Consider the following 144,179-nt stretch of genomic DNA (forward strand, 5'->3'; position numbering starts at 1 on the left):
TTTCCGTCACTGCACAAACATCAATTTTGCTCCATACTGAGGAGTGCCTTGAGTGCGTGTATTTTGAAGTTGATACTTCTGGCGTTAAGTAGCAGTACCCTTAGTTTTTGGTTACCTGTGCTGGTTATGGTGGTTGGTTTGTCCTTTGAGCCTTGCCTAAAAAAGGCACTATGGGGATGGCAAGAGCCTTGGCCATTATTTGAAAGCTTAGGGGTGACAGGTTCAAACCGTATCTGGCAAAACAGCGAGGCTTGTCTATCATGTCATCCCAGGCAGACAGACACTGGATCCCCTTAGAATGACACCAGAAGCTTAGCCAGTTGTTGAAATTGATCATTTTGTCTTTGTATTGTGGTATCATTCTAAGTGAAGGTAGTATGCTACTCAAGGTCAGCGTCATACCAGCTTGCGCTACATGATCAGAGAGCTCCTCAATGTCTCTTTTCATGTAGTCCAGGAAGGTACATCTTAGATCATTCACACCAACATGTACAATGACAGCATCATACTTGTACTTGTTCTGGAGTGACCTAAGAGCCTGTGTTATGTGGTGGATCCTAGTACCTGACAGGCAGCTGACAGTAACATTCTCCTTGTTCAGCCTGGTCAGTGGAACATCTGTGTACCTTACTGTAGAGTGTCCTATTACTAGCATGTTGGGTATGGTGTTTTGCCTTAGGGGCTGTCGTGAGGCGCACTGCTGAGGTGAATTATGTGTTTTCTGACTTGTGTTTGCCATATGATATGTCAAATTGTCACTAAATTGAACAGACATAAAAGTAAATACCATTGACGTAAATAGAGCATTTTGTACATAGTCTAAATAATAATGCTTCTTTAAAACAGATCGATATATCTTGTAGTTGTCTGAGTCAGGATTAGAGCAGAGGCATAGCCAGTGAGTAATAAAATGTCTGAGTCAGGATTAGAGCAGGGGCATAGCCAGTGAGTAATAAAATGTTGTCTGAGTCAGGATTAGAGCAGGGGCATAGCCAGTCAGTAATAAAATGTTATCTGAGTCAGGATTAGAGCAGGGGCATAGCCAGTCAGTAATAAAATGTTGTCTGAGTCAGGATTAGAGCAGGAGCATAGCCAGTGAGTAATAAAATGTCTGAGTCAGGATTAGAGCAGGGGCATAGCCAGTGAGTAATAAAATGTTGTCTGAGTCAGGATTAGAGCAGGAGCATAGCCAGTGAGTAATAAAATGTTGTCTGAGTCAGGATTAGAGCAGGAGCATAGCCAGTGAGTAATAAAATGTTGTCTGAGTCAGGATTAGAGCAGGAGCATAGCCAGTGAGTAATAAAATGTTGTCTGAGTCAGGATTAGAGCAGGGGCATAGCCAGTGAGTAATAAAATGTTGTCTGAGTCAGGATTAGAGCAGGAGCATAGCCAGTGAGTAATAAAATGTTGCCTGAGTCAGGATTAGAGCAGGAGCATAGCCAGTCAGTAATAAAATGTGGTCTGAGTTAGGATTAGAGCAGGAGCATTGCCAGTGAGTAATAAAATGTTGTCTGAGTCAGGTTAGAGCAGGAGCATAGCCAGTTAGTAATAAAATATTGTCTGAGTCAGGATTAGAGCAGGGGCATAGCCAGTGAGTAATAAAATGTTGTCTGAGTCAGGATTAGAGCAGGGGCATAGCCAGTGAGTAATAAAATGTTGTCTGAGTCAGGATTAGAGCAGGAGCATAGCCAGTGAGTAATAAAATGTTGTCTGAGTCAGGAATAGAGCAGGAGCATAGACAGTGAGTAATAAAATGTTGTCTGAGTCAGGATTAGAGCAGGAGCATAGCCAGTGAGTAATAAAATGTTGTCTGAGTCAGGATTAGAGCAGGGGCATAGCCATTGAGTAATAAAATGTCTGAGTCAGGAATAGAGCTGGTCATAGCTAGTGAGTAATAAAATGTTGTCTGAGTCAGGATTAGAGCAGGAGCATAGCCAGTCAGTAATAAAATGTTGTCTGAGTCAGGATTAGAGCAGGAGCATAGCCAGTGAGTAATAAAATGTTGTCTGAGTCATGATTAGAGCAACTTGCATAACCAGTGAGTAATAAAATGTTGTCTGAGTCAGGATTAGAGCAGGATCATAGTCAGTCTGTAATAAAATGTTGTCTGAGTCAGGATTAGAGCAGGGGCATAGCCAGTGAGTAATAAAATGTTGTCTGAGTCAGGATTAGAGCAGGAGCATAGCCAGTGAGTAATAAAATGCTGTCTGAGTCAGGATTAGAGCAGGAGCATAGCCAGTGAGTAATAAAATGTTGTCTGAGTCAGGATTAGAGCAGGGGCATAGCCAGTGAGTAATAAAATGTTGTCTGAGTCAGGATTAGAGCAGGAGCATAGCCAGTGAGTAATAAAATGTTGTCTGAGTCAGGATTAGAGCAGGAGCATAGACAGTGAGTAATAAAATGTTGTCTGAGTCAGGATTAGAGCAGGGGCATAGCCAGTGAGTAATAAAATGTTGTCTGAGTCAGGATTAGAGCAGGAGCATAGCCAGTGAGTAATAAAATGTAGTCTGAGTCAGGATTAGAGCAGGAGCATAGCCAGTGAGTAATAAAATGTTGTCTGAGTCAGGATTAGAGCAGGGGCATAGCCAGTGAGTAATAAAATGTTGTCTGAGTCAGGATTAGAGCAGGAGCATAGCCAGTGAGTAATAAAATGTTGTCTGAGTCAGGATTAGAGCAGGAGCATAGCCAGTGAGTAATAAAATGTTGTCTGAGTCAGGATTAGAGCAGGAGCATAGCCAGTGAGTAATAAAATGTTGTCTGAGTCAGGATTAGAGCAGGGGCATAGCCAGTGAGTAATAAAATGTTGTCTGAGTCAGGATTAGAGCAGGAGCATAGCCAGTCAGTAATAAAATGTTGTCTGAGTCAGGATTAGAGCAGGGGCATAGCCAGTGAGTAATAAAATGTTGTCTGAGTCAGGATTAGAGCAGGAGCATAGCCAGTGAGTAATAAAATGTTGTCTGAGTCAGGATTAGAGCAGGAGCATAGCCAGTGAGTAATAAAATGTTGTCTGAGTCAGGATTAGAGCAGGGGCATAGCCAGTGAGTAATAAAATGTTGTCTGAGTCAGGATTAGAGCAGGAGCATAGCCAGTGAGTAATAAAATGTTGTCTGAGTCAGGATTAGAGCAGGAGCATAGCCAGTGAGTAATAAAATGTTGTCTGAGTCAGGATTAGAGCAGGGGCATAGCCAGTGAGTAATAAAATGTTGTCTGAGTCAGGATTAGAGCAGGGGCATAGCCAGTGAGTAATAAAATGTTGTCTGAGTCAGGATTAGAGCAGGGGCATAGCCAGTGAGTAATAAAATGTTGTCTGAGTCAGGATTAGAGCAGGAGCATAGCCAGTGAGTAATAAAATGTTGTCTGAGTCAGGATTAGAGCAGGAGCATAGCCAGTGAGTAATAAAATGTTGTCTGAGTCAGGATTAGAGCAGGGGCATAGCCAGTGAGTAATAAAATGTTGTCTGAGTCAGGATTAGAGCAGGGGCATAGCCAGTGAGTAATAAAATGTTGTCTGAGTCAGGATTAGAGCAGGAGCATAGCCAGTGAGTAATAAAATGTTGTCTGAGTCAGGATTAGAGCAGGAGCATAGCCAGTGAGTAATAAAATGTCTGAGTCAGGATTAGAGCAGGAGCATAGCCAGTGAGTAATAAAATGTTGTCTGAGTCAGGATTAGAGCAGGAGCATAGCCAGTGAGTAATAAAATGTTGTCTGAGTCAGGATTAGAGCAGGAGCATAGCCAGTGAGTAATAAAATGTTGTCTGAGTCAGGATTAGAGCAGGAGCATAGCCAGTGAGTAATAAAATGTTGTCTGAGTCAGGATTAGAGCAGGAGCATAGCCAGTGAGTAATAAAATGTTGTCTGAGTCAGGATTAGAGCAGGAGCATAGCCAGTGAGTAATAAAATGTTGTCTGAGTCAGGATTAGAGCAGGGGCATAGCCAGTCAGTAATAAAATGTTGTCTGAGTCAGGATTAGAGCAGGAGCATAGCCAGTGAGTAATAAAATGTTGTCTGAGTCAGGATTAGAGCAGGAACATAACCAGTCAGTAATAAAATGTTGTCTGAGTCAGGATTAGAGCAGGAGCATAGCCAGTGAGTAATAAAATGTTGTCTGAGTCAGGATTAGAGCAGGGGCATAGCCAGTGAGTAATAAAATGTTGTCTGAGTCAGGATTAGAGCAGGAGCATAGCCAGTGAGTAATAAAATGTTGTCTGAGTCAGGATTAGAGCAGGAGCATAGCCAGTGAGTAATAAAATGTTGTCTGAGTCAGGATTAGAGCAGGAGCATAGCCAGTGAGTAATAAAATGTTGTCTGAGTCAGGATTAGAGCAGGGGCATAGCCAGTGAGTAATAAAATGTTGTCTGAGTCAGGATTAGAGCAGGAGCATAGCCAGTCAGTAATAAAATGTTGTCTGAGTCAGGATTAGAGCAGGGGCATAGCCAGTGAGTAATAAAATGTTGTCTGAGTCAGGATTAGAGCAGGAGCATAGCCAGTGAGTAATAAAATGTTGTCTGAGTCAGGATTAGAGCAGGAGCATAGCCAGTGAGTAATAAAATGTTGTCTGAGTCAGGATTAGAGCAGGGGCATAGCCAGTGAGTAATAAAATGTTGTCTGAGTCAGGATTAGAGCAGGAGCATAGCCAGTGAGTAATAAAATGTTGTCTGAGTCAGGATTAGAGCAGGGGCATAGCCAGTGAGTAATAAAATGTTGTCTGAGTCAGGATTAGAGCAGGAGCATAGCCAGTGAGTAATAAGATGTTGTCTGAGTCAGGATTAGAGCAGGGCATAGCTAGTGAGTAATAAAATGTTGTCTGAGTCAGGATTAGAGCAGGCGCATAGCCAGTGAGTAATAAAATGTTGTCTGAGTCAGGATTAGAGCAGGGGCATAGCCAGTGAGTAATAAAATGTTGTCTGAGTCAGGATTAGAGCAGGAGCATAGCCAGTGAGTAATAAAATGTTGTCTGAGTCAGGATTAGAGCAGGGGCATAGCCAGTGAGTAATAAAATGTTGTCTGAGTCAGGATTAGAGCAGGAGCATAGCCAGTGAGTAATAAAATGTTGTCTGAGTCAGGATTAGAGCAGGAGCATAGCCAGTCAGTAATAAAATGTTGTCTGAGTCAGGATTAGAGCAGGAGCATAGCCAGTGAGTAATAAAATGTTGTCTGAGTCAGGATTAGAGCAGGGGCATAGCCAGTGAGTAATAAAATGTCTGAGTCAGGATTAGAGCAGGAGCATAGCCAGTGAGTAATAAAATGTTGTCTGAGTCAGGATTAGAGCAGGAGCATAGCCAGTGAGTAATAAAATGTTGTCTGAGTCAGGATTAGAGCAGGAGCATAGCCAGTGAGTAATAAAATGTTGTCTGAGTCAGGATTAGAGCAGGGGCATAGCCAGTGAGTAATAAAATGTTGTCTGAGTCAGGATTAGAGCAGGAGCATAGCCAGTCAGTAATAAAATGTTGTCTGAGTCAGGATTAGAGCAGGAGCATAGCCAGTGAGTAATAAAATGTTGTCTGAGTCAGGATTAGAGCAGGGGCATAGCCAGTGAGTAATAAAATGTTGTCTGAGTCAGGATTAGAGCAGGAGCATAGCCAGTGAGTAATAAAATGTTGTCTGAGTCAGGATTAGAGCAGGAGCATAGCCAGTGAGTAATAAAATGTTGTCTGAGTCAGGATTAGAGCAGGAGCATAGCCAGTGAGTAATAAAATGTTGTCTGAGTCAGGATTAGAGCAGGGGCATAGCCAGTGAGTAATAAAATGTTGTCTGAGTCAGGATTAGAGCAGGAGCATAGCCAGTCAGTAATAAAATGTTGTCTGAGTTAGGATTAGAGCAGGAGCATTGCCAGTGAGTAATAAAATGTTGTCTGAGTCAGGATTAGAGCAGGAGCATAGCCAGTGAGTAATAAAATGTTGTCTGAGTCAGGATTAGAGCAGGGGCATAGCCAGTGAGTAATAAAATGTTGTCTGAGTCAGGATTAGAGCAGGAGCATAGCCAGTGAGTAATAAAATGTTGTCTGAGTCAGGATTAGAGCAGGAGCATAGCCAGTGAGTAATAAGATGTTGTCTGCATCAGGATTAGAGCTGGGGCATAGCCAGTGAGTAATAAAATGTTGTCTGAGTCAGGATTAGAGCAGGGGCTTAGCCAGTGAGTAATAAAATGTTGTCTGAGTCAGGATTAGAGCAGGAGCATAGCCAGTGAGTAATAAAATGTTGTCTGAGTCAGGATTAGAGCAGGAGCATAGCCAGTGAGTAATAAAATGTTGTCTGAGTCAGGATTAGAGCAGGAGCATAGCCAGTGAGTAATAAAATGTTGTCTGAGTCAGGATTAGAGCAGGAGCATTGCCAGTGAGTAATAAAATGTTGTCTGAGTCAGGTTAGAGCAGGAGCATAGCCAGTTAGTAATAAAATATTGTCTGAGTCAGGATTAGAGCAGGGGCATAGCCAGTGAGTAATAAAATGTTGTCTGAGTCAGGATTAGAGCAGGAACATAGACAGTGAGTAATAAAATGTTGTCTGATTCAGGATTAGAGCAGGAGTACAGCCAGTGAGGAAAAAAATGTTGTCTGAGTCAGGGTTAGAGCAGGAGCATAGCCAGTGAGTAAGAAAATGTTGTCTGAGTCAGGATTAGAGCAGGAGCATAGCCAGTGAGGAATAAAATGTTGTCTGAGTCAGGATTAGAGCAGGAGCATAGCCAGTGAGTAATAAAATGTTGTCTGAGTCAGGATTAGAGCAGGGGCATAGCCAGTGAGTAATAAAATGTTGTCTGAGTCAGGATTAGAGCAGGAGCATAGCCAGTGAGTAATAAAATGTTGTCTGAGTCAGGATTAGAGCAGGAGCATATCCAGTGAGTAATAAAATGCTGTCTGAGTCAGGATTAAAGCAGGAGCATAGCCAGTGAGTAATAAAATGTTGTCTGAGTCAGGATTAGAGCAGGGGCATAGCCAGTGAGTAATAAAATGTTGTCTGAGTCAGGATTAGAGCAGGAGCATAGCCAGTAAGTAATAACGTGTTGTCTGAGTCAGAATTAGAGCAGGAGCATAGCCAGTCAGTAATAAAATGTTGTCTGAGTCAGGATTAGAGCAGGAGCATAGCCAGTCAGTAATAAAATGTTGTCTGCATCAGGATTAGAGCAGGGGCATAGCCAGTGAGTAATAAAATCTCTGAGTCAGGATTAGCGCAGGAGCATAGCCAGTGAGTAATAAAATGTTGTCTGAGTCAGGATTAGAGCAGGGGCATAGCCAGTGAGTAATAAAATGTTGTCTGAGTCAGGATTAGAGCAGGAGCATAGCCAGTGAGTAATAAAATGTTGTCTGAGTCAGGATTAGAGCAGGAGCATAGCCAGTGAGTAATAAAATGTTGTCTGAGTCAGGATTAGAGCAGGGGCATAGCCAGTGAGTAATAAAATGTTGTCTGAGTCAGGATTAGAGCAGGGGCATAGCCAGTGAGTAATAAAATGTTGTCTGAGTCAGGATTAGAGCAGGAGCATAGCCAGTGAGTAATAAAATGTCTGAGTCAGGATTAGAGCAGGAGCATAGCCAGTGAGTAATAAAATGTTGTCTGAGTCAGGATTAGAGCAGGAGCATAGCCAGTGAGTAATAAAATGTTGTCTGAGTCAGGATTAGAGCAGGGGCATAGCCAGTGAGTAATAAAATGTTGTCTGAGTCAGGATTAGAGCAGGGGCATAGCCAGTGAGTAATAAAATGTTGTCTGAGTCAGGATTAGAGCAGGAGCATAGCCAGTGAGTAATAAAATGTTGTCTGAGTCAGGATTAGAGCAGGAGCATAGCCAGTGAGTAATAAAATGTCTGAGTCAGGATTAGAGCAGGAGCATAGCCAGTCAGTAATAAAATGTTGTCTGAGTCAGGATTAGAGCAGGAGCATAGCCAGTGAGTAATAAAATGTTGTCTGAGTCAGGATTAGAGCAGGAGCATAGCCAGTGAGTAATAAAATGTTGTCTGAGTCAGGATTAGAGCAGGAGCATAGCCAGTGAGTAATAAAATGTTGTCTGAGTCAGGATTAGAGCAGGAGCATAGCCAGTGAGTAATAAAATGTTGTCTGAGTCAGGATTAGAGCAGGGGCATAGCCAGTGAGTAATAAAATGTTGTCTGAGTCAGGATTAGAGCAGGAGCATAGCCAGTGAGTAATAAAATGTTGTCTGAGTCAGGATTAGAGCAGGAGCATAGCCAGTGAGTAATAAAATGTTGTCTGAGTCAGGATTAGAGCAGGAGCATAGACAGTGAGTAATAAAATGTTGTCTGAGTCAGGATTAGAGCAGGGGCATAGCCAATGAGTAATAAAATGTTGTTGGAGTCAGGATTAGAGCAGGAGCATAGCCAGTGAGTAATAAAATGTTGTCTGAGTCAGGATTAGAGCAGGAGCATAGCCAGTGAGTAATAAAATGTTGTCTGAGTCAGGATTAGAGCAGGAGCATAGACAGTGAGTAATAAAATGTTGTCTGAGTCAGGATTAGAGCAGGGGCATAGCCAGTGAGGAAAAAAATGTTGTCTGAGTCAGGGTTAGAGCAGGAGCATAGACAGTGAGTGAGAAAATGTTGTCTGATTCAGGATTAGAGCAGGAGCATAGCCAGTGAGTAATAAAATGTCTGAGTCAGGATTAGAGCAGGGGCATAGCCAGTGAGTAATAAAATGTTGTCTGAGTCAGGATTAGAGCAGGAGCATAGCCAGTGAGTAATAAAATGTTGTCTGAGTCAGGATTAGAGCAAGGGGCATAACCAGTGAGTAATAAAATGTTGTCTGAGTCAGGATTAGAGCAGGAGCACAGCCAGTCAGTAATAAAATGTTGTCTGAGTCAGGATTAGAGCAGGAGCATAGCCAGTCAGTAATAAAATGTTGTCTGAGTCAGGATTAGAGCAGGGGCATAGCCAGTGAGTAATAAAATGTTGTCTGAGTCAGGATTAGAGCAGGAGCATAGCCAGTGAGTAATAAAATGTTGTCTGAGTCAGGATTAGAGCAGGAGCATAGCCAGTCAGTAATAAAATGTTGTCTGAGTCAGGATTAGAGCAGGAGCATAGCCAGTGAGTAATAAAATGTTGTCTGAGTCAGGATTAGAGCAGGGGCATAGCCAGTGAGTAATAAAATGTTGTCTGAGTCAGGATTAGAGCAGGGGCATAGCCAGTGAGTAATAAAATGTTGTCTGAGTCAGGATTAGAGCAGGAGCATAGCCAGTGAGTAATAAAATGTTGTCTGAGTCAGGATTAGAGCAGGAGCATAGCCAGTGAGTAATAAAATGTTGTCTGAGTCAGGATTAGAGCAGGAGCATAGCCAGTGAGTAATAAAATGTTGTCTGAGTCAGGATTAGAGCAGGAGCATAGCCAGTGAGTAATAAAATGTTGTCTGAGTCAGGATTAGAGCAGGAGCATAGCCAGTGAGTAATAAAATGTTGTCTGAGTCAGGATTAGAGCAGGAGCATAGCCAGTGAGTAATAAAATGTTGTCTGAGTCAGGATTAGAGCAGGAGCATAGCCAGTCAGTAATAAAATGTTGTCTGAGTCAGGATTAGAGCAGGAGCATAGCCAGTGAGTAATAAAATGTTGTCTGAGTCAGGATTAGAGCAGGGGCATAGCCAGTGAGTAATAAAATGTTGTCTGAGTCAGGATTAGAGCAGGGGCATAGCCAGTGAGTAATAAAATGTTGTCTGAGTCAGGATTAGAGCAGGAGCATAGCCAGTGAGTAATAAAATGTTGTCTGAGTCAGGATTAGAGCAGGAGCATAGACAGTGAGTAATAAAATGTTGTCTGAGTCAGGATTAGAGCAGGAGCATAGCCAGTGAGTAATAAAATGTTGTCTGAGTCAGGATTAGAGCAGGAGCATAGCCAGTCAGTAATAAAATGTTGTCTGAGTCAGGATTAGAGCAGGGGCATAGCCAGTGAGTAATAAAATGTTGTCTGAGTCAGGATTAGAGCAGGAGCATTGCCAGTGAGTAATAAAATGTTGTCTGAGTCAGGGTTAGAGCAGGAGCATAGCCTTTGAGTAATAAAATGTTGTCTGAGTTAGGATTAGAGCAGGGGCATAGCCAGTGAGTAATAAAATGTCTGAGTCAGGATTAGAGCAGGAGCATAGCCAGTGAGTAATAAAATGTTGTCTGAGTCAGGATTAGAGCAGGGGCATAGCCAGTGAGTAATAAAATGTTGTCTGAGTCAGGATTAGAGCAGGAGCATAGCCAGTCAGTAATAAAATATTGTCTGAGTCAGGATTAGAGCAGGAGCATAGCCAGTGAGTAATAAAATGTTGTCTGAGTCAGGATTAGAGCAGGAGCATAGCCAGTGAGTAATAAAATGTTGTCTGAGTCAGGATTAGAGCAGGGGCATAGCCAGTGAGTAATAAAATGTTGTCTGAGTCAGGATTAGAGCAGGGGCATAGCCAGTGAGTAATAAAATGTTGTCTGAGTCAGGATTAGAGCAGGAGCATAGCCAGTGAGTAATAAAATGTTGTCTGAGTCAGGATTAGAGCAGGAGCATAGCCAGTGAGTAATAAAATGTTGTCTGAGTCAGGATTAGAGCAGGAGCATAGCCAGTGAGTAATAAAATGTCTGAGTCAGGATTAGAGCAGGAGCATAGCCAGTCAGTAATAAAATGTTGTCTGAGTCAGGATTAGAGCAGGAGCATAGCCAGTGAGTAATAAAATGTTGTCTGAGTCAGGATTAGAGCAGGAGCATAGCCAGTGAGTAATAAAATGTTGTCTGAGTCAGGATTAGAGCAGGAGCATAGCCAGTCAGTAATAAAATGTTGTCTGAGTCAGGATTAGAGCAGGGGCATAGCCAGTGAGTAATAAAATGTTGTCTGAGTCAGGATTAGAGCAGGAGCATAGCCAGTCAGTAATAAAATGTTGTCTGAGTCAGGATTAGAGCAGGAGCATAGCCAGTGAGTAATAAAATGTTGTCTGAGTCAGGATTAGAGCAGGAGCATAGCCAGTGAGTAATAAAATGTTGTCTGAGTCAGGATTAGAGCAGGGGCATAGCCAGTGAGTAATAAAATGTTGTCTGAGTCAGGATTAGAGCAGGAGCATAGCCAGTGAGTAATAAAATGTTGTCTGAGTCAGGATTAGAGCAGGAGCATAGCCAGTGAGTAATAAAATGTTGTCTGAGTCAGGATTAGAGCAGGAGCATAGCCAGTGAGTAATAAAATGTTGTCTGAGTCAGGATTAGAGCAGGGGCATAGCCAGTGAGTAATAAAATGTTGTCTGAGTCAGGATTAGAGCAGGGGCATAGCCAGTGAGTAATAAAATGTTGTCTGAGTCAGGATTAGAGCAGGAGCATAGCCAGTGAGTAATAAAATGTTGTCTGAGTCAGGATTAGAGCAGGGGCATAGCCAGTGAGTAATAAAATGTTGTCTGAGTCAGGATTAGAGCAGGGGCATAGCCAGTGAGTAATAAAATGTTGTCTGAGTCAGGATTAGAGCAGAAGCATAGCCAGTGAGTAAGAACATTTTGTCTGAGTCTGGATTAGAGCAGGAGCATATCCAGTGAGTAATAAAATGTTGTCTGAGTCAGGATTAGAGCAGGGGCATAGCCAGTGAGTAATAAAATGTTGTCTGAGTCAGGATTAGAGCAGGGGCATAGCCAGTGAGTAATAAAATGTTGTCTGAGTCAGGATTAGAGCAGGAGCATAGCCAGTGAGTAATAAAATGTTGTCTGAGTCAGGATTAGAGCAGGAGCATAGCCAGTGAGTAATAAAATGTTGTCTGAGTCAGGATTAGAGCAGGGGCATAGCCAGTGAGTAATAAAATGTTGTCTGAGTCAGGATTAGAGCAGGAGCATAGCCAGTGAGTAATAAAATGTTGTCTGAGTCAGGATTAGAGCAGGAGCATAGCCAGTGAGTAATAAAATGTCTAAGTCAGATTAGAGCAGGAGCATAGCCAGTCAGTAATAAAATGGTGTCTGCATCGGGATTAGAGCAGGGGCATAGCCAGTGAGTAATAAAATGTTGTCTGAGTCAGGATTAGAGCAGGAGCATAGCCAGTGAGTAATAAAATGTTGTCTGAGTTAGGAATAGAGTAGGAGCATAGACAGTGAGTAATAAAATGTTGTCTGAGTCAGGATTAGAGCCGGGCATATCTCGTGAGTAATAAAATGTTGTGTGAGACAGGATTAGAGCAGGAGCATAGCCAGTGAGTAATAAAATGTTATCTGAGTCAGGATTAGAGCAGGGGCATAGCCATTGAGTAATAAAATGTTGTCTGAGTCAGGATTAGAGCAGGAGCATAGCCAGTGAGTAATAAAATGTTGTCTGAGTCAGGATTAGAGCAGGGGCATAGCCAGTGAGTAATAAAATGTTGTCTGAGTCAGGATTAGAGCAGGAGCATAGCCAGTGAGTAATAAAATGTTGTCTGAGTCAGGATTAGAGCAGGAGCATAACCAGTGAGTAATAAAATGTTGTCTGAGTCAGGATTAGAGCAGGAGCATAGCCAGTTAGTAATAAAATGTTGTCTGAGTCAGGATTAGAGCAGGGGCATAGCCAGTGAGTAATAAAATGTTGTCTGAGTCAGGATTAGAGCAGGAGCATAGCCAGTGAGTAATAAAATGTTGTCTGAGTCAGGATTAGAGCAGGAGCATAGCCAGTGAGTAATAAAATGTCTGAGTCAGGATTAGAGCAGGAGCATAGCCAGTGAGTAATAAAATGTTGTCTGAGTCAGGATTAGAGCAGGAGCATAGCCAGTGAGTAATACAATGTTGTCTGAGTCAGGATTAGAGCAGGAGCATAGCCAGTGAGTAATAAAATGTTGTCTGAGTCAGGATTAGAGCAGGAGCATAGCCAGTGAGTAATAAAATGTTGTCTGAGTCAGGATTAGAGCAGGAGCATAGACAGTGAGTAATAAAATGTTGTCTGATTCAGGATTAGAGCAGGAGTACAGCCAGTGAGGAAAAAAATGTTGTCTGAGTCAGGGTTAGAGCAGGAGCATAGCCAGTGAGTAAGAAAATGTTGTCTGAGTCAGGATTAGAGCAGGAGCATAGCCAGTGAGTAATAAAATGTTGCCTGAGTCAGGATTAGACCTGGAGCATAGCCAGTGAGTAATAAAATGTTGTCTGAGTCAGGATTAGAGCAGGAGCACAGCCAGTCAATAATAAAATGTTGCCTGAGTCAGTAGTAGAGCAGGAGCATAGCCAGTGAGTAATAAAATGTTGTCTGAGTCAGGATTAGAGCAGGGGCATAGCCAGTGAGTAATAAAATGTTGTCTGAGTCAGGATTAGAGCAGGAGCATAGCCAGTGAGTAATAAAATGTTGTCTGAGTCAGGATTTGAGCAGGAGCATAGCCAGTCAGTAATAAAATGTTGTCTGAGTCAGAATTAGAGCAGGAGCATAGCCAGTGAGTAATAAAATGTTGTCTGAGTCAGGATTAGAGCAGGGGCATAGCCAGTGAGTAATAAAATGTTGTCTGAGTCAGGATTAGAGCAGGAGCATAGCCAGTGAGTAATAAAATGTTGTCCGAGTCAGGATTAGAGCAGGAGCATAGCCAGTGAGTAATAAAATGTTGTCTGAGTCAGGATTAGAGCAGGAGCATAGCCAGTGAGTAATAAAATGTTGTCTGAGTCAGGATTAGAGCAGGAGCATAGCCAGTCAGTAATAAAATGTTGTCTGAGTCAGGATTAGAGCAGGGGCATAGCCAGTGAGTAATAAAATGTTGTCTGAGTCAGGATTAGAGCAGGAGCATAGCCAGTGAGTAATAAAATGTTGTCTGAGTCAGGATTAGAGCAGGAGCATAGCCAGTGAGTAATAAAATGTTGTCTGAGTCAGGATTAGAGCAGGAGCATAGCCAGTCAGTAATAAAATGTTGTCTGAGTCAGGATTAGAGCAGGAGCATAGCCAGTGAGTAATAAAATGTTGTCTGAGTCAGGATTAGAGCAGGAGCATAGCCAGTGAGTAATAAAATGTTGTCTGAGTCAGGATTAGAGCAGGAGCATAGCCAGTGAGTAATAAAATGTTGTCTGAGTCAGGATTAGAGCAGGAGCATAGCCAGTGAGTAATAAAATGTTGTCTGAGTCAGGATTAGAGCAGGGGCATAGCCAGTGAGTAATAAAATGTTGTCTGAGTCAGGATTAGAGCAGGAGCATAGCCAGTGAGTAATAAAACATTGTCTGAGTCAGGATTAGAGCAGGAGCATAGCCAGTGAATAATAAAATGTTGTCCAAGTCAGAATTAGAGCAGGAGCATAGCCAGTGAGTAAAACAATTTCTGAGACAGGATTAGAGCAGGAGCATAGCAAGTGAGTAATACAATGTTGTCTGAGTTAGGATTAGAGCAAGGAGCATAGCCAGTGAGTAATAAAATGTTGTCTGAGTCAGGATTAGAGCAGGAGCATAGCCAGTGAGTAATAAAATGTTGTCTGAGTCAGGATTAGAGCAGGGGCATAGCCAGTGAGTAATAAAATGTTGTCTGAGTCAGGATTAGAGCAGGAGCATAGCCAGTGAGTAATAAAATGTTGTCTGAGTCAGGATTAGAGCAGGAGCATAGCCAGCCAGTAATAAAATGTTGTCTGAGTCAGGATTAGAGCAGGAGCATAGCCAGTGAGTAATAAAATGTTGTCTGAGTCAGGATTAGAGCAGGGGCATAGCCAGTGAGTAATAAAATGTTGTCTGAGTCAGGGTTAGAGCAGGAGCATAGACAGTGAGTAAGAAAATGTTGTCTGAGTCAGGATTAGAGCAGGAGCATAGCCAGTGAGTAATAAAATGTTGTCTGAGTCAGGATTAGAGCAGGAGCATAGCCAGTGAGTAATAAAATGTTGCCTGAGTCAGGATTAGAGCAGGAGCATAGCCAGTGAGTAATAAAATGTTGTCTGAGTCAGGATTAGAGCAGGAGCATAGCCAGTGAGTAATAAAATGTTGTCTGAGTCAGGATTAGAGCAGGAGCATAGCCAGTGAGTAATAAAATGTTGTCTGAGTCAGGATTAGAGCAGGAGCATATCCAGTGTGGAATAAAATGTTGTCTGAGTCAGGATTAGAGCAGGAGCATAGCCAGTGAGTAATAAAATGTTGTCTGAGTCAGGATTAGAGCAGGGGCATAGCCAGTGAGTAATAAAATGTTGTCTGAGTCAGGATTGGAGCAGAAGCATAGCCAGTGAGTAATAAAATGTTGTCTGAGTCAGGATTAGAGCAGGGGCATAGCCAGTGAGTAATAAAATGTTATCTGAGTCAGGATTAGAGCAGGAGCATAGCCAGTGAGTAATAAAATGTTGTCTGAGTCAGGATTAGAGCAGGAGCATAGCCAGTCAGTAATAAAATGTTGTCTGAGTCAGGATTAGAGCAGGAGCATAGCCAGTGAGTAATAAAATGTTGTCTGAGTCAGGATTAGAGCAGGAGCATAGTGAGTAATAAAATGTTGTCTGAGTCAGGATTAGAGCAGGAGCATAGCCAGTGAGTAATAAAATGTTGTCTGAGTCAGGATTAGAGCAGGAGCATAGCCAGTGAGTAATAAAATGTCTGAGTTAGGATTAGAGCAGGGGCATAGCCAGAGAGTAATACAATGTTGTCTATGTCAGGATTAGATCAGGAGTATAACCAGAGAGTAATAAAATGTTGTCTGAGTCAGGATTAGAGCAGGAGCATAGCCAGTGAGTAACAAAATGTTGTCTGAGTCAGGATTAGAGCAGGAGCATAGCCAGTGAGTAATAAAATGTTGTCTGAGTCAGGATTAGAGCAGGAGCATAGCCAGTGAGTAATAAAACATTGTCTGAGTCAGGATTAGAGCAGGAGCATAGCCAGTGAATAATAAAATGTTGTCCGATTCAGAATTAGAGCAGGAGCATAGCCAGTGAGTAAAACAATGTCTGAGACAGGATTAGAGCAGGGGCATAGCCAGTGAGTAATAAAATGTTGTCTGAGTCAGGATTAGAGCAGGAGCATAGCCAGTCAGTAATAAAATGTTGTCTGAGTCAGGATTAGAGCAGGAGCATAGCCAGTGAGTAATAAAATGTTGTCTGAGTCAGGATTAGAGCAGGGGCATAGCCAGTGAGTAATAAAATGTTGTCTGAGTCAGGATTAGAGCAGGAGCATAGCCAGTGAGTAATAAAATGTTGTCTGAGTCAGGATTAGAGCAGGGGCATAGCCAGTGAGTAATAAAATGTTGTCTGAGTCAGGATTAGAGCAGGAGCATAGCCAGTCAGTAATAAAATGTTGTCTGAGTCAGGATTAGAGCAGGGGCATAGCCAGTGAGTAATAAAATGTTGTCTGAGTCAGGATTAGAGCAAGGGGCATAGCCAGTGAGTAATAAAATGTTGTCTGAGTCAGGATTAGAGCAGGAGCATAGCCAGTCAGTAATAAAATGTTGTCTGAGTCAGGGTTAGAGCAGGAGCATAGCCAGTCAGTAATAAAATGGTGTCTGAGTCGGGATTAGAGCAGGGGCATAGCCAATGAGTAATAAAATGTTGTTGGAGTCAGGATTAGAGCAGGAGCATAGCCAGTGAGTAATAAAATGTTGTCTGAGTCAGGAATAGAGCAGGAGCATAGACAGTGAGTAATAAAATGTTGTCTGAGTCAGGATTAGAGCAGGGGCATAGCCAGTGAGGAAAAAAATGTTGTCTGAGTCAGGATTAGAGCAGGAGCATAGCCAGTGAGTAATAAAATGTTGTCTGAGTCAGGATTAGAGCAGGAGCATAGCCAGTCAGTAATAAAATGTTGTCTGAGTCAGGATTAGAGCAGGGGCATAGCCAGTGAGTAATAAAATGTTGTCTGAGTCAGGATTAGAGCAGGAGCATAGCCAGTGAGTAATAAAATGTTGTCTGAGTCAGGATTAGAGCAGGAGCATAGCCAGTGAATAATAAAATGTTGTCCAAGTCAGAATTAGAGCAGGAGCATAGCCAGTGAGTAATAAAATGTTGTCTGAGTCAGGTTTAGAGCAGGGGCATAGCCAGTGAGTAATAAAATGTTGTCTGAGTCAGGACTTGAGCAGGAGCATAGCCAGTCAGTAATAAAATGTTGTCTGAGTCAGAATTAGAGCAGGAGCATAGTCAGTCCGTAATAAGATGTTGTCTGAGTCAGGAATAGAGCAGGGGCATAGCCAGTGAGTAATAAAATGTTGTCTGATGTCAGGATTAGAGCAGGAGCATAGCCAGTGAGTAATAAGATGTTGTCTGCATCAGGATTAGAGCAGAGGCATAGCCAGTGAGTAATAAAATGTCTGAGTCAGGATTAGAGCAGGAGCATAGCCAGTGAGTAATAAGATGTTGTCTGCATCAGGATTAGAGCCAGGGCATAGCCAGTGAGTAATAAAATGTTGTCTGAATCAGGATTAGAGCAGGGGCTTAGCCAGTGAGTAATAAAACATTGTCTGAGTCAGGATTAGAGCAGGAGCATAGCCAGTGAGTAATAAAATGTTGTCTGAGTCAGGATTAGAGCAGGGGCATAGCCAGTGAGTAATAAAATGTTGTCTGAGTCAGGATTAGAGCAGGAGCATAGCCAGTGAGTAATAAAATGTTGTCTGAGTCAGGATTAGAGCAGGAGCATAGCCAGTGAGTAATAAAATGTTGTCTGAGTCAGAGTTAGAGCAGGAGCATAGCCAGTTAGTAATAAAATGTTGTCTGAGTCAGGATTAGAGCAGGGGCATAGCCAGTGAGTAATAAAATGTTGTCTGAGTCAGGATTAAAGCAGGAGCATAGCCAGTGAGTAATAAAATGTTGTCTGAGTCAGGATTAGAGCAGGGGCATAGCCAGTGAGTAATAAAATGTTGTCTGAGTCAGGATTAGAGCAGGAGCATAGCCAGTGAGTAATAAAATGTTGTCTGAGTCAGGATTAGAGCAGGGGCATAGCCAGTGAGTAATAAAATGTTGTCTGAGTCAGGATTAGAGCAGGAGCATAGCCAGTGAGTAATAAAATGTTGTCTGAGTCAGGATTAGAGCAGGAGCATAGCCAGTGAGTAATAAAATGTTGTCTGAGTCAGGATTAGAGCAGGAGCATAGCCAGTGAGTAATAAAATGTTGTCTGAGTCAGGATTAGAGCAGGAGCATAGCCAGTCAGTAATAAAATGTTGTCTGAGTCAGGATTAGAGCAGGAGCATAGCCAGTCAGTAATAAAATGTTGTCTGAGTCAGGATTAGAGCAGGAGCATAGCCAGTGAGTAATAAAATGTTGTCTGAGTCAGGATTAGAGCAGGAGCATAGCCAGTGAGTAATAAAATGTTGTCTGAGTCAGGATTAGAGCAGGAGCATAGCCAGTGAGTAATAAAATGTTGTCTGAGTCAGGATTAGAGCAGGAGCATAGCCAGTGAGTAATAAAATGTTATCTGAGTCAGGATTAGAGCAGGGGCATAGCCAGTGAGTAATAAAATGTTGTCTGAGTCAGGATTAGAGCAGGAGCATAGCCAGTGAGGAATAAAATGTTGTCTGAGTCAAGATTAAAGCAGGAGCATAGCCAGTGAGGAACAAAATGTTGTCTGAGTCAAGATTAAAGCAGGAGCATAGCCAGTCAGTAATAAAATGTTGTCTGAGTCAGGATTAGAGCAGGGCATAGCTAGTGAGTAATAAAATGTTGTCTGAGTCAGGATTAGAGCAGGAGCATAGCCAGTGAGTAATAAAATGTTGTCTGAGTCAGGATTAGAGCAGGGGCATAGCCAGTGAGCAATAAAATGTCTGAGTCAGGATTAGAGCAGGAGCATAGCCAGTGAGTAATAAAATGTTGTCTGAGTCAGGATTAGAGCAGGAGCATAGCCAGTGAGTAATAAAATGTTGTCTGAGTCAGGATTAGAGCAGGAGCATAGCCAGTCAGTAATAAAATGTTGTCTGAGTCAGGATTAGAGCAGGAGCATAGCCAGTGAGTAATAAAATGTTGTCTGAGTCAGGATTAGAGCAGGGGCATAGCCAGTGAGTAATAAAATGTTGTCTGAGTCAGGATTAGAGCAGGAGCATAGCCAGTGAGTAATAAAATGTTGTCTGAGTCAGGATTAGAGCAGGGGCATAGCCAGTGAGTAATAAAATGTTGTCTGAGTCAGGATTAGAGCAGGAGCATAGCCAGTGAGTAATAAAATGTCTGAGTCAGGATTAGAGCAGGGGCATAGCCAGTCAGTAATAAAATGTTGTCTGAGTCAGGATTAGAGCAGGGGCATAGCCAGTGAGTAATAAAATGTCTGAGTCAGGATTAGAGCAGGAGTATAGCCCGTGAGTAATAAAATGTTGTCTGAGTCAGGATTAGAGCAGGGGCATAGCCAGTGAGTAATAAAATGTTGTCTGAGTCAGGATTAGAGCAGGGGCATAGCCAGTGAGTAATAAAATGTTGTCTGAGTCAGGATTAGAGCAGGAGCATAGCCAGTGAGTAATAAAATGTTGTCTGAGTCAGGATTAGAGCAGGAGCATAGCCAGTGAGTAATAAAATGTTGTCTGAGTCAGGATTAGAGCAGGAGCATAGCCAGTGAGTAATAAAATGTTGTCTGAGTCAGGATTAGAGCAGGAGTATAACCAGAGAGTAATAAAATGTTGTCTGAGTCAGGATTAGAGCAGGAGCATAGCCAGTGAGTAATAAAATGTTGTCTGAGTCAGGATTAGAGCAGGAGCATAGCCAGTAAGTAATAAAATGTTGTCTGAGTCAGGATTAGAGCAGGAGCATAGCCAGTGAGTAATAAAATGTTGTCTGAGTCAGGATTAGAGCAGGAGCATAGCCAGTGAGTAATAAAATGTTGTCTGAGTCAGGATTAGAGCAGGAGCATAGCCAGTGAGTAATAAAATGTCTGAGTCAGGATTAGAGCAGGGGCATAGCCAGTGAGTAATAAAATGTTGTCTGAGTCAGGATTAGAGCAGGAGCATAGCCAGTGAGTAATAAAATGTTGTCTGAGTCAGGATTAGAGCAGGAGCATAGCCAGTGAGTAATAAAATGTTGTCTGAGTCAGGATTAGAGCAGGAGCATAGCCAGTGAGTAATAAAATGTCTGAGTCAGGATTAGAGCAGGGCATAGCTAGTGAGTAATAAAATGTTGTCTGAGTCAGGATTAGAGCAGGCGCATAGCCATTCAGAAATAAAATGTTGTCTGAGTCAGGATTAGAGCAGGAGCATAGCCAGTGAGTAATAAAATGTTGTCTGAGTCAGGATTAGAGCAGGGGCATAGCCAGTGAGTAATAAAATGTTGTCTGAGTCAGGATTAGAGCAGGAGCATAGCCAGTCAGTAATAAAATGTTGTCTGAGTCAGGATTAGAGCAGGGGCATAGCCAGTGAGTAATAAAATGTTGTCTGAGTCAGGATTAGAGCAGGAGCATAGCCAGTGAGTAATAAAATGTTGTCTGAGTCAGGATTAGAGCAGGAGCATAGCCAGTGAGTAATAAAATGTTGTCTGAGTCAGGATTAGAGCAGGGGCATAGCCAGTGAGTAATAAAATGTTGTCTGAGTCAGGATTAGAGCAGGAGCATAGCCAGTGAGTAATAAAATGTTGTCTGAGTCAGGATTAGAGCAGGAGCATAGCCAGTGAGTAATAAAATGTTGTCTGAGTCAGGATTAGAGCAGGAGCATAGCCAGTGAGTAATAAAATGTTGTCTGAGTCAGGATTAGAGCAGGGGCATAGCCAGTGAGTAATAAAATGTCTGAGTCAGGATTAGAGCAGGAGCATAGCCAGTGAGTAATAAAATGTTGTCTGAGTCAGGATTAGAGCAGGAGCATAGCCAGTGAGTAATAAAATGTTGTCTGAGTCAGGATTAGAGCAGGGGCATAGCCAGTGAGTAATAAAATGTTGTCTGAGTCAGGATTAGAGCAGGAGCATAGCCAGTGAGTAATAAAATGTTGTCTGAGTCAGGATTAGAGCAGGGCATAGCTAGTGAGTAATAAAATGTTGTCTGAGTCAGGATTAGAGCAGGCGCATAGCCATTCAGAAATAAAATGTTGTCTGAGTCAGGATTAGAGCAGGAGCATAGCCAGTGAGTAATAAAATGTTGTCTGAGTCAGGATTAGAGCAGGGGCATAGCCAGTGAGTAATAAAATGTTGTCTGAGTCAGGATTAGAGCAGGAGCATAGCCAGTCAGTAATAAAATGTTGTCTGAGTCAGGATTAGAGCAGGAGCATAGCCAGTGAGTAATAAAATGTTGTCTGAGTCAGGATTAGAGCAGGAGCATAGCCAGTGAGTAATAAAATGTTGTCTGAGTCAGGATTAGAGCAGGAGCATAGCCAGTGAGTAATAAAATGTTGTCTGAATCAGGATTAGAGCAGGGGCATAGCCAGTGAGTAATAAAATGTTGTCTGAGTCAGGATTAGAGGAGGAGCATAGCCAGTGAGTAATAAAATGTTGTCTGAGTCAGGATTAGAGCAGGAGCATAGCCAGTGAGTAATAAAATGTTGTCCGAGTCAGGATTAGAGCAGAGGCATAGCCAGTGAGTAATAAAATGTCTGAGTCAGGATTAGAGCAGGAGCATAGCCAGTGAGTAATAAAATGTTGTCTGAGTCAGGATTAGAGCAGGGCATAGCCAGTGAGTAATAAAATGTTGTCTGAGTCAGGATTAGAGCAGGAGCATAGCCAGTGAGTAATAAAATGTTGTCTGAGTCAGGATTAGAGCAGGAGCATAGCCAGTGAGTAATAAAATGTTGTCTGAGTCAGGATTAGAGCCGGGGCATAGCCAGTGAGTAATAAAATGTTGTCTGAGTCAGGATTAGAGCAGGGGCTTAGCCAGTGAGTAATAAAACATTGTCTGAGTCAGGATTAGAGCAGGAGCATAGCCAGTCAGTAATAAAATGTTGTCTGAGTCAGGATTAGAGCAGGGGCATAGCCACTGAGTAATAAAATTTTGTCAGAGTCAGGATTAGAGAAGGAGCATAGCCAGTCAGTAATAAAATGTTGTCTGAGTCAGGATTAGAGCAGGGGGCATAGTCAGTCAGTAATAAAATGTTGTCTGAGACTTTTTTTGAATTGAGTTTGTGACTAGAGTAAGGTTGGCAAAGAGGGAGTTCCAAGTTTTGCCAACAGAGTTGGCAAACAGGGAGTCCCCCTCTGAGTTGTTAGTTTTGAATGATTGGACCAATAATCTGTTAGATGATCGAAGTGGTCTGAGGTTACTATAGGGGCTATGACATTTTTAAGTTCAGGTGTGTTTTCAGGTTGATTGAGTACTTTGTATGCAACTAAAACTTGGTTGTGTTGAAGTGGAATCGGTAATTCAAGCCACCCTTGCAGATTTAGGTTATGACAGTGGTGTGTCCGAAATGCTGTGCCTGTGGCAAATCTAGCAATTTGGTTATAACAGCTTGAGAGGTCAAGGTCACATTTGTTCAGAGTGGTGAATCAAGGGGAGCCATAGAGAAAGGTAGAGAGTAGGTGGGAACAAGCAATGGTGGTTCTAGCAAGTGAAGTAAGAAAAGTTTTAGTTTTGTATAGGGAGCCAAGTTTTTTATTGATGGTTTTGATAGTTTGGCTCCCATGCATATCAAATTTAAGGTTATTATCTACTATGACGCCTAGGAGTTTAGTTTGGGTTCTGGGGAAGTAATAGTACCATTATTAGATTTAATGGTAAAGAATAGTGGTGAGGACCTGTGAGTGGGAGGAAAAAAGTAGCAGCTTTGTTTTGTTAGGGTTTAATATCAGATGATGATTAGAGAATCAATTTTCCACAGTATTAAATGTATTCGATGGCAGTGTTAATAGTTCTGCCTGGGAAGTGGCAAAGCAGATTAAAGTGGAGTCATCTGTGTATTGAATGCAGGTTGCTTCTGGGATGACAGAGTGGAGGTCATTAATAAAGACAGAGAAAAGAAGGGGCCCTAGAATAGATCCCTGGGGAACTCCCAGGGTGATGGGTAGAAGGGAGAATAGTCTGTCCTGCCTAAGGGTAGTCTGTTGTCTACCACAGAGGTAGTATTGAAACCATTGCAGAGCATGGTTATCTAAGGAGAAGACCTTCAGAGTATGTATGAGTTTTTCATAGTTAGCCATATCGAAGGCCTTGGAGAAATCAAGAAAGAGAGCTGAGGATAGTTTATTATTATTATTAAAGGTCAGGAAAATCCTACTAGGAGAGCTGAACTTTATTTGTGGTCAATCAGAGTCTCTTTAATTGATGGCAGATGTGTACCCAAGAAGACTGAATGCTGTAATTAAATCAGAAAGTGATTCTACAATGTATTAAAGGATGTGCACACTTATGCAACTAGCTTATTGTATGTTTTTTATTTTTTATATTTTTCCCCTAACAGGTTTGTTTGTTTTTCAATTGATTTTTACTGGTTATTGGTCACATTAAAGGTGGGAAAAGTTTTGAAATGATTTATTGTGGACTCATTTTTCATATCACAAAAACGTGGCATTTTAACAGGGGTGTGTAAACTTTTTATATTCACTGTATGTATATGTATTTTCTGTTCCTTTATTTGTTGAGCTTTTCTCCTGGGCCCTTACTGAAAATAGATACAATTATCCAGTTGGACTTCTTTGGTAATCAAATTTAAATGAATAAATACATTTGTTATCCATGTCAAGGACAAGTATGGACTATGCTCGGTGGGACTGGATCATAATTCCTTATAGTGCATAGAACATTATCTGTTCAATGCAGTACTGGTTACAGAAAAAAAGTGTAAGAGTGTAAAATGTTTTACTAGCTTTCAAAGCTATAAAAAGCAGTTAAATCACAACACTGCCAAACAGAATATTAAAGAAGAGAAATGTGCCTCTGAAGAGCCAATGGCTTTAAAACGTGTTAGACACTTTCTCCTCAGATATTTTACTTATATATGTGTCAGATGGAATAATCTAACAGATTTTAAAGCTGTCTTACCTTTTATGACTTCTCTTTGCCAGCTAGTACTAATGCCTAGTGAGACGCGATCTTAACAGTGCTACGATATGCTTAACAAAAGCATGTTAAGCAATGTTCTGATGTCAGAAAGGTACTTAACAAGCTTGACTGTTTCCAGATGTTGGAGTGGAATTGCTCTGCTTCATAACTACAAAATCATAATAATAATAATAATAATAACAATAATAATAATAACAATAATAATAATAACAAACAATAATAATAATAATAATAATAATAATAATAATGATAATAACAATAATAATAACAATAACAATGATGATAATAACAATAATAATAACAATAACAATAATAATAACAAACAATAATAATAACAATAACAAACAATAATAATAAGAATAATACAAATAACAATAATAATAATAATAATAATAATAATAACAATAACAAACAATAATAAGAATAACAACAACAACAATAATAATAATAATAATAATAACAATAACAAACAATAATAATAATAATAATAATAATAACTCAGCTTCACAACTTTATTTTTCTTAAAAGCTATGATCATAGCCTATATAAAATACAAAGTCCCACTTAACAAGTATAAGTGAAGTATTTATTTTACAGTTATGACATCTCAAATTTCAGTCTTGACGTCATTGTTATAACACACAGACAGCTCAAAAAGTAATATCTCAGTTATCTTTGTTATGGTCGACATTACTATTTGTATTTTATTAACTTTTATGACTAAAGCTAAGAGGTAACCTTCTTACTCCTGATGGTTATACATGGCATTGGCATGTTAACAGAACTAATGGTTCCATTATACCTGCATTTCATCTACACCTCACCTGAGCATGTTAAGTTACAGAAACTAGTCAAGCTGACCTTTCTGCATGGTCATAAAGACTCCCTGTAATAAATGTGATCATGAAAAGAAACTGCAAATGTGCCCAGTACAAAATAAAAAATAAAATGCTGTTAAAGAAAAATGGAAGGATATTTGAAAAATATGAAATGAAGTACAGAATAAAGCTCTCATCATATAAACAGATAATAACCCATCGTTTGAACCTACATAATGCAGCTCTGATTATACAAACACATAATAATCCATCGATTGTAACCGACAGAATACAGCTCTGATTATATAAACACATAATAATCCATCGATTGTAACCTACAGAATACAGCTCTGATTATATAAACAGATAATAACCCATCGCTTGTAACCTACAGTATACAGATCTGATTAAATAAACATAATAATTCCTCATTTGTAACCTACAGAATACAGCTCTGATTATATAAACACATAATAATCCATCGATTGTAACCTACAGAATACAGATCTGATTATATAAACAGATAATAACCCATCGCTTGTAACCTACAGAATACAGCTCTCATCATATAAACAGATAATAACCCATCGTTTGAACCTACATAATGCAGCTCTGATTATACAAACACATAATAATCCATCGATTGTAACCTACAGAATACAGCTCTGATTATATAAACAGATAATAACCCATAGCTTGTAACCTACAGAATACAGATCTGATTATATAAACATAATAATTCCTCATTTGTAACCTACAGAATACAGCTCTGATTATATAAACACATAATAATCCATTGCTTGCAACCCACAGAATACAGCTGTGATCATATAAATAGATAATAATCCATTGTTTGTAACCTACAGAATACAGCTCTGATTATATAAACACATAATAATCCATCATTTGTAACCTACAGAATACAGATCTGATTATATAAACATAATAATCCATCGTTTGTAACCTACAGAATACAGCTCTAATTTTATAAACACATAATAATCCATTGTTTTTTTTTAAACAAGTTTATTGTTTTTAACATACAAAATAAATATCATAACAATTTTATACAAGTAATTAAAATAGAAATAGTTATAACATTCAATAAAATAACCAAAGTATTTACAAAGACATCCACTACAAATCAAATCAATTGATTAAACTATAATGTCATGCAATTGAAGCTAAGATTTTTTTAACAGGTTTTGTAAAGTATCCCATATAATATAATAAGATGTTTTTCTAGTAGTTCTTGATTTTATTGTCATCAATTCCATATGACACACTTCAGTCATAACATTTTTAAATTCATTAAATGAAGGAGGGGTATCTGAGATCCAATTTCTGGTTATTATTTTTCTAGCCACTGCTAGAATAGACCATAATAAGGGAAGCTTAACTTTTTTAACACTTTTAGGAACAGGTGTGTTAAATAATATAAGTGATTTAGAAATAATGAAATTATCTGTGAAAAGGGCCTGCAAAAAATCATTGATTAACTTCCAATATTCCTTCAATTTTATACAGTCATAAAACATATGTGCCCAATCAGCATTAATTTCTACATTACATCTTCTACATAAGTTGTCTTTATTATTTATCTTATTCATCATTAAAGGTGTATAGAAGGATCTATGTAAAAATTTCCAAGTAAAAAGTCTCCAATTAATGGAAGAAGTAGTTTTATAAGCAGATTCCAATATATATTGTTTATCTTGTTGTTTTGGTAATACTCCATTGTTTAAAAGCTACAGAATACAGCTATGATTATATAAACATAATAATCCATCATTTGTAACCTACAGAATACAGCTCTGATTATATAAACATATAATAATCCATCGTTTGTAACCTACAGAATACAGATCTGATTATATAAACACATAATAATCCATCATTTGTAACCTACAGAATACAGATCTAATTATACAAATATAATAATCCATTGTTTGTAACCTACAGAATACAGCTCTGATTATATAAACACATAATAATCCATCATTTGTAACCTACAGAATACAGATCTGATTATATAAACATAATAATCCATTGTTTGTAACCTACAGAATACAGCTCTAATTATATAAACATAATAATCCATTGTTTCAAAGCTACAGAATACAGATCTGATTATATAAACATAATAATCCATCATTTGTAACCTACAGAATACAGCTCTGATTATATAAACATATAATAATCCATTTGCAACCTACAGAATACAGATCTGATTATATAAACGTAATAATCCATCATTTGTAACCTACAGAATAAACTCTGATTATATAAACACATAATAATCCATTTTTTCCAACCTACAGAATACAGCTCTGATTATATAAACAGATAATAATCCATCGTTTGAATCCTACAGAATATAGCTCTGATTATATAAACACATAATAATGCATTGTTTGCAACCTACAGAATACAGATCTGATTATATAAACATAATAATCCATCATTTGTAACCTACAGAATACAGATTTGAATATATAAACACATAATAATCCATTGCTTGCAACATACAGAATACAGCTCTGATTATATAAACAGATAATAATCCATCATTTGTAACCTACAGAATACAGCTCTGATTATATAAACACATAATAATCCATTGTTTGTAACCTACAGAATACAGCTGTGATCATATAAACAGATAATAATACATTGTTTGTAACCTGCAGAATATAGCTCTGAATATATAAACACATAATAATCCATTGTTTGTAACCTACAGAATATAGCTGTGATCATATAAACAGATAATAATCCATTTGTAACCTACAGAATACAGCTGTGATTATATAAACATATAATAATATGTTTGTAACCTACAGAATACAGCTGTGATCATATAAACAGATAATAATCTATTGTTTGTAACCTACAGAATACAGCTGTGTTCATATAAACAGATAATAATGCATTTGTAACCTACAGAATACAGCTGTGCGTATATAAACTGATAATAATCCATTGTCTGTATCCTACAGAATACAGCTGTGAGTATATAAACAGATAATAATCCATTGTTTGTAACCTACAGAATACAGCTGTGATCATATAAACAGATAATAATCCATTGTTTGTATCCTACAGAATATAGCTGTGATCATATAAACATTGGAGAGCATGGTTATCTAAGGCGAAGACCTTCAGAGTATGTATGAGTTTTTCGTAATTAGCCATATCGAAGGCCTTGGAGAAATCAAGAAAGAGAGCTGAGGATAGTTTATTATTATTATTATTAAAGGTCAGGAAAATCCTACTAGGAGAGCTGAACTTTATTTGAGGTCAATCAGAGTCTCTTTAATTGATGGCAGGTGTGTACCCAAGAAGACTGAATGCTGTAATTAAATCAGAAAGTGCTTCTACAATGTATTAAAGGATGTGCACATTTATGCAACTAGCTTATTGTATGTTTTTTATTTTTTATATTTTCCCCTAACAGGTTTGTTTGTTTTTTCAATTGAATTTTACTGGTTATTGGTCACATTAAAGGTGGGAAAAGTTTTGAAATGATTTATTGTGGTCTCATTTTTCATATCACAAAAATGTGGCATTTTAACAGGGGTGTGTAAACTTTTTATATTCACTGTATGTATATGTATTTTCTGTTCCTTTATTTGTTGAGCTTTTCTCCTGGGCCCTTACTGAAAATAGATACAATTATCCAGTTGGACTTCTTTGGTAATCAAATTTAAATGAATAAATATATTTGTTATCCATGTCAAGGACAAGTATGGACTATGCTCGGTGGGACTGGATCATAATTCCTTATAGTGCATAGAACATTATCTGTTCAATGCAGTACTGGTTACAGAAAAAAAGTGTAAGAGTGTAAAATGTTTTACTAGCTTTCAAAGCTATAAAAAGCAGTTAAATCACAACACTGCCAAACAGAATATTAAAGAAGAGAAATGTGCCTCTGAAGAGCCAATGGCTTTAAAACGTGTTAGACACTTTCTCCTCAGATATTTTACTTATATGTGTGTCAGATGGAATAATCTAACATATTTTGAAGCTGTCTTACCTTTTATGACTTCTCTTTGCCAGCTAGTACTAATGCCTAGTGAGACTCGATCTTAACAGTGCTACGATATGCTTAACAAAAGCATGTTAAGTAATGTTCTGATGTCAGAAAGGTACTTAACAAGCTTGACTGTTTCCAGATGTTGGAGTGGAATTGCTCTGCTCCATAACTACAAAATCATAACAACAATAATAATAATAATAATAATAATAATAATAATAACAATAATAATAACAGCAACAATAATAATAATAAGAATAACAACCAATAATAATAATAATAATAATAATAATAATAATAATAATAATAATAATAATGATAACAATAACAACAATAATAATAACAATAATAATAATAATAATAATAATAATAACAATAACAAACACTAATAATAAGAATAATATGAATAACAATAATACTAATAATACTACTACTACTAATAATAATAATAATAACAAACAATAATAATAATAATAATAATAATAACAATAATAATAATAATAATAATAACAATAATAATAATAATAATAATAATAACAATAACAATAACAAACAATAATAATAAGAATAAAAATAATAATAATAATAATAACTCAGCTTCACAACTTTATTTTTCTTAAAAGCTATGATCATAGCCCATATAAAATACAAAGTCCCACTTAACAAGTATAAGTGAAGTGTTGTATTTATTTTACAGTTATGACATCTCAAATTTCAGTCTTGACGTCATTGTTATAACATACAGACAGCTCAAAAAGTAATATCTCAGTTATCTTTGTTATGGTCGACATTACTATTTGTATTTTATTAACTTTCATGACTAAAGCTAAGAGGTAACCTTCTTACTCCTGATGGTAATACATGGCATTGGCATGTTAACAGAACTAATGGTTCCATTATACCTGCATTTCATCTACACCTCACCTGAGCATGTTATGTTACAGAAACTAGTCAAGCTGACCTTTCTGCATGGTCATAAAGACTCCCTGTAATAAATGTGATCAAGAAAAGAAACTGCAAATGTGCCCAGTACAAAATAAAAAATAAAATGCTGTTAAAGAAAAATGGAAGGATATTTGAAAAATATGAAATGGAGTACAGAATAAAGCTCTCATCATATAAACAGATAATAACCCATCGTTTGAACCTACATAATGCAGCTCTGATTATACAAACACATAATAATCCATCGATTGTAACCGACAGAATACAGCTCTGATTATATAAACAGATAATAACCCATCGTTTGAACCTACATAATGCAGCTCTGATTATACAAACACATAATAATCCATTGATTGTAACTTACAGAATACAGCTCTGTTTATATAAACACATAATAATCCATTGATTGTAACCTACAGAATACAGCTCTGATTATATAAACAGATAATAACCCATCGCTTGTAACCTACAGAATACAGATCTGATTATATAAACATAATAATTCCTCATTTGTAACCTACAGAATACAGCTCTGATTATATAAACACATAATAATCCATCGATTGTAACCTACAGAATACAGATCTGATTATATAAACAGATAATAACCCATTGCTTGTAACCTACAGAATACAGATCTGATTATATAAACAGATAATAACCCATCGCTTGTAACCTACAGAATACAGATCTGATTATATAAACAGATAATAACCCATCGCTTGTAACCTACAGAATACAGATCTGATTATATAAACATAATAATTCCTCATTTGTAACCTACAGAATACAGCTCTGATTATATAAACACATAATAATCCATCATTTGTAACCTACAGAATACAGCTCTGATTATATAAACAGATAATAACCCATCGCTTGTAACCTACAGAATACAGATCTGATTATATAATCATAATAATTCCTCATTTGTGACCTACAGAATACAGCTCTGATTATATAAACACATAATAATCCATCATTTGTAACCTACAGAATAAAGCTCTCATCATATAAACAGATAATAACCCATCGTTTGAACCTATATAATGCAGCTCTGATTATACAAACACATAATAATCCATTGATTGTAACCTACAGAATACAGGTCTGTTTATATAAACATATAATAATCCGTCGATTGTAACCTACAGAATACAGCTCTGATTATATAAACAGATAATAACCCATCGCTTGTAACCTACAGAATACAGATCTGATTATATAAACATAATAATTCCTCATTTGTAACCTACAGAATACAGCTCTGATTATATAAACACATAATAATCCATTGCTTGCAACCCACAGAATACAGCTGTGATCATATAAATAGATAATAATCCATTGTTTGTAACCTGCAGAATACAGCTCTGAATATATAAACACATACTAATCCATTACTTGTAACCTACAGAATACAGATCTGATTATATAAATATAATAATCCATTGTTTGTAACCTACAGAATACAGCTCTGATTATATAAACACATAATAATCCATCATTTGTAACCTACAGAATACAGATGTGATTATATAAACATAATAATCCATCGTTTGTAACCTACAGAATACAGCTCTAATTATATAAACACATAATAATCCATTGTTTCAAAGCTAAAGAATACAGATCTGATTATATAAACATAATAATCCATCATTGGCAACCTACAGAATACAGCTCTGATTATATAAACATATAATAATCCATCATTTGTAACCTACAGAATACAGATCTGATTATATAAACACATAATAATCCATCATTTGTAACCTACAGAATAAAGCTCTCATCATATAAACAGATAATAACCCATCGTTTGAACCTATATAATGCAGCTCTGATTATACAAACACATAATAATCCATTGATTGTAACCTACAGAATACAGCTCTGTTTATATAAACATATAATAATCCGTTGATTGTAACCTACAGAATACAGCTCTGATTATATAAACAGATAATAACCCATCGCTTGTAACCTACAGAATACAGATCTGATTATATAAACATAATAATTCCTCATTTGTAACCTACAGAATACAGCTCTGATTATATAAACACATAATATTCCATTGCTTGCAACCCACAGAATACAGCTGTGATCATATAAATAGATAATAATCCATTGTTTGTAACCTGCAGAATACAGCTCTGAATATATAAACACATACTAATCCATTACTTGTAACCTACAGAATACAGATCTGATTATATAAATATAATAATCCATTGTTTGTAACCTACAGAATACAGCTCTGATTATATAAACACATAATAATCCATCATTTGTAACCTACAGAATACAGATGTGATTATATAAACATAATAATCCATCGTTTGTAACCTACAGAATACAGCTCTAATTATATAAACACATAATAATCCATTGTTTCAAAGCTAAAGAATACAGATCTGATTATATAAACATAATAATCCATCATTGGCAACCTACAGAATACAGCTCTGATTATATAAACATATAATAATCCATCATTTGTAACCTACAGAATACAGATCTGATTATATAAACACATAATAATCCATCATTTGTAACCTACAGAATACAGATCTGATTATATAAATATAATAATCCATTGTTTGTAACCTACAGAATACAGCTCTGATTATATAAACACAAAATAATCCATCGTTTGTAACCTACAGAATATAGCTCTAATTATATAAACACATAATAATCCATTGTTTCAAAGCTACAGAATACATATCTGATTATATAAACATAATAATCCATCATTTGTAACCTACAGAATACAGCTCTGATTATATAAACATATAATAATGCATTTGTAACCTACAGAATACAGATCTGATTATATAAACATAATAATCCATCATTTGTAACCTACAGATTAAACTCTGATTATATAAACACATAATAATCCATTTTTTCCAACCTACAGAATATAGCTCTGATTATATAAACAGATAATAATCCATCGTTTGAATCCTACAGAATATAGCTCTGATTATATAAACACATAATAATCCATTGTTTGCAACCTACAGAATACAGATCTGATTATATAAACCTAATAATCCATCATTTGTAACCTACAGAATACAGATTTGAATATATAAACACATAATAATCCATTGCTTGAAACATACAGAATACAGCTCTGATTATATAAACAGATAATAATCCATCATGTGTAACCTACAGAATACAGCTCTGATTATATAAACAGATAATAATCCATCATTTGAATCCTACAGAATATAGCTCTGATTATATAAACACATAATAATCCATTGTTTGCAACCTACAGAATACAGATCTGATTATATAAACATAATAATCCATCATTTGTAACCTACAGAATACAGATTTGAATATATAAACACATAATAATCCATTGCTTGCAACATACAGAATACAGCTCTGATTATATAAACAGATAATAATCCATCATTTGTAACCTACAGAATACAGCTCTGATTATATAAACACATGATAATCCATTGCTTGCAACCCACAGAATACAGCTGTGATCATATAAACAGATAATAATCCATTTGTAACCTACAGAATACAGCTGTGATTATATAAACAGATAATAATCCGTTTGTAACCTACAGAATACAGCTGTGATCACATAAACAGATAATAATCTATTGTTTGTAACCTACAGAATACAGCCGTGATCATATAAACAGATAATAATGCATTTATAACTTACAGAATACAGCTGTGCGTATATAAACTGATAATAATCCATTGTTTGTATCCTACAGAATACAGCTGTGAGTATATAAACAGATAATAACCCATTGTTTGTAACCTACAGAATACAGCTGTGATCATATAAACAGATAATAATCCATTGTTTGTATCCTACAGAATACAGCTGTGATCATATAAACAGATAATAATCCGTTTGTAACCTAAGGAATACAGCTCTGATTATATAAACACATAATAATCCATCGTTTGTATCCTACAGAGTACAGCTGTGATCATATAAACAGATAATAATCCATTGTTTGTATCCTACAAAATACAGCTGTGATCCTATAAACAGATAATAATCCGTTTGTAACCTAAGGAATACAGCTCTGATTATATAAACAGATAATAATCCATTGTTTGTAACCTACAGAATACAGCTCTGATTATATAAACATATAATAATCCATTTGTAACCTAAGGAATACAGCTCTGATTATATAAACAGATAATAATCCATTGTTTGTATCCTACGGAGTACAGCTGTGATCATATAAACAGATAATAATCCGTTTGTAACCTAAGGAATACAGCTCTGATTATATAAACAGATAATAATCCATTGTTTGTAACCTACAAGGCCCAGCCTCCTTCATTCAGATTTTAAATCCCAGCCACTGAAGGCTATTTTTGCTGATCAGTACGATGGCTTTCATCCTCTTGCAACAAAAGCAGGATTACATATTTTAGAAAAGACTCTCACAATCTTATATAAGATCTTTCCAGAATATGCCAGGAGTGTATGCTGCAATTTACGTCTGATCCAAGGATATCCTGCATTCTATACTCAGGCACGATTTTAGTCATCTATTCATAATCCATTCGTCAAACTTTAATGTAAGACTATGTGATATATGTTTAGTATGAATGATGCTACCAGATAAACAGCTTAATTGTATGAAACATATTTACCTGCTAACTCTCCGAGAGAAAAAAAGAAAGAGAGAGAGAGGGAGGGAGAGAGAGAGAGAGAGAGAGAGACAGAGAGAGAGAGAAAAGAAGGAAGAGAAAGAAAAGAAAGACTTTTGCGTACGTTACTTTACCCTTGCTGAACTCTGAAGAAGAAAATAAATCACATTTTACAGTATCTCCTACTGCAGAATACTTTTCTTGTATTTTGATGTGTTCTGTTACCTGTATGTCTACTAGTCAGGTACCTGAGTAAACGGCTATTAAAATATGTGTCCTTGCCTGTGTATATGCAGCTCTTTGAACCCCATTTTCTGATAGGATTTGAGAAAATTGAACAAAATGTTTGCGGCTTTACACAGATGTATTTTTCAATTGAGAACCCTAACATTGTAATATTGTTTATTTCTCTGTGATTAAACTGCAGCTGAAATATAACAGTGCCATTTGGGCATATGTTTAAAGCTGAACAAGTCAAGATATAGATTAAGAGGATCAGGGAATATAACGTTACAACTCATCTACTCCAGTCCTCCAATATATCCTTATTCCAGCTCACGAAATACAACAATAAGGCAGGAGAGTCGCTTTCTACTCTAACTACATCTCCAAAATATGGAATACCATCCCTCAGCCCATGGAATACCATCCCTCAGCCCATCCTAACCACTGTCAACCCATCTCACTTTAAAAAACTCCAAAAAGACTTCCTCACTAACAATTACCTTTGCTCATGTACCACTCCTAGATTGAGGTGCTCCTTTATCCACCAACTCTGGCAACTCTCTACTCATCCCATATTCACCACATCTACTTCCAACTCCTGCACTTATTACTTTTCCACCTATGCTCTCCCCCATTCATCAATAACTATTCTTCTAACTTCTCTTCTCTTACTAGACTGCTTCTACTAGATACTAATTCTGCCTGCCCTCTCACCTGGTCACCTAATATTCATCCATTTCTCTTCCTCTCTCTCCTCTTAGTCTCTTTCCTCTTCTGTTCTCTTCTACACTAACCCCTCCTCTCCCTTCCCTTCTCTTCTGTCTACCTCCCTATTTTCATAATTATTCCAGTTATGTACCCAAACATGAAATCATGCCTCCCCCAACAGCAGGTTGTTTATTTATAACCCTACAGATTGAATTAAGGATGCTTTTATAGAACATTTATGTCCACATGTAATACTCCATAATTAACCTATTCTGTAATGTGTCAATTTTATGTCCTTTCATGTTTTGTGAATTTCTTTTTAAAATTATCTAAAATTTGTTAATATTATTTTTTATTGCAATTTTCTCTGCACTGTTTTTTCTCGGTAAACAATTCTAAACAATTTGTTTAAAATTACAAAAAACTGTGTAATTATGAGGCTATATTCAGGAAACATTCATGAGTTAGTATAGGGCAATTGTGGCAAACATATCACTGTGCAAGCTGAATCCAGTTCATAAAAGGAGGCAAACAGCAGAACTGCCAAGCATAAGTACCTCAGAAAGATATGGTGATGAGGATGAGTGTGGTCACTTTGCAATTCAAAACTTTGAAAAAAGAAGCATCGAGCTGTAGAAGAAATATGTGAACAAGTGAAGTACAGGTCATAGGTCTAAGTACTAGGCAATCATAGGTAAGTACTGGGCAATCGTAGGTAAGTACTGGGCAATCATAAGGTCATAGGCCTATGTACTAGGCAATCATAGGGTCATAGGTAAGTACTGGGCAATCATAAGGTCATATGTCTAAGTAATAGGCAATCATAGGGTCATAGGTAAGTACTGTGTAATCATAAGGTCATAGGTCTATGTACTAGGCAATCATAGGGTCATAGGTAAGTACTGTGTAATCATAAGGTCATAGGTCTAAGTACTAGGCAATCATAGGGACATAGGTCTAAGTACTAGGCAATCATAGGGTCATAGGTAAGTACTGGGCAATCATAAGGTCATATGTCTAAGTAATAGGCAATCATAGGGTCATAGGTAAGTACTGAACAATCGTAAGGTCATAGGTCTAAGTTCTAGGCAATCATAGGGTCATAGGTAAGTACTGGGTAATCATAAGGTCATATGTCTAAGTACTAGGCAATCATAGGGTCATAGGTGAGTACTGGGCAATCATAAGGTCATATGTCTAAGTACTAGGCAATCATAAGGTCATAGGTAAGTAATGGGCAATCATAAGGTCATATGTTTAAGTACTAGGCAATCATAGGGTCATAGGTAAGTACTGGGCAATCATAAGGTCATAGATATAAGTACTAGCCATTCATAGGGTCATAGGTAAGTACTAGCCAATCATTGGTTCATAGGTCTAAGTACTAGCCAGTCATACATTTATAGGTAAGTACTTGCCAATCACAGGTTCATAGGTCTAAGTACTAGCTACTCATAGGTTCAAAGGTAATCAATGGGCAATCATAGGTTCATAGGTAAGTACTAGCCAATCATAGGTTCATAAGTAAGCACTGGGCAATCATAGGGTCATATAGCTCTAAGTACTAGGCATTCATAGGGTCATAGGTAAGTACTAGTCAATCATAGGTTCATAGGTCTAAGTACTAGCCAGTCATACATTTATAGGTAAGTACTTGCCAATGACAGGTTCATAGGTCTAAGTACCAGCTACTCATAGGTTCATAGGTAAGCAATGGGCAATCATAGGTTCATAGGTAAGTACTAGCCAATCATAGGTTCATAGGTAAGCACTGGGCAATCATAGGGTCATATAGCTGTAAGTACTAGGCAATCATAGGGTCATAGGTAAGTACTAGCAATCATAGGTTCATAGGTAAGTACTAAGCAATCATAGGTTCATAGGTCTAAGTTCTAGGCAATCATAGGTTTATAGGTAAGTACTAGACAATCATTGGTTCATAAGGAACTGCTAGGTAATCATTGGTTCATAGGTCTAAGAACTACGCAATCATAAGTTCATAGGTAAGTACTTGTCAATCAGTCTGCACACTATTACAAGCCTCAACAAAAACCAATATTTAAAATTTCAAAATTCCCTCTAGCCTCAAGGAGAGCAAGACAAGATAGACCAGAGGAGAATTTGAAGATAACTATCCAGTTACCTCAGTTTGCCTTGAAGATGGTAAGGGGATACTCTGCTTGACATGTTGCAGTTTTTTCCAGATGTTAGGGATATGTTGGAATGTGAATCTATCATACTGATATGTCTCATTTATCTGCTGATGGAGGTTAGTTCCTTTAACCTGGTATTAAGGTATCATTTGTTCCATGAAGGAATAGGAGATCAAAGAGGATTGGATCTGTCTTGGTCTGTTGGATCTGCTAGATTCAGATTTCCATGGAAAAGTCTGTGAGATACTGAGTCAACCGAGTACAGAGAGAGGGCTGTAAGTCTGTCCCAGTAACTAAGAATTTTGAGACCACTGATCATTTTAGTTATGGATCTTTGAGGTGTCTTGTTTTTTTTTTATTTCTCCAAATCTTTTGAGTTTCTAATACCATGATGGGAATAGACCCCATTCCTAAGTCAAAGTACGATTAAAGTTCATGAAATTAGTATTGTTTCAAACTTTGATGTCAACTAAAAGTGTTCTTCGTACCACCTGCAATGTGCCCAGTAATGACTCCTTCTGCAATTCGTACAAAGTTACATGGATTGGTAACATATCTAAATACGATTGTAGATTATTTTTTGTAAGACCCGTTGCTCCTACTACTGTTGGAACTGTCCGGGTATCTTTCTTCCACATTGCTCTCATTTCTGCCTGCAAATCCTGATATTTTATGACTTTGTGTCTCTCTGTACGCAAGACACTGTAGTCACTGGGTGTAACAATTTCAATGATCAGTGCTACATTTGTCTTCTTTTCATGGACCACTATATCCGGTTTTCTCGCCTCTGTCTTTTGAACTGTTGGTAATGGTTGATCTCATGTGATGTAGACTTCATCAGTTTCATGATGCTTTGTGGATCATGTTTCCAGTGTTTCTCAGCCACCTCAATACCATAATGTTTTCACAATCCCCAGTGCAAAAATCTTGCTACATTATTATGCCTTTCAGTATACAGTCCTCCCATTAGTATGTCACAATCAGCAACAAGGTGTGCAGCTGTTTCCAAGTCGGTTTTACAAAATCTACATTTGTCTATTTCTCCCACATGTTCAATGAACTTTTTAAACCAGTGTGTACATAGCCCACTGTCTTGGGCTGCCAATATTAACCTTTCATCTTTTGGTTTGAATTCACCTGTCCTTAACCATTCCTGCATTTGTTCCTGATCAACATGTGGTTCTTACAACATTTTCTATACTTGCAACTATATTTATGCATTTTCCACATTTCTTGGCTTCTCACCTGGTCCTTCACCTTATATTCTTTCTTTTGTTTTTTGGCACATTCAACTGCTGCCTGATTTTTCTCTACTTCGGGTTTGATTTCCATTCCTGCTTGATGCCAATATGCTTCTGCTAAATTAAGAAGAGAAGTCATCTTAGATTTACTCGCCTCATGTTTCAAAACATTCACTACATTTGAATCTTGTGAGGTCAGTAGATATGTGTGGAGTTCCATGACTGCAGATCTATACATGTAATTAATTTCAAGGAGGCCCATCCCTCCTTCAGAATGGGGAATATATAATCTTGGTATACACTGATTTTTATAAATCATTTGGTGAGCATGAAGCATCTTTCTTGTTTTAATATCTTATCTATCCAACACTTTTTGGGGCCAGTCAATCACTCCAAAACTGTAAGTTAGGACAGGAAGAGCAAACTGATTTACAGCTTGGATCTTGTTCCTAGATGTCAATGCTGTTTTCAGAATTAATTTAAGTCTTGTAAAGTATTCCTTACTAAGTTTTATTCACATTTGTTCATGTTTTATTGTTGATCCTTCACCAGTTCCCAAATATTTATACACTCCTTATTGCTCAAGTTCTTTTATATCACATTCTTGTCCCAAACTGATGTTTTTTGGTGCTGCAGGTTCCTGATTTAAAGGTTGCTTTTGCACACTTATCAAGACCAAATGTTATCCTTATATCACCTGAAAAAGTTTTGACAGCCTGCAGCTGTGATTTCAGTTCCTCATCTGATGAGCTATACAGTTTTAAATCATCGACAAAGAGAAGATAAGAAGTCTTTACATTTTGCTGGTTTTTAGGAGCCAAATTGTAGCCATGGCCTACGCTGTTAAGTAAACAACTTAATGGGTAAACGGCAAGGCAGAACAGCAACAGTGACAAAGACCACTCTGGAATATCCCCCTTTGAATTTTTAATGATGGGATAATAATCTGTCCTCTATCCTGGCTTAATAGCAAAGTGGTCTGCCACTGATTGATCATCACTGTAATGTAGTCAATCAGTATAGGGTATATCTTATACATTTTTAAGCACTCTTTTATCCATGAATGTGGGATACTATCAAATGCTTTTTTATAGTCAATCCATGCCACAATTAGATTCTTCCCCTTCTTACAGTTCTCTACTATAACTTTATTTAACAACAGATGATCCATTGTTCTGTATGACTTTCTTTTATTGCCCTTTTGTTCTACTGCCATAATTGAGTTTTCTTCTAAATGACTATAAACCCTGTCAGCATCAATTCCCATGTATAGTTTAAACGTCATTGGAAGGCAAGTTATTGTTCTATTATTTTTAGGGTACCTTGTAGGTTCACACTTAAGTAGGAGCATTGTTTTGCCTGATGTTAGCCAGGTTGGTGTCTGTTTGGGGTGTGCATATAAATAGTTCTTACCCATGGCTAAATCCTCATGAGGTGCGTGATATGTTTAGACAAATACATGCCAAAAGGTGCATTATTTTCAATAATGGGTCTGATGAGATATGAGTAAATGAGAACTAAGATGTCCTTGGAGCTAGGAGAGATGCTCTTGGACATTTGAAATTATGCAAATATTCTTAAGATGTTAGACGGAGACATGGGTAACCCTAAAACAAATATACACATTCATTTATTGGAATAATACTGCATGTAATACTCCATGGCTAGTGGGGGCTGGTTCTTTTGTGTTCTTGTAAAAAAAAAGTTGTTGTTCTGGTCTTGCCCTAACTTTGGTAGGGTCTCTGTCTTTGCACACAGTGCAGGCTGGAGAAGTTGTTTGACTGCAACTGAGCTACAAAATATAAGTATCTTTTGATTATTTTTACAGATTACTGTTTTTATAATTTAATATATATAAAGCACTTTGTCTATTCAGAATCTTCACAAATCCTTATCTGTTTAAAAACTTTCATTTGACTCTGTAGTGCTTTGCTGTCTTAGGCTATTGTATAAACTGAAACATTTACTCTGTGTAATTATCTCTTGGCTAGTGTGGGCTGGTTCTTTTGTGTTCTTGTTAAAAAAAGTTGTTGTTCTGGTCTTGCCCTAACTTTGGTAGGGTCTCTGTCTTTGCACACAGTGCAGGCTGGAGAAGTTGTTTGACCGAAACTGAGCTACAAAATATAAGTATCTTTAGATTATTTTACAGATTACCATTTTATAATTTAATATATATAAAGCACTTTGTCTATTCAGAATCTTCACAAATCCTTATCTGTTTAAAAACTTTCATTTGACTCTGTAGTGCTTTCTTAGGCTATTTTGTCCCACCGGTGTCTTGCTCTTATACTTGGTGGCTTTGCAGTTGCCCGCCCCTACTGTGACACACCTCCCAGTCTAGTGTCATTAGCTCATTCTTCTTAATACAGAGAGAACATTTGATAAGGCCTTCTGTTCCTCCTTTTTCCCTTTTCAAAAAGTAAAACAAAACTTTTTTTCTTTTTCGCCTGAACCTTCTTGTGTTCTGACTGTCCTTCTCAAACATATTGGAAATATACAGTATATTTCAGAGCATTTGTTATAACTGTATTTGCTATAACTGATTTAAGTATTTTTTCTGGCTTTTGAATATTTACTGCTTAGCGACTGCATCTTAGCCTGTTTATACAGCTCTGCATTCTATTTAAACTGTTTTGTGTTGATTAACTGTTTTGCACTCTTAAAAAGTTATTTGTTGCTTAATTTTACCTGTAGGCTACACACTAAAGTGCGCTAGCCGATTTACAGCATTTATAGCATTTACTGTTTGTTTTTTTCCTTGTCTCTGTAAAAAAACAAAAAAAAAAATAAAATCTCTTGTTTTCCCACCTTACTGAACTAGAGTAGTCCAGTTTCAGAGTTGCTGATCCCTGGGCTTTGTTTTTAGTTCCTGTTACTGATCCATTGCCTTATTAGGAAAGAGGGAAGTTTCTTTGCCTACCAATGGGAGTGGGAAGCACTGAGCAGCCTTTTTGTCCGATTTGGTGAAGTTTCAGCCAGAAACTAGTAGTCCATTGGTCGTTTTGGGCCAATTCCTAGCTCCTTTCAGCCCCCTGCTATAAAACACGCTAAACGTGCGTTTTCCAGCTTGTACCAACTCAGCACAGATCCTCGTGGTGGCCTGCAGAGTGATCCAAGCAGCAGAGAGCTAAACGAGTGACTTTCTACCAGATATAAGTATTTTTGTGGCTTTCCCACTGTTATTAAGCTAGCGACTGCATTTCCCCTGTTTTACTGCTACTTTAAGTGATTTCTGCATTTTACACTGTTTATTGCACTTTAAGTTACTAATTGTTGCAAATTGTTTCTGTAGGCTACACACTAAAGTGCGCTAGCCGATTTACAGCATTTATAGCATTTACTGTCTGTTTTTTCCTTATCTCGGTAATAAAACAAAAATCTCTTGTTTTCCCGCCTTACTGAACTAGAGTAGTCCAGTTTCAGAGTTGCTGATCCCTGGGCTTTGTTTTTAGTTCCTGTTACTGATCCATTGCCTTATTAGGAAGGAGGGAAGTTTCTTTGCTTACCAGTGGGAGTGGGAAGCACTGAGCTGCCTTTTTGTCCGATTTGGTGAAGTTTCAGCCAGAAACTAGTAGTCCATTGGTCGTTTTGGGCCAATTCCTAGCTCCCTTCAGCCCCCTGCTATAAAACACGCTAAACGTGCGTTAGCGCGGAGTTGCCACTGTTGCACACAAGAGCAGTGGCGGTTAAACAAGGTTAACTATTCGGGCCATCTAAATTCCACTTTTCAAATTTTCCCTTAGAACTACCTTCCTCGAGCTGTACTGCTGATCTAACCAGCATATCCTATAACTGAAAAGTTCATCTCTACTTGATTCCCAAGTAGACTATTCTCTATCTGTAAAGCCTAGCACTTACTCCTACAGTACTTGCACCTTGATAAAGCACTCTTATTATAGATAGTACCCCACCAGCCTAAAACCCACTTCCCCCCGAGTCCTTTGAAAGTCTCTTTATCTACTACTTCTAGTATGTCGAGGGATCAGTTGCTAGTGTCCTCTCCAGCTCAACTGGTGAACCTGGGAATATTGAGGCAATGTTACAATTGCCTCATGTACACTGACAATCCTCTCCTTCTCCCACAAAACACAAATACATGCGAGAGATGCAACTATACGGCCAAACTGGAGGCTGAGCTCTCTCAACATAGGACTGGCAAGACCAGACAGGAGGAGAAGGTAACCACACACAATACATACCCAGTCACACATGGTACCATCACAACTTCAAATCATACACATACTCACACAAAGACATACTCGGAGGCTCTGATCAAAAATTTACCAAAACAGCAGAGGCCACCAAAGCAGACACCCAAACAACTACCACCTCACGACCCAACACATGCAACACATAGACCACACAGTCAGAGTGTCAAACAGTCACAGCCCTTAAGGCCAAACAAAATGCCAGACAAACTTGTCATTGGTGATTCCATAGTCAGACACACTGACGTCCCGCTCACCAGACTGAGTAAGGAGAAGGTCACAGTAAGCTGACTGTTGGGCGCTAGAATCCGCCACATAACGCAAGCACTCAGGTCTCCAAACAGCAGGTACAAGTACGACTCAGTCATTGTCCACGCTAGTGTCAACGACCTGAGACGTACCTCCTTGGACTACATGAAAAGGGACATCGAGGAGCTCTCTGATTATGTAGCCCAGGCAGGTATGACCCTGACCTTGAGCAGTATCCTACCTTCACCTAGAATGATGCCACAATACAGTGATAAGATGATCAGCTTTAATAATTGTCTTAAATTCTGGTGTCATTCAAAGGGGATCCAATGTCTGTCTGCCTGGGATGACATGCTGGACAAGCCATGCTGCTTCGCAAGGGACGGCTTGCACCTGTCACCCCTGGGCTTCCGGATATTGGCAAAGGCTCTTGCCACCCCCATAGTGCCTTTTTAGGCAAGGCTCAAATTCTAAACCTACCACCCTAGAACACCAAAAAGGAAAAAAAGTAAGGGTAATGCTGCTCAATGCCAGAAGTCTCAATCTCAAGATGCACGCACTCGAGGCCCTTCTCAATATGGAGAACATCGATGTCTGTGCTGTGACAGAAACCTGGTTCAAGGCTCCTGAGAGCACCCCAGCACTAACAGGTTTCACCTCATATCATGCGTTCCGGCCCCAAAATCCGGACAACACCAAGAAAGGAGGGGGGGTGTCCATATTCATAAAGGACACCCACACCTCAAGGTTGGTGGCAACGCACGATGCATCGGAGACCATCCAGGTGCAATTAACCATAGGCAAGACTGCTCTGCAATTTGTAGCATGTTACAGGCCACCCTCTCAAACTCAGGAACCTCACATGGCCTTCCTGAAAACATTGAGGGATAAATGTATCTCCAAACACCATCATACTAGGTGACTTCAACTACCCTAATATAGACTGGGAACACTACTCAAGCCTGAACACTCTAACCCAAAGATTCCTGGAGTTCATAAACTCAAATGCCATGGAACAACTAGTCACCATCCCCACAAGAGGAGAAAACATACTTGATCTCATCATCACGAACATGGGATCAAAATGTTCAACACCGAAGTATACCCTCACTGGTGAGATCAGATCATAAACTAATCTCGCTGGAGGTCCTCATCCCGCCCCCACCTGAAACAAAAAAGACCACAGTGAAAACCTTCTCAAAAGCCGGTTTCACACTTCTAAAAACTAGTGTGGTCTCCTTTAAGGCCCCTGAGCCAGTGGTAAACATTACTCAAACCGCTGAATCACTTACAAATGCCTTCTACCAGCACCTACAGGACTGCATGGATCAGGCAATCCCAAACAAAACTAAGACTCTCTGTACCAAAGGCAAGCGTCCAGTCTGGTGGACCCCAGCCATAAACAAGCTCTACAACAAAAGGAGGAAGCTACTACAAGATAGAGCAAAATCCTTGAAAGGTAAGACACCTTTGATCATTATAAGTAAAAACTAAGAGCTCTCATAAAATCATCCAAGGCAAATTTTGAGAGAAAAATCGCCAAGGACTCTAAAGACAATCATAAGGCCTTCTTTAGCTATGTTAGAAACCTAGGAGGAAACTCCCAGATATGCTCAGAATTAGTTCAAAATGATGTGAAAATTACTGAACCTACACACATTGCTAACATACTGGCTGACAGGTTCAGTGCAAACTTCTCCCCTCCCCAAAAGGAGAGATATCTATTCCAGAGGATTGTAGCCCCAAACATCTCCAATGCCCAGGTGAGAACTGCCCTCACTAAGGCAAAAAACACAGCATCCATGGGACCGGATGGTGTCCCCGGCTGTGTGCTTCATGAACTCAATGAGGAATTAAACCCACAGTTAGGACAGCTGTTTAATCTTAGCCTCACCTCAGGATACGTACCCAAGGAGTGGCGCACGGCGACTGTGGTCCCACTTCATAAGGGCGGTTTCTCCACAGACCCTGGAAATTACCGCCCCATTAGCTTGACAAGCCTTATCTGCAAAGCCATGGAGAGGATCATAATGGAACTCATAAATAAAGACATAGGGAACTTGCAGACTTTGGATCCAACCCAGTTTGGCTTTGTCAAAGGCAGATCCTGCCTCTTAAACTTGGTTGACTTTTTCGAGACAGTCACCAAGGCCATTGATGAGGGAAAGGCAGTCCATACAGCCTACCTCGACCTGGCAAAGGCCTTCGACACAATACCCCAGTCAGGTATCATCGAAAAACTCATCAGCTTGAATGTAAACCCATACATCACAAGATGGGTTGCAAACTGGCTAAGTGACAGAACCCACAGGGTCAGAGTTGCTGGAGCCATGTCAGACTCAAAGCCTGTCACAAGTGGTGTCCCACAGGGCTCAGTCCTGGGTCCACTCTTGTTCGGCATCTACTTTTCTGAAGTACAAGCAAACACAGGAGGGTTATGGCTGACAAAGTTTGCAGATGACTGCAAACTGGGCGCCATAGTCGAAAACACATCTGACACAGATATCCTCCAGAAGGGCCTCACAGAAATGGATAACTGGTGCCAGAGCCATGGCCTGAAATTAAACGCCAAAAATGCATAGTCATACCCTTCGGGAAAAACAAGGTTACCCTAGCTACCATATAGGTGGCAATCCACTGAGCACAGAAAAGTCATCAGGGATCTGGGGACCCAAGTTGACAGTAGCCTTCGTTTGACACTCATGTTGCTAAAGTAGTTAGGAAAACCTTCTATATCGCCCACCTGATCATGAAGGGATTCACATCTAGATCAAGGGAGGTCATCGTCCCCTGTACTCATCACTCATTAGACCTATGATTGAGTACAATGCCCGCTCGAATGTATCTGACCAGACACCTGCTGCAGCTTGAAAGGCCCCAAAAGTTCCTCACCAAAAGGATAAAGGGTCTCAAAATATGTCTTATGCTGCCCGACTGAAAGAACTCCAGCTCTATTCAGTCTCATACCGCTTGCTCAGAGGTGACCTGTGCCTGACATATAAGGCCATGTCAAACCCAGATTTGATGAATATGCTTCACCTCAAAAATCTAGATCCCTCAGAACCACAAGGGCGGAGACTTAAACCTTGACACGGTTATAAATAGAACGTGCTGGAGGGACAGATTCATCACCCAGAGACTCCCTATGCTGTGGAACAAAATCCCGGTACATGTGAGGCAGAGCACCTCGCTGGCCTTGTTCAAGAGGAATCTTGACCAATGGATGGGAGATCGCAGATATACCCCAGGGATTACTTCAGTGTCACTGCTTGACAGAGGCACAGAAAAATGATAGGCATAGTTTTTATTCAAACTAAAGGGGTGGCGAAAGCCACATAACTATGGGATAGGCTTATAAATGCCCTTGGGCAGATAGCCTAGTATGAACCTATGAACCTATGAACCTATGTTGCAGCAATTTGGGAGCCCTGCAGTCTCTCTCCTGTTGTTCTAGTGCAGTGAGAAGGTATGATGTGCTCTACTGTCCTGATACACATAGGTAGTGTAGACAGGATGCTGCCCTCACACACACACACACACACACACACACACACACGTAATATAGACAGAATGGTTGACACACACACACACACACACACACACACACACACACACACACACACACACACACACACACACACACACACACACATGCACACACACACACACACACACACACACACACACACACACACACACACACACACACACAAGTAATATAGGCAGGATGTTGCTTCACACACACACACACACACACACACACGCACACACGCACACACACACACACACACACACACACACACACACGCAGACACACACACATGCAAACACACACACACACACACACACACACACACACACACACACACACACACTGGTAGTGTAGATAGGATGGTGTCCTGACATGCACGCATACACTGGTAGTCTAGATATGATGCAGATTGACAACAGTGCCCCTAGCCTATGCACTTTGATGTACTGTTCATGGGTTACTGTCTGCAGATCTATGTGCTTGTAAACATGACTGTAGTTCTAGAAAAACCAGTGCATTGTTCTAACGTACAGCACAATGCACAGCACATGTGCAGTGCATTGTTCTAACATACAGAAAAATTCACAACAAATGTGCAGTGCATTGTTCTGGCATACAGCACAATGCATAAAAATGTGCAGTGCGTTGTTCTAATATACAGCACAATGTGCAACAAATGTGCAGTGCATTCTTCTGACATACAGCACAATGTGCAGTGCTTGAGATGCCAGTAAGAGCCACACCCAGATGTTCAATATATCCCATCAATAGTAGGGGATACACAAGAGCCAGGCAATAGCAAGAAGACAACAGTCACGGTGCACACCATCCAGCATGGATTGTGCCATGATACGTAACAATGACATTTTTCATGTTTAGAAACAAACATCCCACCAGAAAGTCACCTACTAATAACAGGTTCAGTCTTAACAAATGAGCACCCTAACTACCAGCTTGGTAGTGTGTGGATAAGAGATGCATGATGCATCAGGCATTCTTATAATACTAAAACCCACGAGAGTCACTGGTATAGGAGGTATGTGCACAGCTGATGCAGAGCGCAGCTGATCTATGTCAGGAAATCTATGTGACTGTTGTTGAACTGCATAGTACATGCCATGCAACATGACATACAGAAAGAGATACATTTACAAGGACACAGCAAAGCAGACACATTTAAATAGAGCCATGGTATGCTGGCCCATATGTCTATGGCAAATGCAAAGCACAAAAGGCACATGCTTTACATAGCAATAGTTTACACAGCAGTAAACCATGAATGAGCATTACTGGATATATGGGGAAAAGGGCCATCTATGCAGTCATTGTAAATGTTGCCAGTGTCTGGTGGTGCAAATGCATCCACAACTATCAGTGTCTCCCTCGTCAGACCCCATCTCACCCACTCCTGCATTTGCCTGTTGCACTCACTCACCAGTTTGGGGACCTTATCTGATTCCCTGTCCCCCATCCTCAACAGTAGACCTGGAGCTATAACACCAGTTTTGGATCCAGACGTATAGAATAAATGGACTGCTGTAACTTATCTCCAAAGAAGCTCTAATACAGGTAGTGTGCTACAAACAAAAAATGCAAATCAATTGAGAGCAGTTTCAATGCATTTATGATTAAAACCTCAATGGGAAAAAAATCAGCACCTTCAAACAGAGATAAGCGTGAATAATATCCTGACACCACAGGGAGCAAACACAAAATGACCAAGCTGAGGCCTGTCCCCAACATGTACTGCATCATTGACATTAGTGGCTGACTATATAACCAACACACATAGGAAAACAATAGTAAGAATGTGTGACAATGAAGTCAGCAAGGCAAGCACACTATTTCTACAATACATTTTCCAATTTTAGTATTGCTGGCAGACAGAGTTAAAGTCCCATCTATGTTCCAGGCAAGAGGACTTTGATTAGAGGTAAGTATCAGTTGCAGTTGGTCTGATAAGGATGGACATGGTTGCCCTGAGAGTACAGTGGACCACGGTCTTTAATGGAAGAATTCAGTCACATGGGAAAAACATGGCTCACATGACGATGATGCAAGTTGCTTGAACACTGCCCAGGGGATAAGTTACAGCCTAGACCATATGCCATCATTGCTGTGCAATAATAAGGATACAATACAACTTCATGGCTGCCTGGATGACAGTATGTAGTACAGGGAAACATTTAGGCTCAAGGCCTGTAGTGATAAGATTGATAGTAAACAGGGATGAAGGCAAATTGCAAATAGGAAAAAAAAACGTTGCCAACTGTAGCGGCATCAGATATCACAGGCTCAGGAGTTGGCTCTTTCATTTGTCACTATAGTTGTTTCCAGTCCTGATGTCCTGAGGATGATGCCTGGCTGGCTCATTCCAGTATCCTTGACCACAATGTGTAAATATATATAGTAGCTGGTGACTCTTGCTGGGGTCATTAGCCTCCTGATAAACAGGTAGGACATATCAGGAATGTTGCTGTGTCATGCTTGAGTGGGTGCTATACAATGTGTATGTTTATCTTGAGCTTAAATAGTACAACAACCTCCATACCCCCACTAGAGGTAAGGATATCACCACTCACTTCAGCCAGACACTAACTCCTCTTGTAGTGTCAGCTGTTAGGTGCTAGAGTTTTAGCCCATCTGCATGGTTGCCTGGCTTATCTGTTCTGCAATCCTGCAAACTTTTATCTGCACTGTTACATAGTCTGTCCATGAGTACCTACAGCAATCACATATGTCTTTATGTTGGTCCACAGCCTGTTTCTATCTATTTTTTGATCCTGAAAATCCTCAAGACCCACTCTGTCTCTCTGTCTCTCTCTCTCTCTACTCTGGGTCCAGTGGAGGCTGGCTGGACTGAACCGAGCCCAAACCGATAGGACCTGCACCAGAACCTCAACTCACTTCCGCTGTAACATTATTCTAGCTCTTTTTATACCAGTCATTAGAGGGATAGCTGTAACATCATTTAAGTGATGGGTGCAGTTTAGTGACACAAGGAGCTTAGCTCTGAGCCCTGTGGTACTCCACTGATGACTGGCCTATTGCTATGTGTCCTATCTGTGAGTAATTTGGCTATCCATCTGGTGACCTAGAGGTTTATGCCCAATTTTGTCAGTTTGTCCATAATACCCGAGTGGGGTATTGTGTCAAATACGTTGGCCAGGTCAAGGTAGGCAGCATGCACTGTCTTAACCTCATCCATGGCTTTGGTGGCTTTCTTAAAGAAGTACACCAGCCTGGGCAGACAAACCCTGCTCTTGGCAAAGCCAAACCGGATTGTGTCTAGAGTCTGAAGATTTCATATGTCATTGTCAATCAGGTCCATGTCTGTCTATATTCCTACACAGTAGCTAAACTCTGGGATGACTTACCATCAGACATTAGGGCGACATCTAACCACAAACCTTTCAAACTCACACTAAAAAGACACCTTCTAGAAATAAACATCTGCACCTGCTTCAAACAAACATAGAAACGCTGTTTTTAATCCACCTCACCTCCACCTCTCCTTCCACTCCCTAAATCCCTATTTTCTTTCCTCCTCACTCCTCTATACTCCCCTCCTGCCCTCTTTAAACTACCCCTTTCTTCCCCTGACTAACTCCAAACCCCACTAAGTGCTCATTCCAATTTGACTTTTGCATTCTTTTATCTTTACTTTACAAAGGTCTACCTACAGATTACCTTAATAGCACTGTAAACATCCACCTCAACTAGACTAACTCTCTTTAAAACCATACCACTAGCCTTCCAACTTTTCAAATTAAATATACTAACTAACTTTGCTTTCTATATATTGCCAGTGATTTTAGACATTGAAACCTAACTGCTTTTATGCCATTCAAGCTATCTTGTAACACTGCAAAATATTCACTGGCATGTAAGTGAAATGACCATGTTACTTACACTAGTCAAATGTTTACTTTGTTTTTTTCAAATGAGAATGTAGATGAAATGTTGCACTTTGTATTTTAATTCAAAAATATTTACTTTGTATTTCTCTAATGTAAATGTAGATCAAACAACCCTTGTACCTATGCTTTGTCAAATGTTTTACATCATATGTTGTTAACTGTACTAGTTTATGGAACTTTTCTTCCTGGGCCTCTGCTGAAAATGAGTTCCTGACCCAGTTGGACTTTCCCGCTGAACAAATGCCAAACAAATAAATAAAATAAAATGATTATCCTTTCCATAGCCTTGCATATGTAGCTAGTCAGAGTTATGGGTCAGTAGTTTCCTGAGTCTGTTGATGGTCCCCCCATGTGTAGATGGATGACTTTTACTGTCCAATGCTCTATTGGGACAAAGCTCATTTAGAGACTGGTCAACTAGAGATCTGACTGGATTAGTCGCATCATGTTTCAAGCTATTTAATAGGCACCCTGGAATTCCATCAGGGTGTATTTATGCCATATTTCTAGCTTTAGAGAGTGCAGTGATGACCTGTTCTTTTGTGATAACAGGCAAAGGAATGGTAGGCGGTATTTCATTGGGAGTGACCAGAGGTGATGAAGTGGTGAAATCTGAGCTGAAATTTATTGGCCAGCAGGTTTGCTATTTTTTCTGGTTGAGTATAGGTAATACCATCTACAGCCAACTCAGCACATTTCTGAGTGTTTCCCTTAAGATTTCAGACATATCTAAAAATGCTTTGTGGTTATCCTTTGCTTGGGAGGCTGTTTTCGTCTCATATTTAGCTTTTGAAGACTTGACTAGTTCCCTGATTTGCCTGTTGAGACTAATAAGGGATGTTTTCTCTGCTGTGCACCCTCCCACTAACTTCTAGACAGGAATTTCTTCCTTCTGTTGTATAGTGACTTGTTTTCCAGCTAGACCTGGGTTTAGTTTGATCAGGTACAGCCATTTCTATGCAGTTGTTTAACTGGTTATACAGGGCATCTGTGTGTACTTCTGCAAAGACCTCCATGTTTTCATGGTTAGGGACAAATTTAAAATTACCTATGCTATCACTTAATAGAAGGTAATTTGCCATGGAAAACATCTTTAGGGTTTTAGCGCTTGATTGCAATTCTACAGTTACATTTATTTCAAAGGAAACCAAGTTATTATCTGATCTTACCAATGAGGACATTTTGCTGGGGGGGGGTCAACACTGCTGCATGTTTTTGAGTAACTATGTCAAGGATATTTGAACCCCTAGTGGGAGTGCAGACTGGCTGTTCCAGAGCATTTAAGTCCATGAATCTCTGAGCCTGCATGCTTGTGGTCATGTATGTTTCCCAGCTGATGGAGAGATAGTTAAAATGGGTCTATATTAGTTCACCAAAATTAATTTTTAGAAAGCACCTCTTCATTGACCAGTATTCAGCGAAAATCACGTTCAGAATTCACTGAATTTTCCAAGGGCAATGAAGTAGTTGGCCAACTACAGAACTTTGCCCTTTTCTCCATTGTAGTGTGATCATGGAGTTGGTATATATAGTCAGTGGGGTATGGGGTCCCCATTTTAGTGTGATCATGGAGTTGGTATATGTAGTCAGTGGGTTATGGGGTCCCCATTGTAGTGTGATCATGGAGTTGGCATATGTAGTCAGTGGGGTATGGGGTCCCCATTGTAGTGTGATCATGGAGTTGGTATATGTAGTTAGTGGGGTATGGGGGGGCACAGCCCCCCACATTGGGTGGTGTGGGGATGAAGCCCCAAACTTGGGTAGGTTTGATTTAGTTAGTTGTGGGTCTGTTGGGCTGCAGGACAATTGTTCTACTGCTCTTGGAAAATTCAGCGAATTGCGGAAGGGACTTTCGCTGAATATGGGTTGATGAAGAAGTGTTTGCTGAAAATAAATTTTAGCAAACTAATATAGACCCATTAAAACTGCCCATGAGTAGTGTGTTAGGCTGAATAATGTGATTCTTATAACTTTAGATGTGAAGAGTGGTTTTCATGGGTCATGGTGGGGGACCTGCGGCTTGCCATGATATGGACAGCAGGACATAGAGTTGCTCAAGTTAGTCATGCTGACTGACCAATTTAGAGGTGTGCTTTTTTTATATAAATGGAAACACCTCCTAGTTTCATCTTTTCCTTTCAGAGGGTGGTCTGCATGTGAGATAAGCATTGTAGCTTTGCACTGCTGGGGTGCTTCTGCAGCTTTGAACCACATCTCTGTAACTGCACGGATATCAGCATTGTCCAGGCCATGGAGAGCTTTCAGGAAGTGCAGTTTCTTAATAAGAGTCCTAGCACTGACCACTAGTACCTTCAGCTTAGCATTGGGAGAATTTGTTACATTGGTAGGTCTGTTGGTTTGCCACTGCCTAAAAAAGGCAGTATGGGGGTGGGTAATGCTTTGGCCAGTATTAGAAATTCTAGCAGCAACAGGTGCAGACTTTCTCTGGCAAAGCAGTGTGGTCTGCCGATCATGTCATCCTAGGCTGACAAATACTGGATCCCCTTGGAATAACACCAGTAGCTAAGACATTTATTGAATTCAATAATTTTCTGTTAGTATTGTGGTATCAGTCTTTGTGAGGTAGAACACTGCTCAGTGCTAGTGGTCACGTATGTTTTCCAGCTGACAGGCTCCTGACAGGCAACTGACTGTAACCCTGTCTTTATCCAACCTGATGAGAGGTCTTCCTTGTGCATCATGATGGAGTCTCCTATGACAAAGATGTTTAAATGTGTGGTGTTTCACCTCAGAAGCTTGCTTGTGGACAGAATGTGATATCTATTTTTATGTGTAGTAGTTGGTGTTGACTTGGGTTGTTGGCATGTGCTTCCTGAAGGCAGCATATGGGAGGCCTCTTGGGTTTGTGGAAGGTTACTTGTGAGTACTTCTGCATACGTGGGTTTATGTGTCAAGACCTTATTCAGTGAGGGGAAATAATGTGCTTGTGTTGACAACCTGTTTGCCATTTGGTTTGTCAGTATGTGAGGGTCGTGTCTCAATTTTCAAAGTGTAACTACAGCTCGCACATATTGTATTTGTTTCAGGATGACGTGTTTGTCAGTATACTTCAGACAATTCCTGCACTGCCTCAGGATACCCATGTCCACTAGGCTGACTACAGAGATATCAGGAAAGTGACTCTCCATGGTTTCAGTTTTTTTACTTTGGGTTTAACCAGGGAGAAGAGCGTGGAGATTTAACTGGAGTGTGTTGGTTGCACACGGATGAAGAATGAGTGTTATACTCAGTGTGAACTGCAGCTGTCCAACAAGGTGATGCTGCTCTGTGTGCAAACTCAGATGTTCCTAGAGCAGCAGGGGGACTGCAGAAGGGCTGTCCAACAAGGAGGTGCTGCTCTGTGCACAACCCAGATATTCCTAGAGCAGCAGGGGGTCAGGAAAGGTTACAGAGATAGCAATTCTATAGGAACATTTAACTTAAAAGTGTTTGCACTGCTAACCAACAATGCATGGAGAGCAGCCTAGTGCAAACAATGGGCTTATATAGAATCAGAAAAACATGTTTGACATGAACAAGACCTACAGACCAATCAGGAAAACACACTATAAGTTTTCCACCAGCAGTCCCCAACTCAGAAACGTTTGCTAAAGCATACTACTACAAGAGTGTAGTCAGAAAACCCTCCTAATGTAAAAATGCTGGTTTTAGAGCTCAAGTGCAGGGACACCACCAAATCTAGAGACTACAGTCCTGCAAACGTACCATGTAGTGTACGGATATAGTGCCTATGTCATGCTGCACCTGCTGTAAACGTACCATGTAGTGTACGGACATAGTGCCTATGTCATGCTGCACCTGCTGTAAACGTACCATGTAGTGTACGGACATAGTGCCTATGTCATGCTGCACCTGCTGTAAACGTACCATGTAGTGTACGGACATAGTGCCTATGTCATGCTGCACCTGCTGTAAACGTACCATGTAGTGTGCGGACATAGTGCCTATGTCATGCTGCACCTGCTGTAAACGTACCATGTAGTGTACGGACATAGTGCCTATGTCATGCTGCACCTGCTGTAAACGTACCATGTAGTGTACGGACATAGTGCCTATGTCATGCTGCACCTGCTGTAAACGCATGTAGTGTACGGACATAGTGCCTATGTCATGCTGCACCTGCTGTAAACGTACCATGTAGTGTACGGACATAGTGCCTATGTCATGCTGCACCTGCTGTAAACGTACCATGTAGTGTACGGACATAGTGCCTATGTCATGCTGCACCTGCTGTAAACGTACCATGTAGTGTACGGACATAGTGCCTATGTCATGCTGCACCTGCTGTAAACGTACCATGTAGTGCGGACATAGTGCCTATGTCATGCTGCACCTGCTGTAAACGTACCATGTAGTGTACGGACATAGTGCCTATGTCATGCTGCACCTGCTGTAAACGTACCATGTAGTGTACGGACATAGTGCCTATGTCATGCTGCACCTGCTGTAAACGTACCATGTAGTGTACGGACATAGTGCCTATGTCATGCTGCACCTGCTGTAAACGTACCATGTAGTGTACGGACATAGTGCCTATGTCATGCTGCACCTGCTGTAAACGTACCATGTAGTGTACGGACATAGTGCCTATGTCATGCTGCACCTGCTGTAAACGTACCATGTAGTGTACGGACATAGTGCCTATGTCATGCTGCACCTGCTGTAAACGTACCATGTAGTGTACGGACATAGTGCCTATGTCATGCTGCACCTGCTGTAAACGTACCATGTAGTGTATGGACATAGTGCCTATGTCATGCTGCACCTGCTGTAAACGTACCATGTAGTGTATGGACATAGTGCCTATGTCATGCTGCACCTGCTGTAAACGTACCATGTAGTGTACGGACATAGTGCCTATGTCATGCTGCACCTACTGTTAAAATAAGCAGGAGAGGAATACCCAGCAGGCTGTGCATGTTTATCGGGTCTATATTAGAACATCGAAGTTTCAAAACTTTGAATGTTCTAATGTCGAACCATATTCAGCAAAAGCTGAAAATATCGAACATATAGAACAGCGAATTGTTTCCTAGGGAAAAAATTTGCTGTTCCAAAACACATACACACAACACAAGCACACCAAACAAACAGCAATCCACACATGTACACCTAAAGTCTTACACCTAACCCTACACTAAACTATGCACACACCACTAACTATCCACTTACCTTAACCCAAACCCTAACCCTAAGGTCCGTCACTATCGCACACTCACCTCACCTGCGCCCTAACCCTAACTCATCTACCCTGACCTAACCCCCACATCCATACAATCGCACACTTACCTGACCTGCACCCTAACCCTAACTCACCTAACCCACCCTAACCCTCACGTCCACACAATCGCACACATACCTAACCCACACCCTAACCCTAACTACCCTAACCCGCACTCAATCGCACACTTACCTGAACCTGACCCGTAACTTTCCACCACAGTGCTGAAAATACTGAAGCAACAGAAATGGACAACCGAATTCTTTCCCTAGGAAAAAAAATCGGTTTTCTGTTGCTTCGATATTTTCAGCTTTCGCTGAATAGGGTCCGATAATAGAACATTCAAAGTTTTTCAACTTCGATGTTGTAATACAGACCCTGTTTATCTGTGATGGTCACAGTGCTGCTGTGGAATTTCCTATTTTATGTCAGTGCTGTAACACATAAAGCAGGTCTTGCCCTAATATTTTAGTGCTGCCTGTCCAGTTACATCTGCATGGAACTAGTATCTCTATGAAATGAAATGCTGCAGGCTAAGTGACACTTTGTTTTGTCTTTAATATTCAGTTGTATCTGTATGTGTAAACATGAAACATAATCACTAGCAACTACTACATGTAGACGCACATGTGGGGTGTTAGCCGTGACAAAAGACTGTCCTGTAAAGGTGCCTGACAGTATGTGTACAGACACAGCTTTAATAACTCACAAGTGCCCATCCCATCTCTTTTTAATATTTCCCTTGCAATGACAGCAGTAGTTAAGTCGATTTTGAAGTTAGTCATTTCCTGTTTGTATCATGGTCTATAAGGGATCAGTGGTGTCATAAGGTTGTTTGTAGATGTTTTTCTTAATTGAATTACAATTTAATAAGAGGCAACGTGGGAAGGACATTATCTATCCATCTATCTATGTCTATCTATCTATCTATCTATCTATCTATCTATCTATCTATCTATCTACATGTATGTCTGTTTTATTTGTTTGACTATTTATTTATTTTTATGTTTTTGTGCCTAGGTACACCAGGTGAGTGGAGGTCTATGGAGAAAGGTTTTACTAACGGTTGTGAACATAAATTCTAGTGGAGATGCAACAAAATACAATATTCAGAGTATGATGTCATACAAGTTTTAGGGTACAAATCACATATTTTCATTGAATACAGATATGGTGTGAGAAATCAAATGACACTAAGAATGTCTGCCTAGGGTACAATTCAACAGACATTAGCCTTCTTTCTTATTTTTTTATAGGTATTTACATATTTTTATTCATAATTCTGTGAGTTAGTCACATATTACTGTGGTAATCTGAGGTGCATTGTGTAAAATGTCTCCTGTAGCGCTGGTCATGTATAAGCCATCGCACTGCAGATATTGTTTGTTAGTTATTTTGAAATATGAAATATTTCTCTGGTTGTATTAATGTAGCCCAAAAGCAAGTAACACAGGAATGGTAACAGGCATGTGATTATGAGGATCACAAGATGATGCCCAGGTCATATGTACCTTTAAGTAATCACACCTAAAAGGCAATGCCAGCTGTATGTACCTTTAAGTAATCACACCTAAAAGGCCATGCTAGCTGCATGTACCTTTAAGTAATCACACCTAAAAGGCCATGCCAGCTGTATGTACCTTTAAGTAATCACACCTAAAAGGCCATGCCAGCTGTATGTACCTTTAAGTAATTACATCTAAGAGGCCACTTAATAATGTTTAACTCCCAAATCAAGCAGGGTTGTACATGACGCTTCTGCTCTAAATTTGTGTCTACCTGTCCGGTCATCAGTACTAGACATAAAGGTAGTTAAAGGAGTAGAACTTTGGTCTGTAGTGGTAACTAGTACTTTGGTCTGTAATAGTCACTTTTTCCAGATTATGTGAATACAGTGAGCTAAGAATCCATCTCTCCAGCAAACTTTATTTATTTGTTTTTGTAGATTTAGGTCCCTAGTGTGGATGTTTGCAGACCTCCTTGTTTTACATAAAAGCAGGAGGTAAAACAAGCTTGCATCTTTCGTGGTGCAAAAATTGAGATACAAGTTGCTCTCAAGTGGTCTGTAAGCTACTGAGTGTAAGGAAGGCGGTGCTAATCTATTGGGATAGTTGAAGGATTTAAGGATTTAAATTTTCTTTATAAGTTATCTTTGGAGCTTTTCTATTTGAGTGAGATGCTTTGATAGAGGGCACTTTATTCTATGCTGGGTCTACGTTTTTTGATCTTGAAGACATTCCCTTTGAAATTAACTGAGCCTGATTGAAAGATGTCTTGACAATGATGGAAACAAGATGATCAAACAGAGAGAATGCCTACATAAGTACCCATGTTTCATATGACATATTCTACATAAAGAGGTATAACATTTATAATGGATCTATGTCAAATCAACAAATATTATCTTCCCTAAACTGCTATTCATCGAGACCACAGGAGTGAACATTATACACCCCACAAAAGCTGCACTTCCCACACCCCTGATAATTATATATACCAACTCCAAGATCGCACTACAGTGGGGAAAAGGGCACATTTCCTGATCCCTACTGTAACTCCATCTCAGTCAGAATGGCAAAGCAGTTTTTGTGGTGTGTGCGGGGGGTGTATTCTTTTCAGTTTATCTTTGTTATTCACTGGGTATTATAATGTCTGCAATTTTGGCCAACTATGGCAATTCACCGATGTGAAATTAGCACTCGCTGAATGAAATGTTCATCCCTGTGGTCTCGATGAATAGTAGTTATGGAAAGAGAACATTGTTCAATGCTTTGACATAGACACTTTATAACATATGAGGTGGAAGCAACATGTGTTTGTTTTTTTTTTTTTTTTTTTGCCAAATGGTACTACCCTGCACTTTTTGCAGTTAACTTGAGACCATTTTCATTTTGCCATATATACATATGCAAACCCTTGCCAGAGCTGTTTAGTATCAGTGGCTAAACAGATATCAGGGCCCAACTCAGAGTCATCAGCAATCCAGGTCAACCACACTTCTGAGACTGGATTGGATGACTGCAAAATAAATGCAAAATAACAGATGACCTGCCACTGATCCCTGTGGTACCTAACTGGTTACAATTTTATCTTTAAAGATGGTTACCAGTAGCTTTCACAACCTTGGATTTGTCAGATAGCCAGTTTGCAGTACAGCAGATAACATATGGATTTACATTATGTATCTAGTTTTTTTCTTAACAATACCAGCATGAGGGACACTGTCAAAAGCCTTGGTGAGGTCAAGATAAGCAGTATACACTCAGTGGTCACTCAATGTCAACTGAGTTGCCACTGTCCACAGCTTTTGCAACCTTTTCAGAGAAGCTTATTAGGTTCAGGAGATACAGCCTGCCCTTCACAGAACCAAAATGATTTGGTCTGGGTCAGTTAGGTTTCCTGTATTTGCAGAAATGAGTTATGCTAGGATATTTTCCTTGGCTTTGCATGTAAGTCTGGTGAGACTATTTGACCTACAATAATCTACTGATCTTGGCAGTTATAGGATCATTAACCCATAACTGCCTAGATGTGTAGAGGAGCTACTTTGTCTAGGGGAGCCATGGTGGCTGTTCTTCAGAAATAAGGAACAAACCCTGTAGACAAGTTGAGGTAGAACAGTTTCAATGAAGTCTGAGATGGTGCATAAATGGCCCTGATGAGAATGCAGCCTGATATGGTGCCTGGACACATGGAAGTATTATTTTTAGTCCTTTTGACAGGGAATTTTCAGAGATATTGGGAGCAAAATGTTGGTTGGTAGGGTAAAAGTAGCACTAAATATGTTTGCTAATATATTGGCTAAATCCTTGGGACAGGAATAGTTGATATCATTATAGATGAGCACAGTGATTTGTTTGACATCATTTCTTTATTGTTTGACATACTTGGAGCAAGACTTGTAGCTCCCTTTGGTATCTGTAGTCATCTTAATCTTACACTTGTGTTTTCTAGTTGTACTGATAAATTCCCTGCTGGCATATTTCTCTGTGGTCCAGAGATAAGAGAATTGGGATTTCTCACAACATTTCATAATTCCCCTCCTTTTTATCCAGTTTATTAATAAAGAAATTCTATAAGATATGTTTATTCTTGAATTTACCATTATCTTTAGGGAAGAGAGGTACTGATTTTTCTATGCATCTGTGTTAGAAATAGTCAAAGGTGAATCTGTCAGCCTTCTCACTTGGGACAATCTACAGCAACAGATTGTTGGGAAATTTGCATAAGCCTTCTTCATGATGAAACAGATTTGTCCCGCTGAAGTCCCTAAAGATGGGTTAATTCAGTGGTGAAGTGATACACAGTAGATGACCGACTAGTGGTCAGATTTAACTATGGATAAGGAGATCTGGGGAGGGGTACAGGTGGGGGCTAGTTTGGAAAGGACCAGATTAATGATATTGGAGGCTGTGGAGCTTTTCTCCCCGGGCCTCTGCTGAAAAAGGGCCTTTTCGGCTCAGTCAGACACCCCCGGTTAACAAATGTAAAATAAAATAAATAAAATAGTAGGCAGTTTTATGATGTGATCTAGTGTATTGGAATTAATAATATCTAGGAAACACTGAGAAAATGTTATTTATTTATTTATATATTTACATTTGTTGACCGGGAGTGTCTGACTGGATGTAGGTCCATTTTCAGCGGAGGCCCGGGGAGAAAAGCTCCACAGTTAAAATAAACAGACAGTAGTTACATTGGATTACATAGCGATTAACAATTTAACATAGCAATTACTTACAACATATTTACCGATGAAGAACATAGTACATCAGTAGACAACTAGAATCTTTATCTGTGAAGTACATAACAGACATTAACAAATGTTACAATAAGAAGTTCCTGCTGTATAATAAGTACTAGGCTTATGAGCATCTGAGCTTGCTATAATCAAGGTAGTTAGTGGAGTGGAAAGAAAGGTAGTGGTTGGATGGGGTGGGTGATATTAGAGTGGGAGTTGCAAGGGCATAGGCAGCATATTTTTAGGTGCGCTTTCAGTAAAGTTTTGAAGTGAGTGCATGATGGTATGGAGGTAATTGTGGGTGGGAGGGAGTTCCATAATTAGGCTATGGTGCAAGAGAATAGTGCTTCACCAGCAGAGTTATTGGCTTTAGTGATCTGCAAGTGATTTTTGTTGCTGGATCTTAATGGTCTGGTGGTGCGATAGGGTTGGAGTAGATTCTGGAGGGATGGGATATTTAGTGGATGGTTTACTAGTTTGTGGGCGAGTGAGAGTTGATACCATTGAAGGAGGTGAGGGAGTTCAAGCCAGCCCAGTTCAGCAAGTGAGAGACAGTGGTGACTACGGTAAGATGCCCCTGTGGTGAATTTGGCGATTTTGTTGTAGCAGGTCTCTAACTTGGTTAGATCGCATTGGTATATATTGGAGAGGCATAAAGTAGGGTAGAGATAAGGTGGGAATTTGCTATTGAAATCTTTGCTGCTTTGTTGAGAAGTTGCTTATTTCTGTATAATGCTCCTAGTTTTTTGTGGACTTTTTTATGGTCATGGATATGTGAATGTCAAATTTTATTTTATTGTCTATTTCCACTCCTAGCAATTTGGTGTGTTCAGTTGGGTATATAGTGGTGTTGTGTTTTGCTGTGATGTTAAAGTGAGAGTTGTTTTGAGTATGTTTGGTGGGTTGGAAGATGAGTAGTTTAGTTTTGTTAGGGTTGAGTATTAAATGGGCATCGGATAACCACGTTTCAACAGAGGAAAAGGCTTCCTGTGTGATTTTTTGTAGTTTGTGTAGGGACTGGGCTGAGCAGATGATGGTTGAGTCATCTGCATATTGTATGAGTGTACCATGTGTGGTGGCAGAGGCTAGATTATTGGTGAAAACACAGAAGAGTAGGGGTCTAAGGATGGATCCTTGGGGAACCCCTATGGAGACAGGTAGTTGGGGAGATATGTCATTCTGCCATACAATGGATTGTTGGCAGTCAGACAGGTAACTCTGAAACCAGTTAGTGACTGATTGAGAGAAGGATAGGTTATTGAGGACAGAGATAAGTTGTTTGTGTGGGACCATGTCAAATGCTTTAGATAGGTCTAGGAAAGTAGCAGAGGAGAGATAGCCATTGTTTTTATGCTGAAGTCCATTGTTCGAAAATCCATTGTAAGTTTGACAATCATTGCTTGTTGGGTAGTTGAACTCTCTTAACAAAAAGGTGTTTGGTTTAATATTTAACCCCATAGTGGTGGAAAGGTAATTTCAAGCAATGAAGTTACAGTTTGATTCTTTAACAAGTGATTTTGATCTCCAGGAGCTCCAGATTAGGGTTGTGGGTAATTTGACATGAGCTGATGAAATTTTAGACAAATACAAATACTCTGCCACAGTTACCTGAGTGCCTGAAGGCATGTTTCAGCAAATAAACAAATATGCAAGTGTTAAAGTTGCAAAAGGGCCACAAACTGACAGACTTTTCTGTTTTGACTCTTAGCACTGAGTAGCACCAGTAGGGTGATGTGCACATCTGAGTTTGAGTTTGCTGTGCAGGGAATGTCCACCTAAAAAGCACTATAGGGGCAGTAAGGACTTGAGGCAGTACACAGATAGCTTGGTATGATAGGTGTAAGTCATAACTGGTGAAACTGGAAATTTTCTGTATGATCATCCCAGGATGACACATACTGGGTTGCCTTAGAGTGACAGCAACTTCTTAGCAAACTGCTAAAGCCAATTATCTTGTCTTGGTATCTAGGCATGATTATTGGTTAAGGAGAGAAACCACTCAAGACGACTGCCTTTCCTGCCTCTAACACATGCGAAGTAAGTTCCATCATTTTATTGATTGAAGTAGTTCAGCTCATTCACTCCCATGGAGGTCATCACTAGGTGATTGTCATATTTATCTGGTTTAAGGGCCCTTAAGGCCCCTGTGACATCATGGATCCTAACAGCCACCCTGTTCTTGGGCAGCCTGCTGAATATGGAGTCTGTATGTCTAGCAGTTACCTATGACTACAACATTTCCCTGTGCAGACGTTGACTTAGTGGACCTTATGGGCTTAGGTCAGCTTTCTTGGTGACTCTTGGGTGAGCAGTGTGACTGGACAGTGTATTTGTTTATTGACAATTGATTTGTTGCCCACATGCTGGAGGCTGACATTGTTTGAAAACGCATGTTATTGAAAGTCATCAAATTGTATAAAGTTAAACAAAATTGCTGTTAGCTGGTGAAACGTTGAGTCTCATCTCTTTCTATGTTTATTTTACTGCCTACGTTTCTACATTTGACAGTGTTATAGCTGCATTTGTGTCACCGTTCCTTGTTGTGGCTGTACATCGGTGTCATCTGTCTGGTATGTGCATGTGTTCATTTACACATCTTTTGTCCATTTGGCCATTCATGCCTAATAACTGCTAATCGGTTTCCCCAAACATCCTTTTATATATAAGAAGCATACTGCACCTAGAAAAATGAACATTCGATATCTGTCCCTCTAACGGTGCATACTTGTCTCATTGTTTTTCTGTTTGTGTTTTCCTGCTTGCACAATGTTCATTCATTTAATTGTCTGTGCAGTCATTTCTTTTTTCTTCTGTTTTATGTGTGTGGTTGTGACATGGGATAGTGTGTACTGCTTGCGCTCTTTCATCACTGTTGCAACACTCACAGCTAATGTGCTCTCATAAGCCCCCCTACTAGGCTAACTGCCCTTGTGGGCCATTTTCAGCCTAGCCGATTTCCCTTTTTTACCTTGAAATAACTGATCCCATTTGGTTATAGATTGGCCTTACCCATCCCATGGTTGATAATTATATATTACCTGTAATAAGAATAACTGAGGTCATAGCATAGATAATTTGAGGGGACCCATGCATGGGATAAAGCATTTAGGAGTGCCTCTATGGTGAGTTACCGTATTACATTTGTATGCCGCTGCTTAAATGACCATTATTGTTACTTTAGCTATTGGTTCCTTAGCATTAAACATTAACACTCATGCAAAGTACTATATGCATGTGTAATGCACACTGGTTTGATGTTAGGCACAATATACTTTGATGTGCAGTCTATGTCAGTAAGTACGTTCTAATGTTATATTTATGGAGCAGACCCATTTATGGTACTGCATGTCAGCTGTTGCCATAATAAAAACATGAATCACATGTTGAGTTTATAGTACACATACATCACATTTTGCATGTTCTTACACCAGAAATTATGTTCTGATCAGTGTGTGTGTGTGTGTGTGTACATGTGTGTGTGCGTGTGTGTGCACGTGTATGCACGCGTGTGTGTGTGTGTTTGTGTGTGTGAGTGATGTGTGTGTGTGTGTGTGTGTGTGGGTGTGTGTGGGTGTGTGTGGGTGTGTGTGGGTGTGTGTGGGTGTGTGTGTGGGTGTGTGTGTGTGTGTGTGTGTGTGTGTGTGTGTGTGTGTGTGTGTGTGTGTGTGTGTGTGTGTGTGTGTGTGTGTGTGTGTGTGTGTGTGTGTGTGTGTGTGTGTGTGTGTGTGTGCATGTTTGTGTGCGCACATGCATGCGTGTGTGTATGTTTGTGTATGTGTGTGTGTGTATGTGTGTGTGTGTGTGTGTGTGTGTGTGTGTGTGTGTGTGTGTGTGTCTATGTACATGTGTATATATGTGAGTGTGTATATGTGTGTGTCTGCAAATACAAATGCCAGTCCTGCATACCATGCTTTGGGTTATTACACAATATATTGTCTTCCAGTATCATTTTGCTGGATGTCTGACCACATATATTTAAATGTGAGAGGACTATAGCTACATACATGGTATTTATACAGTTGTTCATTCATCCTGTAGGCAATTACTGGCTTATTAACCATTGTTGTTGCAGGGGTCACAAATGTGTATCATTATAAAGGGTAACTGATGGCTCAACCTGTTTTGCCAGGGACTTTACTTACTTCCTCAGGGCTTCCCATTATTGGATACAACCTTTTCTAGTCACATAATGCTTTTGTATATTTGTTAGAGATTTGTAACTAGCAAATTATAATACTGTCTACATTAAAGTGAATCTGATTACCTCCAGGTGTCTGAACAACACAATGGAGGTCTTTGTGATGCTCAAGCAGATCCATACATGTATTATTACAGAAACTTGGTTTAAGTATTTTGATAATACTCTGTTTATAACAAGGTACAGTCCTTATAGTTGTTTCAGACCATCAGTGGGTACTGGAGCAGTACTGTTTTTTTATCTGTTCACTCATTATAATTGCACCATATAAACTGTAATATTCTGAATTTGAGCTCTATGATATATTGGTCACATCTGACAAAGTAAATTAACATATCGTTGTCAACTATATACCTCCTTCAGTGTCACCTGAGGACAAAAATGGGTACCTTGATAGTTGAATTTAATATCTATTAATCTCAATGTTCTAATTCTGCATAAATCAAATTATCTGTCATTCAATGGAAGTCATATATACTTATCAACAAATAGGCGCAGTGTTTCATAGATTTCTATAATGCAAACCTCTTGGCCAAGCTGACCAAGTTTACAAAAGTGGGAGAAATATTCTTGTCCATATTCTAATGAATATTACCTTTGTCTTTACACCTATTAATGGCATCCCCTCCTTGATTAAATCTGGCCACCTGAATATCACTATTTCTAAAGTCAGAAAGTCAGGACCAAATTGCCACAAATTCAGATACATTCAGGGACTATGCCAAAGCCAGCCCTATATCCCTATCTGAGGGCCTTAATGCTCAAAATCTATAACATCCCCTTATTTACCCATGATTTTTAAAGCCATCTCAATGTATATATGTGTCTATTAGCCATAAATATCATGGAAAATTCATGGATAAAACCCTTGTGTTGGGACTCATACTAACAAATTTTATTACAAAAGTAGAAATTATATGGTTTAAATAAAAAAATCCAGCCATCCGAAGTAAGAATATAAGAAGGTCTGCAAGGATTTCAAATGCATCATTAGGATGACTAAGAGTGAATATGAAATGAAGGCAGGTGATTCATCAAAGGATAATCACAATGTTTTTTTACAGTTGTATTACGAGAATTTATAGTCAGGTCTTCCACTACACTGAACGGGAACAGAACCTGTTCATAGGTTCAAAGTCTCATAGGCATGTACTAGGCTAACAACAAGAGCCATTATAAGCCTAGCTGTGCAACCCAAATGTGACCCACACATCTGATTTATATACGGGGTTATTTACTGACTGCCTCTGCCCATCAGAGACATATGAGGTAGACCAGGGGTGAATTTCTGATTACCCACCGATTGGTCCAAGTTGAGCTTAAATAAGAATAGGGAGGAACTAACTCTGCTTCACATAGAGGGGGAGTCTGTATAGAGGAACTAACTGCTTCATATAGAGGGGGAGTCTGTATGAACTAACTCTGCTTCACCCAGAGGGGGAGTTTGTATGGGGGAACTAACTCTGCTTCACATAGATGCGGAGTCTGTGCCAGAGAATGGGAATGCTTTGAGAAACATATCTGTCTCTCCAACATGTTGTATTTATGTTGTAAGCAAAATGTAGGCCTTTTAATCTAGCAGTTCTGCTGCTGTTTGTTTTGCGGATGTGCAAAAGGTACATAAAAACAGGGTCCAGGAATGACTTGTATGCCAGCAAGAATCACCTCTTAAAACTCTGTATGTTACCAAGTAAAAAAACAGGGCTTTGAGGCAATCCCTGTATTATTTTTCTAAAGAACCTTTGTGCATGTTCCAGTTGCTGCATGTGTCTGGTCAGGTACATACTGAAGGGGCATTATACTCTATGATGGGCCTGATGAGGCTGAGTACAGTGGTACGATGACCTCTCTGGACCTAGATGCTATGCCTTTGCTTATAAGTTGAGCAACATCAAACAATTTCCTCACTACCTTAGAAACATGGTGGTGGAAGTCTAGGTTACTATCTAAATGAGTTCCTAGATCCCTGATTAGAGCATTAACTTTTATGGGTGTTTTATTGATCATGCAGTTACCTAGGATGGTAGATTTTCTAAAGGGTATTATCATGCGGGTGGTAGATTTTTCAAAGGGTATTATAATGCATTTCTTGGTATTGAGTTTTAAACAATGGCTTTGGCACCAACCATTTGTCTGCATTAGACCTTCCTGATCTATGTTCTCATCTTGAGGGGAATCGATGACTTCTCCCATTTACAATAATCTGCTAACTTGGTTAGCCAAACACCTTTGCCATTAGGTTTGATGTTCAAAAAGTAGATGCCAAAGAGGATTTGTTCTAGCATAGAACCCGGCAGACTCCACTGGTAACCGGTCACTTTGTGGAGGTGGCTTTACCGATTCTAACCTCCTGGGTTCTATCAGTGAGCCAGCCAGTTATCTAGCATGTTATAAAGGGGTTTATACCTAGTTCTGTAAGTTTGTTGGCAATGCCCAGTTGGGGTATTGTATCAAAAGCCGTAGCCAGATTTTGGGAGGCAGTATGCACAGTTTCCTCCCATCCATTGCCTTAGTGACTTTTTCAAAGAAGTCTTCCAGATTCAGTAAACATGACCTTCCTTTCACAAAGCCAGACTGGGCTGAGTCCAGTGTCTGGAGGTCTCCTATCTTCTTGTTGATAATTTCCATGATCATTTTTTCCATGACTTTGCAAATAAGACTAGTCAGATTAATGGGTCTGTAGTTTCCAAAATATGTTGAAGGTCTAACCTTATGAAAGGGGATATCTGTCACAGACCTCCATTCATGTGGCACAAAGTCTATTTTAAGAATATAGTTAAATAATGACTTCAAGGGTCCTGATGAGTCATATTTCAGACTATTTAGGAGGCATCCTGGGATGTTATTCAGGTCCATTGAGGATGTGTTCTTGGTTTTAGTGATTGCAGACAGTACATGCTCCCTAGTTATAGTTGGAGAGGTTATAGCTGAAGGCATTTTTGGAGGATGGTTAGGGGTTGAGGGGGTGAAGTTGGAACTGAATTTGTCTGCTAACAGGTTCACAATATCACCAGGCTTAGTGAATGTGGCACCATTAACCACCAGTTAAGCACATTGCTGTGTGCTACTCTTGAAGTTTCTGACATAGCTGCAGAAGGCCTTGTGGTTATCTTTCACGTAGGAGTCTATCTTAACCTCAAAGCTAGCTTTGTTTGACTGAATTAGCCCTCTTGCTTCCCTATTCACTTTGCTGAGAGAATTTGTATCTTTATGGGAATTATCCTTCCTGATTTTTGCCACATTTTTTTCCTTTTGTTGTACATCCTGTTTAATTTGGAATACCACCAGAGTGGTTTGTTTCTGGGGCTAGTTCTGGGATTACTTCTGGTAGGTATACAGCCTTTGTGCAGCCATTGACTTAGTTGTGCAGAATTGCTTTTAAGTACCACAGCATATGTTAATGTATGTCTGTGTTGTGTGCTATGCAAGGTGGGCGATTTATGTGTGGGTTTGACAATCTGTCATATGCTTGTATGCGAGAGTTTCGCCTCCAGTGTCATTGTGTAATCACACATCCTACATGCTGTGTTTGTTTCCTTAAGGATTAAGTGGTTGTCAGTAAACAAGAGACAATAGCTGCATTGTCTCAAGATGCCCATATCCACCAAGCTGTCTACAGAAAAGTTACAAAACTACACATCCATATTGTACTTATATTAATGCGCTCGAAGGGGTGGTGTACCGGGATTAGAAGGCTAATAAGGGTTTGTTGCTGGTGCAGATTAATAAGATTACTGTATTGGGGCAGATTATGCTAAACGGTGCAAAACTCTACTAACGTTAATGTTTACACAATACTGAATTCTGCTAAATCTGTAGGGAATGTCACTTGACGCACAATTAGCTTCTCTAAGATTGTTGGCACACAAGGTATTTGCACTATATTGCTGCTTTACAGGTTACAGTTTTATGAACCATTCTACAGGGAAAATGTACTTTCTAGATGGTTGCTACTGTGCAGGGCAAGTGTGCAAAATTTACAGCAAAACATAAAAAAAACCATAAAACTAAATAATGAGCCCTCTGTCACATAAAATGACTACACTGCAAGTTCTTTTGTGTATTTTCCAACTGAGATATACCAGGTAAACACCTTCTGCCCCAGGAAAAACAGCCAGTTGTTGAAATCAATCATTTTTTTGTTTATATTGTGTATCTTCCTCAGTGATGGTACTATGTTACTCAGTTTATATTGTGCATCCTCCTCAGTGATGGTACTATGTTACTCAGTTTGTATTGTGCATCCTCCTCAGTGATGGTACTATGTTACTCAGTTTATATTGTGCATCCTCCTCAGTGATGGTACTATGTTACTCAGTTTATATTGTGCATCTTCCTCAGTGATGGTACTATGTTACTCAGTTTGTATTGTGCATCCTCCTCAGTGATGGTACTATGTTACTCAGTTTATATTGTGCATCCTCCTCAGTGATGGTACTATGTTACTCAGTTTATATTGTGCATCCTCCTCAGTGATGGTACTATGTTACTCAGTTTATATTGTGCATCCTCCTCAGTGATGGTACTATGTTACTCAGTTTATATTGTGCATCCTCCTCAGTGATGGTACTATGTTACTCAGTTTATATTGTGCATCCTCCTCAGTGATGGTACTATGTTACTCAGTTTATATTGTGCATCCTCCTCAGTGATGGTACTATGTTACTCAGTTTATATTGTGCATCCTCCTCAGTGATGGTACTATGTTACTCAGTTTATATTGTGCATCCTCCTCAGTGATGGTACTATGTTACTCAGTTTATATTGTGCATCCTCCTCAGTGATGGTACTATGTTACTCAGTTTGTATTGTGCATCCTCCTCAGTGATGGTACTATGTTACTCAGTTTATATTGTGCATCCTCCTCAGTGATGGTACTATGTTACTCAGTTTATATTGTGCATCCTCCTCAGTGATGGTACTATGTTACTCAGTTTATATTGTGCATCCTCCTCAGTGATGGTACTATGTTACTCAGTTTATATTGTGCATCCTCCTCAGTGATGGTACTATGTTACTCAGTTTATATTGTGCATCCTCCTCAGTGATGGTACTATGTTACTCAGTTTATATTGTGCATCCTCCTCAGTGATGGTACTATGTTACTCAGTTTATATTGTGCATCCTCCTCAGTGATGGTACTATGTTACTCAGTTTATATTGTGCATCCTCCTCAGTGATGGTACTATGTTACTCAGTTTATATTGTGCATCCTCCTCAGTGATGGTACTATGTTACTCAGTTTATATTGTGCATCCTCCTCAGTGATGGTACTATGTTACTCAGTTTATATTGTGCATCCTCCTCAGTGATGGTACTATGTTACTCAGTTTATATTGTGCATCCTCCTCAGTGATGGTACTATGTTACTCAGTTTATATTGTGCATCCTCCTCAGTGATGGTACTATGTTACTCAGTTTATATTGTGCATCCTCCTCAGTGATGGTACTATGTTACTCAGTTTATATTGTGCATCCTCCTCAGTGATGGTACTATGTTACTCAGTTTATATTGTGCATCCTCCTCAGTGATGGTACTATGTTACTCAGTTTATATTGTGCATCCTCCTCAGTGATGGTACTATGTTACTCAGTTTATATTGTGCATCCTCCTCAGTGATGGTACTATGTTACTCAGTTTATATTGTGCATCCTCCTCAGTGATGGTACTATGTTACTCAGTTTATATTGTGCATCCTCCTCAGTGATGGTACTATGTTACTCAGTTTATATTGTGCATCCTCCTCAGTGATGGTACTATGTTACTCAGTTTATATTGTGCATCCTCCTCAGTGATGGTACTATGTTACTCAGTTTATATTGTGCATCCTCCTCAGTGATGGTACTATGTTACTCAGTTTATATTGTGCATCCTCCTCAGTGATGGTACTATGTTACTCAGTTTATATTGTGCATCCTCCTCAGTGATGGTACTATGTTACTCAGTTTATATTGTGCATCCTCCTCAGTGATGGTACTATGTTACTCAGTTTATATTGTGCATCCTCCTCAGTGATGGTACTATGTTACTCAGTTTATATTGTGCATCCTCCTCAGTGATGGTACTATGTTACTCAGTTTATATTGTGCATCCTCCTCAGTGATGGTACTATGTTACTCAGTTTATATTGTGCATCCTCCTCAGTGATGGTACTATGTTACTCAGTTTATATTGTGCATCCTCCTCAGTGATGGTACTATGTTACTCAGTTTGTATTGTGCATCCTCCTCAGTGATGGTACTATGTTACTCAGTTTATATTGTGCATCCTCCTCAGTGATGGTACTATGTTACTCAGTTTGTATTGTGCATCCTCCTCAGTGATGGTACTATGTTACTCAGTTTATATTGTGCATCCTCCTCAGTGATGGTACTATGTTACTCAGTTTATATTGTGCATCCTCCTCAGTGATGGTACTATGTTACTCAGTTTATATTGTGCATCCTCCTCAGTGATGGTACTATGTTACTCAGTTTATATTGTGCATCCTCCTCAGTGATGGTACTATGTTACTCAGTTTATATTGTGCATCCTCCTCAGTGATGGTACTATGTTACTCAGTTTGTATTGTGCATCCTCCTCAGTGATGGTACTATGTTACTCAGTTTATATTGTGCATCCTCCTCAGTGATGGTACTATGTTACTCAGTTTATATTGTGCATCCTCCTCAGTGATGGTACTATGTTACTCAGTTTATATTGTGCATCCTCCTCAGTGATGGTACTATGTTACTCAGTTTATATTGTGCATCCTCCTCAGTGATGGTACTATGTTACTCAGTTTATATTGTGCATCCTCCTCAGTGATGGTACTATGTTACTCAGTTTATATTGTGCATCCTCCTCAGTGATGGTACTATGTTACTCAGTTTATATTGTGCATCCTCCTCAGTGATGGTACTATGTTACTCAGTTTATATTGTGCATCCTCCTCAGTGATGGTACTATGTTACTCAGTTTATATTGTGCATCCTCCTCAGTGATGGTACTATGTTACTCAGTTTATATTGTGCATCCTCCTCAGTGATGGTACTATGTTACTCAGTTTATATTGTGCATCCTCCTCAGTGATGGTACTATGTTACTCAGTTTGTATTGTGCATCCTCCTCAGTGATGGTACTATGTTACTCAGTTTATATTGTGCATCCTCCTCAGTGATGGTACTATGTTACTCAGTTTATATTGTGCATCCTCCTCAGTGATGGTACTATGTTACTCAGTTTATATTGTGCATCCTCCTCAGTGATGGTACTATGTTACTCAGTTTATATTGTGCATCCTCCTCAGTGATGGTACTATGTTACTCAGTTTATATTGTGCATCCTCCTCAGTGATGGTACTATGTTACTCAGTTTATATTGTGCATCCTCCTCAGTGATGGTACTATGTTACTCAGTTTATATTGTGCATCCTCCTCAGTGATGGTACTATGTTACTCAGTTTATATTGTGCATCCTCCTCAGTGATGGTACTATGTTACTCAGTTTATATTGTGCATCCTCCTCAGTGATGGTACTATGTTACTCAGTTTGTATTGTGCATCCTCCTCAGTGATGGTACTATGTTACTCAGTTTATATTGTGCATCCTCCTCAGTGATGGTACTATGTTACTCAGTTTATATTGTGCATCCTCCTCAGTGATGGTACTATGTTACTCAGTTTATATTGTGCATCCTCCTCAGTGATGGTACTATGTTACTCAGTTTATATTGTGCATCCTCCTCAGTGATGGTACTATGTTACTCAGTTTATATTGTGCATCCTCCTCAGTGATGGTACTATGTTACTCAGTTTGTATTGTGCATCCTCCTCAGTGATGGTACTATGTTACTCAGTTTATATTGTGCATCCTCCTCAGTGATGGTACTATGTTACTCAGTTTGTATTGTGCATCCTCCTCAGTGATGGTACTATGTTACTCAGTTTATATTGTGCATCCTCCTCAGTGATGGTACTATGTTACTCAGTTTGTATTGTGCATCCTCCTCAGTGATGGTACTATGTTACTCAGTTTATATTGTGCATCCTCCTCAGTGATGGTACTATGTTACTCAGTTTATATTGTGCATCCTCCTCAGTGATGGTACTATGTTACTCAGTTTATATTGTGCATCCTCCTCAGTGATGGTACTATGTTACTCAGTTTATATTGTGCATCCTCCTCAGTGATGGTACTATGTTACTCAGTTTATATTGTGCATCCTCCTCAGTGATGGTACTATGTTACTCAGTTTATATTGTGCATCCTCCTCAGTGATGGTACTATGTTACTCAGTTTATATTGTGCATCCTCCTCAGTGATGGTACTATGTTACTCAGTTTATATTGTGCATCCTCCTCAGTGATGGTACTATGTTACTCAGTTTATATTGTGCATCCTCCTCAGTGATGGTACTATGTTACTCAGTTTATATTGTGCATCCTCCTCAGTGATGGTACTATGTTACTCAGTTTATATTGTGCATCCTCCTCAGTGATGGTACTATGTTACTCAGTTTATATTGTGCATCCTCCTCAGTGATGGTACTATGTTACTCAGTTTATATTGTGCATCCTCCTCAGTGATGGTACTATGTTACTCAGTTTATATTGTGCATCATCCTCAGTGATGGTACTATGTTACTCAGTTTATATTGTGCATCCTCCTCAGTGATGGTACTATGTTACTCAGTTTATATTGTGCATCCTCCTCAGTGATGGTACTATGTTACTCAGTTTATATTGTGCATCCTCCTCAGTGATGGTACTATGTTACTCAGTTTATATTGTGCATCCTCCTCAGTGATGGTACTATGTTACTCAGTTTATATTGTGCATCCTCCTCAGTGATGGTACTATGTTACTCAGTTTATATTGTGCATCCTCCTCAGTGATGGTACTATGTTACTCAGTTTATATTGTGCATCCTCCTCAGTGATGGTACTATGTTACTCAGTTTATATTGTGCATCCTCCTCAGTGATGGTACTATGTTACTCAGTTTATATTGTGCATCCTCCTCAGTGATGGTACTATGTTACTCAGTTTATATTGTGCATCCTCCTCAGTGATGGTACTATGTTACTCAGTTTATATTGTGCATCCTCCTCAGTGATGGTACTATGTTACTCAGTTTATATTGTGCATCCTCCTCAGTGATGGTACTATGTTACTCAGTTTATATTGTGCATCCTCCTCAGTGATGGTACTATGTTACTCAGTTTGTATTGTGCATCCTCCTCAGTGATGGTACTATGTTACTCAGTTTATATTGTGCATCCTCCTCAGTGATGGTACTATGTTACTCAGTTTGTATTGTGCATCCTCCTCAGTGATGGTACTATGTTACTCAGTTTATATTGTGCATCCTCCTCAGTGATGGTACTATGTTACTCAGTTTATATTGTGCATCCTCCTCAGTGATGGTACTATGTTACTCAGTTTATATTGTGCATCCTCCTCAGTGATGGTACTATGTTACTCAGTTTGTATTGTGCATCCTCCTCAGTGATGGTACTATGTTACTCAGTTTATATTGTGCATCCTCCTCAGTGATGGTACTATGTTACTCAGTTTATATTGTGCATCCTCCTCAGTGATGGTACTATGTTACTCAGTTTATATTGTGCATCCTCCTCAGTGATGGTACTATGTTACTCAGTTTATATTGTGCATCCTCCTCAGTGATGGTACTATGTTACTCAGTTTATATTGTGCATCCTCCTCAGTGATGGTACTATGTTACTCAGTTTATATTGTGCATCCTCCTCAGTGATGGTACTATGTTACTCAGTTTATATTGTGCATCCTCCTCAGTGATGGTACTATGTTACTCAGTTTGTATTGTGCATCCTCCTCAGTGATGGTACTATGTTACTCAGTTTATATTGTGCATCCTCCTCAGTGATGGTACTATGTTACTCAGTTTATATTGTGCATCCTCCTCAGTGATGGTACTATGTTACTCAGTTTGTATTGTGCATCCTCCTCAGTGATGGTACTATGTTACTCAGTTTGTATTGTGCATCCTCCTCAGTGATGGTACTATGTTACTCAGTTTATATTGTGCATCCTCCTCAGTGATGGTACTATGTTACTCAGTTTATATTGTGCATCCTCCTCAGTGATGGTACTATGTTACTCAGTTTATATTGTGCATCCTCCTCAGTGATGGTACTATGTTACTCAGTTTGTATTGTGCATCCTCCTCAGTGATGGTACTATGTTACTCAGTTTATATTGTGCATCCTCCTCAGTGATGGTACTATGTTACTCAGTTTATATTGTGCATCCTCCTCAGTGATGGTACTATGTTACTCAGTTTATATTGTGCATCCTCCTCAGTGATGGTACTATGTTACTCAGTTTATATTGTGCATCCTCCTCAGTGATGGTACTATGTTACTCAGTTTGTATTGTGCATCCTCCTCAGTGATGGTACTATGTTACTCAGTTTATATTGTGCATCCTCCTCAGTGATGGTACTATGTTACTCAGTTTATATTGTGCATCCTCCTCAGTGATGGTACTATGTTACTCAGTTTATATTGTGCATCCTCCTCAGTGATGGTACTATGTTACTCAGTTTATATTGTGCATCCTCCTCAGTGATGGTACTATGTTACTCAGTTTATATTGTGCATCCTCCTCAGTGATGGTACTATGTTACTCAGTTTATATTGTGCATCCTCCTCAGTGATGGTACTATGTTACTCAGTTTATATTGTGCATCCTCCTCAGTGATGGTACTATGTTACTCAGTTTATATTGTGCATCCTCCTCAGTGATGGTACTATGTTACTCAGTTTATATTGTGCATCCTCCTCAGTGATGGTACTATGTTACTCAGTTTATATTGTGCATCCTCCTCAGTGATGGTACTATGTTACTCAGTTTATATTGTGCATCCTCCTCAGTGATGGTACTATGTTACTCAGTTTATATTGTGCATCCTCCTCAGTGATGGTACTATGTTACTCAGTTTATATTGTGCATCCTCCTCAGTGATGGTACTATGTTACTCAGTTTATATTGTGCATCCTCCTCAGTGATGGTACTATGTTACTCAGTTTATATTGTGCATCCTCCTCAGTGATGGTACTATGTTACTCAGTTTATATTGTGCATCCTCCTCAGTGATGGTACTATGTTACTCAGTTTATATTGTGCATCCTCCTCAGTGATGGTACTATGTTACTCAGTTTATATTGTGCATCCTCCTCAGTGATGGTACTATGTTACTCAGTTTGTATTGTGCATCCTCCTCAGTGATGGTACTATGTTACTCAGTTTATATTGTGCATCCTCCTCAGTGATGGTACTATGTTACTCAGTTTATATTGTGCATCCTCCTCAGTGATGGTACTATGTTACTCAGTTTATATTGTGCATCCTCCTCAGTGATGGTACTATGTTACTCAGTTTATATTGTGCATCCTCCTCAGTGATGGTACTATGTTACTCAGTTTATATTGTGCATCCTCCTCAGTGATGGTACTATGTTACTCAGTTTATATTGTGCATCCTCCTCAGTGATGGTACTATGTTACTCAGTTTGTATTGTGCATCCTCCTCAGTGATGGTACTATGTTACTCAGTTTGTATTGTGCATCCTCCTCAGTGATGGTACTATGTTACTCAGTTTATATTGTGCATCCTCCTCAGTGATGGTACTATGTTACTCAGTTTATATTGTGCATCCTCCTCAGTGATGGTACTATGTTACTCAGTTTATATTGCGCATCCTCCTCAGTGATGGTACTATGTTACTCAGTTTATATTGTGCATCCTCCTCAGTGATGGTACTATGTTACTCAGTTTATATTGTGCATCCTCCTCAGTGATGGTACTATGTTACTCAGTTTGTATTGTGCATCCTCCTCAGTGATGGTACTATGTTACTCAGTTTATATTGTGCATCCTCCTCAGTGATGGTACTATGTTACTCAGTTTATATTGTGCATCCTCCTCAGTGATGGTACTATGTTACTCAGTTTATATTGTGCATCCTCCTCAGTGATGGTACTATGTTACTCAGTTTATATTGTGCATCCTCCTCAGTGATGGTACTATGTTACTCAGTTTATATTGTGCATCCTCCTCAGTGATGGTACTATGTTACTCAGTTTGTATTGTGCATCCTCCTCAGTGATGGTACTATGTTACTCAGTTTATATTGTGCATCCTCCTCAGTGATGGTACTATGTTACTCAGTTTATATTGTGCATCCTCCTCAGTGATGGTACTATGTTACTCAGTTTATATTGTGCATCCTCCTCAGTGATGGTACTATGTTACTCAGTTTATATTGTGCATCCTCCTCAGTGATGGTACTATGTTACTCAGTTTGTATTGTGCATCCTCCTCAGTGATGGTACTATGTTACTCAGTTTATATTGTGCATCCTCCTCAGTGATGGTACTATGTTACTCAGTTTGTATTGTGCATCCTCCTCAGTGATGGTACTATGTTACTCAGTTTATATTGTGCATCCTCCTCAGTGATGGTACTATGTTACTCAGTTTATATTGTGCATCCTCCTCAGTGATGGTACTATGTTACTCAGTTTATATTGTGCATCCTCCTCAGTGATGGTACTATGTTACTCAGTTTATATTGTGCATCCTCCTCAGTGATGGTACTATGTTACTCAGTTTATATTGTGCATCCTCCTCAGTGATGGTACTATGTTACTCAGTTTATATTGTGCATCCTCCTCAGTGATGGTACTATGTTACTCAGTTTATATTGTGCATCCTCCTCAGTGATGGTACTATGTTACTCAGTTTATATTGTGCATCCTCCTCAGTGATGGTACTATGTTACTCAGTTTATATTGTGCATCCTCCTCAGTGATGGTACTATGTTACTCAGTTTATATTGTGCATCCTCCTCAGTGATGGTACTATGTTACTCAGTTTATATTGTGCATCCTCCTCAGTGATGGTACTATGTTACTCAGTTTGTATTGTGCATCCTCCTCAGTGATGGTACTATGTTACTCAGTTTATATTGTGCATCCTCCTCAGTGATGGTACTATGTTACTCAGTTTATATTGTGCATCCTCCTCAGTGATGGTACTATGTTACTCAGTTTATATTGTGCATCCTCCTCAGTGATGGTACTATGTTACTCAGTTTATATTGTGCATCCTCCTCAGTGATGGTACTATGTTACTCAGTTTATATTGTGCATCCTCCTCAGTGATGGTACTATGTTACTCAGTTTATATTGTGCATCCTCCTCAGTGATGGTACTATGTTACTCAGTTTATATTGTGCATCCTCCTCAGTGATGGTACTATGTTACTCAGTTTGTATTGTGCATCCTCCTCAGTGATGGTACTATGTTACTCAGTTTATATTGTGCATCCTCCTCAGTGATGGTACTATGTTACTCAGTTTATATTGTGCATCCTCCTCAGTGATGGTACTATGTTACTCAGTTTATATTGTGCATCCTCCTCAGTGATGGTACTATGTTACTCAGTTTATATTGTGCATCCTCCTCAGTGATGGTACTATGTTACTCAGTTTATATTGTGCATCCTCCTCAGTGATGGTACTATGTTACTCAGTTTATATTGTGCATCCTCCTCAGTGATGGTACTATGTTACTCAGTTTATATTGTGCATCCTCCTCAGTGATGGTACTATGTTACTCAGTTTATATTGTGCATCCTCCTCAGTGATGGTACTATGTTACTCAGTTTATATTGTGCATCCTCCTCAGTGATGGTACTATGTTACTCAGTTTATATTGTGCATCCTCCTCAGTGATGGTACTATGTTACTCAGTTTATATTGTGCATCCTCCTCAGTGATGGTACTATGTTACTCAGTTTATATTGTGCATCCTCCTCAGTGATGGTACTATGTTACTCAGTTTATATTGTGCATCCTCCTCAGTGATGGTACTATGTTACTCAGTTTATATTGTGCATCCTCCTCAGTGATGGTACTATGTTACTCAGTTTATATTGTGCATCCTCCTCAGTGATGGTACTATGTTACTCAGTTTATATTGTGCATCCTCCTCAGTGATGGTACTATGTTACTCAGTTTATATTGTGCATCCTCCTCAGTGATGGTACTATGTTACTCAGTTTATATTGTGCATCCTCCTCAGTGATGGTACTATGTTACTCAGTTTGTATTGTGCATCCTCCTCAGTGATGGTACTATGTTACTCAGTTTATATTGTGCATCCTCCTCAGTGATGGTACTATGTTACTCAGTTTATATTGTGCATCCTCCTCAGTGATGGTACTATGTTACTCAGTTTATATTGTGCATCCTCCTCAGTGATGGTACTATGTTACTCAGTTTATATTGTGCATCCTCCTCAGTGATGGTACTATGTTACTCAGTTTATATTGTGCATCCTCCTCAGTGATGGTACTATGTTACTCAGTTTATATTGTGCATCCTCCTCAGTGATGGTACTATGTTACTCAGTTTATATTGTGCATCCTCCTCAGTGATGGTACTATGTTACTCAGTTTGTATTGTGCATCCTCCTCAGTGATGGTACTATGTTACTCAGTTTATATTGTGCATCCTCCTCAGTGATGGTACTATGTTACTCAGTTTATATTGTGCATCCTCCTCAGTGATGGTACTATGTTACTCAGTTTGTATTGTGCATCCTCCTCAGTGATGGTACTATGTTACTCAGTTTGTATTGTGCATCCTCCTCAGTGATGGTACTATGTTACTCAGTTTATATTGTGCATCCTCCTCAGTGATGGTACTATGTTACTCAGTTTATATTGTGCATCCTCCTCAGTGATGGTACTATGTTACTCAGTTTATATTGTGCATCCTCCTCAGTGATGGTACTATGTTACTCAGTTTGTATTGTGCATCCTCCTCAGTGATGGTACTATGTTACTCAGTTTATATTGTGCATCCTCCTCAGTGATGGTACTATGTTACTCAGTTTATATTGTGCATCCTCCTCAGTGATGGTACTATGTTACTCAGTTTATATTGTGCATCCTCCTCAGTGATGGTACTATGTTACTCAGTTTATATTGTGCATCCTCCTCAGTGATGGTACTATGTTACTCAGTTTATATTGTGCATCCTCCTCAGTGATGGTACTATGTTACTCAGTTTATATTGTGCATCCTCCTCAGTGATGGTACTATGTTACTCAGTTTATATTGTGCATCCTCCTCAGTGATGGTACTATGTTACTCAGTTTATATTGTGCATCCTCCTCAGTGATGGTACTATGTTACTCAGTTTATATTGTGCATCCTCCTCAGTGATGGTACTATGTTACTCAGTTTATATTGTGCATCCTCCTCAGTGATGGTACTATGTTACTCAGTTTATATTGTGCATCCTCCTCAGTGATGGTACTATGTTACTCAGTTTATATTGTGCATCCTCCTCAGTGATGGTACTATGTTACTCAGTTTATATTGTGCATCCTCCTCAGTGATGGTACTATGTTACTCAGTTTATATTGTGCATCCTCCTCAGTGATGGTACTATGTTACTCAGTTTATATTGTGCATCCTCCTCAGTGATGGTACTATGTTACTCAGTTTATATTGTGCATCCTCCTCAGTGATGGTACTATGTTACTCAGTTTATATTGTGCATCCTCCTCAGTGATGGTACTATGTTACTCAGTTTATATTGTGCATCCTCCTCAGTGATGGTACTATGTTACTCAGTTTGTATTGTGCATCCTCCTCAGTGATGGTACTATGTTACTCAGTTTATATTGTGCATCCTCCTCAGTGATGGTACTATGTTACTCAGTTTATATTGTGCATCCTCCTCAGTGATGGTACTATGTTACTCAGTTTATATTGTGCATCCTCCTCAGTGATGGTACTATGTTACTCAGTTTATATTGTGCATCCTCCTCAGTGATGGTACTATGTTACTCAGTTTATATTGTGCATCCTCCTCAGTGATGGTACTATGTTACTCAGTTTATATTGTGCATCCTCCTCAGTGATGGTACTATGTTACTCAGTTTATATTGTGCATCCTCCTCAGTGATGGTACTATGTTACTCAGTTTATATTGTGCATCCTCCTCAGTGATGGTACTATGTTACTCAGTTTATATTGTGCATCCTCCTCAGTGATGGTACTATGTTACTCAGTTTATATTGTGCATCCTCCTCAGTGATGGTACTATGTTACTCAGTTTGTATTGTGCATCCTCCTCAGTGATGGTACTATGTTACTCAGTTTATATTGTGCATCCTCCTCAGTGATGGTACTATGTTACTCAGTTTATATTGTGCATCCTCCTCAGTGATGGTACTATGTTACTCAGTTTATATTGTGCATCTTCCTCAGTGATGGTACTATGTTACTCAGTTTATATTGTGCATCCTCCTCAGTGATGGTACTATGTTACTCAGTTTATATTGTGCATCCTCCTCAGTGATGGTACTATGTTACTCAGTTTATATTGTGCATCCTCCTCAGTGATGGTACTATGTTACTCAGTTTATATTGTGCATCCTCCTCAGTGATGGTACTATGTTACTCAGTTTATATTGTGCATCCTCCTCAGTGATGGTACTATGTTACTCAGTTTATATTGTGCATCCTCCTCAGTGATGGTACTATGTTACTCAGTTTATATTGTGCATCCTCCTCAGTGATGGTACTATGTTACTCAGTTTATATTGTGCATCCTCCTCAGTGATGGTACTATGTTACTCAGTTTGTATTGTGCATCCTCCTCAGTGATGGTACTATGTTACTCAGTTTATATTGTGCATCTTCCTCAGTGATGGTACTATGTCACTCCGTTTATATTGCGCATACTCCTCAGTGATTTTACTATGTTACTCAGTTTGTATTGCGCATCCTCCTCAGTGATGGTACTATGTTACTCAGTTTATATTGCGCATCCTCCTCAGTGATGGTACTATGTTACTCAGTTTATATTGTGCATCCTCCTCAGTGATGGTACTATGTTACTCAGTTTGTATTGTGCATCCTCCTCAGTGATTGTACTATGTTACTCAGTTTATATTGTGCATCCTCCTCAGTGATGGTACTATGTTACTCAGTTTATATTGTGCATCCTCCTCAGTGATGGTACTATGTTACTCAGTTTATATTGTGCATCCTCCTCAGTGATGATACTATGTTACTCAGTTTATATTGTGCATCCTCCTCAGTGATGGTACTATGTTACTCAGTTTATATTGTGCATCCTCCTCAGTGATGGTACTATGTTACTCAGTTTATATTGTGCATCCTCCTCAGTGATGGTACTATGTTACTCAGTTTATATTGTGCATCCTCCTCAGTGATGGTACTATGTTACTCAGTTTATATTGTGCATCCTCCTCAGTGATGATACTATGTTACTAAGTTTATATTGTGCATCCTCCTCAGTGATGGTACTATGTTACTCAGTTTATATTGTGCATCCTCCTCAGTGATGGTACTATGTTACTCAGTTTATATTGTGCATCCTCCTCAGTGATGGTACTATGTTACTCAGTTTGTATTGTGCATCCTCCTCAGTGATGGTACTATGTTACTCAGTTTGTATTGTGCATCCTCCTCAGTGATGGTACTATGTTACTCAGTTTATATTGTGCATCCTCCTCAGTGATGGTACTATGTTACTCAGTTTATATTGTGCATCCTCCTCAGTGATGGTACTATGTTACTCAGTTTATATTGTGCATCCTCCTCAGTGATGGTACTATGTTACTCAGTTTATATTGTGCATCCTCCTCAGTGATGGTACTATGTTACTCAGTTTATATTGTGCATCCTCCTCAGTGATGGTACTATGTTACTCAGTTTGTATTGTGCATCCTCCTCAGTGATGGTACTATGTTACTCAGTTTGTATTGTGCATCCTCCTCAGTGATGGTACTATGTAACTCAGTTTGTATTGTGCATCCTCCTCAGTGATGGTACTATGTTACTCAGTTTGTATTGTGCATCCTCCTCAGTGATGGTACTATGTTACTCAGTTTATATTTTGCATCTTCCTCAGTGATGGTACTATGTTACTCAATGTTAGGCTGATACCAGCCTGAGACACATAGTCTGAGAGCTCTGTAATGTCTCAGTTCTTGTAGTCCAGGGAGGTACATGTCAGGTCATTTACACCATGAACTATGATGGAATCATATTGGTACCTGTAGTGTGATGACTTAAGTGCATGCATGATTTCCAGGATCCTGGCTCCAGATAAGTAACCAACAGTTCTCTTCTCCTTGTCCAGCCTGTTTAGATGGCATTGGTATATCTTACGATGGAGTCTCTTATGATGAGAGTCTTTGGAAGTGCATTTGCTTGCCTTAGGGGCTTACTATTTGAGGCTCCACTGAGAGTGATAGTATGTGTACATTAGCCTATGTGCCTGCTATGTGCTATATGAGGTGGGGCTTGTGTGAGTGGTTTCAGCAATCTGATGTGCACTTGTATGTGAGAGTTTAGGCTCTTGTGTAATTGTGTAAATACACCTTTCTCATAACTTGTCTGTTTTTTTAAGGATTAAGTGGTTGTCATTAAACATGAGACAATTGCTACATTATCTCAAGAAGCCCATGTCCACCAAGCTGGCAAGTTAGGAAATTGCATATCCATATACTGTCCTGTTCTTTGATTTGTGTGTTACAAGAGGGTGGTGTATTGGGTTTATAAGGCAATTAAGAGTACTATATCAGAGCAAATTATGCTAAAAAGTACTAAATTCTTGCAACCTTAACATCAACAGAATACTGAATTCAACTAAATCTGCAGATATTGCCACTTGACTCCTAATTAGCTGCTCTAAGCTTGTTGACACACAACATATTTGCACTATATTGCTGCTTTATAGGGTACAGTTTAATGAATCAGTCTTTCTAGGTGAAATCACATACTTTAGAGCAGCACAGAAAAAACCCCGGAAAACTAACTAATGAGCTTTCTGGCCAATAAAATAACTAAAGTATGAGTCCTTTTGTGTATTTCCCAACTCAGATAGTCCAGGCAAACATTTCCTGCCACAAGATGAATAAGCCCACCCCAGGATTCAATAAACTCCATATAGGTTTCACACAGAGCCTACAGCGAGTGTTTTTGTATATTTTATATTGTTTATCATGCGGCATTGTGCCATGCATATTAATGATGTGCAGAGCCTACAGCGAGTGATTTTGCATAGTAGATATTGCTTATCATGCAGAATTGTGCCATGCATATTAATGATGCGCAGAGCCTACAGTGAGTGTTTTTGCATATTAGATATTGCTTAACACACGGTATTGTGCCATGCATATTAATGATGTGCAGAGGTTACAGTGAGTGTTTTTGCATATTAGATATTGCTTATCACGCAGCATTGTGCCTTGCATATTAATGATGTGCAGAGCTTACAGTGAGTGTTTTTGCATAGTAGATATTGCTTATCACGCAGCATTGTGCCATGCATATTAATGATGCACAGAACCTACAGCGAGTGTTTTTGCATATTAGATATTGCTTATCACGAGGCATTGTGCCATGCATATTAGTGATGCGCAGAGCCTACAGCGAGTGTTTTTGCATATTAGATATTGCTTATCACAAGGCATTGTGCCATGCATATTAGTGATGCGCAGAGCCTACAGCGAGTGTTTTTGCATATTAGATATTGCTTATCACACGGCATTGTGCCATGCATATTACTGATGTGCAGAGCCTTCAGCAAGTGTTTTTGCATATTAGATATTGCTTATCACGCGGCATTGTGCAATGTATATTAATGATGCGCAGAGCCTACAGCGAGTGCTTTTGCATATTTTATACTGCTTATCACACGGCATTGTGCCATGCATATTAATGATGTGCAGAGCCTACGGCGAGTGTTTTTGCATAGTAGATATTGCTTATCACGCAGCATGTGCCATGCATATTAATGATGCACAGAGCCTACAGCAAGTGTTTTTGCATATTAGATATTGCTTATCACACGACATTGTGGCATGCATATTAATGATGCACAGAGCCTACAGCAAGTGTTTTTGCATATTAGATATTGCTTATCACGCAGCATTGTGCCATGCATATTAGTGATGTACAGAGCCTACAGCGAGTGTTTTTGCATATTAGATATTGCTTATCATGCAGCATTGAGCCATGCATATTAGTGATGTGTAGAGCTTACAGTGAGTGTTTTTGCATATTAGATATTGCTTATCACATGGCATTGTGCCATGCATATTAATGATGCGCTGAACCTACAGCGAGTGTTTTTGCATATTAGATATTGCTTATCATGCGGCATTGTGCCATGCATATTAGTGATGCCCAGAGCCTACAGTGAGTGTTTTTGCATATTAGATATTGCTTATTATGCAGCATTGTGCCATGCATACTAGTGATGCGCAGAGCCTACAGTGAGTGTTTTTGCATATTAGATATTGCTTATCACGCAGCATTGTGCCATGCATATTAGTGATGTACAAAGCCTACAGCGAGTGTTTTTGCATATTAGATATTGCTTATCATGCAGCATTGAGCCATGCATATTAGTGATGTGCAGAGCCTACAGCAAGTGATTTTGCATATTAGATATTGCTTATCACGCGGCATTGTGCCATGCATATTAGTGATGTGCAGAGCCTACAGCGAGTGTTTTTGCTTATTAGATATTGCTTATCACGAGGCATTGTGCCATGCATATTAATGATGCGTAGCGCACATAAGCAAGGTTTCACTACTCGCACCAGTGTTGCCGGCTGCAAACCCTGTAATAGGAATGCAGATCACACTTCCCAACCTTTTAGTGCAAGAAATCTGGACAAAGACTAAATTAATGGGGGGACAAAAGTCAAACAATTGGGGCAGATTTACCAAAGTGTTCTTATCAATGTAGAAAATAGCTAGAATAACAGGATTTGTGTTGTTATGCATTTTCTGAAGGATATAAAGTACAAAAGTGAAATGTATGTCACTATGTATTGTCTTCATTCTTAAGTGATTTTCCAGAAAACCACAAATTTTACAAGGAACAGCCAAAAATATAATGCAAACATCTAGACTTTCTGCAAAATTCTGGACAGTTGGGAGGTATGATATGGACTGCATTTCATAAGGTTTGTGGCAGTGAAAGCAGATTGTATGACAGCATGGCATTGGGTGCTACCATAGACTGCTTTTCCTCATTTCAACTAGGTCTCCATTTTTTTTTTTTTTTTTTTTTTTTTTTTTTTTTTTTTTTTTTTTTGAGGACAGTGTTTGAGCAATGCACCACTTAGCACAAACATGTTTGGCTGTGCTTATCTGGTTTGAGTGAAGCACAGCAGTGCACAAACTGGAAGAATGGACCACCCAGGTTGCAGACGGGACTCAGACAGCCACAAACATAAACCAGTTGCATTCCATTGATGCTATTGACCATCTTGCAAACACGATAAGTGGCATTGTGCTGCAATTAACCATGAGAACTTTACAATGAATGCTAAGATAGGGAATACCATGTCACTAATCCTGTGGCAGCAGGTGTTAAGTGTAGGTATACAGTGCAGATGGTCTGGAGTTCTACTATAGGGTGTGCAAATTTTGTTTTACTGTTGTGACATTGCAGATTATAGCAATGAAATGCAACATCCACAACTGTTTTCTCAACCTTCTTTGTCAATAGCTGTAAGTGTAGGACAACCATAGACATGGTCCATGTGACTAGCACATTTACACAAGTGCCTGTATTTCAAATAATCTTGAAATTACATCGCTTGCCACTGTTACACATCACTTACCATTGTGCAAACACATGGTACAGCAGTGTGCACCCTCGACTACCACATTCGTGTGATGGTAAGCAACGCACAATGTTTTCAAATGTTGCAAAACCAAAATGTCCACAGTCTTAGCAAGTGCAAGACATGCATGTGGTGGGAAAACATCAGGATACAAAATTCAATTGGCGGGAAATGCTTATTCTACATTGAGCTTGAGCTATGGTAGACATGTCTAGTGTTGCTGGTGAGGAAGTGCATTCCGAGCACAGAGGTAGGGTGTGCTGGAGTCCAAAGTCTTTACTGGACTCCTAGTTATGGAGCATGGGCCCTGGTTGCTGCAGCAGGACTATTCATGCTCAGAATACAAGTCTGAAGCCTGGAATAGTATTTCCAGGGATTTGACCAGTGCTACAAGCATCCCCTGCACTGGTTAACAATGCAGATATCATTTGGATGACCTCTGGAGGAGGAAGCAGGATGCCCTTGACTATTGGATCAGGGATTTAGTACAGGGGACACCCCACAGATGTGTATGCATCAATTTCAGTGAGTAATAGTAAGAGTTAAAAGCTGAATATAGTCAAAACTGATATTCATATTGGTATTCTGTTCTGTTTTGTTCTGTTTTTTCCACAGCTGCCACAGACCGAGCCTTGAATGTGAAGTCCCATGCTGTGCATTTGTTAAGGACTTGAGAAGCATGTGGTATGTATGCATCAAAACAGCACTGTTCTAAATAGTAGTTTAATAATAATAATAATAATTGTTGGTATTTAATATAGTTGTATCAAATTGAGCATGCATATCTCAACTGTAAAAGAAAGTATGCATGCCTTAGTCTGTATGACAAAATAACAGTACAGTATGAGATAGTAGTCAGCGGTTGTGGGTTCAAAAACCACACTTCCCAAATATACTATACTGTTAGGTTTTCATCATTATTGCAATGTAACTTCAGACTTCTATACCAGTGCACAAAAGGCCTGTTGCAAACTGTAATCAGTATAACTGGAACATGCATATGTGCAATATATGCACACATCAAGGATTGCTGTCTGCAATCTGTACTATACTGTGCCTCTCTTATGAACAGGGTAGTCTTAAAAGTAATGAAGAAATTTGTTAGGAGTTTGTAGTGCTGAAAGTAAATGTAGTAGAATAGAGTCAAACAATTGTAACAATGCTTTTTATGTCATATATGAAGTTATTAATGGTCTCCTTGTTTTTTCTGTCATCTCAACCCTCATCTTCTCTTTTTCTTTAATACTTTTTTTTTTTACTTTTTGTTTTTTTTTTCCACAGCTCAGGTGAGTTGGCCTTTCCCATGGGATCCTCTTGCCCTCACTCCACTGGCTGCAGCACCACTGCCCAGCATGCCTGGTGTGTTACCTGACAGCATCCTCTCTGCTGCCCCTGCACCACCCAACCCCTCAGGTAGTTCTGCCCTGGATGATAGGTCTGTGGCTCCCTCCTGGATCAGTGGCAGAGGTGGTGACTTTATCACCCAAAAAGAACTGCCAGAGATAGTGTGGGTATGTGCCTACATTGGATGGAGTGCCTGCTCTCCATTGTGGTTCAGAATACCTGTAGGAGTTGCAGACATCTGGTACTGCAGCCAGTGGCACAATGATGACAATCCATTGGGTGAGGATTCAGTTCTCTCTGTCACCCAGCTTGACAAGCATGGGACCTTGATTTCCCCACCCTCTCCCCAGCCATGGTGTTCACCCACCTCTTGTGTCCTTCACCATCCCTGTCTTTTGTCATGTTTGTTTTGTCTGTCTGCAACTGCTTCTTCACCTACCCAACTTACCTCTCTCATTCCTACATCCCTTCCCCAGCATTCATCCCTCTCTCTCTCTCTCTCAAAAAAATGGGCACCTGTCCCACAAAAAAAAAAATCTATACATAGCTGTCCATTTCACACATGTGTTCATGTCACACTTGATTTATTCCAATTGGCTATACTACATGATTGTGTTGTGGTCACCCCTCTCTCTGGAGGTGACAGTCCAAATGTTATTGTTGAAGAAATGCATAGCTATGGTTCTTTCCTACATCCTTCCTGCATATTCCTACATTCCTTTCACTTTGTTTCCCCCTGCTTACTCCCCATTTCACTACTTTCCTGTCTTTCCCATTTCTTTTCTTTAAAGAAGTATTGTGTAACGGTGTGCATCAAGCACCAAAGAGAAGCAACAGTGAACAGCAGCAATGTAAGTAGATGTATTGAAAATGTCATGCACACTTGTAAAATTACTACTTACACCTGTATTTAGACCCAGTAACATCTGCCTCCAATAACAGAGCATTAACATGTGCTGCCACAGAGTCAGTTAGGTAGTAGATGTATTTTATACAATCAATAGCAAGTGACATAGTTTTGCAAGGATTTGACACTGTTCAAGAGGAACCTGGACGAGTGCATGGGGCACCATAAATTGTTACTGGGGATAGTGCCCACAACCCTTCTGGACATGGGCAGTCATCACTAAATGCAATCTTGGGTATTTACTAGTTAATGTAACCAGTACTTTTACAGTATTACATTAGGTTGAAATGGTTAGACTTAAAATGACCTCTGGGTCAATAGCCTAGTAATCTCTGATGATCCTATGATCTTATGAGTCTTTATACTTCCCTATGCTTGCTCCCTATATCACAAATGTCATATCTTCCCCATTCATTTTGCATGAAGCAGCATTGCACAATCCCCAGTATTGTTTTATAAAGCATTATTGTGCGATACCCATTTAGTTTTATAAATCATTAGTGCACAATGGAGTGTGACGGTACCCATTTAGTTTTATAAACCATTAGTGCACAATGGAGTGTGACGGTACATATTTAGTTTTATAAATCATTAGTGCACAATGGAGTGTGATGGTACCCATTTAGTTTTATAAATCATTAGTGCACAATGGAGTGTGACTGTACCCATTTAGTTTTATAAATCATTAGTGCACAATGGAGTGTGACGCTACCCATTTAGTTTTATAAATCATTAGTGCACAATGGAGTATGACTGTACCCATTTAGTTTTATAAACCATTAGTGCACAATGGAGTGTGACTGTACCGATTTAGTTTTATAAATCATTAGTGCACAATGGAGTGTGATGGTACCCATTTAGTTTTATAAACCATTAGTGCACAATGGAGTATGATAGTACCCATTTAGTTTTATAAATCATTAGTGCACAATGGAGTGTGACGCTACCCATTTAGTTTTATAAATCATTAGTGCACAATGGTGTGTGATTGTACCCATTTAGTTTTATAAACCATTAGTGCACAATGGAGTGTGATGTACCCATTTAGTTTTATAAATCATTAGTGCACAATGGAGTGTGATGGTACCCATTTAGTTTTATAAACCATTAGTGCACAATGGAGTGTGACGGTACCCATTTAGTTTTATAAATCATTAGTGCACAATGGAGTGTGACGGTACTCATTTAGTTTTATAAACCATTAGTGCACAATGGAGTGTGACTGTACCCATTTAGTTTTATAAATTATTAGTGCACAATGGAGTGTGACAGTACCCATTTAGTTTTATAAATCATTAGTGCACAATGGAGTGTGACGGTACCCATTTAGTTTTATAAATCATTAGTGCACAATGGAGTGTGGCGGTGTGCATCACACAGCATTGTTTAGCAATGATAATACAAAATGTAGTTCAGTGTATTCAGAACCAGTACCATCTGTCCCCAAAAAGGAACATAGTACAATGTTAAGTGAATTAATACCAGCAGCCAGAGAGTCAGGTAACTATCAGGTGTATACAAAAGCAGCTGAGTCTGCCATTTGTTATTCAGTCTCTAAAATACAGCTGTTACACAACTGAGTCTATAGCACCATCTGTTAATGCAATGATCCATTTATTTTTTGGGTCAGATGGTACTGGGTTTGAATCCAAGTGTATGTAACAGTTCAAATACTTTTACATGTAAGTACAAATTCTGAAATGTAATTGCTGGTATGGAGTCTCTCAAACATGGCTAGCTGGTACTGGTTTCCAATACAGCTGTACATAGCACTTATAACTTCTTTTTGTTGTAGCCATGCATTAGTGCGCAATGTGCACCATCTTTCAATTATGCATTAAAAAAATAAATGGGAAAGATAGGAAAGTGGTTAAATGGGGAGCAAGCTGGGAGAATAAAAAAGTGAAAGGAAGGCAGGAATATGCAGGAGGGATGTAGGGAAGAACCATAAATATCCATTTCTTCAACAGTAACAAATGTTCATATGTGCAGAATATAAGCTGAAATTTGCAGTGTCAACCCCAGAGAGAGGGGTGACCACAATACAATTATGTTGTATACCCAATTGGACTGAATCAAGTTTGCCAAGATGACACGTGCAAAATGGAGATCTATGTATGGTACAATATTTTTTTTTGGGACAGGTGTCTTTTTTGAGAAAGAGAGAGAGAGAGACAGAGACAGAGACAGACAGGGAGAGAGACAGAGAGAGAGAGAGAGAGCGAGAGAGAGAGGAATGTTGGGGAAGGGACACAGGTATTCTAGGTCAGGTAAGTTGTGTAGGTGAGGAAGTAATTGCAGACAGACAGGACATACAAAATCAGATACAGGGTTGGTCAAGGACACAAGAGGTGAGTGAAACCATGGTTGGGGTGAAATTGGGGACAACGTGAACCCATGAATGTCAAGCTGGGAGACAGTGAGAATCGAGTCATCACTCACTCGACTGTAATCACTGTCACCTCACTGCACCAATGGCTGCAGTGTCTGATGCCTACATCTCCTCATGTTATTCAGTACAATGATAGAGAGCAGTGTCTCCATCTGGTCTAGGCATGCACCAACTGTGCGGCACACAGTCCTATGCACCAACCCTGGCAGCTCATCATGGGTGATAAAATCACCACCTCTGACACTGCTTCTGGAGGGAACCACTAGCTTATTCTGTGGGGCAGAGCTGCCTGAGGGGCCAGATGGTGCAGAGGCAGCAGAGGGGGTGTTTTCAGGTTGTGTCCCAGATGTGCTGGGCCTTACAGCCATAGCAGGTGGAGTGGGTGCAGGAAGATCCTGTGTGACAGGCCTACCATACTGTGCTGTGGGAAAAAAAAAGAAGACAAGATAAGGTTTGGGGTAAGAGAAAAGCAAGGGAGAACATTAGCAACTTCATATGTGACATACAATGCATTGATATTTGACTCTATTCTGTTATCTTTGCTTTCAAGACTACTAACTCGTAACAAATAACTTTCATTGTTAAGACTAACCAGCTCCTAACAGATGCACGCTATACTACAGACTGCAACAAGCAATTCTTGATGTGTGCATATATTGCACATAAGCATGTTCCAGTTATACTGTTTACAGTTTACAGCAGGCCATTGGTGCCGCTGCTTTAGACCTCTGATGTTACATTGCAATATTGATGAAATGCTAACAGTATTGTATGTTTGGGAAGTGTGGTTTTGAATCCACAATCTCTGACTAATCTTTAATACTGAACTGTTGTTTTAGCCTACAGACTAATGCATGCATACTGTCCTGTTACAGCTGAGAGATGAATCCTCAGTTTGATACAACTGTATAATAAACCAATTAAAGTGTCTTTACTTTTAATGCTAAAATAATAGTACTGTTCGGATGCATACATACCAAATGCTTCTCACATCCATGCCATTCTAGCGGCATGGGTTTGCGCATTCAGTTCTTGGTCTATGACGGCTGCGGAAAAAAACAGAAAAACATTATAAATGCCCATCATGAATATATTCAGCGTTTAACCGTCACGAGTATATTCAGCGTTTAACCATCACAAATATATTCAGTGTTTAACCGTCATGAGTATATTCAGAGTTTAACTCTAACAAGTAGCCTCTGTAAGTGATACTTACACATCTGTGCTCCCAGTCCTACATTCCTTGAGCCAATGTTCAAGGATATTCCTTTCCTCATCCTGAGATGTCTGTAGTGATTCTTACATTGTTCACTAGTGCATGGGATACTGGTAGCATTGGTCACTATTCAATGCCTCTGACTTGTAATCCGAGGCACAACAGTCCCTCTGTAATAGCCTGGGCCCATGTCCATTCACTGGAAGTCCACCAAATGCTTTGGACTCCTGGACACCCCATTTTTGAGCACATAATCTCAAAACCTCTCCACGAATGCCTGCTATGACTACTACAAATTAAGACCAATGTATAATAATGATTTCCCACCAACTGCAGGTGTCACGCTTACTCAAAGTGCACACTTTTTGGTTTTCCAACATTTGAAACTATTGTGCATCACTTACCATCATACAAACATGGTGCTTGAGGGTGCACAGTGCCTGGCAACATGTTTGTGTGATGGACAGCAGTCTTAATTGAATGCATCCGGTTTATGTTTGTGGATATCTGGGTCTTGTCTGCTACCTGCGTGGGCCATTCAACCAGTTTGTGCACTGCCACTCTACATGCAAACCAGACGAGTAAAGCCAAACACGTTTCTGCTAAGTGACACATCATACAAACAGTGGCCTCAAAATAAAAATAAATAAATAAATGCAAAAGAGTTGAAATGAGGAAACTCAATCTATGACATATACAAAGTAAAAAATGTTAGTACACATGAGATATGTTTTCATAAGTCTGGATCTCAATTCTCACTCCAATGCACCTTCAGAAAAAAGGATGAGTGCCTTATCCATCTTTGCTATACAAACAGCTTTGCAACAAAGAAATTAAGCAATTCCTCACACAACCAAGTTCAACTAATATACACTGATATCAAGGCATAACCTGTTATTTGTACATTTATTATTTTTAATATATTTGGATGTAATGCACTTGGCAATCACACAACCTATTATGTTTATTCCTTGCAAATATACAGCTCTAGCTTACCTTTCTGCATTTTGTGGTCATTGATCAGTTAGCTGACCAGTACTCAGAGACATGCTGTGTGTAACCTAGTGTATATCATTTACCTTAAAATGTGTGAGGATATTAACTGGGAATACTATGATATGCAGCTGCCATCAAATGAAGGGCAGGTTGGATGGCACAAACAAACATAGACTGCTCTTTTGAGGGGGAGCAAAGTTGAGTTCCTGTTATGGCACATGCAAGGGTACACTGTTCTTTTGAGGGGGACCCCGATCTAAGCTATTGTTGTGGCACAAACAAGGATTTGTTGCTCTTGTTATTCTCGTTATTTTGTATTCTGCCTGTTTGATCTTGTGAGGGTTGTGAAGTCAGAAACTGCAATTTGTCTCATCACTTTCTAACGTCTCTCTGTTATGATTTCCCATTACACATGTATGATGCTAAACTGAGGACGTGCAGTGATCATCAGTACTTTGGGGATGTATCAGTGTGTGAATCTTTGATGCCTGAGGCCTACTACTTGCTAATGGACACATACAAGTCAAATAACTCTCTGCTGTCACGTTACATTAATTTCTTTACAAATATCCCACCTTTTACTTGCTCACTGCACCAAGTGATGAAATACAAGGACATGCCATAATGTTATTAGGTAATGCAGTACATGTTCAGGACTTACCTTGTAAATGCAGCAGTTGTCACAGTATTAGTTCAGGGCTGACTGTGATGCAAGCATTACACAGCCAATACATGGGGAGGTAAAGTCTCTGGTTGAGTTGAGGCTGGCAGAGGTCGCAGATTTCCTATATTGTGTCCCTGTCCACCCTGTAGCACCTACAATGCTCATGTTGTGTATGTTGTGATAAGCTAAATATAGCCTGAAAACTCTTCTCTGTCTTGGCCTAGACGTATTGGCAGAAGCATTTGTCTGCAGCATGTAGCACATACAACTGGAGTTAAGCAGCATCTCCTAAGATTCTGTCTGTGCAGACTTTCTGTGTCTGTACTCCATTAGTTTTGAAACCCACAGGAAAAAACAGCATAAAATGTACATGCTTGCTTTATAACTTGTTGAATAGCTCCACCAGATTGGTTAATTAGCATGCAATTCAGCTGCTTGTGCTGTAATTAGCTTCTTTGAGATAGCAGCTAAGACAGATGAAATCCATTAATAATCAACTCCATTATAAAAAGCTAGCCAAAGTGATGGTGAGGACATTTGCTACATGTTTGCAGGACTTCACAGAAAAGCAAATTTCTTCCAAATATATCTTTACAGAAGAGTATTGAACTCCAGGAGGTATGCTTCCATTTTGTTACCTACATAATGTATATGCTGGAATATATTAATGAATAATGTGAAGCAAAGGCTTTTATACTTTTGTCTGTATGCATTAGTTAGAAGCGTACTGATGGCATGGCCATGTTTGTCAAGCCATTTCAGAGGTACACATGATTGGCAATACATGAAAATGGAAAGCTGTGTAATAAATATGTACAAATGTTTCAAGGACAGGTCTTTTGAAAGCACTTTTAGCATTTCAAATATGTTTTATTAGAAAAATGGATCATTTGCCCATTCTTTTGTGGGTGGGGAGAGCAAAGAAGAGTTACTGTTATGTCACAAACTAGAATGGACTGTCCTTTTGGGGGGGGCACAGGTGAGTTACTGCTATGGCACATACAAGGATATGTCGCCCTAGTTACTGTCCTTGTTTTGCATCCTGCCTGTTGTTAGTATGTCACATCTTTAACCTGTTTTATGTTTTCCAATGGGTACTGCTGACTGCCTACCTTTATTGTTTTATCTGGAAACAGTTACTTTGTAGTAATGTGATACTTATGTGCATTATCATTCTGTTGTCTTTTAGGACACAAACAATGTCAGTGAGTCGGAAAACAATATCATTATTGCCAGTCTCAGTCAAGATGGGGCATTTCTGCTGGGAAGAGGTCAGCCCAATGTGCAACAAAGGCTACAATTATGGCAGTACATTGTTGGCAACATCATTTCTGTGGGCAGCCACAGCTGACATATGAACAAGTATGCCGAAGGGCCACTGACATGATTACCACTGCACAGAGGTGAGCAGCTGCTTTTGCCCAAGACAAAGGGTAACCGGGGTTGTGCCACAGAAGCACCTCTTACCCCCAATGAAGACTTCCTGCTGAATATCTTCCAGCATGAGAGCTCACATCAGAGAGGACCACAGCATGTCCTCGATGTGGGCACCACTCCTTCTGAGTCGAGGACCACAGCATGTCCTCGATGTGGGCACCACTCCTTCTGAGTCGAGGACCACAGCATGTCCTCGATGTGGGCACCACTCCTTCTGAGTCGAGGACCACAGCATGTCCTCGATGTGGGCACCACTCCTTCTGAGTCGAGGACCACAGCATGTCCTGGATGTGGACACCACTCCTTCTGAGTCGAGGACCACAGCATGTCCTGGATGTGGGCACCACTCCTTCTGAGTCGAGGACCACAGCATGTCCTCGATGTGGGCACCACTCCTTCTGAGTTGAGGACCACAGCATGTCCTCGATGTGGGCACCACTCCTTCTGAGTCGAGGACCACAGCATGTCCTCGATGTGGGCACCACTCCTTCTGAGTCGAGGACCACAGCATGTCCTCGATGTGGGCACCACTCCTTCTGAGTCGAGGACCACAGCATGTCCTCGATGTGGGCACCACTCCTTCTGAGTCGAGGACCACAGCATGTCCTCGATGTGGGCACCACTCCTTCTGAGTCGAGGACCACAGCATGTCCTCGATGTGGGCACCACTCCTTCTGAGTCAAGGACCACAGCATGTCCTGGATGTGGGCACCACTCCTTCTGAGTCCCAAGACGAGATTCCAGGCAGGCTTTGTTATATGACCAGTTGAATACTGATCTATAGTAAAACAATTGAAATAAAAGTTACTTCTGTGCCACATGTCCTTTTTTGGGGGGGGGATTGAAGATTGCTACAGTTATAAGCTTAGTTTGGAGTTCTCAGCCATGTTCTTGTTGAATGTACCGTTAATGCAGATATAGAGGAGTACATGTATTACCCCATCTTACTGCTAAATGTGATGATGTTGCCCTTACCTCTTGTTTAACTTATTTCAGGACCATCAGGAATCCAGAAACATATGCCTCCTGAAGATGGTAAGCCAAATAAATGTATGTCAGTACTGCAGATCAATTAAAAAAAAATAATAATGTGTCATTTTAGGCCTGTTGTGTGCATGGCTGTACTGTCTGTAATAGTGGCAGCACTGTTAGTTGTTTAGCATATATTGCACCATAGTCGTCCAAGTATTAATTTATGTCTGCGTTTCTTCCTTTTTATCACAAGTGCTCATAACAGTGGCAGTGTGGGCCCTGTGCCACCTGATGTTAGTGTCTCAGCAGACATTGATGATGGCGGTGAAACTGGGGCAAAGTTGGGAGGTGCAGAGGTTGAATCTGACACAGAAGTTGACATCTAGTCACTCCCTTCATTTCCCCTAAACACAGCCAGTAGGCCTATGCCTACCTAGTCCACTGAGCTCATAGGTATTGGACAGGTGAAAGGTGAGGACATTGATCAGGGGAGTGTGGCTACTGTAGCTTCTGTGCTTGTTGACTCTAGCTGTAGCCAAACAGTGGGTGAGGTGGCATGCAGGAGGGTTGATATGGGTGCTCGGAAGGGTCCTGCTGTCTCTCCTCCACCTGGTGTAGGTGTCTCTTCCAGTGTCACTCATCATGGAGGCACAGACACTTTCAGAAAGGCACTCTAGACAAATGCTCAAGGTTGTAGATGTGTCACAGGCTGACATGCGCAACTGCTTCCATAGTGTTGCTGATTAACTGGATCAGATAAATGACATGTTGGAATGAGGGGTATCTATGATGGACTGAGGGGTGTCTGTCACGGAACAAGCAGTATCTGTGATGGAAACATCTGCTGGGAGGGGAAAGGTGTCCTTATGGGTATAGGTCAGCCACAACATTTGCTGATAGCTAACAGGGCCATGCCCGATCATGCTCCCGTAGTGGCAGTACTTACAATGGGCCATCAGTGAATGTGCTGTCTACACCCAGACATGGCAGGTCAGGGGGTCATGGTCCTGGGGGTTCCCATAAAAGGATAACATCTAGCAGGCATCAGTCACATTCAGGTAGCAGCACTGCATCTGACCTTGGATGTGGAGGTGCCAGTGCAACTCCTAGCAGAGCCAGTTCTCATGGTTGTGGGTGATGATGTACTGCCAACTCTACTATGCATGGCTCACACCTGTCCAACATACCAAGATGTAGAGCTAGCACTGAGCTTAGCTGTGTTCGTGGAGACTCTGACACACCACTTTGACATGGAGGACACCTACAGACACACACACACACATACACACACACACACACACACACACACACACACACACACACACACACACACACACACACACACACACACACACACACAAACAGCCAGCCTGCTTTCCTTTCTCCCTCACACACACACTCACTAAACTTTTGTGTCAACCTAAGCCTCCTGCCCCCTGCCAGTACCCTGTACAAGTGATGATAACTGTGCCATATCCCTGTTTTCTCTCTTTTGAATTCAGGGATACAAAAACTCTGTATCTTGTGCACAGGGTGCATAACTATATTAGTGCTTAGTATATCTGCATTTGTATTGTTGAACGGATAATTGTACCTGTCATGTATATGTGCCTTGCCAAGCTATACAGTGGCTAGCATCATCATGTCAATGCTTTCTAGTGTATTCTCTTGCAAGGGTTGTGAAGTTAGAAACTGCAGTGTGTCTTATTACTTTCTTACTTTTCTCTTTAATGATTTTCCAATACATACATATGGTGCACATCATAAGATATGCCATAACATGCAGATCTCAGGACTGTATGACAGCACTGTAGTAAAACAGATCAGAGCAGTAATACAGTATAATGCTGTTTTGCAAGAACCTCACCAGACACATGCAGCAGCTGGACAGTCCACAGGCCTTTCTCATCAAATATAACACAGGGTCTACTAGCCATGCCATGATGTATGTGGATAGATTAAAAGGTATGTCACTGTAATCTGTCTGGTATTGGATAAGGTGACATCTGCCTGGGCTCCAGGCCAGTGTCTGATCATGCCCTGGTGGGATGATTGCATATGCAGTAATCTGATATAGCCGATGACATCAGCATTGTCAGTTGAGCATATGATAATAAAAGTGCCTCACATCCTGGTGCAGCACACACACACACACACACACACACACACACACACACACACACACACACACACACACACACACACACACACACACACACTTGACTGCATTGAGAAAAGAACCTCAATCTATCTAAATGCACAGACTATAGAACACAGTACTCTATGCAAGCACCATGGCACAAGTCTATATTTTATATGGTTGCAGGCCAACTTATAGTGGATGACATTAGCAGTGCATGTTGGAGAGAAGAAGTTGTGAGTAGTACTTGAAATGAATGTGTAAGCAGATGCAAGTATCAAAATACTGGCATGCCATGCTATTGGAGAAGTAACTCTAGGATAGCACATCTACTTTGCTGAGTAGAGACAGGCACACACCAAGTTGACTGCAGTAAGAACAAAACCCCTACCTAAGTAGACAAACTACAGAACTTGGTATTTTACACAAGTGCCATGGTACAAGTCTGACTTTTACCTGACTGCAGGTGACCTTATGGTACATGACATCAGCAAGCCATGTGGGGGACAACAGGTTGTGAGGCCTGCATAGGCACATAGAGGCATAGGTTCATATAAGGCCAGTAGCCTAACAGCACTAGGGTGTGTAGAAGCATAGCTGTGTAAAACCACAAGTACCCTTATTGAGCATAGTTGGATGTTTGAGTTTAGCAGAGCAAGGTTGTCAGCACCGCTGATTGTCCCTGTCCCTGAGGGAGCACACAGCATTATATACTACACTTTGTAGCTGGTTGATACGTTTATATGTAAAAAAATGCTGAGACCACAGGGTTGTACTGCTTGGTGGAGGGGGGGGGGGCAATACATTTATTTATTGAGAATATGCGCCCTCAATTTGCAATGTTTCTACAAATAATTTTATGTCATACAAAAGAAATGGACAATAAACACCAATAAGAAAGAAGCATTTATACAGTTCCATAGCACAGTGAGCAGCAGATTTGCTCGATATTTAAAAAAGTGTACACACATGTGAGATACACCTATTTGCACGTAGGTAAATAGTGCACAAACACGAGCCACATTGCTAATATCTGACAAGCAGAATGCAACAGTGGCAAGCAATTGCATGTATAGGCAGTATTGTATGTGTTTTTTGCAAAAGTTAAAGCCATGCCGGTCCAGATAGCAGGAATACATTTACAGGACTATGGTACACAATACACGGGCAGTCATACATTGGACGATAAATGTGACAATACATAGCTTGCTCCATCAGTAAAAGTAATAATGTATGGGATATGCTGTTTTTAAACCCATAACCCTGTGTATGGAAGTCCTACACTTATACCTGCTGTCACAAGAATGTTGAAACAGATGTCTATGTTGCACTTTGTTATTGTAAACTGCAGTGTCACAGCAGTAAAACAAAGGTTGCACACTCTGTACTAGAACGAAGTACCATCTGTACTCCAGACCATATTTTCATGATGGCCAGGAGCATTCATTGAATGTATTTGGTTTCTATCTTGGGCTGTCTGGTGTTCCAACATGCTTCATGCAATCCAGATAAACACAGCCAAATCCCCGCTTCCACTGTTTGAAATATGCGGTGCATCACAAAAAAAGTGCAATTAAAAAAGGAAGTATAAAGCATATAAAACGTAGTAATGGACATATATAAGTAAAATTCGTGTGTACACTCACATGTTAAGGTACTTTATGTAAAAATTCAACACTATTTATGTGATTACTACACCAAGTTAAGAAATACAAGGATATAGGTTCATAAGTGTTTACTAGGCTAATGACTACAAGGGCCTTTTTAAGCCTAGCCATGCATCCCAAATCTCTGACAAGTTCTGACACCCTTGATACATGTAAGCATGGGCCTGGGAGATGAACTATTTACAGGCTGCCTGTTTGCATTAGAGACATAGGTGCCAAACCAGGGATGAATTTCCGGTTTCCCATCCAATTGTCCAAGTTGTACTTGAATTGGATTAGGGAGGAACTCTGCTTCAAATGAATGGGGTGCCTGTTCCATAGACAGGGTAGTCTCTGGGATACATACCTATTTCTCCAGCAGGTCCTATTTATATCCCAGGCAAGGTTTAAGTTTTTAGAATGGGTAATTCTGGTACTGTTTGTTTTGTGGGTATGCATTAGCTCCATCAGAGTGGGGTCTGACAATGCCCTGTATGCCAGGCACAGATCTCTACTCAAAAGCCTGTAGGAGACAGAATACACGGATAGGGCTTTGAGGTGATCTGCATAGGACATAATACTTATGCCCTGTATTCTTTTAGTGAGGAACCTCTGTGGATGTTCCAGTTGTTGGATATGCCTGGTTAGGTACATACCAAAGGGTGCATTGTACTCAATGATAGGTCTGTTGAATGCCAAATACAGTGGAACAATGACTTCCTTTGACTTAGATGCCATACCTTTGTATATAAGTTGTGCTACACAGAATGATTTCCTCACCACTGTAGGCATGTGATGATCAAAGACGAGATTACTATCTATATATGCCCCTAAGTCCCTGACTACTGGGTCATCTCTAAGGGGTGTGTTGTCAATATGATAGTTACCAGGTATAGATAACTTCCCAAAGGATACTATTATGCATTTATTGGCTTTTAGTTTTAGTCCATGGCTCTGACACCAGTTATTTGTCTGTGTCAGCCCCTCTTGGAGAACATTTGTGTCAGTGTAAGATTCAATGACAGCTCCTAATTTGCAAATTTAGTCAGCCAGAGACCACTGACATTGGCCTTGACTTTTGAGAAGTAAATGCCAAAAAGGATTGGTCCAAGGACTGATCCCAGAGAAACTCCACTTGTGACTAGCCTCTTCGTTGAGGTGGACTCTCCAATTCTAACTTCCTGGGTCCTGTCTGTGAGCCAGTTGGCTATCCACCAGGTGACATGCGGGTTTGTACCTAACTTCTTGAGTTTGTCAACAATGCCCAAGTGGGGTATTGTGTCAAATGTTTTGGCCAGGTCAAGGTAGGCAGTGTGAATGATTTTGCCCTCATCCATTGCTTTGGTGATCTTTTCAAAGAAGTCCACCGGGATGAGTAGGCATGATCTGCTCTTGACAAAACCAAACTGGGTTGGGTCCAGTGTCTGGAGGTTTACTATATCTCTGTTGATCATCTTCATGATAATTATTTCCATGGCTTTACATATAAGACTAGTGAGACTTATGGGTCTGTAGTTTCCAGGGTCTGTAGATAGCCCACCTTTGTGTAGAAGGATGACTGTTGCCTTTCTCCATTCATGAGGCATGAACCCTGTTTGGAGGCTACAGTTAAATAGTTATTCCAGAGGCCCTGATAGGTAATGTTTCATGCTATTTAGAAGGCATCCTGGGATATTTTCTGGGCCCATTGATGCAGTGTTCTTGGTCTTAGAGAGAGCATTAAGGACCTGTTCCCTAGTGATAGCAGGAGGAGTTATATTTGATGATATTTCCTGAGGGAAGGTCGAGGGGGAGAGAGGAATAAAGTTGGAGCTGAATTTATCAGCCAGGAGGTTTGCTATACCTTCTGGCTTAGTATAGGTGGCTCCATTTATAATGAGCTCTGCACACAATTGTGTATTGCCTTTGAGGTTGTGGACATAGTTAAAGAATGCTTTGTGATTGTCCTTGGCCTGGGAGGACAAACTTACCTCAAACTTGGCTTTGGTAGACTTTATTTGCCTCTGAGTTGTTTGTTTAGTTTGATGAGAGTGTTTTTTATCCTTCTGGGTGCTGCACCTCCTAATTTTAGCCATGATTTTCTTCCTCCTGTTATACATCCACTTGATTTTGTGATTTCACCAAGGTGACTTTTTTTTTGAGTTAGTTCTGTATGTCTTCCTGGTGGGTACAGCTGCCTCTATGCAGCTATTAACATGCTTGTACAGAGTTTCTGTGAACAGTTATGCATAGGCAGAAGTGTTCTCAGGGCTTATAGGGGTTTGCATTTTTGCCAGGTTCTCACTTAATAGTAGGAGGTTAGCCTTAGAATAGTTCCTGAATATTCCTGGTTGAGCTGTGGGTCCAGGTTATATTTTTACTTCAAAGGAAACCATTTTGTGGTCTGACCTTACCAGGGAAGGCATTACAGTAGGGGGTGTGCAGCACTCTCCCATATTAGTGAGGACCAGATCCAGTATGGTTGCACCCCTGATTGGTGTATTGACTATCTGGTCCAGAGAATTTGTGTTTACAAAATCCAGGAATCTCTGTGCATGTACGTTTGATGGCTTATAAGATTCCCAGTTAATAGTGGGGTAATTAAAGTCAGCTATGAATATGGTATTGGGTTGGATGGTGAGTGTTTCCAATAAGTTTAAATACATGGTATGGGTTTCCTGGATCATAGAGGGGGACCTATAGCTTGCAAGAAATTGGTATTAGATTTTCCTATGGTGATTTGAATATGGAGCAGTTCAAGTGCATTGTCCTGTTTGACCAGCCTTGAAGTATATTTATTTTTGATGTAAATAGAGACACCTCCACCTTTAGTCCCTGCCTGAGAAACAGCTAGTCTAAATGTGTGGAAGGCATTATAACTTAGCACTGTTGAGTGTGCTTTAAACCATGTCTCAGAAACCACACAGACATCAGCATTCTCTAGTGTAAAGAGAGCTCCTAGGGAGTGCATGCTTTTGTTTAGGTTCCTAGTATTGAGCAGTAATACATTTAGATTTTCTTGGTTTTGATTTGCTATGTCAGAAGTACATTCAGTTTGGCATTGCCTAAAAAAGGCACTATGGGGGAAGACAACGTTTTAGCTAATATTCAAAAGTCTAGAGGGGAGAGGTGCAGACCAGCCCTTGCAAAGCAGTGTGGTCTGGTGACCATTTCCTTCCAAGCTGACAAATATTGCACCCCCTGAGAATGACACCAGAAACTAAGCCAATTATTAAAGTCAATCATCTTTTGTTCATATTGTGGCATCATCCTTGGAGAAAGTAAAATGCTGCTCATTGCTAGGCTCATACAAGCCTGAAACACATATTCTGAGAGCTCTGTGATGTCTCTCTTCATATACTCTAGGGATGTATGTCTCAGGTTGTTTATTCCCACATGGTCTATGACTGAGTCATACTGGTAATTGTGATCCACTCACCTAAGTGCGTGCATAATGTGGTGGATCCTAGCCCCTGATAAGCAACTGATCGTAACTTTCTCCTTACTCAGCCTGGTGGGAGGGACATCGGTGTGTTTCACGATGGAGTCTCCAATGACTGGAATAATGGATTGTGTCTTGACGCCTTATGGGTTTAGAGTCAGAGGCTCCATGACATGTAGCCCTATGTGTTGATGTGGGTGATGTTTGGGGCTGCAGAGGGTATTTCCTATGTGTACTGTGTCTGGGAGGTCTTTGTGGTTTTCACTGTATTCCATCAGATACATACTGCATATGGTTATATGACAGTGTAAATGGTATGTTTCGTGGGGTTTACACTTTAAACTGTCTGCATTAGTTACAAGTACATTCTTCATTTGGGAGTGGGGGAGCAAAGCTGCATGTATGTGATGGCACTTAAAAAAATAATTGTTACTATTGTTAATCTAATTTTCTAGCATCCACCATGTCTGATAATGTCGTAATGTGTGTGGGGTTACATGTTATGGTCAGTTCTGTACTAATCTACAGACTTTTACTTGGTCCTGTTTCCATGTAACTCCTTTTCATGACTGTATTCAGAAAACTTTCAAATACATGGGCAACACGAGCATGGAGTCCAACACGAGCACGGAGTCCAACACGAGCACGGAGTCCAACATGAGCACGGAGTCCAACATGAGCATGAAGTCCAACACGAGCATGGAGTCCAACACGAGCATGGAGTCCAACACGAGCATGGAGGCCAACACAAGCATGGAGTGCAACACGAGCACGGAGTCCAACATGAGCACGGAGTCCAGCACAAGCATGGAGTCTACACAGTTGCTTTACAGCTTATTGAATTGCTCCACCATGCTGGTTTGCTTCATTAGCACACAATTCAGCTACTTATGCTGTAATTTAAATGACACAAAAATTGCCATCTTTGCATGTGAGTGCGCACTGTTACACGGAGTTTTCTGAATCTAACAATCTTCGTGGCCATGTGTGCATCACGCTATGGTATTAACAGGGGCTACGGTATTATAGAAGCCGCCTTTTTATCACAGCGTATCGTAAGTCGAGCATTGCTTGACATTTGACCTGCAGGCTCCTCATTGCCGTCTCTTCACTTATTACAGACCCTTTCAGTGCTCCCTTGGGCCTGGCAACCTGAGAATATGTCAGCTGCTGTAATACACTCAGTTCCACAGGCTCTGATACTCTCCTTTCACCACCACTGTCACTGCCATGTGTTACATTTCTTGTTTACTGCATGCTTAGATTATGCAGTTTATCACCTCCACCTACTAACGAGTCCTTTGGCAATCTCTGACTCTCAACATTTTTCTGCTATTTTCAGAATTACATCTCCACATTTCTCCATGATTTAACACAAAGACTTTTCTGATCTGTCACCCAACTCGTCTTCATTTATTATTTGAATCAAGCCTGAATTACTCAAGTCACCCTTGGTGACCCCAGTTATTGACGCTACCTCAGTCTGCAATACTTCTCCGTGCTTCCCAGCTACATCTGTCTCTGTACTTAATAACTCCATAATTTTTCCTTCTTTCTCTCTTGCAGCCTCCTTTCAGGAGGCTGACTGGTCTACACATCAAAGTATCAATGCATTTAGAACATTTTTAACAGGCAATGTTTTCAGCAGTGTTAGAAGGACATTTCTACAGACTTCTGCAAACTAGAAATGAACACGCAGATAAATAAGTAATGACACCTTAAATAAGCATATATAAGAAGATAATGCACATTATGGACTGAAATGATTACATCAGGCCCATCATAGAATAACTTGCCCGACACCTGCAGCAATTAGAAAGACCCCAAAAGTATCTCACCAAGAGGATCAAGGGTCTCAAACAGATGCCATATGCTGCTCGATTAAAAAAATTCCAGCTCTACTCAGTTGCATACCGCCTACTTCGAGGCGATCTATGCCTGACATACAAAGCTATGTCAAATCCAGAATTAATGGACATGCTCCACCTCAGTAAATCTAAATCCCTTAGAGCCACATGCTCGAGGGACTTGAACCTCAGCACAGAAATAAATAGAACTTGCTGGAGGGCAGGTTCATAACCCAGAGGCTCCCTTCGCTCTGGAATAGAATTCCATTTCATGTGAGGCAGAGCACCTCACTGAATCTCTTCAAGAAGAATCTCGATAAGTGGATGGGGGATCGTAGGTTTGTCCCAGGGATTACTCCCGTGTCACTATTAGACAGAGGCACAGTAAACTAAACCTTAAAAAGGGCACAGTATACTCAAATCAAGGGGTGGCATAAGCCATACAGAATCGGGCTAGGCTTATAATTGCCCCAGGACAGATAGCTTAGTATGAACCTATGAACCTATGAACCTACCTCAGGTCATGGTTTTGGGGTGGGGTGCAGTCTCACTGACAAGTTCTTTAATAGTGAGACTGCAGAACCATTGTTGTCTCTACAAATTGTAGACTTACAGGTATATAATTTTGAAATTTTAAAAATGACTTTTGATGTATTAAATTACTAGTTTTATGCTGTAAATATGGATAAACACCCATTTAAACCTTGTTCAGATACTTTCTATTCTCATGAGTTACTTAAAAGAAACTGTTATGGCTCAGTCTGCAGCCATCTACTTGTTGAAGACTCAGCAGAAGCATCATTATTTTTTGTTACAGTGTAACCTCTTTAAGTAGAATGAAAAGTAGAAGTAGAATGAAAAGGCTTCGCTGAAGCTCTTTATGTGTAAAACTTCAGTACATCGAGTACAGCTCACATTCATGCTAACATTTGCATCCCATTTCTGCCGTGAACACTTAAAGCTCATTAATTACAACTGACTATATGCTTTGCAGAGTTAGAATGAACATGCACCATAATAATAGATAACAAAGAGAACAAGAACTCATGTTTAAAAATTAATGGAAGTTTTGCTGCTTCTAATGCTGAATAATTTATGTTAGGATCTATTTAGGATTTCAGCAATGTATAGGTTCATAGGTTCATAAGTAGGTACTAGGCTATCGGGCCTAGCACCTAAGTAAACCTAGCCAGCAAGGTTCCATGGTTTACGCCACCCAAGAAAGTTATTTTCCTGTGCCCCTGTTGAGCAGAGCCACAGAAGTGATCCCCGGGGTGAATTTCCTATTTCCTATCCATTCATCATGATTTTTCTTGAAGAGTGCTAATGAGTAACTTTGCTTGACATAGATGAGTAGCTTGTTCCAGAGTATGGGAAAACTCTGGGACAGGAATCTATCCCTCCAGCATGTCCTGTTTATTGTGGTGACAAGGTTTAGGTCCCTAGAACATGTAGCTCAGAGGGATTGGGATTTCTTTAGGTGTAGCATGTCCAACAGCTCTAGGTTTGACATAGCTTTATATGTTAGACAGAGATCACCTCAGAGTAGGCGATATGCTACAGAGTAAAGCTGGCGTTTTTTGAGACGGTCAGTATAGGGCATCTGTTTGAGGCCAGTAATCCTCTTTGTGAGGTACTTCTGTGGCCTTTTCAGCTGCTGCAGATGTCTTGTGAGGTACATTCCAAAAGGGGTGTTGTACTCTATAATGGGTCTAATGAGTGTTGGGTAGAGGGGAACAATGACCTCTTTTTTCCTGGATGAGAACCTTTTTTGATGAGATGTGCCACATAGAAGGATTTCCTGACTACTGTGGCGATGTGATTATCAAAGGAGACACTACTTTACACCTGGGTCCCAAGGTGTCTTATCACACATTTGGCATTAAGTAGACTGCCGCCTATGTGGTAGTTCATGAGTACAGAGTTTTTACCAAAGGGGATGACAATGCACTTTTTGGCATTGAGCTTGAGGCCATGGCTCTGACACTAGGCATCTGTCTCACTGAGGCCCTTCTGTTGGATGTCCACATCATTTGGGGACTCGACTATGGCTCCTAGTTTGCAGTCATCTGCGAACTTCATTAGCCAAAGGCCTTCTGTGTTAGCCTGTACTTCAGAGAAGTAGATAGCAAACAGGAGAGGTCCCAAGACTGAAACCTGTGGTACTCCACTTGTCACTGGTTTGAAGTCAGATTTAGAGTCTGCAACTTTTACAGTGTGAGTTCTGTCAGTGAGCCAATTAGCAACCCATCTTGTGACGTAAGGATTTATACCTAGTTTAGTGAGTTTAGCCATAATTCCAGAATGGGGGATGGTGTCAAAAGCCTTGGTGAGGTCAAGATAGGCTGTGTGAACCACCTTACCCTCATCTACGGTTTTGATGACTGCCTCAAAGAAGTAGATCAGGTTCAGGAGGCATGATCTGCCTTTCACAAACCCAAACTGGGTGGGGTCCATAGTTTGGAGGTTACCAATGTCTTTGTTTATGAGTTCCATGATGATACGTTCCATGGCCTTGCAGACCAGGCTCATCAGGCTAACAGGGCAATAGTTCCTGGGATCAGTGGTGGCTCCCCATTTGTGGAATGGGATAACTGTTGATGTGTGCCATTCAGTGGGCACAAAGCCTGACATGAGGCTATGATTGAACATGGTGCTTAGGTGAGGAGCAAGTTCATTCTGAAGTTCATGTAAAACGCAGCCTGGGATGTTGTCCAGTCCCATGGATGCTGTGTCTTTTGCTTTAGAGAGTGCAGCTTTTACCTGCATAGTTGTGATTACAGGGACTCTGAATTCTTCCTATATAGATATGGGCCCTTTAGGAGGTGAGAGGGGGGTAAAGTTAGCATTGGACCTATCTGCCAGGATGATGGCAATATCAGTTGGTTCTGCAATTTTTGTGCTGTTGTGCTGTAACTCAGAGCAGATCTGGGTGTTGCCATTGAGATTCTTAACATAACTATAGAATGCTTTGTGGTTGTCAGAATCAGTGTCAATTTTGTATTTGTTGCTAGCTTTGGAGGATCTTATATGGGATCTCCACTTCTTACTGAAGCTGACCAGGGAGCTCCTCCACTCACGGGATTTTATTATCTTTTGCAACAGTTTCTTCCTTCTGTTGTAGAGTTTGTTTATGGCAGGGGACCACCAGATTGGCTTCCTTTTTTTGGAGGATAGGGTCTTGGTTCTGTTTGGGATAGCACAATCCATGCACTTGTGTAAGTGCTTATAGAGTATATTTGTGTAGGATTCAGTAGTTGTAACTGTATTGTCCATCTGCATGGGTGTCACATAGTTCGCCATTTCTGTCTTAAGAAGCATGAAGTTGGCTTTGGAGAATTTTTTTACCATGGTTTCCTTAATGGGGGGGTCAGGATGTGGATATCTAGGGTGATTAGCTTATGGTCGGATTGGACCAATGAGGAGTTGACTTCAGGTGCGGAACAACTGTCACTCATGTTGGTAATGACTAGGTCTAGGATATTGTTGCCCCTGGTGGGGGTGTGGATAAGTTGATCCATGGCATTGGAATTTATGGATTTCAGAAAGTGCTGAGTGAAGGAGTTGGTACATGAGAAGTTTTTCCAGTTACTGGTGGGGTGGTTGAAATCACCCATTACTAGGTTGTTTGGTTGAACCCTAATATTTTCCAGTATATCAAGAAAAGAGGAGTGTGAATCCTGGGGCATGGTGGGAGATCTGTAGCAAGCTACAATTTGGATTTCAGTTTTGCCCAGAGTTAGTTGCACTTGGATAAACTTGGATGCATTATGCTGAGGAATTAACCTAGAGTTGTGGATATCCTTAATGAATATGGACACACCTCCTCCTTTGGTGTTCCGGTCCAGGTTAGATGGCCGGAAGTGTGGTATGAATTATAGCCTGGTAATGCAGGCGTGCTCTCTGAAGCCTTGAATCAGATCTAGAGTCATTGCACAGATATCGATGTTCTTCATTTTAAAGGAAAACAACAGGATATTAAAGCAGATTCCCCAACCTGCTGACTCTTCCAGTCCCTGTTCTTTGATAAAAGCTTAAAAAAATCACCCTTGCAGCTTTAAAAAAAAAACCCACTCAACTGTTTTCCCTGTTCTGCTTCCTAGCTTTCTATACTGTTTTTGTTTCACTTTGCAAACCAACTTGAAAAACCTGTAGCTCGCTCTGAAATTATGATGTCACATCTGCCATCTGCTCTTGCTCTAGCTATCGGGATGTTTCCTCCCCCAAAGTGACGTAATCCCTGCCTGATTTGCATGCTGTAGAGAAGAGCCAGTGTTCCTCCCACATTGTGATGTCAGACCTGCCTTACCCAGCCCACTCAACCTAATAAAATCCATGTGGTGTGTGGAACTCCTTTTCATTGTATGCGTATCCTGTCAACTGTATTTGTTTGAGGGACGACTGAAAAGTTTGGATTGCCTGCATTTTCGTCTGCATTTTTTGCTTCATTGGTAAGATAAATCTTCCTAGTGAATTCAAAATGTAATTCTACACACAGCCCCTGTTTGAATGCACTTCATCCTATTTTGTGCTGCCTGATATAGTTTATGACTTTCTTCTGAACAGGAATACTTTCTTCCTCCCTATGAGGATTCTGCTGCTGAAGAATCTATCCCTTCAGCCTCTCCTGCTGAGGATTATTCTTTTGGGGAAACCCTGTTTACCATGAGGGAGCACTTCCACTGGGAGAGCCAAGACTACTCAGAATCTAAGAAAAGGCTCAGAGACTTTCCTTTACTACCTCAGCACAGGCCTCTTGCTATCCCCCCTGTTTTAGACATTGTAGATGATGTATTTTCAGAGTCCGGTCTGTCTCCTGACTCTTTACCCCCTGCACCTGTTAAGCCAGACAGATACTACAGGGTTCCAGATTCACATAAATTTCTTTATAAAAACCCTGCTGCTGACCCAGAAACTATTTCTCAGGGTCCCAAAGGGGTCATGGCTTCCACTGCAACAAACCCTAACTCCTCTGATAGGGATTAAAGGGCACTGGACAGATGGGGAAAAAGGTTTACACTTCTGCTACCATGGCTGAGAGGGCTTTAAATTGTCAATTTCATATGCTTAGATATCAGCAATACTTAATGTCACTGCTTAAACAGAAAATATTAATATTAACAAATTCTGAATGTGCAGAAAACAAGGAAATGCAGGATTTATTGCATGCAACTGAACAAGTGGGAAGGCATACTTTGCAATGTGATTTTGATTCTCTGGAGGCCTCTTGCAGGGCCGCTGTTACGGGTTCTGTCATTAGGAGGCATGCTTGGTTAAAGGAACAGAATCTGCCTGATCATGTTAAAGCAAAATTATTAGACGCTCCATTACAGCATGATACTTTGGTGTTAAAGCAGAGGAGGTGTTGAAGAAAATGAAGGACAAAGCAAAGTCCATGCAGACAGTTAAGGATTTCTTACAGGTGCAGCCACCCAGATTTAGCAGGAACTGGCCCACAAAGAATTGGTCCTTTCTGGTGTCAGACAGGCCACAAAGAGGCAGATACAGATGCCCCAGAGGCAGATCCCAGCCCCAAGGCTCATACAGATCTAAACAATGGGGTACTTCTACCTCCAAAAGCGGAGAAGACAAATCACAGCTATACAGGAAACAGTCCCAATGACTTTCCTCTGCCAGCACCAAGCACTTATCTTTTGGCAGCCCCCTTAGGGGGAGAACTAGCACTTTTTTCACAAAATTGGCACATGATCACCCAGGACAAATGAGTCTTGAATATAGTGTCTCAGGGCTACAGGTTCCACTTTCACACCCTGCCAAGGGCAAAGGGTATGCCAGACCTGCCATACAATCAATGGGCAGAAGCACAAAAGCAAGTTTCATCCCTCATGGACATGAGGGCCATTCAGCAAGTACCACAGCAAGAGCAGAGACAAGGATTTTACTCAAGACTTTTCTTGATACCCAGAAAGGACAAAGCCTGGAGACGAATACTGGACCTGTCTATTCTAAACACATTTCTGGACGTTCCAAAATTCAAAATGTTGACTCTGCAGCAGCTTCTGCCCATGCTGGGCAAGAAGGCCTGGCTTATAACTTTGGACCTAAAAGAGGCATACCTGCATGTCCCAATCAGACAGTCTTGCAGAAGATACCTCAGATTCATAGCTGGCTCAATGCACTACCAATTCTCTGCACTGCCCTTTGGCTTATCTACTGCGCCCAGGGTCTTCACAAAATGCCTGGCACCAGTAATTGCATTTTGCAGACAAAGAGGAATTCAAATATATCCTTACTTGGACAACTGCCTTATTTAAGCAGAGAACAAGGACATTCTACTAAAGCATCTGGCGTTTGTAAAAAGATTACTAATTTGCCTAGGGTACACAGTAAACGAAAATAAATCAAAACTAGTACCCTCTCAAGAGATAGTATTCCTGGGTGCAAGCTTAAATACAACTGCCCAGATGGCTTATCTCACACTAGACAAACAAAGGCAACTGACTTCTTACTTCAAAATGTTGGCAACAAAGACCCAGTTATCTGCAAGAAAAATTCTGCAGTCTTTGGGCTTCATGGCATCCTGCATCCTGCTAATTCGATATGCCAGACTGCATATGAGGAAACTACAGTGGTATCTAAAAAGTGTTTGGACTCAACATTGCCACAGCCTGGAAACATTAATTACCCTCATTCCCTGCCTGCAACAGGAGTTTCGATGGTGGGCACAGGCCTGTCACCACAACAAGGGACAGCCATTCACTTTACCCACAGCCAGGCAGACACTAACAACGGATGCATCAGATTATGCCTGGGGCGCCCACATGGCAGAAAAATGTATTCAGGGCACATGGCCCGCAAGCCAGATGCATCTTCATATCAATCAAAAAGAGATGCTAGCTGTTCAAAATGCTCTGACAGCTTTCAAGGATCTACTTCATCCAGGACAACTACTGATAAAGACAGACAATACTACAGTCATGTGGTACATAAACAAGCAGAGAGGCACACATTCCTACCCCCTCTGCAGACAAGCCATGACTTTGTGGGACACAGCATTGACTTATCAAGTTCACCTGCAAGCACAATTCCTGCCAGGAAAGATAAATACTCTGGCAGACAAACTAAGCAGAAACCTCATGGATCCCCACAAGTGGAAACTGGATCCACAAGTCTTCAGCATGATAACAAGGAAATGGGGATGCCCAGACATAGATCTGTTTGCCTCCCCTCACAACTGCCAACTACAGAGATTCTGCACAAACACTTATCACAAGCAAGCATGGAAAGTGGATGCCTTATCCTTCAGCTGGAAAAACCTAACAGTATATGCCTTTCCTCCACTGCCTCTCCTCCCCGAGGTACTCCTAAAGGTCAGACAAGAGGAGCCAAAAATGATACTGGCCACGCCAGCACTGGTACCCAATCATAAAGAATTTGTCTCAAGGTCCAGCCTGGACATTGCCTCAAATTCCTCTCTTACTGACCCAACAAAACAATCAGATCCTGCACAGCCAACTCAGGACCTTAAATCTGGCAGCATGACAGATAATATAGCCATTCAGAATACTCCTCTCTCCAAAGCTGTGATGGATGTTATTTTGGAGGCCAGGAGGCCCAGTACCAGAAAATCGTATTCAGAAAAATGGAAGAGATTCTGTGCTTGGAACCAGGCACAAGGAATTGACAGGTTTGTTGCAAACATTCCTCAGATTTTACAATACTTAACTGAGATGCTGGACAGAGGCCTATCCTTTTCATCAATTAAGATCCATGTCTCTGCCATTTCAGCCCATTACAATACAGAACCACCTATCTTTTCTCATTCTTTAATAAGGCAGTACTTCAGAGGGGCCAAAAACATAAGACATCCAAGGAGAGCACCAATACCTGCATGGGACCTCAATTATGTCTTGGAAAAACTCATACTGCCTCCTTTTGAGCCAGCCTCAACAGCTGATATAAAATTCTTATCCTGGAAAACAGCTCTGCTCCTAGCAATAACCTCTGCAAGATGAGTCTCGGAGTTAGAGGCATTCATGGCTGTGGAACCTTTTATCATTTTCCATCCAGACAGGGTTTCTCTGAGGACAAACCCGACATTTATGCCTAAGGTGGTGTCCAGTGTGGCCCTTAACCAAATCATTCACTTGCCTACCTTTTATCCAAACCCACAGAACAAGGGCGAGAGACTTCTGCATTCTTTGGACATACACAGACAGCTACGCTTCTACTTGGACAGAACTAAAGCTTTCAGAAAGACTGAGCAACTTTTAGTGGCATATGCTGCAGGATCACAAGGAAAGGCTATCTCAAAACAGACTGTTTCAAAATGGATAGGCCATTGCATTAGTTTCTGCTATTCACAACATGGCAAATCAGTGCCTAAGGACATTAGGCTACATTAAACCAGAGCAGCAGCCTTCCTCAGAGGAGTACCAACCAAAGACATCTTAGAGGCTGGAACTTGGAGTTTGGTGCACACCTTTACAAAGCACTACCACTTACCTCTCTACTCTAAATCCAGAGCAGGCTTTGCCACTGCAGTTCTGCAGGGCCTCATAGCCTCTCCTAATCCTATTTAGCCCCATACACCCATCCTCAGCTTTGGGATTCAACCCAAGAGTAATGACTGCAACAGTGAAACACAATCAACATAGTACAGTTGTGTACCTACCATAAATGTAGATGTTCGAATGTATTCACTGTTGCAGTCCAGGTTACCCTCCCACCATCCCCCTTTCTTTTACTGGGTCTTATCTGTACCTGTCTATTCTATACAACCTATGTGGTGTATTTGCTTGTAGATGAAGGAAATGATTACCTTAGTGCATGCATGTTTATTGGCATAATTTTTAGCCTACCCTTTTGGGGGCACCTGACATCTGGGCCAAGAAAAACTGAAGAAAATGGCGTTGGCTGCATCTTTTATACCCCTGGCACACTGACGTCAGGGAAGAGGTGACAGCAACCGACGCCAGACCAAGACTTTGAAATTCAGGCCGACAGCAAGTAGCCTGCCAGCAGGATAACCCAAGAGTAATGACTGCAACAGTGAATACACTCGAACATCTACATTTATGGTAGGTACACAACTGTACTTTCTGCTGAGTCAGCATAGCAGGAGTATTCATTATGAATGGAGAAAACTATATAATTTCATCAGCGGCACCCATTTGTTTCCACTTATATGTATTATTAGCATTGATATTTTGCAATAACACTGGTCTTGTATGAACTGACTGTTCGCTCAGGTTTGCTAGATTGTCTTACTGTAACACATCAGTAGCTTTAGTGGTGTTAATTGTACCATGCCAGATTTTTCAGTTATGGACATTGGAATTGCTTTATCAGCATAGGCAGTATGATTAGTGATGTGTGTGAATGCAAGCAAGGGGCAAGTGTGTGTGTGTGTGTGTGTGTGTGTGTGTGTGTGTGTGTGTGTGTGTGTGTGTGTGTGTGTGTGAATGCAAGCAAGGGGCAAGTGTGTGTGTGTGTGTGTGTTTGTGAATGCGAACAAGGGGCAAGTGTGTGTGTGTGTGTGTGTGTGTGTGTGTGAATGCAAGCAAGGGGCAAGTGTGTGTGTGTGTAAATACAAGCAAGGGGCAAGTGTGTGTGTGTGTGTGTGTGTGTGTGTGTGTGAATGCAAACAACAGGCAAGTGTGTGTGTGTGTGTGTGTGTGTGTGTGTGTGTGTGTGTGTGTGTGTGTGAATGCAAGCAAGGGGTAAGTGTGTGTGTGTGTGTGTGTGTGTGTGTATGAATGCAAGCAAGGGCAAGCGTGTGTGTGTGTGAATGCAAGCAAGGGGCAAGTGTGTATGTGTGAATGCAAGCAAGGGGCAAGTGTGTGTGTGTGTGTGTGTGTGTGTGTGTGTGTGTGTGTGTGTGTGTGTGTGTGTGTGTGTGAATGCAAGCAAGGGGCAAGTGTGTGTGTGTGTGTGTGTGTGTGTGTGTGTGTGTGTGTGTGTGTGTGTGTGAATGCAAGCAAGGGGCAAGTGTGTGTGTGAGAATGCAAGCAAGGGGCAAGTGTGTGTGTGTGTGTGTGTGTGTGTGTGTGTGTGTGTGTGTGTGTGTGTGTGAATGCAAGCAAGGGGTAAGTGTGTGTGTGTGTGTGAATGCAAGCAAGGGGCAAGTGTGTGTGTGTGAGAATGCAAGCAAGGGGCAAGTGTGTGTGTATGCAAGCATGGTCAAGTGTGTGTGTGTGTGTGTGTGTGTGTGTGTGTGTGTGTGTGTGTGTGTGTGTGTGTGTGAATGCAAGCAACGGGCAAGTGTGTGTGTGTGTGTGTGTAAATGCAAGCAAGGGGCAAGTGTGTGTGTGAATGCAAGCAAGGGGCAAGTGTGTGTGTGTGTGAGAATGCAAGCAAGGGGCAAGTGTGTGTGTGTGAGAATGCAAGCAAGGGGCAAGTGTGTGTGTGTGTAAATGCTTACTAAGCTGGGTGTGAGAATGCAAGCAAGGGGCAAGTGTGTGTGTGTGTGTGTGTGTGTGTGTGTGTGTGAATGCAAGCAAGGGGCAAGTGTGTGTGTGTGTGTGTGTGTGTGTGTGTGTGTGTGTGTGTGTGTGTGTGTGTGTGTGTGTGTGTGTGAATGCAAGCAAGGGCAAGTGTGTGTGTGAGAATGCAAGCAAGGGGCAAGTGTGTGTGTGTGTGTGTGTGTGTGTGTGTGTGTGTGTGTGTGTGTGTGTGTGTGTGTGAATGCAAGCAAGGGGCAAGTGTGTGTGTGTGTGTGTGTGTGTGTGTGTGTGTGTGTGTGTGTATGCAAGCAAGGGGCAAGTGTGTGTGTGTGAGAATGCAAGCAAGGGGCGTGTGTGTGTGTGTGTGTGTGTGTGTGTGTGTGTGTGCATGTGTGTGTGAATGCTTACTAAGCTGGACATTAATCCCTACATCACTCGATGGGTTGCCAACTGGCTTACTGACAGAACCCATGCTTTAAAAGTAGCCCACTCCAAATCCAGCTTCTGACAAGTCAGAGTACCTCAAGGGTCAGTCCTGGGACTGCTCTTGTTTGGCATCTACTTCTCTGAAGTACAGGCCAACACTAAGGGATTCTGGCTAACAAAGTTCACAGATTACTGCAAACTGGGAGCCATTATTGAATCCCCAAATGTTCTGGATACTCTAGAAAAGGGCCTTACAGAAACAGATGCTTGATGCCAGAGCCATGGGCTCAAGCTCAGTGCCAAGAAATGTATAGTTATCCCCTTTGGGAAAAAACATGTACCCATTCTGGGACATGCTACACTTAAAGAAATCCCAATCCCTCAGAGCTACACGCTCTAGGGATGTAAACCTTGTCATCACAATAAACAAATGCTGGAGGGATAGGCTCCTGACACAGAACCTGCCCAGACTCTGGAATAGACTGCCCATACATGTCAAGCAGACCGCCTCTTTGGACCTTTTCAAACGGAACATTGATGATTGGATGGGAGAAAGAAATTAACCCCAGGGATCACGTCACTTACTCTGCTAGACAGGGGTCCAGGGTAGAAAATAGTGTGGAAGTAATAGCCAGGGAATTGTTATGGCTAGGCTTGTATAAGCCCTAGGGCTGATAGCCTAGTACAAACCTATGAACCTATAGTTAACAGACTGCTATCAGAAGGAAGAAGCCCTTGGGTCATTTTAGCTGTTGCCAAACAAACTTTGTGTCTGTGTGATAAGGGGCAAGTGTGTGCACGTTTGTGTGATAAAGGGCACTCTGCCAGTATCTGCTGAATTTTACAAAACCACTTTATCTCTAAAGCTGTCCCAGCACAATCTGGTAGTTAGATGTAACTTTAAATAAACTATACCGGCATGTTCTTCATATACTGAATTGATCAAGTCCGTTTTGTGATTTATAATTTAGTGTTGAATTGTCACTTAATTCCATTAGGTACTGGTGTGCCTTTGCTGGGTATTTTTTTCCCTGTGGTTGTGGAACTGTGTAGTTATAAAGACTGGAAGAATTTGATTGTTCCCAGGTGGTGTGGTCATGGTTGCTTAACCCTCCCCTCAAAACCGTAACACCTTTAGTTTTGCAGCCATGTTTGGATGGATTTAGATCAGGGTGATTGCAGTTTATAGGTCTCCTTTTTGCTGGGATTTATGTAAGATCCCTAAAGTGGGAAGGATGAAAGTTTAAAAATAAAACATCTTTCATGAAAGGTCTGAGGTGGAAGATTGTGTATGTGGTTATGCTGATAAGAACTGGAAATTCCTGTGTTAACATTAATGTACAGTAGACAGTTTATTGGACTGTGCTGTAGAAGCTGAATCTGTGGACAGGTTTACTGGCTGTGTAAAGTAGGGCTCACTAGTGTTGGATTAAAGCACTTTAATAATGTTGTAGGTGGAAAACTGTTCAATGGGTGCATTTCATGTACAATTTGAATGGAGCGGCTTGATGTGTAAGATCTGTGTAGGCATGTGTTTCTGTTTCTGATGTCTGCACAGCCAAAGTACATAATTACTCGTGCATTCCTCGGACGAAGGCCTGGGGTCATTCTTGGTGTTGCCAAAACAAACTTGTGGTTAGGTGTGTGAAAGGGTGAGTGTGTGAGCTGAGTGAGTGTGGTGTGTGAGCTGAGTGAGTGTGGTGTGTGAGTTGAGTGAGTGCATGTGGGGGGTGAGTGAGGGTGGGTGAGTGAGGGTGGTGTGTGGGTGGGTGAGTGAGTGTGGTGTGTGGGTAGGTGAATGTGGGGAGTGAGTGTGGGTGAGTGAGTGTGGGTGAGTGAGTGTGGGTGGGTGAGTGGGGTGAGTGGGTGTGGGTGAGTGTGGTGGGTGGTGAGTGGGTGTGGGTGAGTGAGGGTGGGTGAGTGAGCAGTTGAGTGTGGGTGAGCGGTTGAGTGTGGGTGAGCAGTTGAGTGTGGGTGAGTGAGTTGGTGTGGGTGGGTGAGTGAGTGGTTGAGTGTGGGTGGGTGAGTTGAATGTGGGTGGGTGAGCTGAATGTGGGTGAATGAGTGAGGGTGGTGAGTGTGGGTGGTGGGTGAGTGTGGATGAGTGAGTTGAGTGTGGGTGAGCGTGAGTGAGTGTGGTGAGTAAAGTGTCTGAGTGAGAGTGAGAGTGAGTGGTGAGTGTGGTGAGTGAGTGGTGAGGTGAGTGAGTGAGGTGAGTGAGGTGAGTGAGGTGCGTGAGGTGAGTGTGGTGGGTGAGTGAGTGAGTTGAGTGTGGTGAAGTGAGTGGGTGAGTGTGGTGAGGTGAGTGGGTGAGTGTGGGTGAGTCATATTTTTGGATGTAATTTCTAAATTTTGTAAACTTTGTTTTTGTATTGTCATATTGCTTTACATTGCCCTACCAATATGTGACAAATTACAGGCAGAAGCACAGTAACAGCTGCAAAAACTAAGAGCATAAATTTGCAATAAGCATGTGTATACATTAATTGCACGTTTTTACATAAGAAGCAGATGTCTGTCACAATTAATCAACAACACTACATCAGATTACAAGAAGTATGCAATACCGTAATTTTTTAAATTATGTCTTAAAAAAAGCATGTTAGTGCTGTCATGCAAGTCTGTGAAATATTTCATGTTTATAGTGTGTCATTTGTTACCTATTTAATCAAACGGGAAGGAAAAATAAGTGGGAGTTTGATGCTTTGCAAAACGGTGATTATTCCCAGTGCTATGTAGCTTGGTTCTAAATTTGACAGGAGGAGTGCAACAAAAAAAGTGTCCCACTGTAAGGAGGGAAAGGCTGACAAGAAAACAGTACATTACTCTGGTCACCTGCTGTGAGCTGTCAAGCACATGCAGGCAATGGGTCAAATTACCCTTAGCTCTTTGACAGCTAGGGAAGGTAGGTGTGAAGTGGGAGGGGAGATGCCTTGAAGAACTAGATTTCAGCCTTCACAAAAGAAAGCAAGTTTGCATTTCTAAGAAACAAAAGCAATAAAATGCACTTTTGAGTTCCATTCTGTAGCATTTGCACTGCTTGTGTTTGAAGTAGTCATTGAAAAAGGATAACATTTTAACCAAAAGTAGGGGACTTTAAGACAGCAGTGAATGCCTGTTAAGTCAATGAAGTGACAGCAGCTTAAGGGAAAACGTGGCAGATCTGATGCAATTTTTTGGAGACAAACAATGCATTCTGGGATACTTAGAGGCAGAGTAAACAGTCTGAATTATTTCAAAATACCAGCCCCCATGTGGTCAGAGTCAGAAATTGCATATAAAAATATCTAAAAAGCTCTGAATAGTCCCAGAGTGCTGTTAAAATGTAGAAAACACCAAACCATGATGAAATAAATATGTTTTTTGAGTCTGAGGGTGCGGTTGTCCTTTAAGGAGTGCCTCGAGGGAATGCATTTGAGATTTAAACTTCTAGCATTAAGTAGCATTACCCTCAGTTTTTGCTTGCCTGTTCCTGTTATGGTAGTGAATTTGTCATCTGAACCTTGCCTAAAAAGGCACTATAGGGGTGGCAAGCGCCTTAGTCAGTATCTGGAATCCCAGGGGTGACAGGTGCAGGCCATCTCTGGCAAAGCATCGTGGTCTGTCGACGATGTCAACCCAGGCAGACAGATACTGGATCCCCTTAGAATGACACCAGAAACTTAGCTAATTGTTAAAGTCAATCATTTTGTCCTTGTACTGTGGTATCATTCTAGGTGATGGCAGGATGCTACTCAGGGCTAGGGTTATAGCTGCCTGGGCTACAAGATCAGAGAGCTCTTCCATGTCTCTTTTCATGTAGTCCAGGGAGGTATGTCTCAAGTCATTCACTCCAACATGGTCAATGACAGAGTCATATCTGTACTTGTTGTGGAGTGACCTGAGTGCGTGGGTTATGTGGCGGATCCTGGCACCTGACAGGCAGCTGACAGTAACCTTCTCCTTGTTTAGCCTGGTGAGTGGGACATCAGTGTGCCTGACTATAGAGTCACCTATGACTAGTGTGTTGGGTACGTTGTTTTGCCTTATTGGCTGTGGTTGAGTGTCACACTGAGTCTGTGGGCTATGTGTCATTTGGGTTGTGTTGAGGGGTGGAGGTTGCTTGCGTTTCTGCTTTGGAGGTCTCTGTTGCTTGAGCAGATTATTATTGAGAGCATCCGCAAATGTTTTTGTGTTTCTATGTGTGGATTTTGGTGGTGTAGGTGTAGTGGGACTATGTGATGAGTGTGGTGTGGTGCAAGTGTTTACTTTCTCCTCTTGACTGTCAAGTTCAGTCTTAGTTGAAGAGAGCTTTACCACCAGTTTGGTTGATAAGTGCATTTCTCACAGGTTGTAGTGTTGGGTGGTAGGAGGAGAGGACTGTCTGTGTACATGATGCAATTGCAACATTGCCCCAAGATGCCCAGATTCATCAGATAGACAGGAGAGAACACTGGGAGCTGACCCTTGGACATGCCTAGACAAGTGAGGAAAGTGAGTACAAGAGCTGTTTTTCTCTAAGCAAGTGAGGAAAGTAAATACAAAAACTGTTTTCCTCTAGGTAATGAGGAAGGTTAAGTGTTGTAGTAATTTGTAGCTTATTTAGTGCTTACAACAAGTTCTGAACAAATGCTGAACACGAATAAGCAAATTCAAGTGCTATAACTAAGAATCTGTATCTGAACTAGACTAGTTACAGGAAAAAAACAAGTGCAAATGTGGGCTTTTAAATCAGAAATTTGAGAGAGAGAGAGAGAAATGGAAAAATTGCCCAAATGGCCAATAACTACAATTCCTTATGTGGTAGATAGGCTACCTAGTGCTTACCACTCCCACTGATAAGCTAGAAGGGTTCCCTCCAACACAAAAAGGTTTTGGGGCTCAGAAGATTACAAACAGTCCTGGATACAGCAAATCTGTATCCGGACTAGACTAATTACAGGAAAGGGGGGAAACAAATGCAAATGCAGGCTTTTAAATCAGAGAGTTGAGAGAGATGGAAAAACTGCCAAAACGGCCTATAACTACAATTTCTGGGCCAGAACCACTCCTTATGCGGTAGATAGGCTACCTAGTATAGAAAACAGGACAGTTTCATAGACACTGACAAAGAGTATAGTGAACAACAAAATGAAAACTGTGCAGTTAAATAATAAAATATTATTACATGCTAATTTTAGGGAGGGCTATACCCCCATAGTCCCAAATGATAAACATGCTAACCCTGAGTATGTTTTGCTTTAGAATAAAGGGAATAGTTGATTTTTCCCTTTATCTCTAAGGTTGTCCGACCTTAGAGTTTGTATATTTAGAATTTGGCAGTGTGGAAAGTATAGCACCTTACACATTGAGGTGTACCCCTCTAAGAATATTTAGATACATTTTACAAAGTATTTTAAATGCTGATGTTTAAAAAACTCAGTTTTGATTATGGCTATTGACTATACATCATTTCTTTTTCCAGTGATTGTTTCTTTGATTTACAAAGTAGGTTCAACAGAATATGGACAAGAACCATTTTCCTTGCACAGACTACAGAGCAGTTAAATTGTCAGTGGACCGTCCAGAGGAACACTGTTTAACTATACAGGGATTTCCAAAACAGCAGGGACAATTCTTGTGAAAAGATGATTAGCCTGAAGGCAAGAATTTTTTAAGGTGAGATCCCTTTTCATACTGTGATCTGAGTGCAGACGACCTGGACTTGAGAGAAAAGTTTTATTTTAATGGATATCATTGGTTGAAATTGGGTAGTATGGCAACACACACGGTCACCGTAAGTGTCGCAGTGTTAGACAGTGGCATCCACTTCAACAAGTTAAGCAATGATGGTTTTCAGGTCCTCGTGTGCTAATGAAATTATGGCTTTAAAAGCAATTATTATGACAATATTCCACTCCTGGAATTAGAATGAACTTGTTTCCTTTGTCTGCATTACACTGTAAAAACAGTTTAATTGAGCAAAACACTTCTTAACGTAAACTGCTTATAAACAGAAAAGATTAGGGCTGGATTAAGTCACCCCCAGATATTACAGGGATATTATTTGCTTAAAGTGTTAATTATACAGTCTATTAATCAATACAGGGCAGGTGCTAGCTATTATTTGAATAAAATGAAACAGTGTCATGTGAAATCTGTGTAGAAAAAATAGTTTGAGATTAACCAATGCCATTCAACAGAGAAGTCATTTTTGCAATGATTTTTTTTCCACTTGAAAGGGAGTGCAAAAATGTGAGTAAGGATTCAACAATTTAGGAAGCCAACATTTTATTTTTAAAGTGCAATGAATCTCATCAGCAACTCTCAGACTCCAGTTTATTACATTATCAAGTACTGACTTTCATTTAATTTTTCCCTTTTTAAGACAAAATGGACTTTAGTGAGAAAAATAAGTGGATTCTAAGTAAATATAGGTTGGTCATTGAAAGGCAATAAAGGTACGTGAAGGTGGATGAATACAATGCTCTTTACTATGTTAGTCTAATCCTGATAAGGTCCCAAGTATCCAGGCCCACGGTCTTGTAGTAAGGTGAGAAAGCAGTGTTAGAAGAGAACAGTATTTGTTTTTCAGATCAGACCATTAAAACTTTGGCAAGCAGAGAAAACAAAACAATACTCTGGAATTGGTCACTTTGCCCAGCGTGGTCTTTATTCTAACATCCCTTTGCAACTCCATGAATCTGTGATAGTATACTAACAGGACAGTGCTTTTGTGGTTTTGTAATCCTTCATCCGTGCTTTTCTTTGGTGATGAATATTTTGAGAAAATCCTGGCTGTGTGTTTCCATCAGGTTTGAAATCAAGAAAATCCCTTAAATGCTGTACTGTCACAGACACAGTATTCTGAAGGTAATTGAGGAGGTGTTTAAGGAAGAAAGTACTGTCTTAGCCCAGTCATCTTGATAAATACGGCCCCATTTGATGTATCACAACTGTGCAACTAAGATTGCTATTTTGTTAAGGGGAAAGATCTTCTAGTGAGCAGAGACTGATTTGGGCTTTTCAAAAGCCCAGTATCCAATGGCAGGACAGTGATTGCCTGATGATCTGGATAAGATCCTCACATCCTTGTATTTTCAATAATACCACTGCAAACTGCATCAAGTAAAGAATCATTACAAATATTAATATTAGGTCTAGTGAGAGTCAAGACAACCCAGATTAATCAGCTATAATAGTCACTGCATTTAAAAAAAACTGAGTTATCCAAGCAAGTTTAAATTAAAAGCCTGTATTCGGAAGAAACTTTGTTTACATGCCCATATTTACATCAGTGAGAATGTTTTCACAGCTGGCAAGACAGAGTGGGAATGTAGGTAACACAGTGATGGAAATGAGTTTATCTACCTAATTGGATTTTAACAATTAGATATTCAGAAGCTACAAGTCAGAAGAATGGCCAGAGACAAAAAAAGAAATGAAATTTGTAGCTTCTTTCCCATGCAGAACAGCAGACGTACCTGATTCTGGGACAATGTCTAGCATGCTACAGGCTGTTTAGTTACTTTGTGTATAATAAAGGAAGAAAAGAACGTATATTTTTAAACACCTTTATTGAATTATCACTTGTGACATAGGCAAATTTACATCTATACAAAAGTAATCAAACTGTATTAACAAATTAACATCAACAAACATTATATTTCACAAATATTGTTATATATCATATAACCTAAGCAACCTTACATAAATTATTCAATTCCTGCCTTTTGTAAAACAAGATACATCTTTATTAAACCATGACTTATGACACAGGCAATCATACATTTATTCTGATCTCTGAGATGGCTAGGATATATGAACAATCAGCTTCAAACCAGACCTCTGGCTGGCCAGGCACTTTCTTATTGGAGGTCCAAATTCAGGTAGGCTATTTTAAAAGGAGTCTTTTTAGGTTAAACTGAATAATCAAGGCACTGAAATTAAGTTTGTTAATATGAGAGAAAGTTGGACCTGCATTTAACTGAATACCTCTGGATGTCTGATATACACCTGCATTTAACTGAATGCCTCTGGATGTCTGCTATACACCTGCATTTAACTGAATGCCTCTGGATGTCTGATATACACCTGCATTTAACTGAATGCCTCTGGATGTCTGATATACACCTGCATTTAACTGAATGCCTCTGGATGTCTGCTATACACCTGCATTTAACTGAATGCCTCTGGATGTCTGATATACACCTGCATTTAACTGAATGCCTCTGGATGTCTGATATACACCTGCATATAACTGAATGCCTCTGGATGTCTGATATACACCTGCATTTAACTGAATGCTTCTGGATGTCTGATATACACCTGCATTTAACTAAATACCTCTGGATGTCTGATATACACCTGCATTTAACTTAATGCCTCAGGATGTCTGATATACACCTGCAGTTAAATGAATGCCTCTGGATGTCAGATATATACCTGCATTTAACTGAATGCCTCTGGATGTCTGATACACACCTGCATTTAGCTGAATAACTCTGAATGTCTGATATACACCTGCATTTAACTGAATACCTCTGGATGTCTGATATACACCTGCATTTAACTGAATACATCTGGATGTCTGATATACACCTGCATTTAACTGAATACTTCTGGATGTCTGATATAAACCTGCATTTAACTGAATACATCTGGATGTCTGATATACACCTGCATTTAACTGAATACCTCTGGATGTCTGATATACACCTGCATTTAACTGAATACATCTGGATGTCTGATATACACCTGCATTTAACTGAATTCCTCTGGTTGTCTGATATACACCTGCATTCAACTGAATATCTCTGGATGTCTGATATACACCTGCATTTAACTGAATACATCTGGATGTCTGATATACACCTGCATTTAACTGAATTCCTCTGGTTGTCTGATATACACCTGCATTCAACTGAATATCTCTGGATGTCTGATATACACCTGCATTTAACTGAATGCCTCTGGATGTCTGATATACCCCTGCATTTAACTGAATATCTCGGGATGTCTGATATACACCTGCATTTAACTGAATACCTCTGGATGTCTGATATACACCTGCATTTAACTGAATACCTCTGGATGTCTGATCTACACCTGTATTTAACTGAATGCCTCTGAATGTCTGATATACACCTGCGTTTAACTGAATGCCTCTGGATGTCTCTTATACGCCTGCATTTAACTGAATACCTCTGGATGTCTGATATACACCTGCATTTAACTGAATGCCTCTGGATGTCTGATATACACCTGCATTTAACTGAATGCCTCTGGATGTCTGATATACACCTGCATATAACTGAATGCCTCTGGATGTCTGATATACACCTGCAGTTAAATGAATGCCTCTGGATGTCAGATATATACCTGCATTTAACTGAATGCCTCTGGATGTCTGATACACACCTGCATTTAGCTGAATAACTCTGAATGTCTGATATACACCTGCATTTAACTGAATACCTCTGGATGTCTGATATACACCTGCATTTAACTGAATACATCTGGATGTCTGATATACACCTGCATTTAACTGAATACTTCTGGACGTCTGATATAAACCTGCATTTAACTGAATACATCTGGATGTCTGATATACACCTGCATTTAACTGAATACCTCTGGATGTCTGATATACACCTGCATTTAACTGAATACATCTGGATGTCTGATATACACCTGCATTTAACTGAATTCCTCTGGTTGTCTGATATACACCTGCATTCAACTGAATATCTCTGGATGTCTGATATACACCTGCATTTAACTGAATGCCTCTGGATGTCTGATATACCCCTGCATTTAACTGAATATCTCGGGATGTCTGATATACACCTGCATTTAACTGAATACCTCTGGATGTCTGATATACACCTGCATCTAACTGAATACCTCTGGATGTCTGATATACACCTGCATTTAACTGAATAACGCTGGATGTCTGATATACACCTGCATTTAACTGAATGTTTCTGGATGTCTGATATACACCTGCATTTAACTGAATTCCTCTGGATGTCTGATATACACCTGCATTTAACTGAATGCCTCTGGATGTCTGATATACACCTGCATTTAACTGCATACCTCTGGATGTCTGATATACACTTGCATTTAACTGAATACCTCTGGATGTCTGATATACATCTGCATTTAACTGAATTCCTCTGGATGTCTTATATATATCTGCATTTAACCGAATACCTCTGGATGTCTGATATACACCTGCATTTAATCATTCCCTCCAGTACAAGTCTTTTGAGTGTGTACCTTTAACTCCTAGTGGGTGTGGCCTAAAACTTTAAAAATGAAGTTATCACCTTACAATTCTAATAAATACTCATTTATAGAGGTCAAATATCAATACAATTATGTTTGCCATCATGTATGCTTTAAGATAAAATATTCTGATACCTTGTATGTAGCGTGGTTTTGGAATTATTAATGCAAGTATGAACAAGTAATATTAGATGCCTAGAGGAGCAGTAGGGGGTAACTGCAGATGCACCTGGAGGCGTCACTCGGATGTAATGAGTTGAATGTCTCTGGATGTCTAATATACACCTGCATTTAACTGAATGCCTTTGGATGTCTGATATACACCTGCATTTAACTGAATGCCTCTGGATGTCTGGATGTCTGAGATACACCTGCATTTAACTAAATGCCTCTGGATGTCTGATATACACCTGCATTTAAATGAATACCTCTAGATGTCTAATATACACCTGCATTTAACTGAATACCTCTGGATGTCTGATTTACACCTGCATTTAACTGAATACCTCTGGATGTCTGATATACACCTGCATTTAACTGAATACCTCTGGATGTCTGATATACACCTGCGTTTAACTGAATGCCTCTGGATGTCTGATATACACTTGCATTTAACTGAATACCTCTGGATGTCTGATATACACCTGCATTTAACTGAATACCTCTGGATGTCTGATATACACCTGCATTTAACTGATTGCATCTGGATGTCTGATATACACCTGCATTTAACTGAATACCTCTGGATGTCTGATATACACCTGCATTTAACTGAATACCTCTGGATGTCTGATATACACCTGCATTTAACTGAATACCTCTGGATGTCTGATATACACCTGCATTTAACTGAATACCTCTGGATGTCTGATATACATCTGCATTTAACTGAATACCTCTGGATGTCTGATCTACACCTGTATTTAACTGAATGCCTCTGGATGTCTGATATACACCTGCGTTTAACTGAATGGCTCTGGATGTCTGTTATACGCCTGCATTTAACTGAATACCTCTGGATGTCTGATATACACCTGCGTTTAACTGAATACCTCTGGATGTCTGATATACACCTGTATTTAACTGAATATCTCTGGATGTCTGATATACACCTGCATTTAACTGAATGCCTCTGGATGTCTGATATACACCTGCATTTAACTGAATACCTTTGGATGTCTGATATACACATGTATTTAACTGAATACCTCTGGATGTCTGATATACACCTGCATTTAACTGAATGCCTCTGGGTGTCTGATATACGCCTGCATTTAACTGAATACCTCTGGATGTCTGATATACACCTGCATTTAACTGAATACCTCTGGATGTCTGATATACACCTGCATTTAAATGAATACCTCTGGATGTCTGATATACACCTGCATTTAACTGAATACCTCTGGATGTCTGATATACACCTGCATTTAACTGAATACCTCTGGATGTCTGATATACACCTGCATTTAAATGAATACCTCTGGATGTCTGATATACACCTGCATTTAACTGAATAACTCTGGATGTCTGATATACACCTGCATTTAACTGAATTCCTCTGGATGTCTGATATACACCTGCATTTTACTGAATACCTCTGGATGTCTGATATATACCTGCATTTAACTGAATACCTCTGGATGTCTGATATGCAGGTTTACAAGAATGTGCCTTCATTGCTCTAGTTCAGCCAGTTTTGCAAGCATGTGTACTATGTCTGTGCTTTTTGTTTTATAGCTATGGCACCTTTATGTCACTGTTGTAAATAGTAATAAATAATCATCATCAAGCCCCATTTTTTACATGGGGTCAGGGTGCCGTCTCAGCTGTCACCTCCTCTCTTGATTCGTTGCCGCTCTACTCCTTTCTTTGACAGTCATGCCTGCCTGTTGTGAGGCTTCTCTCATGCACCTCATCCATTTCTTTGCTGGATGCCCTTGTTTCCTCTTGCTTTCTTCCTGTGTCCCTCAAATAATCTTCACTAATTAATTTTTTGACTTTTCTGCACATGTGCCCAAACCACCATAATCTGTTTCATTTGACCTTCTCTGTAATTGGACCTCCTTTGTCTCCTGCTCGTATGCCCTCATTTCATTGTGTGCTGCACAGTGTGTATCCTGCCACACACCTGAGGCACTTCATCTCCATCCATTCCACCTTTCTCACCTGCTCTACCTTCACTGCTCAGGTTTCTATACCATACAGTAGGACTGGTTACACCACTGCTTGTACACCTTACTTTTCTACCTTTTTGGCATTCTTCTGTCACACACTACCCCTGACACTTTGTGTATGTTGGCTGTACCCCTCTGTTTTTGTCTGTAACCTCCTCATTTCCACATCTTCTCCTCAGCCATACTTGGAGTGGTTAACCTATTCCCCTTCTCTCCCTTCTATTTCAGTTCTCAGCGTCTTCTTATTTCCCTCATTTGCTACCATTACAACTGTCTTATCCCTACTTGGGTTCATCCCATGTGCCTTCAGTTTTGCACTTCATTCCCCTGTCCTTTGCTGAAGTTCCTGTTTAGAGTCTGCCTGTAATGCCACATTGTCTACATACAGCAACTTTGTTGATCTGTCCCCTCTGGACTGTTTGCTGATGTAGTCCAACCCCAGTATGAACAGCAGTGGTCTCATAGCTGAACCCTAGTGCTGCCAACTCCTACTGGGAACACCTCTGTGAGGCCAAACATTATTAGTACTTGAGTCATTGGGTTCATACATAGCCTGCACTAATTCTATAAATGTTTCTGGGGCATCCAACCATTATAAGATTGCCCAAACCAGTTTTATTGGGAGTTTTTCATATGCTTTTAAGTCTAAAAATGCCAAAGTGGACTCTTTTCACATATATTAGTTCGTATCCACTATCTGTCTCACTGCAAACATCTGTTAGGTTGTGCCGTATCCTGATCTGAATCTGAACTGCTCATCTCCCATCTTACTTACCAATCTGAACTGCTCATCTCCCATCTTACTTTCCATTACACTGTAGATTCACTTCTCACTCTCTCCAGCACTTTCATGTAGTTAGACAGCAGTTTGCACCTTACTACTGCCCACTGTTTTGAATGTCCCCTTTATTCTTGTACATTGGCACTATAATGCTTATTGTCCAGCCATCTGGAATCCACTTTTTTCTCCACACTGTTATCAGCACCCTCAGCAGCTATATCTCCTCTAACTCTCCCATCTCAATCATATCTGCCCTGACCTCATCTAAGTCTGCTGCTTTCCCTGGCTTCATGTTCCTTAGTGACGTTCTTACTTCTCTAAGCTGGCTCCTCTTCCTAATTCATTATAGGCTGTATCTGGGACAGTATAGCATTTAAGGGGGTTTCTTCATTTAGAAGCTGATGGAAATACTAGCTTCCTTTGATGGCCTGTGGACTGTTGAGCAGGTTCGTCTCTCATGAATAGAGTCTGGTGACCACCTTCTTTATCCTTCTGTCTTTGCCTTGCAACCTGATAGAGTTTTTGTGTCATTTAATGAGTCACTTTCCATACGCCACTGGAGTCCCTCTGATGCCTTTTTCCTTACTATTGGTTGTCTTAGCCTCCATCTTAGCTATCCAGTATAGAAAAAAATCATATACAATACCACTCCACAAAGGTGGCACATCAACAGAGTTTTCCAACTATAGACCTACTGCCATCCAATCCTTTTTGTCAAAAAATATTAGGAAAAGGCATCCAGTCACAGCTTTTGCAATACATTAACTCTAACAACTTTCTCTCCAAAATCCAGCATGGCTTTAGACCTCACCATGGTCTTACTGACCTCCTCAATGTCACAATATCATAAAACAACGTAGGAATGTTGACACCCTGGTATCTTCACTCTCTCAGATTTATCACAAGCATTTTGTAACTGTATCCCGTCAACATCTTCTTACTGAACTTTCTGCCCTCAGCTTCACTCAGCCTGTCTGTCATGGTTCCATAGTTAAGAAAACTTACAGGTAGTAAGCAGTCAAATTAAAGCAAAAAGCCCTCCTCACTCTTACTGGTCACTGCTGACGTCCCTCAAGGATCAATATTACAAACTACATATTGCCACCCCCCGGCAGGCATAGTTCAATAAATCTTTCACTGCTATCAAAAAATATGCTTTTCATATCCAAACAATATCAGAAGTTTATTGGGGGGGTGATGGATTCTAGTTTTGTGTTGTTCTGTCATGAGTATCTTAAATGTATCTCCGGGAGTTTTTCTTCCCAGGCCTCTACTGAAAATGGACTTTGCCCAGTCAGTCTTTCCCAATGAACAAAGACAAATAAATAATAAATTAATTAATATGTCATTTCTTCTTAGCCTGGATCACATCTTTTCTGTCTCCCATATTTTCCTGCACTCCTCCTTTCTTTTGGTAACACCCTGGACTTCAGCATCCCACCCCCAGCGTTCCTTATGTACATTATTTCCATTCCAGGTGTGGTTGCACATCTGTACTATAATCCTTTACATATGTTGTTTTTGAGATGTTGCTGTTCTTCTTCAGCTCCTCCTATTGCATGTACTTCCTGGGCTGCTAGAGCTTTAAATATTTCCAAGGACTGTCATGCTTTCACTCCAGTCAACTTCCAGATTTCACTGGGGATGACTTTGCTATCATTAATTCTTCCCCAGTGCCCTTTCCTTACTTGGAGGAAGTCTACCTGAGTTGCATGTTGGCCAGTATTGTATGTGATCATGTAACTGTCTCTCTTGCTGAACCATGTATTGTCCACCATCAAGCCACTTTCCAGACAGATGTAAAAAATGGCCTGTTGCTCCACCTGTGTGAAACCACACAGTCTTCATATCATTTAGTTCTTTTGCCCCACCCATGTGGACCCAAGCAGTCCTCCTATCCCATTTGATCTGTCCAAATATGAGCACTGAGGTCCCTAATTATTAGCAATAATCAATGTCCTCTTGCTTTATCTAGAAGGTTCTGCAACTATTTTGTGATCACATGCTCTTTCTCAGTATCACTGCCCTGTCTTTATACCTGAGTCTGATTGCCATGAGTCTGTCACTAATTCAGATGACATCTCTAGCAATATTCAGATGACTGCCCCTTACCACAATTCCTACACCTTTTCTAGTCTGTCCTTCCCCTGAGTAGTAGAGTATGGCTCGCAATCGAAGTGCCTGTGTTGCAGTACTCTTCCATCCTGTCTCTTGTATACACGGGATGTCCAGTCTCCTCCATATGATCACATCATCCACTTCCAAGCTGCATCCTGTCAGTGAGCCTATATTAAATGGCGCAATTCTTAGTTCATGTTTGGCAGGTTCATTAGTTTTATGTCAGGTTTTCATTTGGGAGAACTATACCAGGTAATTATGGCTGGACCCCTAGACATCAGCCGGACAGTAGCTTATTGAACCAGAGCTGCTGCCCTTTGTGGGACACATACACACTAGGCTTTAGTGTCGCATATAATCATCCCACCATTAATGTGGGTTCTTGGCACAGGTTGAAGTATGCCGGGTCCTCAACCACTTATCACCGGTAACTACCCATGCCCATTTTTAGTGACATTAGTCACCATGACCAAATCACCTCGAGCCAGTGTTTACAACATCTCTAACTTAGCAGACATCTGTGATCCATGTGCTCCTACCTAGAATACACTGCACACCACGGTTTATACTTAAAGCAGTTGGCCGGTGCAAGTCTTCCCCCATTAGGTGTTACCTAGAGTCTTTGCTGCAGCCCATGACTCCATTCATTTTTTTATTTTTGATTGGTCCCTTTCTGTTGCCCTTCCGAGCATTTCAGAAGCAAAAGCATAGAGTCCTCAATCGAGGATGAGGAAAAGCAAGTCGTTGGAAGAGAGGCTGGAGTTCCAGAAAAAGATATTGCGACTGGTGAGTCGGACTTAGTAATTAATCTTTCCAGTTATGTTCTAAATGAAACAGAAAGGGGACTTTTAAATAAAGGACTTTCTTTTATCCCAGCCAAGAGCATTGATTGTACTGAATTAATGTCGGACATTAAATTATTCACAAGGAAAGTTAGCTTAAACATGTTATATGGTAATAATGTGAGTAACGTAACTACAAGTTTTAGAAAACCATCGACTTTCACACCCCAGTTACATCCCTTGTTAGAGGTGTTTGAGAAAGCCTGTGAGAGGGATTTACTGAACTTATTGGAGAGAGGCAGAGCTGATAGCAAAGATGTTTTTTACAAACTGAATGTCAGCGAAGGAGGAGCACTCAAGACTCTTCAAGATGAAGGATTGTTATTAGACCCGCCGATAAAGGCGGAGCTATTGTTCTAATTAAGGCGGAGCTATTGTTCTAATAAAGGCGGAGCTATCGTTCTAATGGATAGAAACGGTTATGCAAGTAAAATGAGTGATTTATTGGGAGAGCAAGGGACCTATCAGAATTTGAATGCTGTACAGTTAGATAGGATTATAAAAAATGTACAGAGCACATTATATGATATGTTTATATGTAATGTTACAGATTTTGAGCTGTATAAGTATTTTTGATCGATAAACCTGTGATTCCAGTTATAAGGGGACTACCTAAGGTACACAAATGCTTGCTAAATCCTGCTATGAGACCCATTGTCTCGAGTAAAGGATGGCTAACAGAGTCTGTATCTATTTATGTTGAGAAGCAATTAAGACAGGTAGTCGATGTGACAACAACAGAGATTAGAGATACTCAGCATTCCTTGGAAACTCTGACAGAGCATGTGACAACAGCAGGTGATATATCCTCAGATTTGGTAGTTACTTTAGATGTCACCTCATTGTTTACTAGGTATACCAAATGAAACAGGTGTTGAATATATGAGGTTGTTCCTGATGGAGAAAAGTATGCCAAGAGATTTGATCATTAGATGTGCAATGCTCATGGATGTTATCTTGAAAAACAATGTCTTTATACATGATGACAGCTATTTTTTACAACTGAAAGGTGTAGCGATGGGGACAACGTGCACCAATTCTTATGCCAATTTGGTAATGGCGTATTGGGAGGATACCTATGTGATGCAGAATACACAGTACACAACTCAGATCAAATACTATAAACGCTTTGTAGATGATTTCTTTTGGTTTGGAGGGGTGATTAGGACAGTTTAAAAAGTTTCATAGAGTATATAAATGGCACTTCTACCACTTTCCTCTCTTTCACAGGGAATTGGTCCAAGAAAGAGACAGAATTTCTAGATGTGTTAGTACATAAACAAGATGAAGGGATAAAGACAGAGATGTTTAGGAAGACTTGTAGGAAGAATGCATTGTTACATCGCAGAAACATGCACCCTCCTCACATCTACCGAAATATAGTTAAAGGTCAGGCCCTAAGGGCCTCCAGGCTCACCAGTGATGAGTCTGTGTTTCAGCTCAGGTTAGACAGTTTAGAGAATGAATTTAAGGAGAGAGGGTACCATAGCTATGAAAATGATGATATTCATGATGAACCTGTGACCAGAAGGGACACCACAGGTAAACCATACATTAAGAGGAATAGACAGAGATTATGTACATAGACTAATGGAACCAAAGGTACTGGTAATATCAATAGGATAGTGATATCCTACCCCAACAATAGTAGAAAGATTAAGGAGATCATTCACAATAATTGGCACATACTCACTCTGGACAATAAAGTCAGAGAAACAGCAGGGAATACACCAAATCTTACATACAGGAATACTCAGTCATTGAAAAGGATATTGTGCTATGAGAAGACTGGAAGAGATAGGTCCAGATCTGTCAGAGTAGGGATGTTTCCATGTAGGCCATGCAATCATTGCAGTTTCATGTCTGGGAGCAAGGAATTTACTCACTCTGACACAGGTCATGTATTTTCTTTTAAGATATATGCAGACTGTAAGACAAGGGATCTCGTGTATCTAGCTGTATGTCAGAAATGCAGTTGCTTTTATGTTGGCAAAACCAATAGAACGCTGAGAGAGCATGTGAGGGAAAACATTTATGCCATCAGTAGAGAAGATGAGAGTAATGCTCTTGCAAGACATGTAATGCATACAGATACAACACACAAGTTTTGGTTTACGGTGATGGAATTAATGTACAAAACAGCGAGGTTAGGTGATGTCAGGAACCATACAGAGAAGCAGGAAGCTAGATGGATCCTGAGGTTACAAGCAGATAGGTTACATGGCCTAAATGATAGGGTTTCACTGAAACCCTTCCTTAAAGATAGACCCTTACTCACTAGTCACTTTTAATGGGCAGACCCCTATTTATTACCTTGGTACACTTGTATGAATACATGTTTTTATATACACATGAGTATGAAGTTTTTATGGAATAGTAGTTTTTATATGGAACAGCAGATTTTTATGGTAATGAAATTTTACTGACATTATGAATGTTAAATGGTTAGATTAAACATGTTTTTAGATGTAGGACATTTTATGAATGCCCATATTTTATATGTTAATGGTTGTATCTGGTTATATATATTTTCTATGCACATTTTATTAGTATATATATATATATATATATGTTTGTTTTTTTGCATGCACACATTTGCATATGCTTTCTGTATGCATTGTTATGTGATGACTCACTAAATTCTTCAGTATTGTAAGCACTACTAGACAGATGATTTAATTGATTTTTGATTACTGCATTAATTAACGATGTAATGGGATGATTTTGATTGGTGCAAGCTGATGAAACCAGCCTTTATATTGATGTACTATAGAAGGAGTACTTTTTAAGTCTGAAGAAGCTTTCAGAGAAATGTGAAAGCACTTACTGGCCATTGTTCTGTGCTCTTTGTGTGAATAAAAAGGTTTTCATCAGGTCGGCTCCGTTTGCCGTGGTGTGCCTCTGGAGTTTTTTCACTGCATTAATCACCATGACCAAATCACCTTTAGCCAGTGTTTACACCATCTCTAGCACAGCAGACATTCTGTGATCCAAGTACTCCTACCTAGAAGTCACTGCACACCACGGTCGATACTTAAAGCAGTAGGTCGGCACAAGTCTTCCCCATTAGGTGGCACCTAGAGTCTTTGCTGCAGCCCGTGACTCCTTTCATTTTTTTTTATTTTTGTTGGTGAATCTGAGGTGGAAATGCCTGGCATGTTTTTTGGGAAGAGGTGGCAACAACACAGAGGCAATGTAGCAACTGCCTCATGTACACCGACAACCCTCTCCTCTTACCTCTCAACACTCAGACTTGTGAGAGATGCACTTATATATCCAAATTGGAAGCCACGCACTCTCCAGCCAAGACCGGAATAGCTGGTCAAGAGGCGAAGGTCAACACTTGCACCACAGCACATGGAACACATAGCCCTCCAGAGCACACATCAGCACTCCCTTCACATAAAAACACAAACCACACATGCACCTTTATGGAGGCTCTCAATAAAAATCTAGCCAAACAGCAGAGACCTCCATGGCAGAAACGCACTCGCCCACCACAACACAACACTAATCACAAGACACATAACTCTCCTAAACATTGTGCCACTCAGCCAAAGCCCCTAAGGCAAAACAGCATGGCCAACACACTAGTCATAGGTGACTTGATAGTGAGGCACACTTATGTCCCACTCATTAGGTTGAATAAGGAGAAAGTAACAGTCAGCTGCCTGTCAGGTGCCAAGATCCACCACATAATACATGCACTCAGGTCCCTCAACAACAGGTACAAATATGACTCTGTCATTGTTCTTATGGGTGTGAATGACCTGAGACATACCTCTCTGGACTGGGTCAATATTACAATGTTGATCTTGTATAAGGTCGAACGTTGTAATATCAAACCCAACAGTCCGAAATCCAAAAATAGCAAAGCCACGGTACATTGATTTTTTTTCCCCAGGGAAAACAATTGGTGGGCCATTTGTGGGGATTTGCTTTTTCTTCCACTGTGGTGCAATCTCAGAGTTGTTATAATTAAGTAAGGGGTGTGTGGGGGGGCTGTGGGGGTATGGAGGTAAAGCCCCCCACTTTAGTTTAAGTTTAAGGTTTTTTTTTTTTGTCACGGAACAGCAATTTTTTTCCCTGTTCTGTGTTTTCTTTATTATTGAGTTTCTGACTTTAGGATTCGATATTACAACGTTCAAACTTATGTTAGCTCGACATTGTGATATAGAACCCCCTGGACTACATGAAAAGAGTCATGGAGGATTTCTCGGATTATGTAGCCCAGGCAAGTATGACTGTAGCCCTGAGTGACATCCTACCATCACCCAGAATGATACCACATTACAAGTAGAAAATGATTGATTTTAACACCTGGCTGTGTTTCTGGTGTCATTCTAAGGGGATCCAGTATCTGTCTGCTTGGGATGACATGATTGACAGACCTTGATGCTTTTCCAGAGATGGAATGAATCTGTTACCCATGGGCTTCCGGATACTGGCCAAGGCTCTTGTCACCCCTATAGTGCCTTTTTAAGGTGGTGTTCCAAAGACCAAATTACCATCGTAACAGCTACAAACAATTGCAATCTGAGGGTCATGCTGCTCAGTGCTAGAAGTCAAAATCTCAAAATACACTCACTCGAAGCACTCCTTTAAATGGAGAACATCGACATTTGTGCTGTAACAGAGACCTGGTTCAAGGCAGTAGAAAGCACCCCTGCACTACCAGGCTATAACTCATTCCACACCTTTCGGCCTCAGAACTTGGACCAAAGCTCCAAAGGTGGTGATGTTTCCATAGTTATAAAGGATGCGCACACCTCCAGACTAGTAGCCTGACATAACGGATCTGAGATACTTCAGGTGCAGCTAACACTGGGTAAGACACCGATTCAGGTCGTAGCCTGCTATAGGTCCCCAATCAGGTCCAAAGACTCACACTCCTATAAGTGTGTTTGCCAGACTCATTATTATAATGGGCATCTTTCCATTTGCTTAGAATGATGGCCAGGTACTATTTTACTGTCTATTCCTACACTGCCATTTCCTCTGTCTGCTTTATTAGGGTATGTCACAGATTGTGACGTCCTCCTTTACATGTTTTAGAGCAGAGGTGGACACAGGTATTCTGTGTAGTGATCATTGCCGTTTTTATTATTTCACATTTTTCATGGGTGTTACCCACACTTCCTTCCTTTTTTTCTTTTGACTATGCACACATGTCCTCTGGTTTCTTTCCCATTCAAGTTTCATCTGCATAACTCTAACACGTTATTACTTCAGAGATATCTCAAACACAATGTACACATATGATGCTGCTCCTTAGAGCATAGTGGTTTTAAGGATTAGTACTATAATTTGCATATTGAAGTAGTTTGTGGTTGTGATTTCACCCTACAGCAGTTTTAAGAGCAGTCCATATTTTTACACATTTGTTAACCATATAAGCCTACTAGTCTCACGTGTCCCTTTTTACAGACACTGGGAGCATTGCCTGGTTAAGTGACTTGCGCAAAATCAAAAAGTATGCAAATGGAGGTGGAAGGAATAAAACACTGTATTGTGGTTACAGGAAGCAGCTCATAAACAGCTCAGAGCCTTGATCCTCTGCAAAACCTGCCATTACATCCATCCATGCATGTTATCCATACATCTTTGTATAGGATTATAGGATGCATTTTCTATGGTTCTTGCATCTGTCAAGTCTCATCTTGTTTTCTTTAGTACTGATTTACTGCAGTGACATAAATGATACAGTGAATGTGTGTTTATATGATAAATTTGCACAGATTGAAATTATTTTTCAGGAACATTTTGTATAATGCGCATATTAAAGCAATATGCAGTAATAATATTGCATTATATAAATATTCTCCACAGTGAGCAGCGCTCATGCCTTCTATAGAGTTCAGTGGGAATGTTGTGGCCAGGTGTCTGTTTCAAGACTAGGTGCGTTTTTTTCTAGATATTTAGTCTTTTTATAATGCAGCACATGCCAATGCCTTGTGTTTTACTGAATGCCGTACTCATAGGTTCCTCTATGACTGTCTCACAACTTGAAATCATGCTACACTAATTTACAAACAAGTTCAGTGTTTGTTGAATGTAAGGCCACTTTTTTGAAACCCACTCATATTGTTAATGCAGTTTGCATTTTATAACCATTAGATTTTAGTTTGCAGCTTTAGGTTCCACATCTACTGAGCACTGCATTAGACAGGACATGCATGCCTAATTAGTATAACCAATAAATAAAAATCATGATACCATGTAGAAAATATCAGTAATTACAATAATAATGAAAAAAAAAATCAATAAATACAAATAGGAGTTTAAATGACCCTACATCAGAACTTGGATCTATTTATGGTTAGATATAAAATGAAAGTTTACTGGTTAGTCACCAGTGTTACCCTCAGCCCTCTTATTCATAGCTAGTCATTATATGTCTCTATCTATATCTATCTATATCTATCTATCTATCTATCTATCTATCTATCTATATATCTATATCTATCTCTCTCTCTCTCTCTCTATATATATATATATATATATATATATATATATCTATAGACACACACACACAAACATATATATTTTTGCCCTTGAAGAAATTATTGAAGGGAAGAAGTGACACACCTAGAGGATGCCGAATAATCCAACTCTTCCTTCTATTTCTGTATGTAGTGTCATGCTACAATATATTACATCACTGTATGAAAAAATATACATGAAATGCATATGAGTATAGTTGTGTTTTATATATGGGTCTGTGTCATAAGACTGAAAGTTGAAAATATTGAAAACTAAAATATCTAAAACTCAAAATATAAAAAGCAGAAAAATTAGTGATCTTAAAATTTTGTTGATGAGCTCAGTCACAGTAACTTCCAAAAATCATGAAACCCACATAGTGTTCCAAAGCAACATAACTTTATTTGTCACAGACAAGTGATCCTCAGTAACAAAAATCAGAAATATTTTACAATGTTAAATATATCAGCTTTTATACACTTAGAAGTACATGTGGAAAATACATGTATTGTTTAATTTTAAACCAACCTATTCAAGGCAAACAATATAAACAGGGCTGTGAAAGTGCATTTAAGAACAGCAAGTACTCACCCCCCCTCACACTTCTACTGATTAGATCAAACTAAATCCTAGTTAAGGAAAACACAACCTATCTGTTTGCAAACCCACATTCCAAAATCAGGTATTAAGAAAAGTATAACATGCATATAAAAAGACTGACTTTTAACTAAAATTGCTTTCGGCTGAGTAATGCAATAAAGCCTTCTTCAGGTCTTTGACAAGAACTAAAATCATATACATAGGTAGACAAGTAAAAAGGGCTAACTAGATAGATACAAGAAAAACACACCTAGCTATCTAACCATAAATATTATCTAATTAGAACACTATAAATATAAATATATATCTGTGTAATAATAGCTAATAAACATCCATCCTATGTATTAGTGTGCATAAAAACTAACCCCAGGATTTAATAAACTCCGTGTAGGCACTGTGTAGAGCCTACATGGAATGTATCCATGTACATGGCCACGGTCCCTCCTCAGCAGCACGGCATACATATTAATGATGGCCCACTGACAAGGGAGAGCCAAGGAACACGGATATTGAATCAGTGTAGGGTCTTTTTTCTTTTTGTTTTTTTTTTTAATAAAAAAATGCATGTTTACATGGTGCAGCATGGGAGCCCAGCAATGCCAAGCTGTGCTTACATGTAGACAGCTGACACCTGCCAGACATCTAAAAATAGAAACCAGATGTAATTAATAAGCATAATGACATTTTATGTGATTTATGTTTTTTTTTATTTGGGATTTGTGAGGCAGAGTGCACCTAAGCTGAGTGGAGCCCACACATATACATGGCAGACATTTACCAGACATCTAAAAATAGAAACTGGATGTAATTAATTGACTAATTTTGGTGTGTCTAAGTGTGTTTGCAAAGCACGGTGCAGTGCTCAGCACTGCTAACAGGTAGCTCAGTCGTATACGTGAAGGTATACTGGATTTCTCAACATCCATGTAGCTTAATGGGTAGAGTTATGGCTGTATGTATAGTAGGTCCAGGGTTCGAATACATGGAAGTCAGAAGTTGTCTTTATTTTTGTTGCACACGCTATGGACAAACTTTTAAAATATGGCTCCGTTACCCTCTGCTAAGCACTGCCCATTCATGCTAAGTACCACATAAACATGCTAATGGCTGCCAATGTGTGCTTTGTGCTCACCTTCACTAAAACCATGATTGTGCATGTTTGCAAGCTGCTCAGCTCTGCTTGACTGGTTTGCATACTGCTAAGCAACACAGTGCTTTTTTGAATGTTGCTCAATGATGTGCAACGGCGGGAAAACAGCCTATATAAAGCACACTAGGTGGGAATTCTGCAGAATCCATTGGAGTCTATCATCTGTTGATATGGCTGGTGGTGTTGGTGAAGGTGTGTGCCTTCAGGCACAGTGGTTAGGCATTCTGCAGTCCATGGTTATGGTTGGGCTCCTTGTGAAAAACCATGATGATAGGCTGCTGCATGGCAGTTTTCAGGGCTCAGACTGTAAGGCAGAGGCCTAGGACTGGAATCCCCCGCACAGGTGAGCAGTGTTGTCATCACTATGATGACCTGAAATGATGAAAGAGGGGAACATTGAACAGTTGGGTCAGGGAATGCCGTACACAAGTATGTAAGTACTTTGTCCTCTGTTTTACCAATATGTAATCTGAATGTCTGCAAAACTGGTATGCATAATGTTGTGCTTCTCTTCCAACAGCTGCAGCTGAGAGGGCTTGCAAAGTCAAGTCTCGTGCCGGACGACTGGCCAGGTTGTGCCGTGAGCGTGGTGAGTATGGATATATTATGCCAACTGTAGTGGAATAAGCAAGAAAGAATAAAGCATTAACTGCAATAAAACATATACAATAAAGTCTATAGTGCAATAAATGTGGAATTAGAGCTGTAGTGCAATAAATTAAAGTAGTTCAATAAAAACAAGAAAAAATATCAATAACAGCAAGGAAAATGGAGTACATCAGAACTGTCTTGTTGTAACCATTGCAGTAGAGCTGTATGGATTGAGTCTGTAAGGTAAGGTTGCTGCAGTCAAGTATAACACTGTAATAGCTGTAGAATGCAAATCTAATGGCTGCAAATAGTATTGCTTAACTCATAGTACTGTTCAAGGCTTTCTCTATACCAATACCGGTGACATAATGTTGGCTTTCACAGACATCAGGTAATAAAGGTATATGGGTGAGGTATCCCACTCCACGGATAGATATTGTGTGTGTGGACTTCACAGATCATTGCAAACCAATAGCAGTAATATGTGTTCACCGGTATTGTTGAAAGTGAAATAAACCTGTAGTAATATATGCAGTATGGTTGTATACCATGCACGTGTTTTCTACTGTCACTGCAGTCTAGTATATCATTGTAACAGTACTAGAATGCTAGAGAAAAGTCCTGTGACTTGTATTGCACAATTCATAGTATGTTAAAAGGTGGTCTCCAGGCTAGTATCAGTCACCCTGCAGTAGCAGTACCTCAGTAGCTAAGTCTGTTAAATTCCTTGTACACTGTACATTTTGCCACACACAGTCCTGGGTTCGAATCTAGATATAGATATCTATATAGCTAAATTTTCAGTATCACTCACGTAATACTTACAATTTCTCTCTCCCCAGGAACACAAAAATATGATGGGTGAGTTAGCCCATATTATGTGCAGATATTGTGTTTAGATCTCACAGAATGTTACACTCAATAACAAGAATGTGTCATCAGCATTGCTGATTCAGAAAAAAAAAACTGTGTAATGCCAGTATGGCTGTGTCTCTTGCTTGTCCATACTATGCTGCTGCAGTCAACTATTAAAGTATTTGCAGATGTCCCTTACAGTCACAAGTAATGGAGTCACAGGTAATGGGTTCTATTCCTATGCCTGCCAGCTAAGCCATGATGGCTGTCTAGTTTAATTACTGTACACAAACATGCCTCTCAAGTGTCATGATTTCTTGTAATATAATTATAACTGACTAATCTATCTGTCACATGCTTACCAGATAAATTATTACATAGAATGCAATGCATTACCAAATCTATTTACAGAACACCCTGGTAGTTATATAAGTCCACATTATGTGAAACCGTTCTGAGTAGTTCTGTACCTGCATTTGTTAGTGCTTGCCCCTTGTTGTCTCATGTTATCAGCTTGCGAGGTGTGCACGTACTGCAACAGCTATAGTAGAATTGTAGTCACTGTACTCACAACTGACACTACACACCTGTAGAAGTATGTATGACTAGTGTTGGCAGGGATATTATCTGCAGTCTCATTAATGAAATGTTTTTCTTGCTCTCTCTCTTAATTTATTCATTATTGTAATCTATCATTATGAGTTAATACTAACATATTTTGTTTAACTATATTTTGGAAAATGTTGATTATTGTTATGGTTTATTATAATTTAATATTAACATGTTTGTTACACTAACTATATTTTGGAAAATCTGTTTGATCATTGTTATGTTTTATTATGATTCAGTGTTAACATAGTTTGTTAAACTGTTTTGTTGGCCGTATGGTTTACTTCACACTTGCATGCTGTTACCATACTGACTGTTATGTTACATTATGTTCTGTTGCACATAATATGCATTAATATGTATTTGGATTAATAAATATGACAATTCCATTCTGTTAATACTAACAATGGTTTAGTTGTTCCTAACCATAACATATTGCTTTACCTCATGTCCCACAGCAAGACAAGGTATGCCAGTTTCAACTTATCCCCCTACATTGACTCAACTGACCATGACACCAGGTCCAATCAAGTCTGGGACCCAGACCAGTGCTGCTCCCTCTGCTGCCCCTGTACTACCTGCGGTGTTGGGTAGTACTGCCCCAGGGGACAGGGCTCAGTCCCACTTTTGGAGTGGTGGCAGAGGGAGAGTGGTCACCCATGATGAGCTACCAGTCCTGGTGTGCAGGATAGTCCACTGTGGCTATGACCAATGTCTGCACTGGATAGAAGGCATGCTGGCTGACCTGGTGGGGCAGCATTGTCCTGGTGCCCAGCCTGCAGCACAGCCACCCTTGAGGCATTGAAGGAGCAGTGCCAACAGTCCCATGGGTGAGGACATGAATCATGCTGCTGTCACCTAGAGGCACATGGGACTCAGATTCCATAGGTTCATAGGTTCATAGGATGGCACTAGGCTATCAGCCCTAGGGCCTATACAAGCCTAGTCATAACAATTCCCTGGATATTTCTTCCCACAATATTTACTTCCCTGGACCTCTGTCTAACAGGGAGACTGACATGATCCCCAGGGTGAATTTCCTATCTCCCATTCAATAGTCAAGGTTCCTTTTGAAGAGGGCCAAGGAGGCGCTCTGCTTGACATGTATAGGCAGTCTATTCCAGAGTATGGGTAGTCTGTGGTTCAGGAACCTATCCCCCCACAACAGTCCCCCCGTCAAAGGTGTTTACCCCCCCATGTGCCACACACCACCCCTGTCTGCTGTCTAGTCTGTCTTGTCTGTTTGCAAATGCATCCTCACTTACCCAACTTACCTTCCCCACACACCTATGTCCCTTCCCCAGCATTCTACATTCACTTTAAAAACAAAAAAGGGCACCTGTCCCAAAATAAATATCATCCCATGCATAGCTCTCCATTTCACACATGTGTCCACCGGACACACCTAATTCGGTCCAATTGGCTTGACAAAGCCATTATGTTGTCATCACCCCTCTCTCTGGGATTTTAGAATCCAAATTCATGTACAAATCTGTCAAAGTGCACAGTTGTTACTGTACAAGAAATAGGGGTTGAGAAAAGGGTTGAGACATAATAGGGAACAGCAGGCTGCACTGAAAGGACGAAGGCAGCATCATGACATCCTGTTATCCAGGGG

Source organism: Protopterus annectens, chromosome 17.part0 (genome assembly GCF_019279795.1).
Source record: "Protopterus annectens isolate FY-2018-M chromosome 17.part0, PAN1.0, whole genome shotgun sequence".
In the NCBI taxonomy this organism is placed as follows: domain Eukaryota; kingdom Metazoa; phylum Chordata; order Ceratodontiformes; family Protopteridae; genus Protopterus; species Protopterus annectens.